General features: G+C 39.4%; 3 protein-coding genes and 4 pseudogenes across 4 annotated transcripts; 4 read left to right on the top strand and 3 right to left on the bottom strand.

Annotated features, from left to right (window-relative positions):
• Positions 1-29,442: 29,442 nt before the first annotated feature.
• Positions 29,443-35,922, top strand: LOC129484724 (putative tripartite motif-containing protein 49B). 2 transcript variants are annotated; one of them, XM_055283214.1, is made up of 6 exons: positions 29,443-29,850; positions 30,116-30,214; positions 32,027-32,257; positions 32,971-32,993; positions 34,150-34,247; positions 35,337-35,922. In XM_055283214.1, the coding sequence occupies exons 1-6, from the start codon at positions 29,443-29,445 to the stop codon at positions 35,834-35,836; spliced, it is 1,359 nt and encodes a 452-aa protein (XP_055139189.1). In that variant the 3' UTR covers positions 35,837-35,922. The 2 variants fall into 2 exon arrangements, with proteins under 2 accessions (XP_055139189.1, XP_055139188.1); XM_055283213.1 differs by having other exon boundaries at positions 29,443-29,862; positions 30,119-30,214.
• Positions 35,923-49,849: 13,927 nt separating this feature from the next.
• On the top strand, positions 49,850-52,951 carry LOC134737064 (uncharacterized). Its single transcript, XM_063642386.1, has 3 exons — positions 49,850-49,907; positions 51,267-51,949; positions 52,648-52,951. The coding sequence occupies exons 1-3, from the start codon at positions 49,850-49,852 to the stop codon at positions 52,867-52,869; spliced, it is 963 nt and encodes a 320-aa protein (XP_063498456.1). The 3' UTR covers positions 52,870-52,951.
• Positions 52,952-61,457: 8,506 nt separating this feature from the next.
• Positions 61,458-67,145, bottom strand: LOC129483938 (putative tripartite motif-containing protein 64B; annotated as a pseudogene).
• A 20,016-nt stretch (positions 67,146-87,161) lies between these two features.
• LOC129485310 (tripartite motif-containing protein 43-like) lies at positions 87,162-93,094 on the top strand (annotated as a pseudogene).
• A 5,429-nt stretch (positions 93,095-98,523) lies between these two features.
• On the bottom strand, positions 98,524-103,604 carry LOC129485309 (cell adhesion molecule-related/down-regulated by oncogenes-like; annotated as a pseudogene).
• A 7,649-nt stretch (positions 103,605-111,253) lies between these two features.
• LOC129485142 (exonuclease GOR-like) lies at positions 111,254-112,210 on the bottom strand. The gene has a single exon (XM_055284351.1). The coding sequence runs from the start codon at positions 112,208-112,210 to the stop codon at positions 111,254-111,256; it is 957 nt and encodes a 318-aa protein (XP_055140326.1).
• A 26,295-nt stretch (positions 112,211-138,505) lies between these two features.
• LOC129485308 (tripartite motif-containing protein 43-like) overlaps positions 138,506-144,179 on the top strand; it is a 7,160-nt pseudogene continuing 1,486 nt past the window's right edge.

Here is a 144,179-nt window from a genome sequence, read left to right as displayed (position 1 = left end):
ATAAAAAATTATAATTACACCAGGTTATTCTGAAGTGGAAGAATCAAACTCAGTATTAAATCCAAGGAGAATAGACAAATATCATAAAACTCTCCTCTGGCAGGATCGGGGAATCAAGTCTAATCTGTTCATGTCACTTCACACATAAGAAAATATCGGTTTGTCATAGAGCACACTGGGGAATATGCACAACTGCTTCAAGCCAGAGGTCTCACGCCCTGCCTGGCCTCCCAAGGCTGAGACGATCATTATCTCAGCACAGTCTTTGGTACACTGATTAAATTACACTTTTATAAATTAATCCCTCTATAGTATCAGAAATATTTTTAATCAAAAATATTTTATTTATATAAAAGACTATAATGTAACACACAAGTATTGAGAAAAATGCCAATGACACGAATATCTGTGAACCTACTAACCATATGAAGAAAATAACGTTTCCAATATCTTTGGGTTCTCCATGCACTAATGACAGTTGTGCTTGTTCACTTTCTTAAATTTTATGTTTATATTTATTTCCTCTGTTATTCTTTATAATTTTATCACACATGGCTGTATTATTTGCATGTTTTATATTTTGGCTTTTTGTAATTTTGAACTTTTTATAAGTAAAATCATACCATGTATATTTTTATGGTACTTGATTTTTTTCACTGCTCTTTAAGGGTTTAGATACATAGATCAATAAGTAGACAGATAGATAGATATAGTGCATTTATTCAAATGAGAGTGATATTCAGGGTCCATTAAGAAAGAGAAAACATATAAACATATAACATATGGTTATAAATGGGATAACCAAGGGGCAGTTCCAAGATAGCCTAATAGGAATAGCCCCAGCCTACAGGTCCTAGCATGAGTGGGCCAGAAGATGGGTGATTTCTGCATTTCCAATTGAGGTACCAGGTTCATCTCACTGGGGCTTGTTGTACAGTGGGTGCAGTGCACTGAGCATGAGCCAAAGCAGGGTGAGGCATTGCCTCCCCCAGGAAGCGCAAGGGGTTAGGGAATTCCCTTACCTAGCCAAGGGAAGCTGTGACAGATGGCACCTGGAAAATCAAGTCACTCTCACCCTAATACTGTGCTTTTCCAATGGTCTTAGCAAACAGCACACCAGGAGATTATATCCCGAGCCTGGCTATGAGGGTCCCAGCCCAAAGAGATTCGCTCATTGCACTCTAACATTCTCAGTCCCATGGGGAGACCATGAGGTCACATTCCTTTGATCCAGTTTTACCCAATTTCTGGCAATTCCTCCAATGCACTTCATGTTCTATCCTCTCTCATCAATTGCACCTGTGAGTCTCTGCCTGAAAAGCTCTCCCCGTCTGGGGTCAATAGAGTGTCTTTTAAGTATAACCCATGGACTGTCTGCCCTGGGACCCGTGATTGACCTAGCAGCACTTCCTCTGGGCTTCCCTAGTCACTGTGTATCAACAATTTATTGTCTTGGCTAGTCATAGAAATGTTTACTTGAACCATTCCTATGATACTTGAATTGGACCCTCATTGCAGTTTACGAGTGGCAAAGAAGGGTCTGAGTATTCCAGCAAAGAAGTATGTAAGGAACAAATTATGAGAAAACATTTAGGAATAGGGAAAAAGAGCCAGGTGTGCTGGCTCACGCTTGTAATCCCAACACTTTGGGAGGTCTGGGGGGCGGGTCATCTGAGGTCAGGAGTTCGAGACTAGCCTGGCCAACATGGTGAAACCCCTCTCTACTAAAAATACAAAAAATTAGCCGGGCATGGTGGCAGGCGCCTGTAACTCCAGCTACTCAGGAGGCTGAGGCAGGAGAAGTGCTTGAACCCGGGAGGCGGTGGTTGCAGTGAGACGAGATTGCACCATTCCACTCCAGCCTGGGTGACAGAGCAAGATTCCATCTCAAAAAGTAAATAAATAAATAATAAAAAAGGAACATGGAAAAGAGGCAGATGAAGATTTATAAACCAGGAGCATACTGAAACCGTTCTGATGTATTTGCATATGCTGGAATGATGATCTTGAGCTTGTGTAGAGACTTCAGTGATTACCCTCCTTATAACAAAGCAGAAAGCCTTCCTTAGAATTATCTGGGCTGACATCATTCTTTGTCCAGACCTGTTAACAGACGTCTGCAACCCAGTGCTGTGAGTCTCACTCCCAACAATGCAGAAGGCCTGAGATCCCACAGAAATTATCCTTGAATTTCTGAAGAGTTTTAAGGCACAGTAATTTATGGATCCTATGAATTTCCTGTTTTTTAAAATATCAGATTATGTGAGGTTTTTGAAAAAATTAAGTTCCAGGACGATATCCACCACCGAGACAGGATATCAGTCTAAAGAATTAAAATCTCAAAGTCCAGAATGATGAAAAAAAATGTTTTTCTTAGAGCTTCCTTGTATGTGTCTTTCATTTTTCTTGAGATATAAGTAGTAGAGAACAATCTCTGCCTGATACATCTGCCCTAGTCATATGTAAATTTATTAATTGTAGAAGAAAGAATTATACTTTTAAAATAAAATAGCTACTTAAAGATTTTTGTTGTTTTTGAGGCAAAGTCTCACTCCATCACCCAAGCTGGAGAGCAGCATTGCAATTACAGCCCACTGCAGTCTCAAACTCCTGGAATAAAGTGATTCTTCCACCTTAGCCTCCAAAGTAGCTAGGACAACGGGGTACATCACCAGGCATGGCTAATTTTCTTTTTATTTTTTGTAGAGATGGTGTTTTACTATGTCTCCCAGGCTGATCTTGAACTCCTGGCATAAAGGCATTCTTTACACCTGTTGTTTATGTTAGCATACAATGTGAACTGCAATTCTAAATTTACTTTTATAGCAGGTACTAACATAGCTTACACAATACTATAGTTGAATAATCTTTCCCCATCAATTTTTGCCGTATTCTTTATTACTAATACTTCCTTATATATCACTGAACCTATTTCTGGGTCACCCACTCTTATCTTTCTATGTATGCTTACATCAGCTCCCAGGATTTGATATTTATATCATGACACTCTATTTAATACACAGATGTTTACTCTCAAAATTCTACTTTAAAGAAATTACCTTAGTATTCTCACCAAGTATTTTTCCTTCCATCTTAAAATGTTGTTCAAATTGTGTTCTATTTTTTTGATTTTACACAGAATTAATCATAAATTAATCATAAATGTTTAACATTTTCAAAATTAATGGCCTCTTAATATTGTTATTCCAGATAAATAGAATTTTGCCAGATGAAAGTGGAAATAAGGAACTCTGCATAAAGGTAACGACCAAAAAAAAGGCAGAAAGAAATCAGGCTTTGAAAATTCAATTGTTTGGCTGAATATGATACATCGATGCTAAAAACAACATGAAATAAAACTGGAAAAAGCCAGGGTCACAGAGTGGAGGGCTTTCAGTGTTAAGCAGAGTATGCTGTAATTAATCAATTGATAGTAGGGATGCACTGGCATTTCTGAGCAGCACAAATCCCACTTATTATGTCAAAAATAGGTCTTTTGAGATAGGGCAGCCCTGCATAGGACGCACTAGAATGGAGAGGCAGATGCCAGAGTTCAGAGACTGATCACAGCAAGAACTTCCCAAGTCTCTTTCAGCAACACTGATGTGAGTTAGCATTTCCTTTTAATTATATCTATTATAGCTATATGAAGAAAACATTTTTTCAGATAATTTGGACGCAAATTTTGTCCTTAATAATATAAATTATTTGTGCTGTTTAAATAAATAATCCCAGATTACTGAGAGATTTATTCTCTCTTCCTTGCTTGTGAGGATACAACCAATGATGAAAAGATGCTTTTTTAATTAGAGTACCAAAAATATTTGTTAACTATATGATATTCAGAAAAAGCATAAAGACAAGATAATGAGGGCACGTAATTATCAGAATTACTTTTCACCATTCTCTGTGAGCATTCCTCATCCAAAAATCCAAAACGTGTATTAAAACATCTCATGCACTCCACAAATATATACACCTACCTTGTGCCCACAAAAATAAAAAATTAAGAATTTTTTTAAAAAAGGGTCAAAATCCAAAAGTTTTTGAGCAGCAACATGATATTGAAAGAAAATGTTAATTGGAGCATTAATTTTAGCAAATAATTCTAGCATATCCTAAAATACGGGATATTTTAGGATATGTATTAGGATGTGTATCAGGGATGTTAAACCAATAAGTATACTGCAAATATTCCAAAATTTGAAAAAATCAAAAATCCAAAACTTTTCCAGTCTTAAGCATTTTACATAAGTGAGAATCAACCTTATAATCTGTTGAATTGCATCATATGTATAGATTACATATTCTAAAGAGAAATCATGTTTTGATGTCTTGCAGATTTAATTTTGAGACACACAGTAATATTTTATTTATGAACCCAAGGAATGCTTTTCCTTTATCAGATTTTAGAGCACTTTGAAAGTTAATCTTTAACATAATGGTTGAAAGACAATACTCTTTTATTTTCAAAACAATCCCACATTGAATTCAGTGGGGAATTGTATTTCATTCTTCACCTAGACATTCCAGTGAACTCCGGGGAAGGACTTTTTTTAGTTAAGTTTTAATGAGGAGATTTACCTTCAAAGCTTTCATCAGGGCTTTGCAGCTACACAATTTAAAAGAAAAAAGAGAATACATAGAAATCAGATATATTAAATGCCCGTTAAACAGAAGTAAATAACTAAACCATAATTCGGCAAAAACAAGGGATGATATCTGCACATTAGCAACTATTAAGAATTATAATAGTGAGTTTCTGACAATATGGAAAAATACTGATGTTATTATGTGTAGGTGCAACTAAATTATTAAAATAAATGCATAAACCACATAGAATAAGAAGTCTGCAACTAAATAGCACCAAGACATTGTCTTTAGATGAATGGTTATATCATATTATTTTTTGGTCCATTTTGCTGAATTGAAAGCGATAGCTCTTAAAAATATTTACCTTTCTCTTACAAAAAAAGAAAATAAAAAGTAGCAAACTTGTTAAGGTAAAGAAGAAGAGAGAAGAAGGAGAAGGAGCCTGAGCTTCTAGGATGCCTTCCTTTGTACATAGGTAATCTGGATGATTCAACCAAAAGGTATCTATTTGTTGGCTGGACTTCATTGAAATCTGGGAGTTTTCCAGAATTAATGCATTCAGAGATAAGACAGGTTTAATTCTGGGGCCAGAAGGCAGAGACTAAAGACAAACAATCTCTGTAATATCCAAGTGATCATACACCTGGATGCATAAGCATAGTGGAGGGAGAGGGATAAATAATCTTTTGGAATCCTCAAGTCGCAGAAATCTCTTAATTCTCCAACACCAGTAGATAGAGCCATCCAAAAGTGGGAGAAGAAGCCAAGTAAAATCTGGAAGAAGGAATGTTAGAGAGTAGGAGTTGCAAGGACAAGCTTTTACTGCTCACTGGACAGAGCAAACTCTCAGCTTCAGAAAGAAGGAGTGAAGGTAGAAAGAGTGGCCCTTGCTCTGGGACCAACACAGTAGAGCACTTCCTAACGGCCTTTCCAAAGTTGCCCAATATAACCCTGCTGGAGGAGAAGGCTGTGAAGTTTTCTGGCTCCTAGAGTGCCTCTTGGAATTCCAAATCCCAAATTCCCTGTCTGAACAAGGAGTTTCTTACCTTTTTCTTCCTATTTTTCCCAGAGTAGATGAGCCAATACTGCTCCATGTTGAGGTCTTGGAATCATCCTTTTAAAAAAACGCCATAAAATTAATTAGGGAAGAAGAGACTGGGAGAAATAAAAATAAACCAAACTTGCAACATTTTCAGAATAAATTATTAGGTGAGCTAGATCTCTGAACTGCTTTTTCATAGTCATTTATTTCCTATTTCCTAGAATCAGGTAGACACTAGTTTATAGTTCTCTGCAACTGTTCTATCTGCATCCCAATTAAACTACAGACTGTGGTGCTGACAGTCCCCAGAAGCAACTGACTCACCGAATAACGCAGTGTCCACATCCTGATAATTTCATACCCCGTTGCAGTGACCAATCAAGCGTAATTTTCCAGCCCCTCACCTTCCACAATCCCCTTAAAAATTCCAGCCCAGAACTCCTGGGAAAGATGGATTTGAGCGTCTCCTCCAATGTTCTCACTCAGAACACTGTGTTCATTAAACTTATTATCTGCTGCAAATCTCCTGTCTTAGTGTGGTTGGCATGTTACTACACAGTAGGCTGTTACGGTACAACCTGTTGGTCCTATAACAATCTGGCAATTCTAAACTCAGCACAGCCTTCTATGTTATGAGGAAGTTATATACTATTTTTTAAAGAAAAAGGATGCAAAATCTTTATTGACAGATTGTTAGCTAGAGTTATACATTTTAAACATTTGGACATTTGTGTGTGGGCCTCTATTTATTTCCTTGTAGTGGTTTACAAGTATGGGAAGATGTCTGCCAAAAAGTTATTACCAAAAGTTTAACAGTCAAAAGGATGAGCGCTGTATAAAGAATACTGGTAATTAAGTGAAACCACGTTTTGACATGCACATTTTTCCAGGCCGTTGACATCTACTTTGATTATTGCTTATTTCCTCGTTTTAATATTTAGTTTACAAAATTTTATAAATAGCATTCAAACAAAAAAGGCAAAATGGTGGGAAGATAATAAAGAATAATTTTAAATGAATAACTCACTTCCCAACTCTACCAAAACTGAATAATGAAATCTGGATGCCTTCCTATTCTGAAGTGTTTCTTACCTAGATACAGCTCTAGCCATGAAGAGTTTTGGGAAGAAATGCATCTCTAAGCTTTCCACAATATGAGTGTATATATTCCAGGTAGAACCTATTAAGGTGCTGTTAATTTTTGTAATATGGGACTGAGGGATCTGGAGACCGCAAGACTGAAGGACCATAGATGTGCTGGACTCACCGCTGGTGTCAGGCTTCAAGAGAAGCACAAGGCGCATGCATAGTCTCCAGAGGTTTTGATGTTTTCTGCCTGGCTTTCTTCTGAGCCTCCTACCTCCTATGCTGCTGCGACCCTTCAATTTGGCTATAGCTTTTACCACCACCTCTGGCTTTTGTTCTCTCTTTTTTTCTAAAATTACTTTGAAGCAAGAAGTTTTAAAAGATGGTTTTCACAGACTTTTTAAGAAAAGGGAAATTCGTTGAAAGCATTGAAGATTTACCTACCTACAGACCCTTAACAACATGTAGGAGTACACTATTTCTAGAGCCATATGAGTTAGCTTCCCAATAAGAGAGAAATATCCCAGAGGCAACGATGTTTTCAGACAATTTAAACATAGCGTCTCTACTTATTTGCTTACGGAATCTGAAGTTTTCATTAACTCCAGATCTGACTCACAAGCTCTTTATCCTTTGCAAAGAATGGCCCATAATCAGGATGGACCAAATTTATCATGAATGACAATGCACAATTACTGATCGTTTATCACCAAGACTCCCAATTTGAAGTTAACATTGAGGAAAACATAAACGGTAATAAAATGACTTCGACAAACCAGTAGTTTTTCTGAATCCAGCATTTATGAGAATATTGAAGATAAGAATCAGCTGCGTTTGGTGGCTCACATTTGTCATGCCAGCACTTTGGGAGGCCAAAGCGGGCATATCACTTGAGGTCAGGAGTTTGAGACCAGCCTGGCCAACATGGTGAAATCCTGTGGTCTCGATTAAAAATACAAAAATTAGCCAGGTGTGGTGACACGGGCCTGTAATCCCAGCAACTCAGGAGGCTGACAATCGCTTCAATCCAAGAGGTGGAGGTTGCAGTGAGCCCATGACAGGCATCTGTATTTCCAGCCTGGGAGATAGAGGGAGTCACAGCCTCAAAAAAATAAAATAAATAATCTATGCTAGAAGCAAAAAAAAAAAAAAAAAGAAGAATTTGTTCAGCTAAAAATTATTTGCATCAAAACAAACTTCTTCAAAGCTTTTCCAGTCTAAGTTTACATTTCATGATGCTACTTTGGAATGCATGCAAGGGCCATTGAAACCAAGAACTATAATTGAGTGTATATGTCAGTAAGACAATTCAGTTCACTCTTTTTTTTTGGAGACGGAATCTGGCTCTGTCACCCAGGCTGGAGTGCGGTGGCGCGATCTCGGCTCACTGCAAGCTCCGCCTCCCGGGTTCACGCCATTCTCCTGCCTCAGCCTCTCCGTGTAGCTGGGACTACAGGCGCCCGCCACCACGCCCAGCTAATTTTTTGTATTTTTAGTAGAGACGGCGTTTGACCGTGGTCTCGATCTCCTGACCTCATGATCCGCCCGCCTCGGCCTCCCAAAGTGCTGGGATTACAAGCGTGAGCCACCGCGCCCAGCCTCAGTTCACTCTTATAACTAATATATTTTACACATTTACAAAAATCAGCAATTTTTAGTAACTGATGATCCAGACCATATTTTGTATTATTTGCTTTGCATAAAATGTCTACAATACAAAAATCCACAAAGATCTAAAGTACAAAAGGGATTGTGAGTCGAGTGGGTGGGGAAGACGCAATGAATAGACAGTTATGATAAAGAGTTTTGGGTTTCATTTTGGGGTATACAAAATGTCCAGGAATCAGACATTTATGGTTTTTCACAACTCTTTATTAAAGTTAAATTTAGGAAACAAATGTATAATTTCAATGTGGTTATCCCATTTCATACTCAGATAATAATTTTGTTTCCTCAAGTTACAGTGAGCTCAAAGATGCTCACACATTGTCCTACTGTCTCACATGAGAAGGTCTTGAGATTGGAAGTTTTTTCAGGCAAGAGAGCTCACTAAGAAATCACAATGAAACCTGACTTTCATGGGGAACCAATACAAACCAAAGGTGTCAAAAGGGAAGACAAAGAGGATGGGAAAAAGCTGTATATGAGGGAACCTTTTGAAACATCATAAAAGCTCACAACTGTGTTGTCATAATCCAGAAACACCCCAACCCGACCCAACGGTCTTTGCACATAGTGAGTTAAGGGAAGAAAGATGTTGGAGAGGCTATGAAGATTGTTTCTCTTTGAAGAAAATAGAAAAAATGCTTCCTCAAAAGCAGGAACGTGATTTGTGTTTGCTGTCCTGGAATCTTTACAGACTCCCAGAATCCAGTTGGAGGAGTGGGTTACATCCACTTCCCAGTAATGCCGGCCGGAGGAGAAGGCCGGAGCTCCCCATGCTGCAAAGTTCTCTGCTCTCTGGGACTCCCCGCGAGCACCATCACGGTCATCTCCAAATATCACATTTCTCACATCCTCAGAAAGGCTCATATAGTGACTTGCCCTTTCCTTAACTCAGAGGATCATCCACTGCAAGAAGAACAAAAATCAGGTCAAGGAGTTACGTGGGGGTCAGATGTTATCTGCCCAGGTACTGGCTTTATTTGTACCTCCTGTAAGTGACAGAATACAGGGAGCAAAAAGACTTTGGAGACTCTCATCTATGAAGATCAAGGGTTATTATGACTTCTACAGCACAGGAGAATCCTTAAAATCACACAGAAAAACAAATAAACATATCATGAATTGCGTGAGTCAGTGATTTAATGTCTGGCTTTGCATGATTTGTTTCAAGATATATGTAACATTCTTTATTTAGTAGAAAATGCCACTTGCATTGTTTGTATTCAATATAAATAACAAATGGACTTCAGGCTGCTATGATGCTCCTATTTAATGGGATATAAAATGTGCCTGTTCCTTTTTTTTTCTTTTCTTTTCTTTTTTTTTTGAGAGAGTCTCACTCTGCTGCCAGGCTGGAGTGCAGTGGTGTGATCTCAGCTCACTGCAGCCTCCTGGGCTCAAGCGATTCTGCTTCCTCAGCCTCCTGAGTAGCTGGGATTACAGGCATGTGACACCATGCCCAGCTAATTTTTGTATTTTTAGTATAGATGGGGTTTTGCCATGTTGGCCAGGCTGGTTTCCAACCGTTGACCTCTGGTGATATGCTCTCTCAACCTTAGAGGATTACAGGCATGAGCCACTCTGCCAGGCCTCACCTCCTCCATTTTTAAACATCAAAATAAGATGGACTTCCATACATTTGCAGTTTAGAAGTTTCTGAAAATAATGATCATGTTCTGCTTTTACATGACCTGGTCAGCCACTGCTTCATTCAGTCTAATCCTGGTTTTAGCCCTCTGTTGTCTAATGGCTGCCTTACAAGTTTGGGCCATTTTCATAGAACCCTCAGCTTCCAGTTGTTGTGAAATGTATCTTACAGCAGTAAAGTTGTTCTGTTTATGGAAGTTTTAGTTATTTGGTTGGTCAAAGCTTTCTAATTTTTATGATAAATATTATTTCTATAATATATGATAAATTCACAGAAATTAAAACTAAAATGGGAAATGGCTCAACCAAGGAATCCACTAAACAGAAATTGAGGCTGTACTGCCAAGCAGCTGGCTCTTACCTCTGAATTTGTTGAGCATCTCTAGCACTCCGGTGATGTGCCAGGAAGTGAGTTCTGGGTTCACTGGCTGGGGCTTTTCCATTTGCACCAACTCTGTCCTGCAAAGAACAACCTCGGTTACACGTTTAGGCCCAGGGTTAATCACACAGTCGTACAAATGTTTCAGATTTTCATCCAAGATATTTCTTGAGAAATCTCCCTTTTTTGTTAAATTCAGTACACATTTTATTCAACTATATTGGGGATAGAGCAATGTTACTTTTATCTAAATTTAACATGTCAAAGTCCAGTTTCTCCATTCTCTCATACATGATCCTAATTTAAAATTACTGAGTGTCATTTGCTCCCTCTCCCCCGCTGGCCTCTTCAAAGCATACAGATATCCTGGGATTCTTGCTGAGAGAAGAAAACTCAGCCAAAGCCTTTGCGACCTCCGTCGGTAGTTGTCGCCAGTGATGCAGTCAGGGTCTTACAGGGAATGCCCACTGGCACTAAAGGTTTTGAACTTTTGTTCAAACCAAAGGAGTCTATTTTCAGCCTGTCAGCTCTGGTGCTGAGAGTCCTGAGGCAGCCACTCCCTTCTTAGATTCTGCCTACAACAGGGGAGTGCAGAGATGGAACAGGGCCCGGCTATTGATGTCCCTGGGAACAAATCCTCCCTCCCTTTCCTGTCCGTAGGGCGTTTCCCTCCTTCCTCTCTTTTTCACCTGTCACTTCTCTAGAATAGGAGACTCCTTTGTGATAACTCAGAGTAATCTTCTTCTTAAGATTTGCTGGGGAAGGGCTGGAGAAGACGGGGGTGAGTGGGTAGAAGAAAATCCAGAATGGCACACTGTTGTTACATATATTTTCATTCAGCCAGACAAGAAGGAAACTTCTGAGACAAAGAAGCTTAGGGTCTCAGGTTCTCCATTGAAACCAAAATGGAACACAGCCACAGATCAATGCTAAATACCTCAAAACATGTAGTTGACCCTTAAGCAACAAGGGTTTGAAATTTGGGGGTCCACTTATAAGTGGATTTTTTTCAATGAAAGTTTCACCTAGCTTGCCTGCCTCTCCTGCCTCCCACTCCATTTCTTTTGTTTCTGCCTCTGCCACTGCTGAGACACTGTCTTCTCTTCCTCCTCCTCTTCAGCTTACTCAATGTGAAGACAGTGAAGATGAAGACCATTATGGTGATCAACTTCTTAATGAGTAATAAGTATATTTTCTCTTCCTTATAATTTTCTCAATTATATTTTTTTCTCCAGCTTACTTTATTGTTAGGATACAGCATATAATCCATATAACATACAATATATGTTAATTGACTATTTACAGTATCGACAGGCTTCCAGTCAATAAAAGGTCATTCATAGTTTGGTTTTGGTAAAGTCAGAAGTTATACTTGGGTTTTCAACTATGTGGAATTGCATGAAGGTAGTTAGTGAACCTAATCCCCACCTTTTTCAATGGTACATTGACTTTCAAGGGTACATTGACTTTATCAATAAGGGAATGACTTTCTCAGAAATCAAAGTTCGTTAGTGTAACTCACCATTCCAGTATGTTTTCCAAGTCCTGCAGAGAAAAACACAAGTACTTAATCATGAGAATTCTGTCCTACTTTCCCTAGTATTCTTTGTTGTTTTTCTGGGTTAACAAGATAGGTTTATTGATACACCTCTAAGGAACCATCCAAGGCTGTGTTAATAACAGAACCTCAGCTGAACCACGGTGGGCTTCCTCAGTGGGCATTAGGAATGAAGGAGCTGAGAATAAGACTGTGGAGTGATGTACACGGCTATCTAGGTTCTCAGTCACTCATCTCCCAGGCTTAATCGCAAGAAGCGAGGATGTACTAGGGAACTTAAATTGAGTTTTATTTACAAAGCTAATATTCTCCTGGCCTAGCATTTGGTTGATTTTGGATAACATTTCTTTGTGGTTAGTACTCCTGATTATGCCGAAGAGGATTTTGTCCTATGTGATCTACCAAAATGGCAAAAATCTCCCAAAGATTACCAGAATATGCCAAAATAAGTCACTGGACAAATGCAATGACAGAGTCAAAGAGCATGTGTCACTTATCTGAGAGTAGTTACATTTGCAGGTAGCATATGAATGTCCTGGCAGCATTGCCCAACAAAGTCTTCCTGACTCTGGATGATGGATCCTCCCTCCTCACCTGGAGCAGCTTCACATCAGGCATGTTGCACGTCTCCCACAGCTCTCTGTGCATGTCTTCCGTCTGTTTTATATGTTGGGTTATTCTTACTTCACTGTCTCGGAGTTGTCGAACAATCTCTTCTGTTTCTCTGTCCATTGTCTCCAGATGGCGTTGCTCCTCCTCCAGGAGAAATTGGTGCAACTTCTGATATTGATATCTGATCATCCCTTTCCTGAGGGCCACATAGTCCTGCAGAGATGCTCAGTTAAAAGAATTGCATCTCCTCACTCTCAACAAAACACTTAACACTTCAACTGTTATTCTCCTAGGATATGCAAGCAGTAAACTCATAAGCTCTGTGTCTCATACTTGGAAAGGTTCTAGAAGATCTGCTAGTCTCCTCTACCCATCCTTTCTTCATGTTCCTCCTAGTCTCCCTTCCTGTATAAATCAGTACCTCAAAAGGGCTCCAGATCCCTTCCTGTGGTGCTTCTAGAGGATTCTTACTTCATTGTCTTTTTTACCTGGTTCTTCTTAATTTTCTCTTGTTCCTTTGCCTGATTCTTCTAAACATTTTAAAATATTTCAGTATGCACTCTACTGCCGAGTTTTTAAAGAAATTACTTCAGGGTGTTTTTTGTCCCCACTATTTTCTCTATTTCCCTCCTCACCTTCACAGCAAAACTTTAAACTACTCAATGTGAATACAATGCTTTAAATAACTCAATGCTATCCTATTCTCAGTGCCTTGGAAGTTTTATCTAAACCCTCAAAGTTACATGACGAATAACTATCATGCCCTGTTTATTTCATCTACATGTACATACTAGTATTTTTTGCACCAGCTCCTGTTGGCCTGAATAATGATAATTGCTGATATATCATTTGAAACCACTGTTTTGTTTTTTTCTGGGAAGAGGACACTGCTATTTTTTAACTGGTAAGCAGAATTCAGCTAAGAAGTCTAAGCTAGCATTGTGCCAATCTACATTAAAAATAGAAAACCTTTTTATCCCTACCGTTAATGAATGGATTTTGCTAATTCCCTGATTTAGATTGGTTTGCATTTCTTGAGTGCTCCTCCATAAAGGATTCATTTTCTTTAGAAGTTTCTCCTGCAAAATAGACATGACCTTTAGTAGCAGATAAGACATTACTGGATATGTTATTCCCTTTTTATAAGAAAAGCCTGTTGTTGAGAGAACGGTAAATTTGAGTTCCCCTGAAGTGGTCAGTGTTTTTACAAGTTAACCTAATTTGATTCTAATATGTGGAATATCAGAGGTAACAGAAACATATAGTAGAGAGTTTCAGGAGACCCAACAGCTAATCAATTTTTTAAGAAATTGGATTTCATATATCCTGGCTCTGGAGAAGTCAAGCTTGCAGCGAAAGCAACCCGTGTTCTCAGGGTTTCCAAAAATTCAACCTTTACATAAATACAATGAAAAATTGTTATTTCTTATTCAAGACAATGTTTTTGCTCAGAATGAGCTCAGACCCTCAGAGTATCTTCATATTTTGAAATGGTGACTACGCAAGCTATGAAAATACTCAGCAACAATTAATCAATTTTTACTTAAACCAAAAAAGAAAGTAAACACTCGAATTTTTTCTTTTTTTCTTTTTCTTTTTCTTTTTTTTTGACACAGAGTCTCGCTCTGTCGCCCAGGCTGGAGTGCAGTGGTGTGATCTCTGCTCATTGGAGCTCTGCCTTCCAGGTTCACGCCATTCTCCTGCCTCAGCCTCCTGAGTAGCTGAGACTACAGGCACCCGCCACCATGCCCGGCTAATTTTTTTGTATTATTGGTAGAGACGGGGTTTCACCGTGTTAGCCAGGATGATCTTGATGTCCTGACCTCGTGATCCCCCACCTCGGCCTCCCAAAGTGCTGGGATTACAGGCGTGAGCCACCACGCCCGGCCCGAATTTTTTCTTTAAAGAATCCGGAGATGTAATTAATGGAAGCATGACCACCAATTTATCTTTATTCCCTGTATTTCTCCACAGTGATCAAAGTCCCTACTTCCTGGGAGTCTTTACCAGTTGATGGGGTCTATTTGAACACTTTTCAAATCCAGTCTGCTCATTGAAGATTTGAAAAGGACTACAAACATGACCTTTACAACAAGGTTTTTCCAATTAATCCTACACATTTAACACTTACATGACAACATGTAGTATACTACAAATCTACAGTAAGCAAAGCAGCATGGTACTGGTGTCAAAATAGACAAGTAAACCAGCGGAACAGATCAGAGAACCTGGAAACTGTCACACCTCTCTACAGCCAACTGAATTTTGACAAAGGTAGCAACAGTATTTATTGGGGAAAAGACAGTCTTTTCAATTAACACTACTGGCAAAACTGGATATTTACATGCAGGGAATAAAATTACATCCTCACCTCTCACCCTATGCAAAATCAACTCAAAATAGATTGAAAGCTTTAATGTAAAACCTGAAAGAACGAATCTACTAGAAGAAAACAAAGAAAAGATGCTCCAGGACATTAATCTGAGAAAAAATTGTATGAATAAAATCACAAAAAGCTAGTCCACAAAAGCAAAAATCAACAACTGGAATTATATTAAACTGCAAAGCTTCTGCACAGCAAAGGAAACAATCAATGGAGTGGAAACACAACTGACAGAATGAGAAAAAATATTTACCAACTATTCACTGGACGGGAGATTGATATCTTGAATATACAAGGAAGTCAAATAACTCAATAGCAAATTAAAAAGAAGAAAAAAAATCCCCGAACAACCCAATTAAAAAATGGGCAAATGATCTGAACGGACAATTAACATATGCCAATTTACAAAATAAAATTGTAGTGGAAAAAGGCTAGTCTGTATACGTAACATATTGAAAATTGTAAGCTCTTTTTGGAATCCATAATTACACAAATACAGTGGAATTACAGCTGCTAAGACACAACATGTCAAATAATGCATAATGTAATATAATACAAAACGGGGGCTAGGCATAGTGCAGCGTGCCTCTAATCCTGGCATTGAGGAGGCCAAGGTATGAGGATGGATTCGAGTCAGCAGTTCTAAACCAGCCTGCGCATCTTATTGACATCTCATCTCTACTAAAAATTCTTTTAAAAATAATGCTGGCATGATGGCACATGCTTATAGTCTCAGCTACTCAGGAGACTGTGGCGGCAGGATTGCTTGAGCCCAGGAGGTCCAGGGTGCAGTGAGCCATGATAGTGCTACTTCAGTTCAGCCTAGGTGACAGAGTTGAGATCCTATCTCAAAAAAGAAAAAACCCAGTCAAATAACTCGACATAGCACAAACCAATATATTATAAATACTCTCATTACAGATATTTTAAACAATGATGTTATTTCAAATAACTGGTAAGCTACTCATTTGCTTAGACGAGACGTAAATGTCCTGGCCAGGGAGTTTGAAGTATTTTCATAAGAAAAATTAAGCATGAAGGGCCTTAGTACAAATGTCATACACACCAGAATCTGCGATGTATTGTCTCAAGTCTAGAACATTCGTGGATATCCAGGTCAGCAGCAATACTGAGCTCACCAAAGCCCAGGCTCCACAGATTCAGTCTGACATATCTGGAGAAGTCTTCTCTGGACAACTCTGCTTTTTAAGTGGTTAGACTCACATAAGAACACTCCCACTTCCTGAGATTGGCTACTGTCTGGAGAAAGAAGTGGAAATGGAAGATTAGGTAACACAGAAGAGTGTAACACTGGGGAAGGGTGTAACATGGGGTGATTGGATTTATCAAGTATAGACAATCATGCCTAGGGGATTATAGCTCAACAGAAAGTAGAGGATTTTGGAGTGAGATGCAAGAATCTTAACCTGACATAGGTAGTTCACAGACATTAAAACTGAAACAATTATTTCATTGAGTAATGTTTTATTTCACAAACAATGCCCTCACAATTAAAAACAATTGCTTTATTATTTTGAACTGAAATATATCATCTATATTTCCATTAAAGATTTTTTATTTATTCTTCAACAAGTATATACTAATGACAATGAACTAGGTATTAGAAATAAATTATATTAAAATATAATAGACAATTTCAGTCCTGCTAGAACATCCAGACTAGTGAATGAGATGTATCATAATTAAAGAATCACACAAGTAAATATACAATTTGAACTATAAGCTCAATAAATGAGCAATACATGTTTCGAGGGTCTGTAGTAGGAGGGAGGTGCTGAATGTAAGTTTACACAAGGGTTTCATGAAGATATGAGAGCACTGAGATTGTCTTCCCTATTTTACGACTATTTTCAATGGTGAATTTATGCAAAAATAAAATATGTGTTTTTGATTTTACATCACGGTGACTAATTTTAAATTAGATACTTTACATAAGTATATATGTATGGACATGTAGAAGATGTACAGCATGTATATTTATATTAAAACGATGCAATATCATAAATCATTATTTAAACAATAATTATGTGTATAATTATCTTTAACAAAGTACATTCAGAAAACTAATTTTGAATAGAGTTTGGTGACTCCTATCTGTAATTCCAGCTACTTGGACAGCTGGGCAAAAGGGTCACTTGATTCTAGGAATTCCAGGTTTCCCCAGGCAACATAGGGTGACACCTGTCTCTACAAAAATAATGTTTTTACCCAGGCCTGGAAGCAAGCACATGTAGTTCTGGCTAATCAGGAGGACCAGGCAGGAAGATCACTTGAGCCTAGGTGTTTGAGGCTGCAATGAGCTATGATCATGCACTGCACTTTGCCCTGAGTGACAGAGGGACAACTTGTCTAAATAAAGGAAAGAAAAAAATGAAAGAAAAACAAAGTTATAAGTTAGAAAGTGTTTCCTTTTCCCTGTTCTCTAGCAGAATTTGTCTAAAAGTGTGTTATTTCTTTCTAAAATGCTTTGAAAATTTCGCTGAAAGAGATCACTGGAGTTTTCTTTGTGAGTTTTGCTTTTTAAATAATACAGGGAATTTTAAGAATCCAAATCATATCTTTCATTTTTCTATGTTCTCTTTCGTCTGTTTTAGTCAGCTGTTTTTCAAGAAATTTTCTTCTGTCATCAAAATTGTCAAATGTATAGGCATAAATTGTTCTTAAAATATTCATACTGGCTTATTGATATCTGGATGACCTATAACTTTGCCTGTTTATTCTTGATTTGAACTCCCCCTCTCCATTGTTTAAATGAATCTCATTGGGAATTTATTAATTTAATTTATCTATTTAAAGAGCCTACTTTTGAATTTGTTGATTTATCTTTTGCATGCTTTTTAATCAATTTTCTGCAATTTCTCTAATTTTATTTTTAGTTTTATAACGGGAATTTGCTTGAATTTTTCTGGCTGTTTGCGACAGACCTTTCTTTGTTAATAACAGATGCATTTAATGATGTACATTGTTTGGTTAGCATTGTCTTAAATACATTTCAAAAGTTTTTTGTTTTGAATTTTGAATAGTATTTAATTAAACATACTTTCTTCATTGTTTTTCTTTAGTGCATGTATTTTCAGGGAAACTATAAAGTAGAGGGGAGGGAATGCATTTTTCTAATGATATTTAAAACAATTCGAAACAATTGAAATTAATTTTAATAAAACATTATAACCCAATATATCCAAAATGTTTTCAATGTAATAAACATTACAAATATTAGTGAGATATTTTATATATTTTTTCTGAGACACGGTTTGGCTTTGTCACCCAGGCTGCAGTGCAGTCCCTGGATCCTGTCTAGCTGCAATGTCAACCCGCCGGGCTATAGCAATCTTCCCACCTCAGCTTCCCCAGTACCTGGGACTACAGGTTCATGCCACCATGCTCCGCTAATTTTTATTTTTTTGGAGACACGAGTTTTTGCAATGTTGCCTAGGCTTTTCTCAAACTCCTTTCCTGTGTCCACCTCTCAATGTGCTGCGATGACAGGCTTGAACAATAATGTTCATACATTTTAGGAAGAAAGTCTAAGCCTACTTAGGTTTTTTAAAAAAAATGTAGATTGGAATTTACTTTCTCTAAACTCAATACTTTCTAGAACTCTGAATTAGAGTCAAGTATTAAAGGCCCCAGGAAGACAATTTTAGAAGAAAAGTTTTCAAAGTGAGCCAAGCTAGATGCTTTATAATTGAGCATTCACTGGATATGTCTTGGCATCCTAATGGCCAATGCTGAGGGTTTTTATTTGTTTTAATAATGTGAAAGACTGAACTTTGTTACATGTACATTGTGTAGAATTTCCAAAGTTAGAAACTTTTCTTAGAAAACACTTCACTACATTCATTTTATTTATGTATTTTTTGAAAAATTTAAACTATGCATGGATACACCCCTAATAGAAGATTAGGTTTCTGCAGTTTCAAAGGCAAAACCTAGTCCTTTTGATTGGCTCAATTTAATTGTATAATTGCTGTATCGATTAAAATTAAAAAAAACTTCTACAAATACATTACAATGATAGATAACTAAATCAGTTATCTGAGTCATTATACAATGTTACATTTTTTTTTTTTCTTCTGAGATGGAGTCTGGCTCTTTCACGCAGGCTGGAGTGAAGTGGCAGGATCTCAGCTCACTGCAACCTCCACCCCAGGGGTTCAAGCAAATCTCCTGCTGGGATTACAGGTGCCTGCCACCATGCCCAGCTGATTTTTGTATTTTTAGTAGGGAGGGGGTTTCACCATGTTTGCCAGGCTGATCTTCAACTCCTGACCTCAGGTAATCCACCTGCCTGGGCCTCCCAAATTGCTGGGATTACAGGCATGAGCTGCCACAGCGGCCTGATGTTACCTTTTTAAGTCCACATAAAGTGACTTTATAATTATCTTTTTATGACTCCTTATTAAAACCTAAAATATATGAACAGCAATTTTGTTTTCTACTTTTATCTACAATACTAGATTTTCCATGATTTTTAAAGAGCAGAAGACTTTTCTTTTTTTTTTTTGAAATGTAGTCTCGCTCTGTTGCCCAGGCTGAATTGCAGTGGCACCATCAGGGTTCACTGCATCCTCTGCCTCTCAGGTTCAGGTGATTCTCCTGCCACAGCCTCCTGAGTAGCTGGGACTACAGGTCTGTGCCACTATGCCAGCCTAATTTTTGTATTTGTATTAGAAATAGGGTTTTGCCATGTTGATCAGACTTGTCTTGAACTCCTAACCTCAAGGGATCCGCCCACCTCGGCTTCCCAAAGTGTTGGGACTGAGCCACCACGCCCAGACTGGATTGGTTTTTAAGAACTTGATTTATACATATTTAGTTTTAAAGAATGACTTTTTGGGTTTTTAAACTTTTTAAAGTTAAAAACATTTCACAAGAAACTGGTGAACTTAAATGACATTGAAGATAATTTACTATTACTTAACAGAGAGGTCATCTTTGGAGAATGGGTTATGGGTGTAAAACTGAAAAATAGATTTGTATCCTGAGATTAGTATTCTGAAGCTCTATCTCTAGTGACTTAGAGAAATTCTCAAATCACCAAACACAGTAAATAAATGAATATAAAAGTATAGTGGCTCATTCACTTCTCTAAAGCATTTTCTAAACTCCCAGAATTACAAAAAGCACGGAAGACTCAAATATTTTGCTGAAATGGGTCAGAATGGGAGGTATCTACTTAGCCTATGGGTGCTTTCAACTCTGACTCAGCAAATTATAGGTATTAACTTTCTCTGTGGCCTACTCCTCACACCCTCCTAACCCATTCTTGTTCAATATTCTTCTTAATTCTGCATCTAGGTTTGCTATCATATTACCATCCAAATAATAATTGATTTGGATGTATTTACATAATACAAAGTTCTTTAAGTAACTAACAACATTTACTTAGCATTAATTGTTCCCTTTCTATATATGAAGCACTGTTCTAGTTGCTGATACCTACAATATTTTTTACAGACTTTAAAGTACATCGGCATACACAGTGTGAAATCATTTTTGTGTGTGTTTGTTATTTAGGTCACAACATAAAATACATACTGCTAGAATTCTAATAAAAACATACTGCATCCCAGCACTTTGGGAGGCCGAGGCGGGCGGATCACGAGGTCAGGAGATCCACACCACGGTGAAACCCCGTCTCTACTAAAAATACAAAAAATTAGCCGGGCGTGGTGGCGGGCGCCTGTAGTCCCAGCTACTCGGAGAGGCTGAGGCAGGAGAATGGCGTGAACCCGGGAGGTGGAGCTTGCACTGAGCCGAGATTGCGCCACTGCCCTCCAGCCTGGGCGACAGAGCGAGACTCCGTCTCAAAAAAAAAAAAAACATACTGCACAGGAATGATGAGACAGCATTTAAATCGAGAAAGTTCAGCTTAACAGGGTCCTATTACCAGTGCATCCTGTTAGCCTAACAACATTCAACATCGTAATTAGCACATCAGTAACAAGCTCTTAACTGAGACGAGGTTAGAAATGTGTATTTTTATTTTATAAATAATCTCTGAAAAAGATAGCCTTCTTAAGCACAAATGTCATTTATAATGGTATGTTCAGTGTTTTTCAATTTTTTACTTTCAAACAATATTCTCAAATATATTTAGAAAAAGGTTTCAAGGCAAAGTATTTCATTAATGCTCATCGTTTGGAAAAAAAAATCCAACTGGAATACAAGAACATGAATTTATGTTTATTTTGGAACTGTGGATTATCATGGTATTTAATCTACTTACTACAAAAAATTTTTGAAAATAGTAATTGATATAACTTGAGACTTTTCATCGAAATTTGAAGAGATCTAACAACATGCATAATGAATTTGAGTTGGAAAAAATGTGTAATACAAGTAAAAACAAAAATGCATTTTCCATTCCTACCTGGAGAAAAAAAAGATGAAATACCATACAGGTTGAGCACCACTAATCAAAATATCTAAAAATCCAAAATACTCCAAAATCTCAAATGTTTTGAGCTGTGAAATGTCACCAAAAGTGAAATATCCCACATGTGACCTCATGTGAGAAGTTACAGTCAAAACATATTCTCAGTGGACAAAAGACTCTCCCAGCCCATTCAGTTGCAATATATCTTTCTGTGTCCACCTAGATGCCCCCAAGCAAGAGCACTCACAAAGGATAATAAAATGGCATGTGTACCCAAACTTTGCTTCATGAATAAAATTATTTAAAATATTGTCTAAAATTATCTTTAGCCTATCTGTATAAGGTGTATACGAAACATAAATTTTGTGTTTACACTTGGGTTGATACACAAGATATATTATGTATATGCAAATATTCTGCCATCCACAAATATCCAAAATCTGAAATTCTTCTGGCCCTAACATTGTGAATAAGAAATAGTCAACTTGTATTACATGGTTTTTATAATGCATTTATTTGAAAATGTGACTGAAATCTGTGGATGAAATTTTACAAACATCAGTTTAAGCCAAATAGTATTATTTTGTATAGCAGAAGGGGATACACTGGGTTTATTTCTCCACAGCATCCAAGTAGAATGTGACAGGGGTAAAGAGGAAAGATTTCTATATGTAGTACTCATGATCCTTTGGGCTTAGGATAGGTGAAGACACAAGACATGCTATCCTTACATTCTGCTCTGTTCCTTGGAAATTTTATAAACAACACTTACTGTTGTTTATAGTTGTTTATGGATTCCAGTGAAGGGAAATGGCTAAGTCCATGAGCACCATTAGAACTGGCAGGGTTCAGGAAAGAATGTGCCAACTCTACTCCACAGTACTCATTTTTCTTTACTGTGCTAGGAAAGATGAATGGAAAACAAATTTGGCAATGTGATGTCTGAGAACAGGATACACAGCCAGATATGGGAAGAATAAAAGACAAGAATCTTGTGTCTACTGAATCTAGAGAAGAAAATGTTCTGTTAACTCTTTGCTATGAAAATGCTTTGAGGCTGGGAACAGTGGCTCACACCTGTAATCCCAGTGCCTTGGAAGGTTGAAGCAGGAGGATTGTTTGAGTCCAGGAGTTTGAGACCAGCCAGAACAGACTAAGAAGACCATATCTCCACAAACAATTTAAAAACTAACCTGAAGTGGGGATGTCTGCCTGTAGTCAGAGCTACTCAGGAGGCTGAGGTTGAGGATCGCTTGAGCCTAGGAGGTTGAGGCTGCAGTAGCTATGATCCAGCAACTGCACTATAGTCTGGGTGACAGAGTGAGACCCTGTCTCTAAGAAAAGAGAAAGAATAGAAAGGAAAAACATGATTGAAATCTAAAACCTAGGGTGCTGTTTGTAATTGTTGCCTCCATTATTTTCATAAGGAAGAAAACCTATTTGATTCTGATTTTTACAGCCTAATGATAATGTAGCAATATTCAAGAACTGAATGTTTCATTCATCAGAGAAAGAAACTTCAGAATGTAGGCTGAACCTCACCTGAACACACAAATCTTATGTGCGTCTGTGGCTCTAAGTGAGACAATACATTGAGAGATTTGAGGATTTATGGAGTTGACGGCATGGGATTGATCCCTGAATCCATCCCATACAGGAAACAGGACCACAAAAAGATTGCTTACGACACGGCTTGGTGGCTCACGCCTGTAATCCCAGCACTTTGGGAGGCTGAGGGCGGATCATGAGGTCAGGAGATCGAGACCGTCCTGTCTAACACAGTGTAATCCCGTCTCTACTAAAAATACAAAAAAATTAGCTGGGTATGGTGGCGGGCGCCTGTAGTCCCAGCTACTCAGGAGGCTGAGGCAGGAGAATGGAGTGAATGCGGGAGGTGGAGCCTGCAGTAAGCCAAGATCATGCCGCCACTGCACTCCAGCCTGGGCTACAGAGTGAGACTCGGTCTCAACAACAACAACAAAAAATGCTTACCTTTTATGTGCTCATATATAAAACTGAGACAATGCTATACATATTGCATATTTTCTGTGGAGATTAGGAACAATGTGTGTATGGAGACAGTGCAGTAACTGGTACATCATAGCCCATGTATCACATTGTCCCCTTCCTTTTTCTAACATATTTCTCTCCACTCAAATAGATAAGAGGTTTCTTTTTTTTTTTTTTTTTTTTTTTGAGACGGAGTCTCTCTGTCGCCCAGGCTGGAGTGCAGTGGCGCAATCTCGGCTCACTGCAAGCTCCGCCTCCCGGGTTCACGCCATTCTCCTGCCTCAGCCTCTCCGAGTAGCTGGGACTACAGGCGCCCGCCACCACGCCCGGCTAATATTTTGTATTTTTAGTAGAAACGGGGTTTCACCGTGGTCTCGATCTCCTGACCTCGTGATCCACCCTCCTCGGCCTCCCAAAGTGCTGGGATTACAAGCGTGAGCCACCGCGCCCGGACGATAAGAGGTTTCAAGAGAAAATGACTGGGGTTTGTAGAAAAATAGATAATAAATGGGTAAAACAATTGAGAAGAAATGCAAAAAAAAAAAAAAATGTGTTAAAGAAAAGATAGCCCTGGACATTCAGGACACAGAAAGCAAAATATAACTTTTTGGAAATTTTGTTAGCATGAGAAAAAATATGCAGAATTCTCTCCATGTGTGCAAATAAAACAAACAAAATGTCAAAGGAGTTATAATACCTAGGATTTAAGTGGTATTTATCATATAATGGCATTTTTATAAAAATTAAAAAATTTCCAGAATTAAATAAAGTCAGATTTCCTTAACATATGTTAAGGAAGCAGAAATAGATCACCAACTTTCATACAAAGATTTTCCAATGAGTTTTAGAAGCCAGATGAATAAAAGAGTCTATTATCAGATTCTCAAAAATAGATTTGTAACTCAACAGAAAACTTTGTGGTAGAGGTAGGTTTCAGATGCTAGAATGAAAACAGTCTCATGTACAAAAAAGTATCTTTTCTATTAAAAGGAGAAGCACCGGGAAATAAGGAAATATTTCAAATTGGCTGGAGTGTCCTTTATCCACATCATGGATTGTTCTTGCCTATACCCACCTCTACTCTGTCTTCTGGATTGGGTAGGACTTTTGGAACCTACAAAATTTCAACTCTAAAGAGAATTACTTTCTTATATTTGTTTCATGGTCTGAGACTCAAGTAGGAAATTAGGTTGTTTCCTTGATAATGCCACAGTAGACAGAGGTAGGTCTGTAATTGAAAGCTCCTAATTTCCAGTGCTCTAGGCTTCAGCTGCCTAAAGCTGAGTGTTTGAATAAGTGAATGATGTGGTGCAAAAAGTGGTTGAAATAAAATCAGAAGCTACCTACCTTCCTTTCTCTCCTTGCCCTAATTCCTTCCTGACACACAGCATCATCAGACCTTGTAATGGAGTACCAGGGACCTGCCACAGAGCTCCAGAATTTCAGCAGAGAGTGTCCGCAGGATCCAGTCCATTACCTGAGGGTTTCACAAGTTTCCCACTCTGGAGTCCAGGACTGAGCCAACAGGGCCCCCCCACAAAACCAGGGCTGATCTTACTTCTGTGTGGACACTTTGATTAATTACTTAGATTTATTGAGTTACAGAACGTGCATACAGGGTGGTCAGTCAGTTGGTGGTCTTGGACAGTAAACTGACAATAGAACAAGAAAATCTATTGTTCAAATCCTTGTATTTAATGAAATATAAACTCTGGATGATTTTATGATGTGTCTACTTGAGTACATGTACGTACAAAGAGGGAAATGAGGGCAGTAGCCATTTTGTGGCATAGACATACCTTATTATTCTTCAATGAAACACTTACTTAGGACCTGCTGGAAAGGCATTTTGCAGATGTAAGCAAAGGTCCTAATCCTGTGACTAGGAAGTGTACCCAAGTAAGCCTGACTTCATCAGTGAAAGTCCTTTAAAGAAATACATAGGCATTCCTTGAACAACATTTTAAACAGCAAATGGGACTCTAATCTTCCAACTGCCCGCTGTTGACTTTAAACCAAAGCTTTGATTCATGACCACGGGGATTCAGCCAGCAGGGGATTTCTTTTCCTGATGGACTGTACCCAGGCTCTCACATTTGCTTAAGCAGCCCCCACAATTGTGTAAGCCAAATCTTTGCACTTAATTCATATGTGAATCTCCCTAAATATACATATATCTTATGGGTTCTGCTTTTGTCTTTGAACCTTGACAGACATGGGTCTGATAGATTTGTCTTCACTGTTTTGACAGTCTTGACCATAAGTCTTCTGGACCATTGGCAAATAATTCCTCTGTCGAAGATATTTGAGTAGTCCCTTCTGAAATCTCTTTCTTTATAAAAAATAATTTTCATATAACAACAAAAAGATTTGGTATAGAAAGAAAAATATAGTCCATCCCTATCATTTGGATTCTGTATTTGTGAATTTGCCTATATCCTAAAAGTTATGCATAATCCCCAAAATAATTTCCATGGTGCACTTCTAGTCATTGTAGGACATCATGCACTATGTGGAGAAGAGCGTTAAAATAATAACTCATCTTTCACCCAAGAGACTGGTGAAGTTTTGTAAATTCAATGAGAGACCTCAGGTTAGTGAGTTTATTCGGTTAATCAGTGATTTCTCTTAGAGTGGTAGAAAACAGAAAACAAAAAGGAAAGTTTTATCTTCCATTGTACTTCTCTGGAAATATCCTATAAATGTGCTAAAGCAGCATTTAAGCTGGATGAGGTGGTTTATACCTGTACTCTTAGCACTTTGGAAGGCTGAGACCGGAGGACCACTTGAAGTCAAGAGTTGGAGAACAGCCTGGGCTACAGAGTCATACACTGACTTTACCAAAAATTTCAACAAAAAAAGTTAGCCAGGTGATATAGTGTGAGCCTAAAGTCTTAGCTACTTGGAAGGCTGAAGCAGGAGGATTACTTGGAATTCAAGGCTGCAGGGAGCTATGATTATGCCACTGCACTCCAGAAGGAGACCCTTTCTCTAGAATAAATAAATGTGCACTTAGAGGAATGCCTACATCATGGAAGAAACTCAATAAACAGTATAAAATGTATCTTAGTTAATTTCTAGACTGTGTATGCTCTGACAGGATTTACGTTACATATGATTCATTCAGGCACAGGTGTTCAGAATGAAAGTGTGATGATAATTTAATCAGAGCTGCAGAGGTGTGTTCTAAATACTGCATAAGCCTAATCATCTTTGTCTCCACCTTTCTGAATGCTCTAAATACCTGTAAGGAGGTGGGTGTGGTCTTCACAGATTCTTATAAAAGGACGCAGAAGAGACAAGCTCAGTTTTCTCTGAAGGAGAAGGACTGCACTTAGAACTGCATTTTGGTGACCTCTGAAATTCAGTACTGCAGTGAATGAGCTTCTGATCTTGAGGAGAACTTGACAAAATTATTTTTGGAAGAATCATTGTGGGAACCATTAAAAGAACTCAGGGGTGAGTGAAACATATTGATAAAATTATATCATCTTTCCTTTACACAATAATAAATTACAGTGTTAAACATATCTCATTATCTTAAATCTACACAATGATACCATTTGTAACTCATGTTCTTACTATAGATTTTATGAATTATAAGGATACTAATTGTTGTTATTTTGTGTTTTCTATGATTGTTTAATACAGTTCTGAAGAACTTAAAATATCTAGTGTTTGCTGCAACCGATAGGTATGCATAATGAATATATGGAGTTGATACATATATGTACACATAGGTGTGTGTATATGTGTGTAATGAGTGTATTAATATTGTCGAATTGAATTGAGAAGACAATGAATGATGTAAGTTATTTGCTTTCATTACATTGAGGTTTTAGACATGACTGTAAATTAGTAAGGTAATGATGAGCGATGCAAAATAGTGAAAGTAAAACAATGAGAAAGCTCCCCAAAATATCCTACTTTAGAAATCAAAACACAGTTTTTCAACCAAGTAAATTTATAAGACCTAATTTGGTATGTGATTGTAATTGTTCTCTTACTTGAGTCTCAATCTTATTAAACTGTGAAAAATTTCTTAAAATGTCTTAGATGAGCTCTGGAAAATATTTGCAGTTCTAAGATTTTTCACTGCTTTCACTTAAATTCAGGAGTGATATCAAACTAGCAGGATAAAGGACTTAAAATTGCCAAAACAAAGATTATAGTTTTTATATTAGTCAGTGTTCTCCAGACAGAACCATAGGATGTATATGTATATGTGTGCAGGTACATTCATAGGCCATTTGAGTCATCCACAAACCACATATGGTGGTCCCATAAGATTATAATACCAATATGTTTACTGTACCTTTTCTGTATTCAAATATGTTTAGATACACAAATAGTTATCATTGTGTTACAGTTGCCTCCGGTATGCAGTACAGAACATACTGTACGTGTTTGTAGCCTATTGTAGGAACAATAGGCTATAGTGTACTACATAGGTGTGTAGTAAGCTATACCATCTAGATGTGCGTGGTATATTCTATCGTATTAAAACAATAAAACCACCTGCCTGGGCACTGTGGCTCGTACCTATAATCCCAGCACTTTGGAAAGCCAAGGCGGGTAGATCACTTGAGGCCAGTAGTTCAAGTGCAGCCTGGCCAAGATTGTAAAACCCCGTCTGTACTAACAAAAATGCAAAATTTAGCCAGGCCTAGTGTCACGTTCCTGTAATACCAGGTACTCGGGAACCTGAGGCAGGAGAATCACTTTGACCCTGGAGGCAGAGGTTGCAGTGAGCCGAGATCACGCCACTGCATTTCAGCCTGCGTGACAGAGGGAAGCTCTGTCTCAAAGAAAAAAAAACTCCTAAAAATACCTGACACATTTCTCAGAACATACATCTGTCCACAAGCTATACATGATTCTACATGGGACAGAATTCATCAGGAAAATTAATTTGCTTGATGATGGAATCTAGAGAGTTCCAATATAGGCTGTCTTTAAGCTGATGTTCTGAGAATACCGGTATCCTGGCTAAGCTCAAGTCTGAAAGCCTCAGAACCAGTTTCAGGAGAGAGACGGAGGAAGTTGCCTTTTCTCTGCCTTTTTCTTTATATCTGAGGTATCAGCTGATTAGATGATGCCCACACACATTGAGAGATGAGGCTCCCACTCAACTCACCAACTCACATGTCTCTTTCCTCTAGAAGCACCTTCACAGACTCACACACAAACAATGCTTCACCAGTTCCCTAGGTATTGGTTAATCCAGTCAGACTGATACTTAAAATTCACCATCACACCATGGAAATATAATTACACCTCTTTGAGTTTAACAGAAAACTCCTATATGTTATTCAGAGTTTGCACAGCCCTAGGGGAAGTTAATTTAATCCGCGAGAAAATAAAAAGACACAATATCTTTAATAATTTTCCTTTTCTCTACTAGTAAACCTTGATTGGTTTAATTGCAGTCTTTTTCTTTGTTTATTTGGTTGGTTGGTTGTTTTTTTTAATTTTGTTTTGATTTGGGTCTTTGTTTTTAACTTAATTTAATTTAATTTGATTTAATTTAAAGTCCTGGGATAACTGTGCAGGAGGTGCAGGCTTGTTACGTAGGTAAACTTGTGCCATAGTGGTTTGCTGCCCGGCTTTTGTGTCCCTCTATAAAAATATGTCATAGAACCCTCTGGCCGTCTTCTCATATTTCTTTGGCCCAGGTATTTTTTTCCCACTCTCTCGTAGTCATTCATCAGTTATTGAAAGAAGAATAGGGACAACGATGATTTATTCTGACCACTTAGAATCCAAACCCAATTTCCAGATCCACATTCAGAAAATGGGTAATCGAATAGATTCATATTATGCTACAGACAGGAACTAGGAGAAGATGGGACTGAGAGTCCTCTGGTTAGTAATATCTGCTATGAAGCCAGGAGACTCCCTCTACGTGTGAATTTTTAAGTTTGTAACAGAAGAAATAGTTTGTTGTACTTTAATGAACATTGTCAAGAGTAGAAAATATAACTATCACATATATCCACTTGTTTAGAAGCTTTTCATCAATCCAGGCCCCAAAATGACATGTTGCTCTTTCTTCCTCAGAAACATGAATTCTGGAATCTCGCAAGTCTTCCAGAGGGAAGTCACCTGCCCCATCTGCATGAACTACTTCATAGACCCGGTCACCATAGACTGTGGGCACAGCTTTTGCAGGCCCTGTTTCTACCTCCACTGGGAAGACATCCCAATTCTGACTCAGTGCTTTGAATGCACAAAGTCAACACAGCAGAGAAACCTCAAAACTAACATTGATTTGAAGAAGATGGCTTCTCTTGCCAGAAAAGTCAATCTCTGGCTATTCCTGAGCTCTGAGGAGCAAAAGTGTGGCACTCACAAGGACACAAAGAAGATGTTCTGTGAAGTGGACAGGAGCCTGCTCTGTTTGCTGTGCTCCAGCTCTCAGGAGCACCGGGATCACAGACACTGTCCCATTGAGTCGGCTGCTGAGGAACACCGGATAAGTGATGCCTCTGAAGATTGATTTCTGTAAAGGATGCATAAAATTCCTGTGGGTCTATTTTCTTGGAGATTGGATAAAGCCAACTCTGAGTCCCTTTAAGCAGCTGTGTTTGGGCTTTCTTAGCTTCCAACCTCTGGACTTTGACAAACATGAAGGGAAACAAAGGAAATGCCATTTACTAGGGGCTCATCTATCTCTCATTCTGGGCCCCCTCCCTATGTCATGGTCTGCACTGGTGCTTCAATTTATGGCTCTTTTGCAGGAGAAGCTTTTACAGAAAATGCAGTCTTTATGGGAAAAAGCTTGTGAAAATCACAGTAACCTGAATGTGGAAACCACCAGAACCAGACACTGGAAGGTTAGTCCTGTACTACTCTACCTTCTCCAGGAACTTATGGTGGGCAAATGGGTGACTCTTAAAGTTGGAAATTGATATCAAACTGTAATGTTTCTGGGATTCAGTAAAAAAAAAAAAAAAAAGCGAGAGAAAACATTGAGAAAAAGTGGCCTCATTTTTATATAGAATAGTATGCTTGTTAGGTAAGATTTATAAGAAAACCACTGATGTCACCCAAAGCATGCTGGTTTGTTTCATACAAACCTATGGTTATACACCAATAGATCCAAGAAACTGGGCCATGTCACAGCATTCTATATGTGCTGGTTGGATAAATGCTGGGCATAAGAATTATTTGGCGGTCATGGAACGCTCAAGTGAAACTTCTGAGTGTTGGTCAGCATTAATCTGAATGCTGGTGTGCAAGTAGTATTTGGAATTGTACGGAAAATTTGAGGCAGAAAAATTGACAGGACAAATCTATGGCAACCATGAAATTAAGAATCTCAACTAATTAATGTTGAATAATACATAACAGATGATGAGAAAAGTGGTGAGAAATACGGATTTGTGTCTTGAGGGAGACATGTAAACATGCCAGAAATATGGTAACTAGTATCTAAATAAAAGGAGAACTCCGAGGACTTCAGAAAAATATTTAAAAAATTTTCTCTTTGTGGATGTATACTTTGAGTGTATGATAGCTAATATTTGTTGAAAAGTATTTCATGAGAACCTAGTCTATGTTGAATATTAAATAAGAAAATATACTAGTAAAGAAGAAAGGAAGCACCTTTGTCCTAACAAATCATACAATTCAAATGAGAGAGTCAAGTGGTCAATATGCAAACATATGCCATACATGATGTATTTGAGTGTGGTAGGTTTTTTGTTGGAGAATAATCAAGCAGGGAAGTAGAAAAGGACAATAGAGGCCAGAAACTAGAGATTAGTGTCTGAGTTTTAAATAGGGTGGTCAGAAAAAAGACTCACTGAAAAATTCAAATTGAAACAAAGTTTTGAAGAGGAGGGGGAACACAAATGTGTGTGTGGATATATATGTGGACCATGAGTGTGTATATATATGTATATGTATGTATGTGTTTCTGGTTGTGTGTATATATATATATATATATGTATATGTATGTGTGTGTGTTTGTATACATATATATTTTATTTATTTATTTATATATACATATATATATATGTAATTCTAGTTGGAGAGAACAGCATATGCGGTAATTTTGAGTTTGTTTATATTTGGAGGCCTGAGGAACCACAAAGAAGTCTATGTTTCAGATTGGGATGACTTCAAAAAAGAATGGAAGGAAATGAATTCAGAGAGACAAAGATGGCCAAATCATAAATGCAGCCTTATTAGGATAGGTTTTGGTGGGTGAAACGCATTTAGCTGGACATGTTAGTCTAAGGTCATTTTATATATAATGAGTTTAAGCAACGTGTTGCATATCACAAAAATAGAAATAATTGTTTCCTTTCTAGTAAATATAGCTCTATACTCCAACTCTTAAGCATGAACTGTTCTTACTTTTCCATAAATATGGGCTGGAATAGAGAAATTCAAATTGTGTTTTTTTATTTCCAACTATCTTAGAAAACACATTATCTTGAATAAATTTAATGCAATTGGTCAGGTACAGCTATGTTGACCTTTATGCAGAAAGAAAGGAAAGGAACGAAATTTGTAGATTCTAAGAACTGGCAAGACTGAGGTTTAAACTATTGGATGTTTGAGAGATAAAAAGAATCAGTGAGATTTAATAGGAGATGAATAAATGCATTTCTCTTTTGACTAACCCATTATCACTGCAGAATTACGTGAATTTAAGGCTAGAAGCAATTAGAGCCGAGTATCAGAAGATGCCTGCATTTCACCATGAAGAAGAAAAACATAATTTGGAGATGCTGAAAAAGAAGGGGAAAGATATTTTTCATCAACTTCATTTAAGTAAAGCCAAAATGGCTCATAGGAGGGAGATTTTAAGAGGAATGTACGAGGAGCTGAAGGAAATGTGCCATAAACCAGATTTGGAGCTACTTCAGGTACAAACTCACAATGTGGTTTCAGTTTTTTGAATATTCACATGTATAAGTATTTTCCTCATAGCTGAAATCCATCTCCCTATTTTTATTTCCATGATGTGTTTCCAAAAACACATTCACATAACTAATGCTACTTTTTTGGGAGAGTATAGCCCCACCAAGGGATTCTACAAGGCCAAAGTTCCCTCCTACTTTTTCCACCAGCCACAAAACTTTGTGGAATGGTCAAGGTAACAGCCCCAAGAAATATTCCCCATCTAATTCAATAATATACTTTGGGTTGTTAAACATGAATAAAATAGTGATTCATTTACATTTAGGTTAATTTGGAAACATGGCAAAATCAGAAGTTTTAGGAATCTAGGTTCACGTTAACATTATTTTGGGGCACATTCATTTGGGTAACAGGTTCAGGTAAAGATGACTGAGTAGGTTTTTCGTGGTTAACATGGAACATACACCCTCTGGGCCTCTTCTCCCTTCACTTGTTTAGAGAATGTCTTCAAGACTCAGACTTTCCCAGGACGTTAATTAATGACAATACAACTGACTGGGTTTTTCATTACAGAAGAAATAGAAAATGCTTTCCAGAAGAGAAGACGGTAGGGGTATAATATCTTCAGAAATTGAGTACAAATCTCACACTGAAGTTAGTGAAAGATGCATCTTGTGAAGTGCACTAAATCTTTCTTCTTCTTCTTTTTTTTTTTCAGGCTTTTGGAGACATATTACACAGGTGAGTGTGTACCTAGATTTTAGCATATGTTATTTAAGATGCCACGAATATCAGAGCAGGCTCTATTAAAGTCATGGCATAAATAATTAAGAGATTGATACCACTTTTTTTTGCATCTACTTTCATTCCCACACCTTAAAAGACAAGGCCACCAAGTAAATAAATGAATAAAAGAAGAGTGAACTAAAACAAACAATTTTATTCCTGATTTTTTTTTTTTTTGAGACGGTGTCTCACTCTGTTGCCCAGGCTGGAGTGCAGTGGCACGATCTCAGCTCACTGCAAGCTCCGCCTCCCGGGTTCACACCGTTCCCCTGCCTCAGCCTTCCGAGTACCCGGGACTACAGGCGCCTGCCACCACACCCAGCTAAGTTTTTGTATTTTTAGGAGAGACGGGTTTTCACCGTGTTACCCAGGATGGTCTCTATCTCCTGACCCCATGATAAGATTGCCTCGGCCTCCCAAAGTGCTGGGATTACAGGCGTGAGCCACCGCTCCCAGCCCCGATTTCGCTTTATTGCTTAAAAGCCTGCACAGGGGAAGGATAAGAGTTTTGTTTTGTGGATGGTGAGAAAGTCACCAGAGGAAGCAGGAAAGAAGAGGAGGAAGTATTTTACCAGTGAAAAAGTGTTGATGTTTGGTTTTTTATACATATATACATATCAGTTAACAGTTCTGAAAAATAGATTAAAAAAACTGTGGAGTGTTAGAACTGTAAGTCTCTAGGGAAGTTCTTTGCTAAAAGGCAGATCTCCCTGCCTAGAACAAGTTTCCAGTCTTTATCTTGAGAAGGAAGAAGTGGATGCAGCAATCTCCCCAGAACCCGGCTATTTCAGACAAAGATGTCAGGGGATTCTGCCAAGAAGTGGAACTCAGAATTTCATTTCTAAGTATTCTCAAGGCCATAAGGCTAAGGAATCTTACACATTTGGGGCAAAAAAAAAAAAAGAAGGATCACACTGAATTCTGACTTAGATTTTTCCATCATGCTTTAAAATTTAGAAACTGTAAAGAATTAATTTGCAAAAGGAAGTAATTTTTGAATTATCAAATGTGTAGATTCAAAGGATTCTCATGAAATGTCTTTTACATACAAATAGTGACTTTTATTCATTTTATGGCTGTAGATGTTGTAACTGCAGGTTTTTCCTTGCAGGACTGAGTCCGTGCTGCTGCACATGCCCCAGCCTCTGAATCCGGAGCTCAGTGCAGGGCCCATCACTGGACTGATGGACAGGCTCAACCAATTCCGAGGTAAGTCTCCACCCATAGGCAGCACTCCCACTTTATGTAAATATTATTATTGTTAAGATCATATAGGTAATATTTCATATTTCATCAAATATTTTACTTCTTTTAAGACATAAGTGAACAACATAACCATGCAACCCTTTGGTATCTGTGTCTGTATTTATAGTGAGATTTATAGCATTAAGTTTGAAAGACAGTGAAAAAGAAATACTTTCTGGCATAATATGTACTCAATTATATAACGGGGAAAAGGAGTAGGTAGAAAATTTAAAAAAGGAGCAAAGGAAATAATTCTCAGAATGGTGAATTATTTAATGTTAAATAAAAATTGTACATTTCTTTAGTATATTCATTTGAACTGCTAAGAAATGTTCTTTGCGGGATTATAGTTATCCGGAGATTCTTGGGGATTTTGTATTTTTTTAATATGTATATATTATTCATATATTGCAAACATTTGAATTAATGGGTACAGCTTGAAGGAAGAAATCATTCTGTGAATACAAGTAAAATTACAAATGAAATTAAGTTCAGTTTAATTGCAATATGAAGAGCTACATGTTAAATCTAAAATCCAGCTTCAGCCCAGAGCTAGCATGGAGGACCACAGAGAGACTGGTCAAAGATTTTGCGGAGATCTGCTTTAAATTATCACTTTTAACATGTACATATGGATTTTTATCCAGATACCTAGAGCAGTTCTTGAGTAAGTGAAAATCTTCACATTCTTTCCAAAATGATAGCACTAGTTTTTAAGAATAAGAAACATTTCTAAATAATGATCTTGATAACAGCATAGCATTTAGGGCATAAAATGTGTAAATTTTACTTTGAAAATTGGATTGCAAGAAGTTGGTCTCACATTTGGCTCTCAATATGTAAGTTTTCAAAAAAAATATAATATCTGTGGTTAGAGTTTTGTTTGTCTTGTATACAATATTAATCATCTCTATACTTTACTAGAAGTTACAAGCAAAATTGTCTTTATGACTTTACATTTCCTGGTAAAGTAACTTCTTGATAGAACAATTATTTTTTTTTTATTTACACATGTCTATGCATGTTTACTTTTTCTTTTTTTTTTTTTTGCAGTGCATATTACTCTGCATCATGAAGAGGCCAACAGTCATATCTTTCTTTATGAAATTTTGAGAAGCATGTGTATTGGATGTGACCATCAAGATGTACCCTATGTCACTGCAACACCTAGAAGTTTTCTTGCATGGGGTGCTCAGACTTTCACCTCTGGCAAATATTACTGGGAGGTCCATGTGGGGGACTCCTGGAATTGGGCTTTTGGTGTCTGTAACATGTATTGGAAAGAGAAGCATCAGAATGAGAAGACAGACGGAGAGGAGGGACTCTTTCTTTTTGGGTGTGTTAAGAATGAAATTCAATGCAGTCTCTTTACCACCTCCCGAATTATGCTGCAATATATCCCAAGACCTACCAGCCGAGTAGGATTATTCCTGGATTGTGAGGCTAAGACTGTGAGCTTTGTTGATGTTAATCAAAGCTCCCTAATATACACCATCCCTAATTGCTCTTTCTCACCTCCTCTCAGGCCTATCTTTTGCTGTATTCACTTCTGACCAGAGACAAATCAGAAATGTGTTCACATGCTGTGGGAACCCCCTTATCCCAGGAAGTCCTCTTCCTTGTGCCTTAACATACAGGACAAATAGGCCCTCTTTTATGTCTTGAATTGCCTTCTAATGTTATCAAAACTCATTTATTGTGTTACTATTAAATATGCTGAAAACGCTAAAAGTATATTTATTGGTCCTTTATTAAATGATTTTTGAAAAATTATTATTCATGATCATGGCATACAGTATATTCTCTTATTTCTCTTTCTTTCTGACTGTCACTGAGTGAAATAATAGATGACAGACATGTCTGAATGAAGTTAAAATTAATTGAAGACAGTCCGGATCTTTTGCTTCATGCAAAAAACTTGGAGTGAAGTGTCAATGATAACGGGGAAATGTTTTTCTTCCTCTTTATCTAACTATATCACACTTATCCACCATGTCTCATTGTATTAATCTATCCTTTGAGGTAATATTTGACCTTCTATGCTGGGCTTTATTTTGCAATTCTCACCACAGATATGAATAATCCTTCATTATTAGTGTGCTCGTCTACATTGAAATACACAAGGTGATCAGACCAATGCTGGATTAATTAAATATTGGAAAAAAGGTAACTAAATATTGACTCCTACCTCAAACCATACACAGTCATTTCCAGATAGATTCAAGTCCTGAAAGGACGGGGAACCTTATACAATATTCTCATAAGGATATCTTAACCAGGGAACAAATTAATAATTCAAACAATTAGTTCATTTATATTGATAATGATGACTTCTGTGTTTCAAAAAATATTATGCAAACTAGTAGTGGAGAAAGATATCTACCCCAACATACATAAAGTAAAATATAATACATGTATATGATGAATACTTAAATTGTAATAAATAAAAGACAGTGAACTCAATAGAAGATTGGCTAAAATATCTGAACAGACACTTTACAGAATTGGATACATAAATAACTAGCCAAATATAAAAAAGCGTTCACTTTCATTAGTCTTACAAAAGTAAGAATTAATCCACCAGTTGTACCACAGGCCCCCATACAAAAATACCAAAATTTAAAGACACACAATAGTGTGTGTTGGCAAAGATACAGAATAAATGAAATTTATTCATGGCTGGAGAGACGTAAATGGAAATCCTTTTTGGGAAACTGACTATTAGCATTTATTATGGGCTAGATATTCTAATTCTAAAATATAGTCAACTGATCGCCTACATATACTTCAACATACACAATATTGTTCACTGCATCAACTTTTATAGTAGCTCCAAATGAGACCCAAAATATTCTTCAACCGTAGAATAGCTAAATAAATTTGGTGTATTTATGCAAAATAATCCTATGACACAGAGAATAAATAACTCACTGAATGCAACAATGTTGATGAATCTCAGAAACAAGTTAATAAACATACGCCAATTTAAACAATAAAATTGAAGTTAAGAAAAGACTCTTCCATGTGTATAATATATTGGTAATTGTATGCTCTTTATGGGTTCCATAATTACATGAACACTGTGGATTTATAACTTTTAAGACCCAAAATGTCAAATAATGCATAAGGTAGTAGAATAAAAAGGGAGCCCAGGCATGGTGGCACTCCCAGCACTTGGGGAGACCAAGGTTTGAGAATGGCTTGTGGCCGGGAGTTCCAGACCAGTGGAGGCAACATAGTGAGACCTCATGTCTACCAAACATTCCTTTAGAAATCAGCCTGGCATGATGGCACAAGCTATCGTCCCAGCTACTCAGGGGGCTGGTGCAGCAGGATGGCTCATGCCCAGAAGATCCAGGCTGCAGTGAGCCATGGTGGTGCCTTGCAGTCCAGTCTGTGACAGAATGACAGTCTGTCTCAATAGTAAAACAAACTATAATTACTTGATTTAACACAAACCAATATATTATAAATGCTCTAATTATAGGTATTTTAAATATTGATGTTATTTAAAATAACTGAGAAAGCTGGGATAGCTACATGTTTGCTTAGACCAGACAAAAGTGCCCTGGGAAGTAAGTTTAAAGTATTTTTATTAGAGTAAGTGAGGATGAAGTGCTTTATTACAAATGTGATACACACCAGAATCTGCTATGAATAGTCACATGCCTAGAGGATTTGTGGATATCTAGGTAAGCAGTAATTCTTGGGTGCCTGAAGCCTAGCAGGTGCATATTCAGTGTGTCTTCTGTGGAGATGTCTTTGGAAAGTTTGATTTTTTTATTATATTTTAAGTTCTAGGGTACACGTGCACAACGTGCAGGGTTGTTACATATGTATACATGTGCCATATTGGTGTGCTGCACCCAATAACTCGTCATTTACATTAGGTATATCTCCTAATGCTATCCGTCCCCTTCCCCCACCCCACAACAGGCCCCGATGTGTGATGTTCCCCTTCCTGTGTCCAAATGATCTCGTTGTTCAATTCTCACCTATAGGTGAGAACATGCAGTGTTCATTTTTTTGTCCTTGTGATAGTTTGCTGAGAATGATGGTTTCCAGCTTCATCCATGTCTCTACCAAGGACATGAACTCATCATTTTTTATGGCTGCATAGTATTTCATGTTGTACATGTGCCACATTTTCTTAATCCTGTCTATCACTGTAGGACATTTTGGTTGGTTCCAAGTCTTTGCTATTGTGAATAGTGCCACAATAATCATACATGTGCATGTGTCTTTATAGCAGCATGATTTATAATCCTTTGGGTATATACCCAGTAATAGGATGGCTGGGTCAAATGGTATTTCTAGTTCTAGAGCCTTGAGGAATTGCCACACTGTCTTCCACAATGGTTGAACTAGTTTACAGTCCCAACAACAGTGTAAAAGTGTTCCCATTTCCCCACATCCTCTTCAGCACCTGTTGTTTCCTGACTTTTTAATGATGGCCATTCTAACTGGTGTGAGATGGTGTCTCATCGTGGTTTTGATTTGCATTTCTCTGATGGCCAGTGATGATGAGCATTTTTTCATGTGTCTGTAGGATGCATAAATGTCATCTTTTGAGAAGTTCCTGTTCATCTCCTTTGCCCACTTTTTGATGGGGTAGTTTTTTTCTTGTAAATTTGTTTGAGTTCTTTGTAGATTCTGGATATTAGCCCTTTGTCAGATGAGCAGATTGCAAAAATTTTCTCCCATTCTGTAGGTTGCCTGTTCACTCTGATGACAGTTTCTTTTGCTGTGCAGGAGCTCTTTAGTTTAGTTAGATCCCATTGGTCGATGTTGGCTTTTATTGCCACTGCTTTTGCTGTTTTAGACATGAAATACTTTTCCATGCCTATTTCCTGAATGGTATTGCCTAGGTTTTCTTCTAGGGTTTTTATGGTTTTAGGTCTAACATTTAAGTCTTTGATCTGATTCAGGGGGTGGAGCCAAGATGGCCGAATAGGAACAGCTCCAGTCTATAGCTCCCAGCGTGAGCAACACAGAAGACAGGTGATTTCTGCATTTCCGTTTGAGGTACCGAGTTCATCTCACTAGGGAGTGCCAAACAGTGGCTGCAGGACAGTCGGTGCAGCGCACTGTGCACGAGCTGAAACAGGGTGAGGCATTCCCTCACTCGGGAAGTGCAAGGGGTCAGGGAGTTCCCTTTCCTAGTCAAAGAAAGGGGTGACAGACGGCACCTGGAGAATCGGGTCAGTCCCACCCTAATACAGCGCTTTTCCAAGGGGCTTGGAAAACGGCACACCAAGAAATTGTGTCCTGCACCTGGCTTGGAGTGTCCTATGCCCACGGAGTCTCCCTGATTGCTAGCACAGCAGTCTGAGATCAAACTGCAGGGTGGCAGCGAGGCTGGGGGAGGGGCACCCACCAATGCCCAGGCTTGCTTAGGTAAACAAAGCAGCCAGGAAGCTGGAACTGGGTGGAGCCCACCACAGCTCAAGGAGGCCTGCCTGCCTTTGTAGGCTCCACCTCTGGGGGCAGGACACAGACAAACAAAAAGTCAGCAGGAACCTCTGCAGACTTAAATGTCCCTGTCCCACAGCTTTGAAGAGAGTAGTGGTTCTCCCAGCACGCAGCTGGAGATCTGAGAACAGACAGACTGCCTCCTAAAGTGGGTCCCTGACCCCTGAGCAGCCTAACTGGGAGGCATCCCCCAGTAGGGACAGACTGACACCTGACTCATCCAGGTATGCCTCTGAGACAAAACTTCCAGAGGAACTATCAGACAGCTGAATTTGTGGTCTCATGAAAATCCGCTGTTCTGCAGCCACCGATGCTGACACCTAGCCAAACAGGGTCTGGAGTGGACCTCTAGTAAACTCCAACAGACCTGCAGCTGAGGGTCCTGTATGGTAGAAGGAAAACTAACAAACAGAAAGGACATCCACACCAAAAACCCATCTGTACATCACCATCATCAAAGACCAAAAGTAGATAAAACCACAAAGATGTGGAAAAAACAGCAGAAAAACTGGAAACTCTAAAAAGCAGAGCACCTCTCCTCCTCCAAAGGAATGCAGTTCCTCACCAGCAACAGAACAAAGCTGGATGGAGAATGACTTTGACGAGTTGAGAGAAGAACGCTTCAGACGATAAAACTACCTCGAGCTACGGGAGGAAATTCAAAACAATAGCAAAGAAATTAAAAACTTTGAAAAAAAATTAGATGAATGGATAACTAGAATAACCAATGCAGAGAAGGGCTTAAAAGAGCTGACGGAGCTGAAAGCCAAGTTTTGAGAATTATGCAAAGATTGCAGTAGACTCGGTAGTCGATGTGATCAACTGGAAGAAAGGGTATCAGGGATGGAAGATGAAATGAATGAAATGAAGCAAGAAGGAAACTTTAGAGAAAAAAGAATAAAAAGAAACGAAGAAAGCCTCCAAGAAATATGGGAATATGTGAAAAGACCAAACCTACATCTCATTGGTGTACATGAAAGTGACCGGGAGAATGGAACCAAGCTGGAAAACACTCTGCAAGATATTATCCAGGAGAACTTCCCCAATCTAGCAAGGCAGGCCAAACTTCAGATTCAGGAAATACAGAGAACGCCACAAAGATACTCCTCGAGAAGAGCAACTCCAAGAAACATAATTGTCAGATTCACCAAAGTTAAAATGAAGGAAAAAATGTTAAGGGCAGCCACAGAGAAAGGTCAGGTTACCCACAAAGGGAAGCCCATCAGACTAACAGCTGATCTCTCAGCAGAAACTCTACAAGCCAGAAGAGAGTGGGGGCCGATATTCAACATTCTTAAAGAAAAGAATTTTCAACCCAGAATTTCATATCCAGCCAAACTAAGCTTCATAAGTGAAGGAGAAATAAAATACTTTACAGACGAGCAAATGATGAGTGATTTTGTCACCACCAGGCCTGCCCTAAAAGAGCTCCTGAAGGAAGCAATAAACATGGAAAAGGAAAACCGGTACCAGCCACTGCAAAAAGATGCCAAATTGTAAAGACCATCGAGGCTAGGAAGAAACTGCATAAACTAACGAGCAAAATAACCAACTAACATCATAATGACAGGATCAAATTCACACATAACAATATTAACTTTAAATGTAAATGGGCTAAATGCTCCAATTAAAAGACACAGACTGGCAAATTGGATAAAGAGTCAAGACCCTGTATTCAGGAAAACCATCTCACATGCAGAGACACACATAGACTCAAAATAAAGGGATGGAGGAAGATCTCTCAAGCAAATGAAAAACAAAAAAAGGCAGGGTTTGCAATCCTAGTCTCTGATAAAATAGACTTTAAACCAACAAAGATCAAAAGAGACAAAGAAGGCCATTACATAATGGTAAAGTCATCAATTCAGCAAGAAGAGCTAACTCTCCTAAATATATATGCACCCAACACAGGAGCACCCAGATTCATAAAGCAAGTCCCGAGTGACCTACAAAGGGACTTAAACTCCCACACAATAATAATGGGAGATTTTAACACCCCACTGCCAACATTAGACAGACCAATGAGACAGAAAGTTAACAAGGATACCCAGGAATTGAACTCAGCTCTGCACAAAGTGGACCTAATAGACATCTACAGAACTCTCCACCCCAAATCAACAGAATATACATTTTTTTCAGCACCACACCACACCTATTCCAAAATTGACCACATAGTTGGAAGTAAAGCTCTCCTCAGCAAATGTAAAAGAACAGAAATTATAACAAACTGTCTCTCAGACCACAGTGCAATCAAACTAGAACTCAGGTTTAATAAACCCACTCAAAACTGCTCAACTACATGGAAACTGAACAACCTGCTCCTGAATGACTATTGGGTACATAATGAAATGAAGGCAGAAATAAAGATGTTCTTTGAAACCAACGAGAACAAAGACACAACATACCAGAATCTCTGGGACACATTCAAAGCAGTGTGTAGAGGGAAATTTACAGCACTAAATGCCCACAAGAGAAAGCAGGAAAGATCCAAAATTGACACCCTAACATCACAATTAAAAGAACTAGAAAAGCAAGAGCAAACACATTCAAAAGCTAGCAGAAGGCTAGAAATAACTAAAATCAGAACAGAACTGAAGGAAATAGAGACATAAAAAAACCCTTCAAAAAATTAATGAATCCAGGAGCTGGTTTTATGAAAAGATCAACAAAATTGATAGACCGCTAGCAAGACTAATACAGAAGAAAAGAGAGAAGAATCAAATAGATGCAATAAAAAATGAAAAAGTGGATATCACCACTGATCCCACAGAAATACAATCTACCATCAGAGAATACTACAAACACCTCTACACAAATAAACTAGAAAATCTAGAAGAAATGCATAAATTCCTCGACAAATACACCCTCCCAAGACTAAACCAGGAAGAAGCTGAATCTCTGAATAGACCAATAACAGGCTCTGAAATTGTGGCAATAATCAATAGCCTACCAAGCAAAAAGAGTCCAGGACCTGATGGATTCACAGCCAAATTCCACCAGAGGTACAAGGAGGAACTGGTACCATTCCTTCTGAAACTATTCCAAGTGCACATTTATTTATTTATGCCAAAGAAAGTTTCACCCTCTGGAGTGCAGTTGCAAAAATTTAGCTCACCGCAGCCTTGAATTCCAGGGCTCAAGTAATCCTCCCACTTCAGCTTTCAAAGTAAAAAAGACTAGAGGTTTATGCCATTGCACCTAGCTAATTTTTCATTTATTTTTTTCTTAAAGACAGGATATGGCTATGTTTCCCAGTCTAGTCTCTAATTCCTGGCTTCAAGTTATCCTCTGACTTCAGCCTCCCAAAACAATGGGAATACAGGGTGAGCCACATCACCCAGTCATAAATGCTCCTTTATCTATGTGGCATTCTCAGAGCAGGCCCACAGGAACTAAAATTTTCTTTTTTTCTTTTTTAGCACTCTAAGAGAATTCACTAATTAATCAAATAATCCAAATGATAATTTAGCATCTTATCAAATTTTCAAAGGCTTTTCCATTCTCATGGGTAAAACATGAGTTACTCTTTTAAATGCTTTCCTCCACATAGTGCATAATATCCTAGAATGGCTAGAAAAGTACGATGAGTATTGATTTTGGAATTATAAATATCTATTAGGATGTAGGCAAATTCACGAATACAGAATCCAAATGATGGGGAGAGACCATGGATGTTTTTTTTTTCTATTCCAAAGTTTGTTTTGTGATATGAAACTCCAAAAGAAGGAAAAGATTTCAGAAGGGGATACCTAAATATCTTCTGACAGAGGAATTATTTGCCAATGGCTCACAAGATTTATGGTCAAGACGGTCAGAACAGTGAAAACATATCTATCAGCCTTATGTCAGTCAAGGTTCAAAGACAAAAGCAGAACTCATAAGATATATGTACACTTAGGAAGATTCATATATGGATATAGTACATGGAATTAGCTTACTCAATTGTGGTGGCTGATGAAGGAAGTATAAGATCTCTGGTATAGTCCATCAGGAGAAAAAACAAATTCTGCTGGTTGGATCCCAATGGTCATGGAATAAAGCTGTAGTTCACAGTCAGTACGGATCAACTGGAACAATAGAGATCCCTTCACAGTTTAGCCTTGTCCAAGGAAAGTCTAAGTCTTCCTTCAGAGAACTTTCACTGTAAAAGTCATACTTACTTGGGTAAACTTCCAAGTCTCAGAATTAGAACCTTTACTTACATCTGAAAACTGCCTTCCCAGCAGGGACTACGTTAGCATTTCATTGACTAAGAAGGAGGTGTGTGTATGCTACAAATTGATGCTGTTTTCATTTCCCTCCTTGTAGTTAAACCTAGCCAATCTGCCACACTGAAAAATCATTAAGAGGTTATATGCCATAAATTTAAGGAAGAGAAAAATAGGATTCCTTGCTCCTTTCTAAGTTTACTGTGCAAGACCACCAACAGACTGAAGCCCTTGGATATACATTCTGTAACTCAATAAATTGAGGTAATCCAAGTGTCCACACAGAGGTGAGATCTGCCCTGGGTGCATGGGGTTACTGGGGTCTCAGCTCTGCACTCAAGAGTGGGAAGCCTTTGAGACCTTAGTTCATGGACTGGACCCTGCAGGCATCCTCTGCTGAGATTCAGGGGCTCCCCAGTGGTGCTCTGGTATTCCATCACAAGGTCAGATGACTATGTGTATCAGGAAAGAATTGGGGCAAGGAGAGAAAGGAAAAAGGGTAGCTTCTAATTTAATTTCAACTTTTTTGCACCACATAATTGACTCATCCCAACTGTCAACTTTAGGCAGATGAAGTCTAGAGCCCTGGAAATTAGGAGCTCTCAATTCTAGATCTACTTCTTTCTACCGTGGCATTACTAATGAAACAACTTATTTTCCTACATGAATCTCAAACCATGAAACAAATATAAGAATGTAAGTCCCTTTAGAGTTGGCATTTTGTAGGTTCTAAAAGTCCTAACCAAGCCAGAAGCAGGATTAGAGATGGGAATGGGCATTAGAGATGTGTGTATGGGCAAGAACAGTACATGATGTGGACAAAGAGCACTCTAAACAATCTTGATCATTTCCTAATTTCCAATTGAATCCCCTTTCAATACAAAACCTTTTGTTTTGGACCTGGGAGTCTGTTTCCACTCTAGCATCTGAAACCTTACTCTACAACAAAGATTTCTATTGAATTACAATTCTGTTTTTGAGAACCGTTAAGAGACTCTCTCCCTCATCTGGGTTTCATAACTCATTATAAAATTTTCATACAGGAGTTGGGGATCTATTTCTGCTTTCTTAATATGCATAGAAAACTAAATTTATTTTATTTTAGAAAATTTTAATGAAAATTCAATTATAGCATATTATTTAAAATTCAACAGTTACAATTCCATTGAAATTGTAACTGCTACTTTGTTTTATTTGTTCAGATGGAGAGATGTGCACAATTCTATCCATGCTAATAAAAATTCATTAATTTAATAATAAATTACATTTTGCTGTGTGGCCTCTGAATGTCCAAGACTATTTTTAAATCTTTTATATTTCCTTTCTTTGAAAATCCCATTTATTAGATATTCTTCTGGAAACCCCAGTCATTTTCTCTTCAAACCTCTTATTTATTTCTGTTAAGATAAATAAGTTAGAAAAAGGAAGGGAACAATGTACTACATGGGCTATGATGTACCACATACTTTTCTATCTCCCTACCCACACCTTCCATAATCACAACAGAAAACATCGAATATGTCCCATTGTCCCAACTTCATATATGAGCACATAAAGAGTAAGCAATCTCTTTTCCATCCTATTTCCTGTATGGGAGGGGGTCAGGAATCAGTCCCACATCACCAACTCCATAAATCCTCAAATATTTCCATGTATTGCCTTATCTAGAACCACAGAAACATGTGGGATTCCTTTTGTGTTTGTCCAGCTGATTTTCAGCCTACATTTTCAGGTTTATTTATCTCACAAATAAAGCATTCAGTTGTTGAACACTATAACATGATAGAAGCCTGTAAAAATTCAGAATCAAATAATACAACAATTCAGAATATCTTCCCTTATGCTACCGTAGCTTTTATGTTACAAGTGTTATGCTTTAAATGTAAGAATGTACTAAATTTATTATTATAAAAAAATCAGAATCAAATAGATTACATTCCTTAAGAAAATAATGAAAGCAGCAATTGCAAACAGTACCATACGTGCTAGATTTAAAAATTTTTTTTCTCTTCTTATTTATTTTCTTAGAGGCAGGGTCTGGCTGTGTCACCCAGGCTGTATTGCAGTGGGTGGTTCCCAGCTCACAACAGCCTCAACCTCCTGGGGTCAAGCCATCCTCCATCTCTGCCTCCTGAGTAGAAAGAACTACTGTCAGGCACTACCATTCTGGGTTATTTTTTAAAAATTTTTTGTAGAGACATGGCCTTCCTATGCCACCCAGGCTGGTCTCCAACTCCTAGACTCAAAATATCTTCCTGCCTTTATCTCCCAAGGCAATGGGATTACAGCTGTAAGCCACCATTTCCAGCCTCAAAACATTTTCATAGCAGAGGTAACAGAACGTTTTCTTCTATGTTAACCTCTAAATTCGGTAGATAGAAGATTAATGTCCTTTACTCTTCCCATATCTGGCTTAGTATCCCTTTCTTACACAACCTATTGCCAAATGTTTGTTTTCAATTTAACATTTATGTTTCATAGCACAGAATAGTGAAATGAGTAATGCAAAGTAGAGTTCCCATCTTATTTCCTAGCCCCTGCCAATCCAACCATAGATATTCTAAAGGGGCTCATGATCTTAGCCTTTTCCCTCTGTTGGATTCCAGGTTATGAACTAATGAGTGTTGGGTGTAAAAACTTTAAGGAATAGAGCAGAAAGTAGGACTACAACCTCTTGTGGTTCTACCTACCCTAGAACCACTATTTTCACAGGAACTCTTATCACAATGCTAGGCTCACTGATTTCTCATCTGAACATGCTTAGAAATAAATATGTTAGCTCTTACCCTGATTTTAATTTAAAAAAAATAAATCCTAGCTCTACAGAAGCAGCCACCAAATATTTCCTTACACAAGCAATCGCATCTACAGTTCTCATAATAGGTATTCTCTTCAATAACCTGTTCTCTGGGCAATGAACAATAATAAACACTATTAATCAATTTTCATCCTTAATAATGATAATGGCCCTAGTAATAAAACTAGGAACGGCTCCTTTCACCTTTTAGTCCCAGAGGTAACTCAAGGAACCTCCCTAATGTCTGGTATACATCTCACGTAACAAAAACTAGACCCTATCTCAATTATGTTTCAAATTTCTCCATCAATAAACACGAACATCCTCCTATCTATCACAATCGTATCCATTATCGTGGGCAGTTGTGGAGGACTTAAACACAACTGTGAGAAATTCTAGCCTACTCCTCCATTACTCACATAGCTTGAATAATAGCAGTGTTAATTTATAATCCAAACATTAGTATTCTAAACCTGATTATTTACTTTAACAATTACTAGCACTCCACCTGAATATCAGCACCATGACCCTGTCACTATCTCATGCCTGAAAGAAATTAACATGATTAACACCCATAATCCCACAATTCTACTATCCCTAGCAGGTTTACCTCCATTAATAGGTTTTCGGCCTAAATGACTAATTATTCAAGAATTTACAAAAAACCAAGTCTTATTGCCCCAACAATTATTGCTGTTATAAGTCTACTCAACCTATGCTTTTATATATGCCTAATTTATTCCATCTCAGCGACAATATTCCCCACATTGAATAACATGAAAATGACAGCTCAAAAAAGCAAAACCCATACTACTCCTCACCCCACTTACCATTTTTTCATCCTCCTCTTACCCATCTCTCCATTAATACTAAATATGATTTAGAAATTTACGTTAAATAAGACCAAGAGCCTTCAAAGCCCTTAGTAAGTAAATGACACTTAATTTCTGTAACAGACCTAAGGACTGCAAGACTCCATTCTGCATCAATTGAATGCAAAGCTAAGCCCTTACTAGACTGGTAGAATTCAAACCCACCAAAATTAATTTAACAGCCAAACACCTTAATCAACTGGCTTCAATCTACTTCTCCCATTGGGGGAAAAATGGCAGGAGAAGCCCAGACAGGATTGAAGCTGCTCCTTTGATTTTGCAATTCAACATGAGAAATCACCTCAGGGCTGGTAAAACCTGTGTCTTTAGATTTACAGTCTAATGGTTATTCAGCCATTTTACAACCGCCACCCCCACCCCCCCCACCTCCCCGCCTGGCCCAACTTATGTTAATCAATCGTTGATTGTTTCCAACTAACCACAAAGATACCGGAACATGGTATCTACTATTCGGTGCTTGAGTAGCGATAGTGGTCACTGCCTTAAGCCTTCTAATTCGAGCAGAATTAGGCCAACCAGGAACTCTGCTAGGAGACGATCAGATCCATAATGTTATTGCTACTGCCCAAGCATTCATTATAATCTTCTTTATAGTTATACCAATTATAATTGGAGGCTTCGGCAACTGACTAGTCCCTCTGATAGTTAGTGCACCCAATATGGCATTTCCCCAGATAAATAATATAAGCTTCCAACTTCTCCCACCCTCCTTCCTACTTCTACTTGCATCTGCAACAGCAGAAGCCGGCGCTCGAACCGGCTGAACAGTTTATCCCCCTTTAGCAGGAAGCCTGACTCATGCAGGGGCCTCTGTGGATCTTACTATCTTTTCTCTCCACTTGGCAGGTAGGTGTTTCTTCTACTCGAGGGGCCATTCACTTTATTACCACAATTATTAACATAAAACCCCCAGCCATATCCCAGTATCAAACACCCCTCTTCGTCTGATAACTTCTCATTACCGCAGTCCTTCCCCTCCTTTCTCTCCCAGTCCTAGCCACCAGCATTACCATACTATTAACTGACCCTAACCTTAACACTACCTTTTTTGACCCCGCTGGCAGGGGTGGCCCTCTCTTATATCAACATTTATTCTGATTCTTTTGTCACCCTGAAGTCTATATCCTTATCCTACCAGGCTTCAGGATAATCTCCCATATCATAACTTATTACTCTGGACAAAATAGGAGCCCTTTGGGTATATGGGTATAGTATGAACCACAATATCAATTAGCTTCCTAGAGTTTATTGTATGGGCCCATCACATATTTACAGTAGGAATAGGCGTAAACACGCGAGCATGTTTCACCTCTGCCACTGTAATTATTGCTATCTGTACTGGCATTAAAGTGTTTAGCTGATTAGCTACACTGCACGGCGGTAACATCATATGATCACCCACAATACTCTGAGCCCTAGGATTCATTTTCTTTTTCACAGTAGGAGGTCTAACCAGCATTGTGCTAGCTAATTCATCACTAGATATTGTCTTACATGATACATATTACTTTGTAGCCCATTTCCACTAGGTCCTATCAAGAGGAGCAATATTCGGCATCATAGGAGGCTTTGTCCACTGATTCTCCTTGTTTTCAGGTTACAGACTTAATCAAGCCTATGCTAAAATCCACTTCACCATTGTATTTATAGGTACAAATCTAACCTTTATCCCACAGCACTTCCTTGGCCTATCTGGTATACCTCGACATTACTCCGATTATCCTGATGCGTACACCACGTGAAATATTCTCTCATCTGTAGGCTCATTTATTTCAATAACAGCAGTTATATTAACAATCTTTATAATCCGAGAAATCTTTGCTCCAAAAGTAAAAGTTCTAACAACTGAATAATCATCTAATTTAGAATGAATTTATGGCTGTACACCACATGGATCACACATTCGAAGAACAAATCTACGTTAAACTCAGGACAAAAAAGGAAGGAATCTCGCCTCCAAAAACTGGTTTCAAGCCAGTCCCATAACCTCTATGACTTTCTCCATAAGATATTAGTAAAATCATTACATAACTTTGTCAAAGTTAAATTATAGGTTAGATCTTGTATGCCTTAATGGCTCATCCAATTCTATTAGGCCTTCAAGATGCTACTTCCCCTATTATAGAAGAGCTACTTACTTTCCATGACCACGCTCTTATAATTATTTTCCTAATAGTTCCCTTGTCCTGTAACAGGATGAGTCAGCAGCATGGACAGACTCGCGTCTTCAGAGCTGAGCTTCTCCGGAGACAGAGTTCCTGGCCCTTTTAAGGGCTTACAACTCTAAGGGGTTCCACGTGAAAGGGTTGTGATGGACTGAGAGCACATGTGGTTAGAGTTGGTGGGGGGGGTTAATCTTTTAAACTCAGGCCTGGTCATCAGTGGCACCAGCTGGTCTTGCCACTGACTTCATTCCTGTTTTCAACTTTTACTTCCTCCTCCTCTTCAGAGACAGGAGACAGTAAGAGAAATGGCTTCTCTCCTCAGTCCTATTGTAGCAGGATGAGTCACAGACAAAACTCCTCAGACACCGGATTAAAGAAGGAAGAGGTTTTTTTATTCGGCCGGGAGCATCGGCAGACTCGTGACTTAAGAGCCGAGCTCCCCGAAAAAGAAATTCCTAGCCCTTTTAAGGGCTTACAACTCTAAGGGGTCTATGTGAAAAAGTCACAATAGATCAAGTAAGTGTGAGGAATGTGACTGGGAGCTACATACATCAGCTAACAGTACAAAAAGTTTTACAGTGCTTTCTCATACAATGTCTGGAATTTACAGATAACACCAGTAGTTTTGGTCAGGGGTTAATATTATTATTATTATTTCAACCACCAGGGCCAGGTGGTGGCGACAAGGTCATCTAGCTATTTATCTTACTTCTTTTTCTTTCCAACTTTTTGCTTTCTCCATTTTCTCCTGTCTTATAAACTAGGGAAAAGGGGAGGTTGGGGAGAAACTGGGAAGGACAACAGGAGAAGTGGTGGTCTCATACCATATTTCCCCCCTTTGAGAATTTTCACTTTTTAGTTGGAGTTCTCACTCTCATCCTCACTTTCTGAGTCTCTTTGTGAGATAGAGCGATAGTGATTCATAAAATATAAGTGTGCAGAAGTTTTCTGATGAACCAAAGTAGCAACAAAACCTTTTATCATTTGAAAAAGCAAGGGTAACACACAGGGGAGCAGGAAGCAAGTTCCTATCACTAGCAATACACCTACAATGAGGGTTTTAAATCCTCCTATAGCTGGAAACCATTTTCCAAATAAAGACTCAGGATTAAACTCGTGCCAAACCTATACAGGCACATGTGCCACCTGTGTCATGTCCCTGACTATGTTTTCAATCGCCTGTCCTTGATCATCTATTTGTAGGCAGCAACTGGTTAAGTTAAGTTTTCCACAAACTCCTCCTTCAGCTGCTAGCAAGTAGTCCAAGGCCAGTCTATTCTGATAGACAGCATTCCTCATTTGGGTTTCCTGCCAAGCTAAAACAGTCAAAGCTCTGCCAGTTTCATTAGTTGGGGGAAAAGTACCAGCTTGAGCTGCCTCCAATCCACCAGAGGGCGCGGAAGCCTGAGGGATAGAAGAACTGACTGCAGAGGCTCAGGGACTGTGAGCTGTCTGTACTGACGCCGCGCTCCGTGCGTGGCCCGGAGGACCTGGGCGCCCTGGATCACATGGTCAGGATGACCACGAGCCTCTAACAGCCCTGTCGTGGCCCTCACGTACCAGACCGTGTGCCCCTAGAGCTCCCTGTGCATGGGGAAGAGGCGGCTGGCGGTGCAGGAAATCCTGGCGGCTCAGGAAATTGTGGCGGCGCGCCTCGGGGTGGGGAGGTAGGCGCAGGAGGCGGACGAAGCGGAGGGCGCAGAGCAGCACAAGTGGTCCTGCACAGCCGCCGCAGGCTCCCGGGAGGACTCCCCAAGAGCAGGCCTCCCACCTGCCCTGCTGCTGGTATCCTGGGGCTCCGCCTACCCCGCCCAGCGGAACGCCAACCTTCTGCCCCTTCAGCGCCTGCGGCGGAGCAGCTTGCAGGCGGGCATGGTGGTGCCCCGGGTCCGCCTCAGCAAGGCGCCGGCGCCCACCTTCCAGCCCGCGAGGCCAGCGCAGAAGGGCAGCACCAAGGACAATGGCCACCTGCGGATACCCAAGTTCCCCTACAAGGTGGCCAAGGAGGAGAAACCGGAAGCTGAGGAGGCATAGAATAAGCACCAGGCCAAGGTGCAGGAGAAGCTCCCGCCGCCCTGGAAGAAGAGGACGTGAGAGTCTGCGGGTGCTTGACACGGGGTTCGAGGACAGGGTGAGGCGGCGGGGCTGGGCACCATGGCCGCTCCTGGGACCACCAGGCCACGTGTTTCCATGCTGTCTTTCTAGGATGCTCCCAGGAATGGGCTGGGGGAGCCACATGGATTCGCCTGACACCAGCCACCCTAGCCATCAGTACACATAGCGGGCATGTTGCCTAAAAGTCTCCCTTTAGAGAACCTCAATTAAGATTTGTTTAAAAATCAATTTATGAGGCCGGGAGCCGTGGCTCACGCCCTTAATCCCAGCGCTTTGGGAGGCCGAGGCTGGCGGATCACCTGAGGTTGGGAGTCTGAGAGTAGCCTGACCAACACGGAGAAACCCCGTCTCTACTAAAAATACAAAATTAGCCAAGCATGGTGGCACATGCCTATAATCCCAGCTACTCGAGAAGCTGAGGCAGGAGAATCGCTTGAACCCGGAGGCAGAGGTGGCAGGGAGCCAAGATCGCGCCATTGCACTCTGGCCTGGGCAACAAGAGCCAAACTCTGTCTCAATTAAAAAAAAACTCAATTTATTAAAGGGTATTTTCTGTGTAATTTTGTATTTTTAATTATTATCCAATTTGCCAAGTTTTACAAGTGATAGGGCCCCTTGTATCCAAGGCAGTTTTAATACACTTGCCTGAAGACCTTTTATTTAAAATACTGTTTCTAGTAATAAATATTGATGATATCCTTTTGTCCTTTTCAGGCCTGGGGTCTGGCCTTACCCCAGGAGATTCTGTTTCACCCACAACAGACTCGCTCCACACCGGAGACCTGGTCACTGCTGACAGCAGGGAGAGAAGCAGGCAGAGGGGCCCAGCACGGCCCTCCTGCATTCATAAATCGTATTTTCCAACGAACATCACGAACTCCATTTCCTGATCCCAGGAGGAAGCTCGGGTCTCAGGAGTGGTCAATGCTGAGATGACAAAGCTATTGAAATTCTGATCTCCATAGTTTTGAGGTCTCTAGTGTTGCCAGGAGACTGTCAGGAGAGAGCTTGAAAAGAAAGAGGCACATGATGTTTCACACTGCTTTTCCCAAGTGCAGCCAAGGGACAGCCTCTGCACACTGAGGTAATTCTAGATTATTGGCTCCATGCTCCTCCCTCCTCCTTTCTAGTGAGTTTAGTGCTGGCTGACTGTAGAACACTTTATTCACAGAAGCTAGTAGAAAAAATTGTCACTCTTAATTCACATGCTCTAACGTCAGACCGGGAGTGACTGGTTCTGGAGGGAAGTGCTAGGACTGCCTCATTTGTGTTCTCATCAGCTGCCTCAGTGTACATGGAGGTGGATTTCACTGGTGTTGATACATGCTTTCAAATCCACAAGAGGCTCTCTGAGGGACAGAAGTGACTTCACACCCACCGTAAAGCCATTTCTGTTGCCAGAGTCCCCAATCTCCAATCACCAAAAAATTCTCCACCAAGGGGCGAGCTCCAGCCATCTCACTTGTAATCAGTAGCATTGACATTGTCTGAGAAATATTTATTCTGTCCACTTTAAGCTTAACTTTCACAAACATTAAAAAGTAGTAAAATAGGCTTTAGATTTTCCTCTATTTATATAGAAATCCCTGAGAAGGTAGCTGTCAACTTGAAATTCACTCTCTACAGTTAATTAACATCAGGGTGCAGGGAGGGACCCTGAGCCCCATCCCTGTGCACAGCAGGGGCTGGGCTGTCATTGCAGGAGAGCAAACCTGGTCTCCCTTCTGAGCAAAGAGGAGGGGGTGGGAGGGGCACAGCGGTGGAGGAATTCTTAGCCATCAGCACAGATGCTGGCAGGCCTGCTGTTCACTCACTCTGGGGGCCTGGAGGTCCCACCATGAAAACACCACATTGCCTCACAGAGGCCTCTGCTTTTCTGTCCTTGGTAGACCTCAGGGTAGGTGGTGCCAGGGATCATAAAGAACTTAACTAACTGGGAGAAGAAAACAGGCAAAGGAAGGAAGTGTGAATGCGGAAGAAGAGATGAGGCAATAGGGGTGGGAGAACGTGGTGATAAAGCCAGGGGAGGCAGTGTGGTGGCAACTGACAGGAGAGGAGAAGGGGGCCCATGATCATCAGTCCCCTCCTTCCTGAACAACATGAGGGGTACAGGGAGGGCGAGCCCTCAGTGAGTGAATGCAGCAGTTCAAAGAAACAAAAATAGACAAAAATAATAAATGTTCTCCTAGGACACCAGGTTTTTAGGGAGGCCACTGTGAGACCTCTGAATGCCCGATGCCCAATAGTGCTGAGGGGGTAAGTGACAAAAAGCCTGCACCCCCCAGCCCTGTGCGCCTCCTGAGACCAAGGAGCCTGGGTCATTAGTACCTAGGGCTAGAGGAAAGGGCTTCCAAATGGCTCAGGAAGATGAGTGGGCATTTCACTCCCCCTCTGGGACCAGATGACCACACCTCCCCTGAGGAATCCCTTACCCAAAATAATTGAACATAATAATTTTGCTTAAATATAAGCTGGCTCATCTGATCACCCTGACACTGACCCCAGGACACCCCCCTCAAGGTGGCTCCAGTTCCTCATCATCTAGACTTTTCTCCCTGCCCTCCCCACACTCCCTGAGCCTGGCTGGAGGCCTGCTTGTCCCCTCTGCTGCCCACTCCAAAGAGAACAAGAAACCAAGAGCATGGGCTCTCCATAGGTCGAGGAAAGAGGCTTGGCGACACTTCCTTTGACTTGGAAAATTCCTGTACTAGCAAATTTGCTTCCACATGGCAAAGATGAGAAGTGCTGGGCCAGTAGCCAGGCACACAGCTGCAGGAGCTACCTGGACCTGCCTCATGGGCCAAAGGGAAGGGCTGCCCACAGGCAAGCCAGGTCTAGAGCGAGTCCAGAGAGACCAGGGAGAGTCTGAGATCCAATCAGGGATGACCCTTCTTTCAGTTGGATCTGGTGGGTTTTCAAAATCCAGTCTTTCCACTGGGACCATACCAAAGCCCCCCGGGAGGTCAGACTTCCCAGTCCCACCAGAGCCCCCTGTGAAGCTGTAATTTTCTCTCAAGTTGCATACACTGGCCAGGTAAAGTCAGCTTCTACTCACCAGGCAAGTGGCCAGCTCACCTTCCAATTTGCCTAAGAAATCTGGGTCCTGCCCCATACTTGCTGGCTTGGCAGGCTTTTCAAAATGCAGGTATCTCTGGAGCTGTTTTGTGGACACCAGGAGCATTACTTGACAAGCCCTGTGCTAGCCCCAGGGTACCCTGTGCACCTGGGTAAGGCTGGAACACATTGGGAACAGGGACCCAACATGCCCACTCTGGAACAGCGTGGGACCTGGGGAAATCGCCAGTTGTTTGCTGTCCTGCCATTGCTGTTCTACACATCCCTGCAGACTATGAGCATCGGTTACAGTGTGGTGGCGGCGGGTCAGGACCAGAAATGTCCATTTTTGACCTGGAAGCAGCACACACCCAAGGCTTAGGGTAGACGTGTTTGCTCTATACCATACCCAGTGCCAACTTCCCATGGTGGAAACAGGAAGGAATGTCTGGCAACCCGCCAAGGGTCAGATGCCACATCAGCCTGAGCACAAGGTGCCTGACACTGGCTGTTCCAATGACAATAGGACATCCTTGGGAAGGTGGAGCCATTTGTGAGAGGTCAGGATGGGTGTCCTGGAAGTGCCACTTAAAGGCGACTGAGGCCTCTCAAAATCCCTGTGTTAGAGCTGCAGCTCTCCATGTGGGCTGCAGTGCAGTCACCTGCGGAGCTTTAGGACAGGCCCAAGCTCAGATCCTTGGGCCAGTGCCTTCAGAACTTTCGCAGCAGGGATAGCTGGCTTGGAAAGGCATGCCTGGGAGACCATGTGACACTGCCTGGCTGGGTCCTGGGCTGACAGAGGTGAGCGTGGAGCTCGTGGTGACTTGGTAATGCTGTGAATTATGTACATGTGGCAGGAAGGTGCCACAATGCCAAGGCCCCAAGTCTTGGAAATTCCATGAGGTCCGCATGAGGTTGAACTAAACACCAAGTGCGGTCCTCAAAGGAAAAATAAAAGAAATACCCACAGAAGGGACTCTTTGGAACTGAGTCTGGAAGAGAGGGCTGCCTGGTCCACTCCAGGAGAATTTGCCTAAAATAAGTTTGCTTCCCATTGCATTCTCTTTGCTTGTTCTAAACATCACCTCCCCCCATTCCCTTAATTTGCATCATTCTGGGCTCCTTACTCTTGTTGCATCTTTTTTTACATTGTAAGGATGTCTGGATTCGATTTACTTAAGCGCATATATGGCTTAATTTTGTGTTTCTGGTAATCATTAATTACATTTCCCCATTTTATCAAATGACATGTTTTCTTCATATCTATTTTTAATATGTTAAAGATTTTGTATCCAGTTTATCTAAAACTCCTTGATTAAATTGAGTTTAATTCCAGCAATTCATACATGCTTAGCTCTGCGTTGTTTTATAATTTGACGATAAATGTTTTTCCCCAATATATGACTGTATGGGTAACACTTTTTAAAAAGATACAGCACCACGCTGGCGGCCGGAGGCGGGGGGCCGGGGGAGGCCTGGGCGGGGCGGTGGAGTCTCTGTCCAGGAAAGCCTGGTGGGCGCCAAGGTCCCTGATTCTTGCTTCTGTGTCCCCAGGGAAGCCCTAGCTCCACCCCAAGCCTGGCGGAAACCTCGCTTCTTTTACATTATTGTTTGTTTTTATTTTAGCATTTTAGGACATTGATAAAATCACTTTCTGAGTTTTGAGATTAAAAAATAAGTAATTTTCAACTTTACCCTTTTTTAAATGTTTCACTATTTCAATGCTTTTTATTTTTTGTATATTTTAATTATTGTAATTTATATCTTCAATTATTATGGAATAATTTTAGAAAAGTCTTTTCACATAATAAAGTCTAATTAATTAACTGTTATTTATTCTCTCCTCTATCTCAAATACATACTTTAACCTTTTAGAACACTTTGTTTTGAGACTGTTGTTACTTATGTGACATTTTAACTATTATTCTTCACTCTTCTAGTGAATTTTTAATGTCATTGAAAGGGCACATCTTTCTATACTGAGAATTAAACATAGTTTTCAACAATATTCTCAAGTATTAGCAATTTCACCTTCCAATGGCATGTTAAGTATGTTCTCCTTCCCTTCTAATGCATATTCCCCGCCCCCCGCCCCCTGCTAATTTTGTATTTTAAGTAAAGACAAAGTTTTACCATGTTGAACAGGCCAGTCTTGAACTCTTGACCTTAAGTGATCCAGCTGCCTAGGCCTCCCAAAGTGCTGGGATTACAAAAACAGCAACTAAATGCTGGAATGATGACCGGGAACTTGTCTAGAGTCTCCAGTGATTATCCTCCTTATAACAAGGCAGAAAGCCTTCCTCAGAATTATCTAGACTGACGTTACTCATTGTCCAGACCTGTTAACAGACTCCTGCAACCAGTGCTGTGAGTCTCAAATGTGCTCCTTCAATAATGCAGTAGAAGGCCCGAGTTTCCACATAGTAGTATCCTTCAATGCCTGGAGACTTTTAAGGCATAAGAACGTATTGACACTATGAACTATATGTTTTGTAAAATCTCAGGATATGTGAGGTGCTTGGACAAATTAAGTTTCAGGGTGATATCCACTATTGAGACAGAAAATTAGTCTAAAGAATTAAGATCTCAAAGTCCAGAATGAGAAAAAGTTGTTTTGCTTAGAGCCTCCTTATAATTATCTTACTTGTTTTATAGATATATGCACTAGAGCACAAGCTCTACCTGATATAGCTGCCCTAGACATATGCGGATTTAATTGTAGAAGAAAGAATTATACCTTTCAGGTTGAATGGCTACAAAAACTAATTAGTTGCTGTTTTTGAGACAAGTTCTCACTCTGTCACTCAGGCTGGAGTGCAATGGCACAATTAGAACTCACAGCAGTTTTATACTCCTGGACTCAAGCAATCCTCCTAACTCAGCTTCCTGAGAAGCTAGGACAACAGGTGCTCACCACCATTCAAGGCTAAATTTCTGTTTATTTTTTGGTAGAGATAAGGTCTTACTATGTTGTCCAGGCTGATCTCAAACTCCTGGCCTCCAGTGATTTTTCTGCCTTGGCCTCCCAAAGCACTGGGATTATATGTATGGCCCCTGTAACCAGCTTTAGATCAATTTTATTTAATACAGACAGCTTCCCAACTAAAAACATTTTATTAGAATTCTCTTTATTCAGCAAAGCATTGTTATTACTGACCCAGTCTTCACTTATTTTCAGCTTACATGCAAGAACAAAATTATCTTTATGTTTTAATTTGTTTTATTTTATATTTTCAAGGTGCACAATATGTCGTTTTGAGATACATGTGCATAAGGAAATGATTACTATAATTAAGAAAATTAACACATCGATCATATCACTTAGCTGTACTTCTTTTTTATGTGAGAACACCAAAAATCTAGTCTCTCAGAATATTTCCCAAAAACAATACAAGATTATCTAATATACCTACAGGTTGTACATCAGATTCATTTATTCTACATTACTGCACATTTACCACTGTTACCCTTCATTTACCTATTTTCTTCCCACGAATGTAACCACCGTTTTTAATGTATTGAACTTTGAAAAAACGATTTCAAATATGAGTGGGACCATGAAGTATTTTTGTCTGTGTGTCTGTCTTATTTCACTTAGGAAACCTGCCATTTACGTGTCTCCTAAATTTAGTACAGAAATCAAGTGCGTCAAGAATGTGTCACAGTTTTGTTAGATTAATTTTTTCCAAGTTATCCTCTTTATCAGTTTTTACTTTTTGTACTATAGAAGAGTGAAAATTCTTGTATTAAAAGAAAATATAACCAGGCTATTCATAAATAATTTCTTTCAGGGATAAAAATCTCAGGAAGTTCAAGATTTCTCTATTAATGATTGACAATGTTCTTAGTGGTCTCTCTTAGACTTATTTCAATTGTAAGTAAGTCTTGGTGATATTCTAACATAAATTCTGACAGGTGAAGAGAATAAATAAGTATCTCTAGCAGAATCAACAGAATAAGATTATCTTGGTTAAATGGCTAAGAAAATATGGTAAATAGACACAAAAACTTTTTCATCTTCCAAAATCAGAGTCAAATACTAAGTGATCGTAAAGTAGCTAATTCTGTCTTCCTGCCAAAGTGAATGTGAGCTAAATTAGCAGAATGTCAAGAATAAATTTTTCCTTGAAATCTAGCAACAAATAATGTAATTAAATTATGAGGCTTTGACTGTTGCATAGAGTTTTAGCATCAACAGAAAAGCTCACAAAACATTGGTGAAAATCAAAAAGGAGTGCTGGGTTGGAGCCCTGAGGTGAATAATTTTATCAGCTCAGATCACTTGGAAAAAGGCAGCGAGTCCAAAAGAAGCTGGTGATAGGCTTTCTTTCTGCTAACTCCTAATATTCTGCATGAAATATGTGGAGGCAGAAGAGAGACAGTTTATTATAGTCTATGTGATATAGAATGAAGGAATAAGAGAATCTTTCTGATACATATCTTCAAAATTTGGAGAATTATTCCTATCAAAATCGTTCATTTAAGGGACTAAAATATAAATAAGATGTTTCTTGCCACATAACCCTCAGCTAGCCAGGCTCTAAAAAGGACGACACTGGACACCTCGACAGTGGTAAAAAGCAGGGTTTACTCACTCTTGAATAACAACTGGTGCTAACCTTAGGCAGCAGCTTATCTATTTGGTTGAGGTTCACCTTTGTTTCATTGAACAAATCTCTTGGGTTATTTTCAGTTGTTCCAGTCATTTAATTTGTTTTCTGTATCAAATGATAAGAATAAATATGGTTTAGAGTGTAAAAAGCATTCCCAGATACATTACAACTTGGTGTCCCATCTGCCTAATTTTGAACCTATAGGAGAGGAATAAAAGCATTGTGAGAAACATCAGGTTATTTCCTTAAAGCCAAATACTCTTGTCCCTCCTACTTTTCTTCTGGCCTTCCTTCTGCATGCGACATGGCAATAAATGGAAGTTTCCTGCACAAAGAGGTAAAATTCACTTGTTGAAGATGTCAGTCTTCTTCTTGACCAATTCCTATATTGGTAGAAACATGTGAGAGAAATGCACCTTCTGAATCATTTCAAATTCGTGGTCTTTGTTAGAGCACATAAGCCGGTGTGCTAGGAGACGTAGCTATTACATTCTCTTATAGAATTTTCCATTCTCTATCATCTGGATTCTTATTTAAAATGTAAACCAAGTTTGTTCTTTCTACTGCATAAGAAGGTTTATGCCACTTTATGCTTAGTAAGTAATTAAGTTTATATGTCATTTTAAATAAGGACAGCCTCCATTATTCTAAGTCCTGTTCCTGTTCCCCATCATCTTATATAGGAACCTTCCTCTTTCGATTGTTTATATTAAAAACCTAAGACAATTGAAATGAACCCTGTAAAAATTATGCTACAATTATTTTAAACCCTAACATAATAGTGTTATCTTTGATAAGAATCTGAAAATCAATTTATTTCTTATCTTTTGATAGATATTCATTAGTATGTTCTATCCTATTTTGTTACTTATATTTTGGAAAAGTTTCTTAATGTTAGAATAATATTTATATATATTAACTCCTCTACTTATCCATTTACTCATCTTATTTACTGTGTGATCTATTCTAAAAATTGCATTGAATAATTGTCATATATTAGCAAAGAAGACAAATACTGCCATTGCCTCCTTGGAATTTTCAATCTGGTAGTAATAAGTATAAGAGTTTTCTGAATATTACAATCTGATATAATATATTCAGAGAAGATATAATAGCAGAGCAACTCGGCACTGAAAATCTGTTGTATGAGCTGAAATGTGATTAATAACTAGGATGTTGAGAAACAATAAAGTCTGTGAGGTCAACTTACCTTGCTCAGACTTAAAAAGAAAATAAGCACTCTTTTTATTCTTTGTAAGATAAGATATCCACCACTTCATTATTCTACCCCAGCCTGGTTCAAATATACAACTAAGACAAATGATTTACAGTGTGTACAAACTGAAAACATACTCTCTGAAAAAGGAATCAGATTAAAAAAAGAACGTACATCATATGATTTTATTTACCTGAATGCAAAAACATAAAAAATAGATTATGTGATGTCAAGGAATGGGGGAGGGTGAATGGAGAATAAATGTTAATGTGTATTGGGATTTTTCCAGAAGTGATAAAAGTGCACAGGCAGTAGAGAGCTCTGATGCCTGCACAAGTGTGATATACTAACAATCTCTGAATTAAATACATTAGAACATGACTTTCACGGTAAGTGAATGAATCTCAACAAAACTAGTACAAAAAAATTATTGATGTTCTAGTAAAGATTCCACAATAATTTATTAATTAAAATAACTTAATTAACAAATGTACACATTCAAGGTGGTTATCCCATTTATAACCATAAAGTAATTACATTCCGAGGTTACAATGAGCCCACAGGCTCTCACACGTAGGGTCTTAGGACACTATTTGCCTCATATATGGGAGGTCACAATAAATCATCATGAAACCAACTTTTCATGTACAAGCAAAGCAAAAGAAAGGCCTCAGAGGGGAAGAGAAGGAGGAAGGAGGAAAATCTTAGATAAGAGAACCTTTAGAAACATCAAAAAAACTCACAGATCCGTTATCATAATCCAGAAACACCCAACCCGACCCAGAGGCCTTTGCACATACTGAATTAAAGGTGGAGAGTTTGTGGAGAGACTACAGTGATTCCTCCTTTTTGAGGAAATTAAAAAAAATGTTTCTGGTCGGGCGCGGTGGCTCACGCCTGTATTCCCAACACTTTGGGAGGCCGAGGTAGACAGATCAGGAGGTCAGGAGATCGAGACCATCCTGGTTAATACGGTGAAACCACGTCTCTACTAAAAATACAAAAAATTAGCCGGGCGCAGTGGCAGGCGCCTGTAGTTCCAGCTACTCGAGTGGCTGAGTCAGGAGAATGGCCTGAACCCAGGAGGCGGAGCTTGCAGTGAGCCGAGATTGCGCCACTGCACTCCGGGCTGGGAGAAAGAGCGAGGCCCCGTCTCAAAAAAAAAAAAAAAAACTTTCGTCAGAATCAATAACGATATTGACATCTGCAGTCCTGAAATCTCTACACACTCCCAGAATCCAGTTGGAGGAGAGGGTCACATCCACCTCCCAGAAATGCCTGCGGGAGGTGAATGCTTGTGCTCCCCATGCAGCAAAGCTCTCCACACCCTGGGGATCCACGGGAGCACTGAGATGGTCATCTCCAAATATCACATATCTCACATCCTCAGAAAGGCTTATATAGCAAGGAATCATTTCCGTGCTCAGAGCATTATCCACTGACAAGGAAAAAATATTATATTAGTGAGTGCTGTGAGGGACAGAGGCTCTGTGCCCAATTATTCACTTCATTTGCCCTTCTTCCGAGAAAATACAGAAAAAAGGAAGCCAAGAGAGTTCAGCGCCATGTATCCATGAAAATGAAATGTTATTACACCTCTACAGCACATACAATTATGTATTATTACTTAAATAATAGAAAAAAAATGTGACCATCTCACTGGGTGAAGTAATGTTTTAATGTCTATCTCTGCATAGTTTGTTTCAGGATATATCTAAAATGTTTTTTTTTCTTCAATAGAAAAATCTTGTATTATTTGTGTTTAAGATCATCAACAGGTAGACATCAATTTGCTGTGATGTGAGAATTTATTGGAATGTAAGTAATGCCTGTTATAGTCTCAAACATAAAAAATTTGGTAGAAATTAACACATGTAAAATTTATAAGTTTCTGAAAAGAATACTCTGGCTTTACATTATCTGTTTAGCTCCTGATTCAATCTACTCTGGGTTCCTGCCCTCTGCTACTTAGACCTGCTCTCTAGAATGGGCCTAACATGGTTAAGCCACGTTCACAGATCCCTCACTTTTCACTTGTTATGAGATGTATCTGATGGCATTAGAATTCTCCTGATTCTGGATATTTCAGTCATTTTCTTTGTTGATCAAAATGTTCTGATTTTGTAAATAATAAAGGTTACTTGTAGAATGCATGTAAATGCACATAGAATAGAAAGAATTAAAAACCATTATGCCAAATCTAAGCCTTCAAAATTGAATTAAATTGAATAAATATGAAATACTGATGCCACCGTGAGAAGCAGTGTCTTCATAACTACATGATCTAAATACTCTTTGTCCTCTTATTCTGCAGATAAAGTATGTATCTTTCTTTACATTTTCATCAAACTGTAAGTCAGGAAATTGAGTTTTGATCATTGTAATATTACTATGCAGGTAGAGAAGATGCACATGTTTTGGAAATGTATGTATTACCTACATGTCAAAACTAATAAAACTTAAGTGGGAAAAGCCTCAACCAAGGGACCCAATAAGGAAATAATTTGAGGCTGGACTGCCAAGCAGCTGGCTCTTGCCTCTGAAGTTGTTGAGCATGTCTAGGACTCCAGTTATGCGCCATGAAGTGAGCTCTGGGTTCACTGGCTGGGGCTTTTGCATCTGTGCCAAATCAGTCCTGCAAAGCAAATGGCCACAGCTATAGTTCCAGGCCCAGAGTTAATCACACAGTCATACAAAGATATCACATTTTCATATAAGATGTTTCCTCAGAATTCTGCCCGTTTTGGTTAACTGGTTGTACATTTTATTCCACACTCTAGGGGCCATAAGGATGTTACTTTTTCTAAATTTTACTTCCATAAAAACCCAATTTCCCCAGATATGTTATTCTCAGACATTACACAACTTCTAAAGTCATTAAAAGTCATTGCCTCCATCTGCCCATCACACCCCCTGAGGGTAGGCAGAAATCTTGGGAATACTTCAGAGAGCAGCAAACTCAGACAAAAACCTTTGGGACCTCAGGCTGCAGTTGCCATTAATGCTAGTCATTGTGTAACAGAGAATGTTCACTGAGACAAAAGGCTTTAATCTTTTGTGCAAATCAAAGGAGTCTAATTCCAGCCTGAGAACCCTGCTGCTGAGGGTGCTGAGGCAACCATTTTCCTGAGGTCTTTCCTAGAACTGGGTGTACGGTGATGGAGCAGGCCCGGGTCATTGATGCTTTTAGGAACAAAACATCCCTCCTCAGCCCATCCTTAGGGAAACTCTCTTCTCCCTCTGTCCTTTTTTTTTTAACCTCTGACCCCTCTAAAGTAGAAGATGCCACTATGATTCCTCAGAGTAATTTTGTATTAAGATCTGTGGGGTATGGCTGGTCAGGATGGATGGATTGGGAGAACAAACTTCCAAATGACAAATTGTTTTTATGTATATTTTAATTCATACAAATTTTAAGATGAAAACTTTCCAGACCAAAGAGAAGATGACCTCAGGCCCTCTTGTGAAATAAAATTGGAAATAGCCCCTGACAACGATGTTAGTACTCAAAATGTATACATCCCCTTCATTCACAAGAGAACAAACTTTTCAGAAATAGCATTGTTTTTAGTGTAAACTCACCTTGTTGATACATTTCCCACATCCTGCAAAAAAATAAAAGATAATATTAATTATGAGAGATTTTTCCTTCTGCATCTTTTCTCACACTCTTGTTTCTTTCTGTTTTAATAATGTATATCTTTTTATTTCCTACTAAGGAATCATTCAAAGCTAGATTAATAACAGAACCTCAACTTAACAATAAAAGCTTCATCAGTGGGCATTAAGAAGAAAGGAGCTCAGCAAGAGATGGTGGAGTAAAGCAAAGATATCTAGGTTTCCAGTGTCATTAATTTCCTAATCTTATTTCCAAGGAAAGCTCTGACGACACATGACAACTATTAAAACAAAACAGAGAACCATATGAGAAACAGAGTACATGGACATTGATGAGCAGCTTTGAGAAATCTTGCCCAGGAAAGGGGAAACCCCTCAATGTCTTCAGCAAGTCACTGCTGTCTGGGACATCAGAGTGAGGAGGAACTAGGGCATGTAAATGGATTATTACTAACCTCCCCTGGCCTAGAGTTCTAATGATTTTGGATGATCTCTCTGTGTGGATAGCACTCCAAATTATATTGAAGAGAACTTTGTTATATGCTATCGGCTAAAATGGCAAAAATTTCTCAAAGATTACCAAAGTATGCAGTAATAAGTGAATGGAGAAAGGAAATGGTGGAAGTCAGACAGCATGTGTCACTTAGCTTAGAGCAGTGACATATGCAGGTGATATTTGCATGTCCTGGCAGCACTGTCCAGCAAAGGCTTCCTGTCTCTGAGGATGGACCCTCCCTCCTCACCTAGAGCAGCTCCACGTCAGGCATGCGGCATGTCTCCCACAGCTCTCTGTACATGTCTTTCGTCCCTTCTAAATGTTGGGTCGTTCTCACTTGACTGTCTTGTAGTTGTTGGAAAAGCTCTTTTGCTTCTCTTTCCAGTGCCTGCAGATGCAGTTGCTCCTCCTCTTCGAGAAATATATGCATCTTTTGATATTGAATACTGATTATCCTCTTCCTTAATGACACATAGTTCTGCAGAGACGTTCGGTTAAAAGGATTACATGTTCTCACTCTCAATAGAAAACTTCAAATAATTATATGCTGGGTGTAATCAAGCAACTTATAAACTTTCTGCCTCACTCCTGCAAGGAGTCTTGAATATTTGCTATCTTTTTCTGTCCATCTTTTTCAATGTTCCTATTCTCTCTCCCTTTTTAAATCAAGCCTTTATAAAGACTCCTGGTTTCTGTCACTGTGACGCTTCTTCACATTTGTTACTGAGTCAATTATTTCCTCTATTAATCTCTCTTTTAGGATTTTTCCATGTCTGATTCGCCTACATGTTAAAAAACATTTAACCATACACCGTATTATGCAGTTTTTTTTACTTTTACCATATTTTTACTCTATATACTATTCTATTGCTTTCACCTTCCTCATACCCAAACTTAGTGAAATGTTGTCTCATCTGCAGTGTCTGAAAAGGTTGATACCAACCTTCAAATGTGAACTAGAATAGACATCATGCCGTTTATCCAATATACTAGATTTAATTTGGCTAGCTTGTGTGGGCTTCTCTGTTTGCAACTGCTATTATATCAATTGAAATCACTACATTTTCTTGGGATGAAATAACTATCTTTCAACTGGTAGTTTGAATTTAGCTAAAAATTATAAGCTAATATCATGTTTATTTGCATAAAAATAAAGAAAACATTTTCATTCTTACCTCTAACGAATGAAATTTGCTAGTTTCCTGATTTAGATTGTTTCGTGTCTCTTGATTGATTTTCCATAAATAGTCCGTTTCCTTTATAAGTTTCTCCTGCAAAAGAAGCAAGAAGCTTAGCAATAATGAAGACAGTATAGTAGATTTCATCCCCTTATCAATAAAAAAAAGGCTGTCATTGAAAGAAACATAAATTAAGTTAGAGTGGAGTGGTCAGATTTTTCCAAATTAAACACATTTGGTTCTAATAATTTAGATGTGAAAAGTGATAGAAACATAATAGAGAGTTTTAAGGGACCCTTCTGATAATATCATCAATTTTCTGAGAAACTGGCTTTTATATAACCTGACTTTGAACAGTGTTCTTGGTGCTGGCCACCTGCTCCACAGCTCCATTCTATATGTTTGAACAATGTTTCTAAGGAAACCTCCTTTAGCGAAGTCTCAACACAACTATGTTTAGAGTGCCAAATTAGTCAGCAACATTGAAAGGACACATTTATGTGTCACGATTGACATGGAATTATCACCCCCTACACCATCTGCATTCTCATCACCATCATTATCATAGGCCCTCATCATTCTTATTTGGGATTCTACATAATTCAAACTGCCTTAGCGGCATCACGTACCCTGTATTCCTCAGCAGCCCATCCTATTGGGCTGTGGCTGTGAGCCATGTGCTCTGGTGACTCAGAGCAGGGCCCACAGAGCAATCTCTTTTCAGCCTCACAGAAGAGCTCCTTAGTCTCCTCATGGAGCACACCGATATTGTGTGAGCTGTTGATGTTCTGAGGTCTGGTCTGTCTGGCTAGGGAAGCCAGCTTTTTGAGTGCCACACTGGTGTTGAAGTTGGGCTTCTCTGAGATTTGTCTGCACAAAGGGCAGTGAATTGATGCTCTGCCTTCTTCTGAGCAGAGGCAGAGGCAGGGCCTGCAAAAGCTGTGCCCACAGTCAATGGTGACCGGGTCTATCAGGTATTTCAGGCAAATGCAGCAAATGAGCTCATTCTGGAAGACTCGCAGGGCATCTGAATCCATGTTCCTGAAAATTAAAAAAAAAAGTGAGAATTTCTTTCTCTTATTTTTATTTGCCCCGATGAAAAGGAAAAAAAGGCTGGTGGACAATTTTCCTTGTCTACTTGAGCTCTGTCCAATATGTCTAATAAGTTAGCTCCAGTACAAACTGAGACATAGTAAATGCAAACATATGGGATTTATAAAATTTTCCCTCAATAGTCATCGAACATTCAGTCCAGGACTCCCTGAGATACCAAGATCCTAAGATGTTCAAGTCTCTTATTAGTAAATGGTGTGGGATTTGTATGTAACCTAAACCTATCCTCCTGAATACTTTATGTCTAGATTACTTTGAATGCCTAATACAATGTAAATGCTATATAAATACTTGTAATGCCATACTGTTTAGGAATAGCAAGAAAATTAAAAATATGTACATGTTTGGCAGGGCGCGGTCACTCATGCCTGTAATCCCAGCACTTTGGGAGGCCGAGGTGGGCAGATCACGAGGTCAGGAGATCGAGACCATCCTGGCTAACATGGTGAAACCCCGTTTCTACTAAAAATACAAAATATTAGCAGGGTGTGGTGGCACCTGCCTGTAGTCCCAGCTATTCGGGAGGCTGAGGTGGGAGAATAGCTTGAACCCAGGAGGTGGAGGTTGCAGTGAGCCGATATTGCACCACTGCACTCCAGCATGGGTAATAGAGTGAGACTCTGTCTCAAAAAAAAAAAAAAAGAAGAACTGCATGTTCAGTACAGCTGCTTTTTTCTCCCTGTAAATATTTTTTATCTGAGATTAGTTGAATTCATGGGTATGAAACTTATGGATATGAACAACCATGATGCAAATGAGAAAATGAGACAACAGTCCTCATGGCATTTTTGTTAAACAAGCCGTGCTCTCAATCATTCCCAGTTACTTAGACAAGCTTAAAGCCTGGGCGGAGGGTAAAAGCTGGGATGATTTCACTTATATAAGCTAATTAATGAAGAAGTACATTCTGAATGCCATCAGGTCTCTGTCATTCTATCTCTCTTAATGATTCCATGATGATAATATATGAAAGACACTCAGTATCTATGGTATTATTCTATACTCCCTGCCTCCAAACTCACCTAAGAAGTATGCTCAGACAATTATAAATAAAGTAGCTTTTGTCTAAGATTGATTAATCAGAGTGGATTGTCAACTCCTAAAATTATCAGTCACTAAATTTGTCCTTTTAACTTTAATATCAAAACTCTTCCTTTCAATACATTAAATGTAAATAATACCTATTATTTTTAATTAGGAAAGTTTTTTCCCATAGTCAATTCAGATGATTAGAGAGAACACTTTCACATTCTGAAATACCAATATTTCACCTATAATAATTAGCAAGAATTAATCAACAATTAATTGTCTTCTAAAATAACAAAAAAATGAAGATATGTGTTAGGTTTTCCACTCTACACTAGAAAACCCAGAAATGCAGTTAATGAAAGCGTGGCCGCGAATTCACCTTTCCCCTTTGTGACTTGGAAGTTGCAGCTTCTTGGGAGCCCTTGCCACTTGATTAGATCTATTGATCTATTTTCTTTCTTTCTTTCTTCTTTTTTTTTTTTTTTGTTGTTGTTGTTGTTGAGATGCAGTCTCACTCTGTCACCCAGGCTGGAGTGCAGTGGCGCGATCTCAGCTTACTGCAACCTCCACCTCCCAGGTTCAAGCAATTCTCCTGCTACAGCCACCCAAGTAGCTGGTATTACAGGCGCCCGCTACCATGCCAGGATAATTTTTTTGTAATTTTAATAGAGACCGAGTTTCACCATGTTGGCCAGGCTGGTGTCTAACTCTAGACCTCAAGCGATCTGCCTGCCTTGGATTCTCAAAGTGCTAGGCTAAAAACATGAGCCATCATGCCCGGCCGATTAAGTCTATTTTCAACAGCTTTCAAATCTAGTCTGCAAACTGCAAATTTTGAAGAGACAGCAAATAAGACCTTTGCAACAAGAATTTTCAAAGTAATTCAACATTTTTAACATTCACTTTAGGGTACATTATAACCACTACTACATGCCCACATTCTAGTGAACATTTTAGGTATTTTATGGGTTCTATCATTGCATGAAACTATGGAAATATATCTTTTCACACTTAAGAAAAATCTAACAATACAGAAAACAGTCACACAAAAAGAATGAAATAGCAAGGGAACACAAACCATACCTTACAAATTGAAGATACTTTATATTGATTTTCCGTAAAATCACCAAGACAGTTATTTGTTTGCTTAGAAAAGACCCAAGCATGCTGCCAGGTAAATTTAAAGTATTTTTAAGAGTAAAAGTGAGCATGATGGTTTTGCTGCACATTTTATACTCACAAGACTGCTATGAATGGTCTCAGTCTAGAAGCTCTGTAGATATGCAGATTAGAAGTCACTCCTGATGCTCCAAAGCCCAGCAGCCACAAATCCAGTGGGTCCTCACTGAAGGAGAGAGAAACCTCTGGAGAAGCATCCTTTGAAAGTGTATGGGCCCACGAAAGACCACACCCAATTCCTGAGGTTGATTAGATTGCATAGAAATGGGTAAATTGGCTGATTAGGTTTATAAATTGTTGAAAACCACACTTGGGGGCTCAAAGCTCAACAGACAAGTTTGGAATGAGATGCAAGAAAGTTGACTTAACACAAGGTATTCAAAGAAATATTTTAAGTATAACAATTATTTCACTAAATATTATCACATGCTGATTTCTGCTTTGTTTTGTTTTGTTTTGTTTTGTTTTGTTTTGTTTGGTTGTTTGAGACGGTATCTCGCTCTGTCACCAAGGCCGGAGTGCAAGGGCTTGGTCTCAGCTCACTGCAACCTCTGCCTCTCGAGTTCAAGGGATTCTCCTGCCTCAGCCTCCCAAGTAGCTGGGATTACAGTCGCCCACCACTAAGCTCAACTAATTTTTGTAGTTTTAGTAGGGACGGGGTTTCACCATGTTGCTCAGGCTGGTCTCAAACTCCTGATCTCAGGTAATCTACCCACTTTGGACTCCCAAAGTGCTGGGATTACAAGTGTGAGCCACTGCACCGGGCCACATGCTGACTTTAAAATTTTGTTTCTCACTTCGTTTTAAAATTATAATTGCTGAAGTGCCTAGCCGTTATTTATCTGAATATGTTCAAAGATAAAACATTAACTGGGATTACCAACACATCTGTGCTGTGTAACTCTCTTGTTTAAAAAAGTATAACAAGGAATTTAATTGTGTTTCACAAAATTGTATATATAATGGTTGACACAATTAGCTGTTTTTCTTATTTTTACTATTTTATGACTATTTCCTAATGATGGATTTATATGAAAATAAAATCTGTTTTTTATTTATCCACTTTTTTGAATAATTTTAAAACCAAAACTTTACATATATATATACATAACTATCTATAACAATGTTATGTATTCATGTTTTTAAAATTATATAATAATTAATTTACAGAATAATAATAATTATTATTACTTTTCTTTTTTTTGACGTGCTGTCTCCCTCTGTCAACCAGGCTGGAGTGCAATGGCAGGATCTCGGCTTACTGCAACCTCTGCCTCCAAGGTTCAAGTGATTCTCCTGCCTCAGCCTCCCGAGTAGCTGGGATTACTGGTGTCTGCCACCGTGACCGGCTAATTTTGGTATTTTTAGTAGAGATAAGGTTTCACCAAGTTGGCCAGGCTGGTCTCGTACTCCTGACCTCAGGTGATCCACCCATCTCGGCCTCCCAAAGTGCTGGGATTACAGGCATGAGCCATGGCACCTGGCTGTTATTTACACAATAATTATGTCCATAATTATCTTTAATAGTGCATGAAAGTTATTTGTAAAACGGTTGCCATACTAACAGATTTTGTTTTCTTTTACCATGATTTAATAAATCACCAGTGTTTATACATAGTTGTATTCATAAATTATCTAGTGTTTGGGGATTTAGGTCATTTTTGTAAACTTAAAATTAACAAACCTTGCTAGAAGTTGAAAAAGTAGAAATCTATATAAAAGTCACCATTTACATATTAAGAGACATTTAAAAAATTATAAAATTCATAAAAGTCAGCATATCCTAGAAAAAGATGAAGTGGCTGTCTTTTTAATCAGTCCATGGCATTGCAAATTAGTATGTTTTCTGAAGTGTCATTTCATCAGCATTATGCTTCAAAAAATATATCCCATAAAGTTAAGAAAAGGTAATCATAGATATATATATGCAGACTTTTCCACAAATGTTATTCTGTTAAAACAGATTCAAATACTTCTTAAAATGTTGCATATTATCTACCTAAGTGTAGAGAAGAAAGACTTTCTGGTATTCTCACTTCTCAGTAAAAATTTGATTCCACATTTTGTAGACGGCCCTGCATTAGACAGAAATAAACAATAAGCAACTTATGAGATGCTTATGAAAGAATAAAAAATAGTTGCAAATTTTAGTGCCAGAAGCTGAAAAAGTTATCTATTTTACTACAAGTGTGTTATCATGCAGAGTAGGTAAGAGAGAAAAGGCAGTATTTCCTTACCTAACTAAAAAATACTCTGTCATTCAAGTGAAAATAACAGACATTTATTGATCACCAATTCTGTGCTAAAAACTGTTCTAAGTGCTTCACATGTTCTAACTTACTTAATTGTTACAGCAACCCCATAAGATAAATAATATTTTATACTCATTTAAGGATTAAGAAACATAAGAACAGGAAAATTTAATAATTTGTCCATAGGCATACTCTAATTAAGTAGGAGAACTAGGGTTAGGAACCAGGCAGTCTGTCTCCGAAAACTGTTTTCCTTTCAGTGACATTAAATATGTTGCCAAAGTATCTTCCTAAGCCACCAAATTACATACAATATTTTGGGTGCATGCTTCTTGCATGCTGGCAGAGTTGATTGAAAGCTGACAAAGCCTTCAAGCATTGTGCAGGCTTTGGTCCACTTTTTTGAATAATAATATGCACACTGTCCTACATCTACCATACTGTCCAACCCTCTATCAATGACATCACAAAAACCCTGTGGGCATGCTCGGCCAAACCCCATAACAAAGGCATTGTGGTAATCCTAGTGTGCAGTGCAGCTCTTCTTTTCAAAGCACAGAATGTCTCAGAGGGTCTCTTATGTGCGCTACTCTGATTACTCACAAAATAAGTGTCTGCTATGGACTCTCCTTACTGGTAGAGATTGGAGCCAAAATTGTAACAAACCTGCACGTTCTGCACATGTATCCCAAAAATTAAAGTAAAATTTAAAAAAAAGTGTAAAAAAAACCAAGACTAAGTCCTTAAGGAGCTCATGGTCTAGTAGTTGATACAAAGGAAGGGACAGTCATCCTAAAAGTCTTCCTAAAAGAAATGACACCTAAGCTGAAACCCAAAGGATGAGGGTAGTCTTATATTTTCTGATAGTAAAGTCTAAGTGACAGCAGTTGTCATGAGAAAAGATTGTGGGGCCTGGCATGGTGGCTCATGCCTGTAATCCCAGCACTTTGGGAGGCCGAGGTGGCTTGCCCGGTCAAGGTGAGGAGTTCGAGACCAGGCTAGGCAACATGGTGAAACTCCATCTCCACAAAAAATACAAAAATTAGACAGGCATGAGGGTGCATGCCTGTAACCTCAGCTAAGTCTTAGGCTGGACGATTGCCTGAGCCCAGGAGGTTGAGGTTGCATTGAGCAGGGATTGTGCCACTGACTCTAGCCTGGGTGACAGAGTGAGACCCTGTCTCACACACACACACACACACACAATATTAGTTCTGTTCTCTTCCTGGGTTGATATCCTTCTATTCTATCTAGACCAGAATGCTTTCTGAAATGGAAATGTGCCTATATTCCTACCTGCTTAACCTTATTATGGGATTTTGATAAACTACAGGAAAGTAATTACACTCCTCTCAATGTCTTCCAAAATGTACTTGATGTATTTGGTGCTCAGTGTATGAATTGTTCTTCCCACAAATGCCTTGGATTCTAGTAAGGGTGAGTTCCTTGTATTTCTTTAACTTGCCACAATCATCCATACTTCTATTATTTTGTGTAACATGATTACCTTGTCAGTGGAAATTTAAATAAATAAAATTACTTTGAAGCGCGGTGGCGTTGCCCAATAGAACTGATGATCCACAAATTTTATAACCCAGACATTCCAGTTATCGGAAGATACTGTCCGGAAAGAGAATCTATTGGTTATTTACATTAGGAGACATGTTCACAAAACCAAAATACAAAAATCATTCCAAATGTACAACAGCAGAAAATGAACAAATATATATCATTGTGCACCATTTATCCAACTTTGGGTTTTCCACTACAAACTCACTCTTGATTGTTTACATAAATAGATCTGGACTCTTTAAATATGTTTTTCTTTGCCACGTGTTAAGATGTCAATCTGTGTGAGTAGAAAGCATTGGAGAGAAATTCCAAAAAAGCGCTTCCAATCTGCTTCGGAAATGTCATCTCCAGTGTGTGGCCCGGAGGGCATACAGGGATACACCAATGCCCAGATTGTGTAGTTCAGGCAGTTGCTATAGCATCCACTTCCTGAAGTTCATGGTGGCCAGGAGAACTGAGCAGCCACGAGCTTCTCCTGATACTGCCCTTTGCCAAATCTGAAGTGGAGCCTGTCTGGCATGACATTTCTTTGTAAACAGCTTTACAAGTGGCCCAGAAGGCAAGTTTCTGGGGAGCTCTGAAGTGTGGACTTAAAGCAAGTTTTTCAAGCGCAACAGCACAGCGACTTCTTAACATTCAGTGAGGCCAAGGGGTGAGGGGACTCTTCATTGGCTACTCCAACTTCACCCTGGAAACAATGGCAATTCCTTATATGTGCTCATCACGTATTATTTAGACTTCTTACGTTCTACTACACAGTATTTCCTTGCTCAAATGCTGTTATAATTAATCATTCTTTATATTAACTTTCCCTATTCACATTATTATATGTTTTCTCTGTCTTGACAGACCCTGAATCTTCCTTTCATTTGAATAAACGCTATCTGTCTGTCTATCTATCTATCTATCTATCTATCTATCTATCTATCTATCTACTTACTTATCTATGTATCTGAACACTTAAAGACCCGTGGAAAAAAATCAAGTACCACAAAACTATACATGGTATAATTTTATTTTAAAAAGTTTAAAACTACCTAAAGCCAAACCATAAAACATGTAAATAATATAGCCATGTGTGATAAAATTATAAAGAATAACAGAGGAAATAAAGATAAACACAAAATTCAAGACAGTGAAAAAGCACAACTGTCATTAGTGCACGGGGAACCCAAACATATTGGAAATGTTATTTTCTTAATATGGCTAGTAGGTTCACAAATGTTCATTACTATTTTTCTCTATACTTGTGTGTTATATTATAGTCTTTTACATAAATAAAATATTTTAATACAAAATAATGATTTCTTATGCTATAGAGTGATTACATATACTAAAAGTGTAATTTAATCAGTATCCCAACTAGTGCGCTGAGATAGTGGTCCTCTCAGCCTTGGGAGGCCAGGCAGGGCATGAGGCCTCTGGCTTGGAGCAGTTGCGCATATTCCGCAGTGTGCTCTATGACAAACTGATGTTTTCCCATGTATGAAGCGACATGGACACATTAGACTTGATTCCCTGAAAATGCCAGATGAGACTTTTACGATATTTGTCCATTCCCCTTGGATTTAATACTGACTTTGATTCTTCTACTTCAGAATAATCTTGTATAATTATAAATTTTGATTTTTATTCTTAATCCACAACGAGAAAATAAAAGAAAAAATATATACACAGACAAATATATTAACACTCACATAACTATATATACTATCCATCTTTATTTCTAAAATACTAATTTTAAAATACATCAATATACCCATCATGATTCTTTCTGAGTGACATACCACACAAATTCAATATGGGTTCTCTAAGGAATCCTCTTAGGCTACTTGTTTCAAAGCCTCTGAAGCTGCCTGCCCAGTGAAGGCTGCAACAAACCTTTCTCTTCACTTTTCCCTTAGCCTTGCATGGGTCCACGTTCCTTTCAATATCAAACAGAGCATTAGGAATTCCTGGAAATGACTCCCCTGAATACTTGCTGTGGCTGCTTGGAGCACAGATGACATACCTGTTGATAAAACAGTATACTGTTTACTGGTTGCCCAAATGATATGGAAGAGAAACACAAGGGCACTCGACAATTCTAACATTGAATATTTCTAATTTAACAATTTGAACCAGCCAGTTGTCAACTAAACTTCCACATTAAATCAACTCTAAAGACTATTATGGTCAGGCGAGGTATCTCAAGCCTGTAACCCCAGCATTTTGAGAGGCCAAGGTTGGCGGATCACGAGGTTAGGAGTTCGAGATCAGCCTGGAAAGCATGGTGAAACCCCGTCTCTACTAAAAATACAAAAAATTAGCCAGGCAGAGTGGCACGCGTCTGTTGTCCCAGGTACTCAGGAGTCTGAGGCCAGAGAATTGCTTGAACCCGGCAGGCAGAGGTCACAGTGAGCTGAGATCAATCCAGGCTGGGCTACAAAGCAAGGCTCCATCATTTAAAAAATAAATAAATAAATAAAATGGAAAAGACTAGTTTATGAAATATGTGTTAATTAATAATATTTGACTTCGCACAAATAACCTAAAGTGGTAAGTGGTTCAATGCTACAACAGTAACAATGATAAAATAACCACAGCAATCGTGCTTGGTAATAAAGTATTTACTTACAATTTTTCTAATTCTTCAAGATAAACTACACAGAGTTGATATTAGTATTTCCCAGAGGAGGAAACTGAGATCTGAGAAATCAACTTGCTAAATGGTTTGTCTCAAGGCACATTACAAGTAAGTGCTGATTATTTAATATATCATAATAAATCATAGCACAACTGTGATCCTTAAAGTCCTGTTTGTGATTAGTCAACCATCTATTGTGTTTTTTTTTGTCCTTTTTAAAAAAGCCACACCACCATGTTAGAATACTTAACATAAAGCATGAAGAAACATCAAAAATAATTTTGCAATATTTCATATGACCACGACAGACGAATGTTTTATGGAACAGGCAAAGACATTTTCATGTCATAGACCTAGAAATGAAGGACAAACTCTGAAGAGATAGATAAGGCCAGGAGCGGTGGTTCGTTACTGTAATCCCATAAATTTGGGAGGCTTAAGTGGGAGAATTGCTTGAGGCCAGGAGTTTGAGACCATCCTGGGCAACATAGGGACACCCTGTCTCGACAAATAAAAGTACAAATATTAGCTGGGCACTGTGGCACGTGACTGTAGTCCTAGCGATTTTGGATGCTGAGGTGGAAAGATTGATCAAGCCCAGGAGTTTGAGGCTGCAGTGAGCTAAGATTGCACACTGAACTCCAGCTTGGGAGACAGTGTGAGAACCTGTCTCTTAAGAACAACAACAAAATAAGCTGGGGCGATGGGTAAGTTTAAAATATGCTGCCATTGGCCAACCAATCGAACTGTTGAAAACATGCTGTTACTCCCAAGCCAGACACTTTGATAATCCCTGGACAGAAAGATGGAGCCATTTCTGGCTGTCCAATGACCTAACCCCTTTCAATACATATAAGATCAACCTGGGAGTAGTCAATGATTGGCAGAAAAAAATTACAATAGTCAAGATTTAGGAAGAAAAACACCTCTAAATGTCAAAAATATGAAAAAGAACAAATAAAGATGTGTTGATTATATACCTTACATATAGAGAGATTTACTGGGTTTTGCGTATACTACACAAAAATATATTTAAAATAGGAAAAGGGCTAGAATTATACACACAAGAATATAACCATGATTTCATATTTTTCTGATGGAATTAGGCAGATATTTACTTTCTGCTGTGGCTTTCTTGATCTTTACAGTTTCTAAAATAAACATTATTTTAAAATAAGAAACAAAAAGATACTGAAAATAAAGATATGCAAAAATTATATTACATTGTATGAGAGAATATTATATTTATCATTACTACATATATATTGAAATTTTCTATTGGCTTGCAAGAAATCATCTATGATATTTTTCCACAGTACAAAAAAAGAGAAAAAGTGATATTATAACAGGGAATCATTTTTTGTTTTCCTACCTATAAAAACGTCTATCTGGTAACCCCAAGGATCAATAAATGCTCATTACAGAAACATTGGTTGATTATTCATAATTCTCAATAATATTGGAATGAGACATAAAATGAATATAGTTGTAACTTCATGAACATGCATTTCTATAGACAAAATAAAAATTTCAGAACAAAACTGAACTTAATCAGTCAACTCTGGGGATTGGTTCCAGGACACTGACAGAGATCGAAATTTGTGCATACTCAAGTCCAGCAGAAAAGACACGTATACATGAAAAGTAGGCCCCCCTCTTCTGTGGAATTAACAAGCTGAATGTGAAAAAAACACTAAACAAATCAAATTGATCTATCAGAATAATAATCCAGATTTTAGTGTAAATTATTTAATATTTCATCTTTTCAAGTGATTTTCCGAATAATGTAAGTCCAGCATTCTCAGAGTCTGAAAAGACTTTCTGGATTACCCTGCTCTGCCTCAGTGAGGAAAGGTAGCTGCGGATGTGGAATGTGGAGCTACATCTGACCTCCCTTGTGTTAACTGGCCATAATGTAACTCTCACCACATGCCTAATGCCCTTTGACATCCTGGTCTTCATATTGTTAAGACAATGAAGTAGGCAATAATATAAAAGAAAATATTTCTGAAAAACATGGCTAAGAGTCCCAATGGAACATAACAGTTTTGCCTTATTTTGTTTTGTTTCTTAGAAAAACATTCATAATTTTCTTACTTTACACATTTTTCATTAGTTCTTTATTGGCCACATCTGAGGTTCTCAGATTCAAGCTCATGTAATGAGTATCATTCTGTGAAAAAAGTTCTAACATGTCAAAGCTAAAGGAAAAATAATTGTTGAGGTTTGTTCCATAGAAATAAATTGACTCACTTAAAAGCCTTTTCTTCTGGATTTATGTCCTTACTACTTTGTGATATTTTTAACAAAGTCATTTTCTGTATGCAATACTAGTATTTAAAATATAAGTTTGAAAAAAATAATTTGGCAAAATAAAGTTTACCATCTTTAAAAATAAAAAGTTGGCCCTCTACATACTTGGGGTTCTTTCCTTCAATACTGTATTTTATTATGTTTTCTTAAGACATGGAATTTTGCTCTTTTGCCAGGGTGGAGTGCAGTGGATTGATCATACCTCACCACAGCCTCAAACTCCTGGGCTTAAGCAATTCTCCTTTCTCAGCTTCCTAATTACTTGGGATTACAGTGAATAACACTGTATTTTCTACCTATCTTTGCTTGCTGATGTGAAATCTACAGATAGAAAGGGCTGACCGTATTTTTTGAAAACATTGTGCTTAAGTAGACCTGTGCAATTCAAATCAGTGTTCTTCAAGTATGAAATGTGTATTTTAAATTCCTATAATATGCAAATTAAAAACAATAAAATACGTAGCTACCACATTTTTAAATCTTATTAAATACTATTCTGCTAAAGCTTATGAAAGTACATAAACAGCTGCATGTGCCAATGGGAAAAAAGATAGTGATTTTTATTTACATCGATAATAACTAACTGATAAACCCAGGTATACAAATATAGGCAAGACTTTCTTCACCTTAAGTATCCTAGTAATCTGCTCACAGAAATAATATTAATATTAAATTAAAATAATCTAGTAATGTTTAGTAAGATGCCTGACAAATTATAAATATTTACCAAGTGATAACCAAGAGTATTCTAATTTTTAAAGCTAAACCTATTAGGAACATAAAACATGGTGCTTATTTCAGTCTTTCTACAATATCTGGATGCCTGCTATGAATCAAACGCTCCCTGCTTTCACAGAACTTACAGTCCAAATGGAGTGATGGGGTTACTATTGCAATAAGAATGATTCGATCTAATTGAAAATGTATCAACAAGCTCTGAGTAGATGAACAATGAGTCACTGAATTCAATATACCATTCTGTCACAATGTAATTAACTAATGAGAAACCATCATTACATTAAGAAAGCATTAATTATTATATTCATTCATTTATCTCTTACTTTTTATAATGTAGTTTTACTAACAGTTGGCATTTAGAACTGGCTGATCACTGCCTATGAGCCAATTACTGTTTTGAATATTTATACAATACATGATTTTTAATCTTCAGAGCAATTCTGCAAGTTGGGCAGGCTAGTAGCCCCATTTCATAGATGAGATAATAAAGGATCAGGAGTTAAATACTTACCTAAACTCACACTAGTTTTAGAATGAAATGGGAGGTCTATATTGTTCTTTCAACTGCACCCTGTTGACAAAGGAAAAATAGGAATAATTACAACCCCCATAATTTGGATGTCAGCTCTATTCAACATTTATGAATTTAGCATCATGAACTCAGATTTTGAAATGGTATATAGTAAATGAAACACAGACTATCTGTTAGCAGCTCTCATAAACAGATGAGACAATCAAATAAAACATAATTTCAATAAAATGCTATGGGTTTCTGAATCAAATTCACAATCCATTGCTACAAATACAAAAATTGATGTGGCTACACACATGTAAATGCACAAAGACACACACACACACACACACACACACACACTTCTCTTTCTCTGTATACTGTGTTAACACCGCATATCCTTTGATACAGGGGAAAGAAGTCATACAAGAAAAGAAGGATGAAGACATGTCTCTTCCTTAGATTTCAAAGTTTTTGTTGAGAAATTCAACATTCAACTTAATTTACTTAGTGAGAAATTACTATTATTACGTGCAGTGCACTGCTCAGGTGTTTCAGGAATTGTAAACATCTCATAGAGACACAGACTGGACCTTTACTATCATTTGGAGAAAATGAAACAAATATAGAAATAATCAAGGAAGAAAAAGCCGTGTGTCCTTAACAAACCATAATTCAAATGATGAGGCATTTTGTCAGGGAGAGAAAATATCATTTTTCTTTTAAATATAGAAAATCAGCTTCATGGAATCTGCTTACATTTTCATTCTCATTGTTGACCTTTTACCCACATAAAAAAAATTGGAAAGAATTGTGAACAATAAGGAAACAATTCTCCCAATATTCCTCTGAAGATAATGCTGTGCTTATACTACCTGATTAACTCCCTTTAAGTTTTTCCTATATTTGTTGAATAAAATTAATCAAATTATATATACAACTTTACATTTTTCTGCTTACTTCATATTTTGTTGTAAATGTCTTCTTACATTGTATGTCCAATAATCTATTTTTTTTTTTTGAGATGGAATCTTGCTCTGTTGTCCAGGCTGGCCACCTCCTGGGCTCAAGTGGTTCTCCTGCCTCAGTCTCCTAAGTAGCTGGGATTACAGGTGCCTGCCACAACGCCTGGCTAGCTTTGTTTGTTTGTTTGTTTGTTTGTCTGGTTTTTTTGGTTTGTTTTTAAGTAGAAATGGGATTTCACCATGTTAGCCAGACTGGCTTCTAACTCCTGACCTCAGGAGTTTTGTCTCACCCACCCAAATTGCTGGAATTACAGGTGTGAGTCACCACACCTGACTCTAATCATTGATTCTAACGATTATAAAATGTTCTCATTGGGGAATATCGACTTCTTTAGTAATTTCTCTTCTCTTAGGCAAGAGGTTACTTTGAAATACTTGCTATTATCATTTTAGAAGTCAAGTCTTTTTCAAAGCAGTCTTTCTTTTCCAAATTTGAGACTTTTTAAGAAATAATTCAAGAAATGAAAATACTGTGAGAAAATATAGAACTTTGTGACAGTTCTTGGACACTTTAGAAATATATAGCTATTACCTTCAAAAATATTAATATAATGCACGATATTATCAGAAATCCATGGAGAGCAAATGCTTCCGTGTACCAGACAGAGCAATGGGCACAACCAAGGTGTCAATTGTTATGCTACTGCGAGCAGCAGAACAATAGCAACAGGGTTCTATCTAATCATTTCAACATGGCAGCAAACTTTTTATTAGGGTTTCTTGCTAATATCAAAATATTCAGCTAAAACAATTTTGTTTCCTGGGAAATTATATAACATATCAGTAAGCATGATAAAATACTCTATCACTATGAAATGCAATAATTACAGGTTGAGATAAACAGGGTTTCACAGAAAGATAAAGTCTTTGTTCACAAAGAGATTCTCAGAGTATTTGAATGATATTTAATAAACTTAGAGTTGACACTTGAACACCATGGTGGTTGGGGTGCCGAGATCCCATGTAGTCAGAAATCAGCGTATAACGTTTGACTTCCTCAAAACGTAGCTATCAGTGGCCTACTGTCGACTAGAAGCCTTAATGATAATATTCACAGTTGATTAATGCATATTTTATATGTTATATATATACTGTATTTTTACACTAAAGTTATCTAAAGGAAAGAAAATGTTATTAAGAAAATCAAAAAAATATATATTTAATATTCATTAATGGAATACTAAATCTAATTAGTGGAAGTGGATCATTATAAGGGTTTTCATCCTCATCATCTTCATGTTGAGTAATCAGAGAAGGAGGAGAAAGAGGAGGGGTTGTTCTTGCTGTCTCAGGGGTAGCAGAAGCGGAAGAAACTCCAATTATAAGTGACTCACATAGCTCCAACCAGTGTTATTCAAGGGTCAACAGTATATATAGGTCAAAAGTTTTAAAACTATATTCTCTAATTTTCTAAATAAAATTAAACTACATTACATAAAATAATTAATAGAAAATTTCTTGGAATTTCAGGCAGGTAAATTGGGGCGGAGGGTGCTGAAAACTATATTCTAGATAAACCATTGTACTATTGAATTTCCACTTAGTTCACATATGTGATTAACACCCATATGATGAGAGAGGCAGTGCTTAGAGATGTAGCAGAAAAGGTAGCATAGTGTAGTTCAAGATGGGGCCTAGATGCATGGCTGAAGAATCTGTATGGATCATTTACTAATTCAAACATAAAATGAATACTATGAAGAGAAGAGATGAAATGAAATTACATATACATTCTGAAAGAAGTAAAGATTTCCTGATGGAAAAGTAAAAACAAATAATATTAAAGACACTCCCAAGCACTAAGAAAGAAATTGGCTCTGTGAGAAAGAGAGAGATATCATCAGCTTAATTTTTTATATTATAAGTCATCTTGATGCTTTAAAGGTGATATCCTTAAGGATATAACTTACAATACTTTTTTCTTCAAAATATCAAGTGCCTACTGTGTCTTAATAAGCATTCTAAGCCAATGCAGAAATGAACAAATGAGACAGATTTTCTTGCACCTAAAGAGCTAATGAGGTCGCAGGGTGAGAAACACAAGTCAGCAAGTCAAAATACAACATTGAAAAAGTGAAGCTGGCACAGTGGCTCTGGCCTGTAATACCAGCACTTCAGGATTCTGAAGCAGGAGAATCACTTGTGCTTAGCAGTTCCAGACCAGCCTCAGCAACAAAGTGAGAGCCCATCTCTAAGAAAAGAGAAACAAAATTAGCTGGGGTTGTGGCATGTTCCTGTATTCTCAGACACCGGCTTAGATGAGAGGATTGCTTGAAATTGGGAAGTCAAGGCTGCAGTGAGCTGATATGGCACCATGCTTAAGCCTGGATGACAGAGCAAGACGCTGTTTTGAAAAAAAAAAGAAATTGATAGAGAAATACAGTGTGATGAGTGCTTCAGAGAAAAATACAGCAGGAAAGGAAAATAAATAAAGTATCATAGACAAAATTGATTTTTGTTTTGTTTTGTTTTTGTTTTTGAGACAGAGTCCCGCTCCGTCACCCAGGCTGGAGTGCAGTGTGGTGATCTCAGCTCACTGCAAGCTCCGCCTCCTGGGTTCACGCCATTCTCCTGCCTCAGCCTCCCGAGTAGCTGGGACTACAGGCGACCGCCACCATGCCACGTTAATTTTTTTAGTATTATTAGTAGAGATGGGGTTTCACCGTGTTAGCCAGGATGGTCTCGATCTCCTGACCTCGTGATCCGCCGGCCTCGGCCTCCCAAAGTGCTGGGATTACAGGCATGAGCCACTGCACCCGGCCCAAAATTGAATTTATAATATCATGGTCAGAAAAGACCTAGTATAGAACATATTTGGGCAGATACATAAAGGAGGCTAGAAACGAAGGCGCGTGACTATTTCATGTATTTCAGGTTTTTCCTATCTTTTTAAGAAGCGATAACTACATTAAAAATATCTAAATGTAAACTGATTATTTCTCCACACCATATTTGCCCCCATTGTCTATTATGAAGCTTCTGATATAAAGGAGAAGGAATGAGAGTAGAGAAAACTGAAGCCAGATCTCAAGGTTGAGAGTAAATTACTTATGATCAGTAAAGTCTCATAATATGTATGGCAATTTAAGCATGGTAGGTGAGTGTTATTCCCTGAGAAATGAATCAAAATCTTACTGGGAATACTGAAAGTACATAAGTCAAGTGTATATCGAGACCACAGACAAGTGCTCTGCTGCCTTTGGCACAGAGCACAAGCAACATTTTAAAGCTTCATTACTTGTTTCTCAATATAAGAGGAGAGGAGAATGTCTGCCTATTGACCTCAACATCTTCCTCCTGCAACTAATATCCTTCATTCCCCTTGTCCCTGAATTCCCTTGACCCGCCCCTCCTTCATTTGATTGGCTCTGTGTACTTGTTAGAATCAGAAGATCTGGGGGAACTGTGGCTTCTGAACATGTACACTAGACTCTACCCATATCCAGCCCTGTGACCCTACAAACATGCTCAACTGAATTTTCCTCCCATAGAGAAACTCTTCCTGCTGAGTTTCTCTCCTCTGCTCCTGGAGTCAAATGGCATCTCCTGTCCTATCCCTGGATGGCTTAACCCAGGAAAATTCCTGGATCCAAGAAGAGTCAGATAAAGGAACGGTGGCCTTGTGGGTGCTGAGATTCTCACAGAGATAAAGGGGATATCCTGAAATCTAGGGTTTCTTCCTTCCCTTTTCCCTCCCTTACAGCTTCTGCTGCTCCTGGGAGCTTTGCTCTATCTCTCATCCAGCTCAGACTGTTGCTGAGCCTGATAGTCTTTGCATAGCCAAGGTGGTTCTTGAAGAACTCTTGTCTGCACGAGGTCTGACCTGCTTCTCCAGAATCTGCAGCATGGGTTTCCATAACTGCATGAAGATCTGGAGCCACCGGTAACAAGGCAGAGAGTGCTCTCATGTGTCTGACATGGCATGTCACTCCTCTCCATGAGCGGTAGAATAAATGCATTCAGATGAAGCCCTGCCATCATTACTTTGTCAAGTAGAAATGCATTTCAATTTACCTCAGAGCAACATGTCCTACACTACCGTGGCCCAGGAAGGTCCCTGAGATGGAGCTTTGTAGACTTTCTCTCCTTTACCCCTTGAGCTGGGATGAGCAATGCCAGGTATTATAGGAGCAAATCTTACATCCTGTGGTTGCTGAGAAGCCCTTGAAAGCCTTCATCTGGAGCATGAGGAGCAGGAGAAATGTCCCTTCTGGAGTGGAGGCTGACAGTGTTCTTAGATTAAATTCTTACATTACAATAAAAGTGAATCGCCTGGGCACGGTGGCTCATGCCTGTAAACCCAGCCCTTTACAAACCACTCTACTAAAAATGCAAAAAAAAAAAAAAAATTGGCCAGCCGTGGTGGTGGGCACCTGTAATCCCAGCTACTTGGGAGGCTGAGGCAGGAGAATTGCTTGAAACTGGGAGGCAGAGGTTGCAGTGAGTCGAGATCACTTCACTGCACTCCAGCCTAGGCAAGGCAATAGAGCAAGACTCCATCCAAAAAAAAAAAAAAAAAACTTCTGTTTTGAAAAGACTTAATCATCATCTATCTTAACACACCCCTATGCCCCCAGAAATGCAGTGAGTTGAAAGAAAGGGGTTGGTCTTCAGAGATTTATAAACGGACACTTCAACAGCAAAGCTCATTCTTCTCCAGAACCCACAGAGTGGCTTTGCAACTGGCCTTGGAGACTTCCAAAAGCTACCAGCACTGCACGGTGAGGCTCTGATCACTGAACTGAATTCATCTTATTTGACAGCAGGCTTTGGTGAGAACATAGATATTTTTCTGAGGTAAGTAAACAATTTCCAGAGTAGGAGCTACTATTAGGTTACAAACCAAAACAAGCAAAATTTGGGGACTTTAATTTATCTGCAAACTTAGATTTTTTTTAGATGAAATGATCTCATTTTCTGAGTTTTAAAAACGGCTCCATTTCTTTTTTAAAATTATTCTAAACATAATCCGTAGGTTTACAAGCTCCATTTACTTAACCTATTTACAATTAACATTTTCGTCATCTGTCTTGCTACATGTTCCTCAAATTAAGGTTATGATTAACTTTTTACTTAATGTATTTCTAAGTTATTTGTATAGATTGTAAGCGTTTTGCAATAGTTTCCAAATATCTAGTAATTTTTTAATCCCTGTGGGTTCTATAAATGGCTCATGGGTGTTGTAATTTATGTGTATAAGTGTGTTACATTCTGCTGTACTAGTGGTAATGTGCCTGTGTTACAATGTATGGCTACATATAGGTAGAGAGTGCATTGCATGATTCGGGCAAACATTTTTTCTAAAAAATGGTAAAAGTCTCTTCACAAACTTCAGTCTGTCAAAGAAAGCAAGACATGAGTATTTCTGCAGAAAAGTCTCACCGGCAACCATGCAGAAATGTCAGAAATAGAAGGATCATATATTTATACAGTGTAGAAACCAGGATTTAGGTTTTTCATTTCTTTGTTTCTTTGTTTGCTTTAGACACGACCACCCAGGCTGGAGTGCAGTGGTGGAAATGAGACTCACTATTGCCTCTACTTCTCACTTCAAGCAATCCTTCAGCCTCATCTCCCAAAGTAGCTGGGACTACAGGCATGGGCCCTCATGTTCCGCTATTATACACACATATATATTTATAGACATAGGCCGACCTAGACATTTTGCCATGTCGCCAGTCTAGAACTCCTGAGCTCAAAACACCCCGCCTGACTTGGCCTCCCAAAATACTGTGATTACAGGCTTGAGCCACCTTGCCTGGCCTAGGTTTTTTTTTCCTCTTTTTTTTTTTTTTTTTCAAAACATACATTTAAAACTCTGACTTACTGTCTAGTGCCTATTATTATTGCATAATACTTACTCGTTTTAGGACTGCGTGAAAGAGTAATGATAATGCGCCCAAAGAGCTTAGAAAATATTTCTATCCTTTGTGTACTCTCCTACAGTTTATCAATCTTTTGTAATTCTAATTACGTGTCTTTTAAAAATGTTGTAATATTATCCAGTATATCCCCAAATTAACAGACAGTCCAGGAACAGTAAACACGCCAGAAAGTTTCTTTGATTGAATTAACATAGCAGCCTAGAAAAGCAATGATTGTTTGTTTTACCTTGGAGAAGTGCCTTTACCTCGATTTGTCTGTTTTATCTTGGAGAGTAAAGGCTAGCTTTTTCTGATTGGGGTCTAAGTATGAGTTCTGCTCTAACATTTTCAAGCGGGGTCCTTCTGGAAAAGTCACGATGGATGGTTGTTACAGTTAAATGAAAAAGTGAGAGTAGAAGAGCTTAGTTAGCTTGCCTTCTCTAAACCAATCACTGGCAATTAAGAGTGTTACTGATTCTCAGATCATTCAAGACTCAATCCTTGAGTTTACAGGTTGATGAAACCTGTGAAGCCCAAGCAATTTTGTGGACACTAACCCCTCAAAAAATCCGACATTCTTCTATGCAAGAAAATAGAGTTTGGAAAGCTGGCCGTGTGTTGATTGGAGAACAGTCACGTTTTCCTAGAGAGGTCGATATCTCTTAGTGCCTTGGTTTTCTGTTTTTCCTATCTCTGTCGTTGCAAATTAAAGCCTATTCTTCTCTAGAAAGAAAAGATATTATTCAATCGCAACCTGATTCAAACTTTGCTTGGACCTTTGTCTCTCCAGGGTAGAAGATTAAATTCTTGTGGTTTTCTTACCTTAGGAAAATGGACTCAGACTTCTCACATGCCTTCCAGAAGGAACTCACCTGTGTCATCTGCCTGAACTACCTGGTAGACCCTGTCACCGTCTGCTGTGGGCACAGCTTCTGTAGGCCCTGTCTCTGCCTTTCCTGGGAAGAAGCCTGAAGTCCTACCAACTGCCCTGCATGCAGGGAACCATCACAGAACAAGGACTTCAAAACCAATATTCTCCTGAAGAACTTAGTGACCGTTGTGAGAAAAGCCAGTCTCTGGCAATTCCGGAGCTCTGAGAAACAAATATGTGCGACCACACGGAAACAAAGAAGATGTTCTCTGACATGGACAAGAGTCTGCTCTGTTTGCTGTGCTCCAACTCTCAGGAGCACGGGGCTCACAAACACTATCCCACTGAAGGGGCAGCTGAGGAACACCAGGTAACAGATAGCTCTGCGATCACTTGAATGCTGGAAGGTGGCAGAGTTAAAGAGATTAGAAGGACGATGATAATCATCATGGTGATTACTCCATTCTTTACTGAGTGCCAGGTGCTGTTCTAGGTACCAACGATGAAATTTTGAATAAAATATGCAACTCTACCTTCCTTCATGAAGCTTGGACCCAAACAGAGCGTGAACAAGTAAATGTCATTATTATTGAGTCTACACTTCAATGCTAAAGACATTGAAAAGCCACCAAAACTACTAGCGCAAAGAAAGGTATTTTGGAAATATATTTAATATTATTGGACAAACGAGTATGGGACTAGCACACTACAAAATCTGGGGGCTAGCATAGTGGGTTCTGAAGCAGGATGTTTCCCTGAACATTAGCCAAGTTACAGGAAATCTTCACATTTCAGTTCCCTAAACTGTTCTGCTTTCTGAATCCTCAAACTGAAAAATATCCATTGAGGATGAGCAGTGAAAAATTTGTTTTTGTTTCCCCTTTCTAATGTATTTATGTATTATATCCCTTGCTTGCGTATACCACTCAGAGTGTGGAATTTATGGTGTTTCATTTTCTGTTGTTCAACCTAGTAATTCTTTTGCAGGAGAAGCTCTTAAAGCAAATGAGGATTTTATGGAAAAAGATTCAAGAAAATCAGAGAAATCTAAATGAGGAGAGAAGAACAGCCTTCCTCTGGAGGGTAAGTATGAGACCATGTGTCCTCACGACCAGCTTGAGACAGGCATGCTGAGAGCATTTATATTAGCAACTTGAGTTCAAATTTTCATATACCAGATTTTGTCATGTGTTTATTCATAGGCTGGAAAACAACCAGACTGTTCAATATAGCAATTGTGCAGGTTTTCTGTAAAAGCTTTCAGATAAATAAAAATAGATATAAATTCTGAAGGACAAGTAGATGCTTAAAATTAGTAAGTATTTCAGGCAGAGATTTCTGTATAAATGAATTATGTAATATTGATTAAATAGTATATAATTGAGGAATAAAGGCATTTAATGGTGAATATGATGTTATCCAGGGGCAAAAAAGCAGGTGGGATCAGTAATTTAAGAAAAGTGCCTGTGCTGGTTAAATCTGACAGCAAGGGGCCCAGATGATGCCAGGTCAAGTAGGAGAAAATGTAACACGATGAAAAGCTGAGGAGAAGGGACAACAAATGACCGGGGGAGTGTGAGAATAAATATGTCAATATTGAGAGGAGAAACACAATGGAATGGAGATTCATGTTCTCAGAATGGCAGGGCAATTCAGAGCCTGTGGCTTTTGAGGGAAGAAAGGTGGGAGACAGAAAAGAAGTAGTCGGTTTGAGAGATGGGGGTTAAAGTTTTTACTAAGATCCTTTCCGTGTGATGGCTTCTGATCCTGATTATAATACACTAACAGCATCTCTACTTAGAGTGATTGTTTGGGCTGTGAAGTACAAAGGTTTGAGACTACAAACTAAGTGAATAACAAAGATTATATATATTATTGATGACAATTTAACAATCAATCATAAATTTTAGTTGTTTTCTAATGGTATTTCAGATTTAAAAGGACATATATTTAAACATTTAAATCAAAAGGGCTTTTTTGCAGGTGTTCGAGAATTGATGAATTACATAAATTTTGAAGGAAGGTCTTGCTTAACTCATCATCCTGTTTGTAAACGGTGGAAAATAAAAGAAGGAATGAGGAGGATGAATTTGTGGGTTCTGTGAGGTGGAAGTAGACCTAAGCATTTAGCCTACAAAATCCATGTCCCTACAGAGTGATGTGGTTTTATGGGCACAGATGATCAGGAATTAGTATAGGAAGCTGCATCCAGTTCTCCATAAAGGAGAAAAACAACATTTAGAGAGACTGAACGAGGAATACCAAGAGAATTTTCAGCAACTCCAGAGAAGTTGGATCAACATGGATCAAGAGTAAACACTTGAAAGAAATGTATCAGGAACTAATGGAAATGTGTCATAAACCAGATGTGGAATTGCTCCAAGTAAGAACCGAAAGAAAGCTTTATGGAATTGTGCAACTAGATTTCCATAGAACGTTTTCTACCACAAGCTTCCTCCTCCAGCACATTTCATTCGAACTCTGGAAGAAAAAAAATCATGTGAAAATTCTATTTTTGTTTCCATAGGATAATACAAATAAATTAGGGAAAAACTAACATTCCCTTCTTCCTCCTTTTGGGAAGTCCTAGGTTTGAAATGTTCTTGATTTGAGCCACGTTACCCTTCGGGGACGAGCCCTGAAAAAGACCACATTGTAGACAGCTGCAGCAATGCACAGTCACTACTCACACCTTTCTCTCTCACTCAAATTTAGGATCCTGAATTTATCAGAAATAGATTATGTCAATAGGTCTTACAAGTATAATAAGTGTTAGAGATGAGAATACATTTTAAAACTGTTGCAGTGATAGTATGTGGTAATTCTAAAGTTTTCGAAACCTAAAGAGCAGACCCTCAGAATAGCAACTTGTTTGTTTGTTTGTTTTGAGACGGAGTCTTCTGTCATCCAAGCTGAAGTCCAGTGGCCCAATCTCAGCTCACTGAAACTTCTGCCTCCCTGATTCAAGTAATTCTCCTTCCTCAGCCTCCCTAGTATCTGAGAATAAAGGTGTGCACCACCGCACACAGCTAATTTTTTTGTATTTTTAGTAGAGATGGGTATTTGCCATGTTGTCCGGGCTAGTCTGGAACTCCTGACCTAAGATGATCCATCCACCTTGGCCTCCCAAAGTGCTGGGATTACAGGTGTGAGCCACCTCACAAAACAGGAATAACAACTTTCTAAAAAAGTCATTTTTTTTCTCTCTCTCTCTCTCTCTTTACAGGATTTGGGAGACATGGTGGCAAGGTATGTTATTGGCCGTCAGTGCAACCTGGAGCACAAGGCATGCAATGAAAAATATCAAGCTGTTTCCAACAAAGTGAAAACATAATTTACCAACACCACAATGTGTCAGTGTGATTGTGTGGGTGTGTGTGTGTACTCATGTGTTTGTGTTGTATGTTGAATGTTACCTATGCCTTTTATCAGACATTAACCTTTTCTTACTTTTCCAAGTAACTCAGGGGGTTATGTTTTGAAGAGTTCAATGCAGAAGTTGCTAGAATAACGATTGCCTCTTTTCACGATTCAGAATCATAATTAGAGATCATCTATTTGGTGGCAGATAGGGAGAGAGGCATTTATCTTTCAGTGGCAGTAGGTTAGAAATGGAGTGAAGAGTTAGAAAGATTCCCTAAGAGCCAGAAACCCATCCTAGGATTGTGGAGGTACATTACAATATCAGAAGTGGGTTTGAATGAAGCATTTTCTGTTGGAATCTATTTCTTAAACACAGACATCAGAAACTTAACCAACTCAACCTACTTCCTTGCAGGAGTGAGCCGTGCTGCTGCACGTGCCCCAGCCTGTGAATCCAGAGCTTCACTACAGGGCCCATCACTGGGCTGGTGGATAGGTTCAACCGCTTTCTAGGTGAGTGTCACCCTCTTGGTGGGATCCACATGCAATGCCTTCAATTCTGGTTTTCCATGGCAGCTTTCCCAGTGTAATGATTTTTCATCTAGAAGAAAATAGCCTGTGAATAAGTATTTATATTTATAGTTTCATTGTCATCAAACAGACAAAACTAAATAAAAGATGGTGGAATCAGCCATATAACAAATTTCTTAGAAAAGTAAAACTTGCAGAAGGGCCCTTTAGGATGTAGAACCATTCATGTATGGTTCAACCGTGATACAATTTCCTGTATACAATTATTACAGGAAGTATACAGAACTGAATTAATTCAGGACATTTCAATTTCAAATTCAGTGCAGTTAATGACTGATTTGAGTGACAGTGTTTTTTTAAATACATTTCAGGTGAAGTTTCATAGCATTTATAATTTTAATCATGTGCATTTTAATCAACTAAAGCATACATGAGTAACTTATATAACAATGCAAAAACTGAGAATCTGTGAACGATAGGAACGTGATTTGTTGGTTGATGAGGCCTTAGATAGAACTCCAGGATAGATCACCATAAATCCAGCAGGTAAAATATGTCTGTGCCTGAATCTGGCATGAAAGTCAGATAATTCTTGCAAGGAAGCTGCCCTTTTTAGAAGGCAGAGTCAGATTTTCTCTTTAAGTATGAATTGACTAGTTTAAGTGGCAGATTATAATATTTCTGGCAAAGTGATAACTTTTTTATTTGGGTCTAAGGATGGCTCCTCACCTCATCTCCTGTCCCAAGCCTCCTGCTCTGCCCTGACAGAGAAGAGACAACGAAGGTTAATTTTATTGCTATGGACTTGGCTGCAGTGCAATAGCTTCCAGGTTTTCAGTTGTTATGAAAGGTCGCTAACTAGACATAGACATGACCTTCCTCCCATTTATACTTATAGAGTTTATAGAAATTGCGATCATTGAAGTTTAGGCGTTTTCTCGTGCAGATATCCTAACACCCTTTGATTCCAACATTTTTCCAGACACAAGTTTCTTTCTAATCTTGACCTGTGTTTTCTAGTGAGAATCTCTTTCTTATCTGAACATGAGAATTGATAAACTGCTTTTCACTGGAACATTCTCTTTTTTCCACCGTGGAAATTTCCTTCACATGGGAAGTAACCAATTACAATATCAGGCTGTTTGAGGATGTGAGAAGTTTGATGTTTAGACCAGAATCTTTGCATTCTGACAGATCTGACAATTTTGCTGCTTGGGGAGCCTGGGTCTTCTCCTCTGGCAAACACTACTGGGAGCTGGATGAGGGCAACTCTTGGGACTGGACTCTGGGAGTCTGTAAGGACTCCTCGATAACTAAGAATAGCACAATGGTTAAATCTAAGGACGTATTTCTTCTTTTATGTGCCTGCTGTCCTGACCCATATTTCCAGGGATACCCTGGCATACGTAGACACTATGTAAAGTGCACATCTATTAGAAGTTTGTAACACTATGTTTTCATGTGACTGTTTTCTTATTCCTGCAGTGGATATTTCCTGGGATAATAAAATAACCACTTGGTACATTCCCCTTGTTTGAAGTTCTGAGACAGCTACTCTTTGGTTCTGATGATCTCAACACTGCCCCAACTCCAACAAAATCTAAGTGTTTTCTTGATGGCGAGCCCTGCCATTCACTCTTGGAAGATATTACTGAGAGGTGGACGTTGGACACTGTTGGAACTGGGCTGTTAGATTTTGCAGTGATTCTTGGACAATGAGAAATGACATGCTGGTTAACTCCAAGAAAATTTTTCTACTTTTCTGTGTCAAGAAGTCTACCAGTGTCATCTCAAGACCTCTTCCCCACTATTATCTCAGTATACAGAAAGGCCTCTAGGCCAGATGGGGGTGTTTCTAGATGACGACTGTGGCATAGTAAGCTTTGTTAATGTGGCCAACGGTTTTCTCATCTGTAGCCTCTCGGTTCTTTCCCTTACCCTCTTACAACTTTGCTTTGCTTTGCTTTGCTTTGCTTTGCACTCAAAGAATCAGAGATAGGTCAGTAACATGACTAAAGGTATCAGAAACACCGACTTCTGAGAATGCTACTGACTACTTGACATTCTTTATCTTTTTCCATGAAACTTTGTACCATTTTTAAAAGTGTGGAGGTATGCATTTGTTTTGATTTTCATTAAACTACTCTCTCTTAGAATACTGCCCATGTCTTTTCTTTAATGCTGTATCTTTTCTTTGCCTTGATTTCCAAGCCAGCCCAGGTAAATGAATACCCGAGTGCGTTTATCCAAACTGATGGGTTAATGCAAGAGCACAGGTTTCTTCCCCCTGAACTGGAATTTTTTTTTCTCTGTTCCACATCTGCTAAGTCCCATTTCATCAAGTGTAAGTTCCAACATTTCTTCAGGGAATTCTTTCTTTAGCTCCCGGACTAGATTAGGCTTTGTTTTAAAGACTCAGAAAACCTTATACTCTTCTTTGTAAAACTCACAGTGTAATAGTAGGCATCTTTTCTGCTTCTCAGATTACAAGAAGAGGATTGTGTTTGTACTACACACAGGTATATTCCAAGAAAGTACACAATGCTTAAAATTCAACTGATATTCATTATCTGTTTGAATAAAAGAATAAATGCACAAAATAATTGATAAAAACATATGATACAACTGTTTAAAAGCTACCAAATTTACCCCTGTATTCCTTTTCATTTTGGCTACTGAATGTAACCAAAATCAACAGGGATATTGAGAAATATTATTTAATAAAGTTATAAATTGGACTGCTTATCCAATTGATAGGCTCAGTCAATTTTCGTTAGCTCAGGAACAAACTATCGATGGACACAGATCTTAAGAGAGTGACAATGATACAGATAAAAAGACTGAAAACCTGTAAGGTTTTAGTAATTTCACCGATGGCATCCTACAGACAGTTACCTGGGAACATGTCATTACCAGAATAGAAAGTAAGACTCGCTTTTTGCTTCAGAAAATACAGAATACTCAGAAGCCTCATTACATTTTAAGAAAACTGCAAATTTATTTAGGTCTTTGAAGTTTTTAAAATACATGTGCAGTAAAATATCCTTATTATCAGAAATACCTATATTTTGATCGTGTTAATTTTGTATGAAGACTTTCCTTAAGTATCGACTGGAAGTTGGTTCCAGGACTCCCCACAGATACCAAAATCCTTAGATGCTAATAATCCTCAGTTGTCCTTACAAAACATGAGGAACTATTTGCATGTAGCCTAAGTACATCCTCCTATGTACTTTAATTATCTCTAGATTACTTAAAATACTTAATGCAATGTAAATGCTATGTTAGTAGTTGTTACACGTATTATTTAGGGAATAATGATGAGCAAAAAAAGTCTGCACATGTTCTATGAAAAGGTAATCATTCCATTTTTTTCCTGAAATTTTTTAATCCATGATGAGTTGAATCCATGGGTGCAGAACCCATTCATAGGGAGGTACAACTGTATATCAAATATCATATTTAATTGTGTATTTTCTAGCATTTAACCTAATTACTGGCAATATGGCACACAACAAACATATCAAGAGTTTCTGATATGTGTTTTTTGAATTTATTTAAAGCAATCTAGGAATGCCTCCTTTAATGAGGATTGCTGAGAACAAAGTCTAAAAAAGGCCAACACAATTTATAAAGAGTAACTCTGATCCAAAAGTTTAATGACAGATGGGTTGTGTAATGGGTTATTTCAATGATAGTAGTAATGCAAACATACAATTCTGTAGTCGTTTATGTTTTAACAGCATTATACTGTTTTAACCATCCTCATCTTGTATATAATCTCATTGTATATTAGAATACTACTATTAGAGCAATAAAGAAGAATGGATAAATACGGTCAGCTTTTTGCTTTTGTTTTGTTTTGTTTTTGAGACAGGCTCTCACTCTGTTGCCCAGGTTGGAGTGTACTGGTGAGATAACGGCTCACTGCAGCTTCAACCTCCCCAGATCAAGCAATCCTCCAACTTCAGCCTCCCAAATAGCTGGACTATTGGCTGAACTGCCATGCCTGAGTAATTTTGTTCTTGCTGTTGCTGGAGAGAGAGGGTCTCACCCAGTTGCCCAGGCTTCTCTCAAGCTCCTAGCTCAAGTCATCCTCCCACCTCAGCCTCTAACAGTGCTGGGACTGTAAGCATAAGCCACTATGCCAGGCCTAAATACAGCCAATTCAACTGAAGTTTAAATTATTTGTGTTTCACTCTCTTTCATTATAAGAATAATCTGTGTCTTAAAATGTGTTCTTGAACATGAATTACTTTATGATTGCCCCTTCATAAGAATAAGAAGTTCTTAATGTTTAAGAATAATTCACAAAAATATGAAAATTCCTTCATAAACAATGACTTGAATTAATAGAAGGAATACTAGATACAGGCAGTGGATAATCAAATTTTAAATGAATTATCTTATTCTGTCCTACAATTGTAAGAGAAAGTGATCCTCCCACCTCAGCCTCTCAAAGTACTGGGAATTGTAGGTGTGAGCAACCATGCCTGGCATAAATATGACCAATAATTTAAACTTCAGTTTAATTGGCTGTTCTAATAAGTTTATGAGAGAAATATGTTTCTCTTATAGTTGTGAGGACTGGATGGGATAATGCACATACAACCTCCAATGATAGGGTAGAATCTCCACCCCGAACAGCAGGTCTAGGGTTGCTATGCCCAAGTTTCCCACTGGCTGTATCTTCCATCCCTCAAGGGATAGGACAAAACACCGGGAGACACCATCCCCCTACCTACTCCAGCACAGACTTGTAGAGCGTGTGTGAGTGCTAGAGAAGCCACTGTCAACTCCTTTGCAGTGATGCAGAGATTCATCTAGGAGGACTGACAGGCCGTAAAAACTGAGAGTTTTGCTCAATGCCTCACATTAATGATTGATTTTGAGTCAGTCATGAAAAGGTACATTCCCAAGGGCATCGTCAAAAACAATGGAGACCTCAGTTAGGAACATTAAAGAGGAGCTTGGAATCTTTAGCCTGCTTTGTACCAACAAATAAACTTCTGACAGCCAGCCAGAAGTTCACCAGAGAAAACCAGGCAAAGAGAAACCCAAGAAAAAGTGTCTTTGGATCACCAATTTCTGGAGATCTGGAAGGCTGTGTATCTGTGCCAGCCTGCACCCGCTCAAGAGCAATCAAGGTGGAACGTGGACAAATTTATTAGCACTCCCCAAGCTAACCACTGATTCATCAATAAAGAGCTTTTAGCCCTACTGGCTGAAGAGCTAAAGCACAAATTCTGAGTGAACACTGGGTGAACAATAAATTATTCTGTTCCAGGGAGTGATTCCTAGAAGCTAGACTTAAAAATAAAATCACATTCGTCTCCGGTGATCTGGAAGACTGACCATGCACTGTCGTAGCAGTAACCAGAGAGAGGATCTCTGAGCTGTTAGTCCGCTGAATGTGGGACATAATTGTCAACTTCCTGATCTGTGAAAACAGTCTCCAAGCCACACACACGTTGAATGGTAAAGGATAAAAATCGAACTAACTAGGAAGGTTTAGCCACAACTTTTGAAATACAGATTTAGGTAGAAATAGAGGTAAATAGATACGAATATTGCTGAGTTTCATGTTTAGCTGAATTCATAGTAAATATTTATCATTGTGAATATGTTCATCTCAGAAGCCAAAAGCATACCTACTCTCAGATGAAGGTTGTATATATATATATTCATTTATATGTGTGTGCATGTATATAATATATATATATTTCAAAGCAGTAATTCATATGTATATTTTTCAATTAGTAAGCTAATTTTCCAAGCACTATTTTTCATATATATATATATATATATTCCCAGCACTTTTAGAGTCTGAGGTGGGAGGATCACTTGAGCCAGGAGTTGGAGAGAAGCCTGGGCAACAGGGTGAGACCCTGTCTCTCCAACAATGGCAACAACAAAATTACTCAGCCATGACAGTTCAGCCTGTATCCAGCTATTTGGGAGGCTGAGGTCGTAGGACTGCTTGATCTGGGGAGGTCGACCCTGCAGTGAGGCGTGATCTTACCACTGCACTCCAACCTGGACGACAGAGTGAGAACCTGTCTCAAAAACAAAACAAAACCAAACAAAAACAAAAAGCTGACTGTATTTATCTATTCTTCCTTATTGCTCTAATAGCTGTATCCTAATATACAATGAGATTGTATACAAGGTGAGGATGGTTAAAAGAGTATAATGCTATTAAAATATAAATGACTACAGAATTGTATGTCTCCATTAACCTTGTTATTGGAATACGGATCCTGTCACCTCGGTAGTCAGCATAGTACCAAGTAGGTAGTTTTTAAAAAATATATCATAATCATTTATTAATGTGGAGAAGATCCTTCCAAAGACAGCTCTAATGTCCTTGTCACGCAGAGGCAGCAGTGGTCAGGAGTTCTGCTGACCAGTGCTTTAGGTGCCTGTTTAAAAGGAAGACATTCTGGAAAAAAAGTCAGGAAACTTCAGAAAATAAAAAACAACAACGACAAGCACCTTTTCTTCCAAAATAAGTATTTTCTGACACTCACACCTTCAGGCTGTTGCCCCTGTTGGAAGTGAGAGAATGACTAGTTTCTGGCAGTGTGACACCATGAGCATGCTCCTAGGCTAATGGGTCAGAGGGAAGAAATCTCTCCAAGAGAGGCTCCCGGCAGCCCTCCCCTTTTTTCTTCTGAAAATGTGTATCTTTCTTTTCAAGTCACGACTTCAAGTCTTACTTTGTTCCTACTCTTAGAAACAGTCAAAAAGAGCCCCATACCGGCCATTTTAGGAATCAATGTAATTTTAAAGCAGAGGGATACTAAAGCATTATTTGTCTGTCTGGCTTGGGTTCCTTTTCCGCATACTGCAATCATTCAACTACATCTTACACTCTACCATGTCCACGACACTGCTTATGACTAGTGACTAGAAGACTGAACATCACTTGTGCCCACGTGCAGATAGAGAGAATGTTGTCTGGTCACATCACCACTTTAGTGGAAGGCACTCTTTTAAAATTCATCAGTCAGGTCTGCTATTATAAACAACCGTAGTTGACTTGAAAGTGTTCTCAGAAAGTCTGATAATACACTATTGAAAGACGGTTTTCCATCTGAAAACCTGACTGGTGGCAACTTTCAATTGGCCCCTGCATTTCCTCTGCGCTGAAGCAGCCAAGAGATGGAATCATTTGTATGAAGGGTTCTTACTGCCACTACAGTTGTTAGAAAATTTGGAATGATCTCTCTGCCCTCCAGGTGATTGAAAGCTATGCAAAACAAGGTTGTTTCTTACTGAGAGCAAGGAAGCAACGGGTAAGAAAACTTTTAAGGCATAAATAATATAAAAGGGCACACATTTTAAGACACATTCACATGACATTATACTGCCAAAAAAAAATAAAGAATGATATTCTCCGATTTGAATTAAGATCCTTCACACAGTTCACTCCCAGGCCTGTTTTGTGCAGTTCGTTACAGGGTTGAAGTCAGAAGATGACTGGTTGTTTGCACATCCTCCACTTTCCTGGGGCCGCTGGAGGACCCCTGAGGGGCTGTCCAAAGGAACACCAGGTGGAGGCCATGTTGTCTTTTCAGCACCGTCCTCTTAGATAGGTGGCAAAATAAGAGGATTCCAATGTAAATTGTTGCTGTCCGTTTCTGAATAGACACAGCTGTCTCCTCTGCTGAACTCTTCTGGATTTTCTGTGCGAACGCAGATGACATCGTTTCTATTATCCTGACAGCACTTTTTTCCTCCTCTGTAATGACACACTTTGTGGGTTAACCAAAATCACCAAAAACTGCCACGGATACTGTTACAGGGCCACTCAAAATAATACCAATGCTATTGTTGGCAAGGGATTGGTAGAAACCCAAAACAGAGGAGTTAACAGAAAGAATTGTCAATGTCCCCTGATGAATCTTTATATGTTCCATGTTTCTATCCTACTGTTTTCCATTATTCCACCATGATCTATGAGTGGTCACATATTTGTCAGAACAATGTAGTTCTACAGGTCCACCACGTTTCTGGACGGTAGAGAGTGGCTCAGATGTAAAATAAAGTGCCAATTCTGAACTCATGGAAGAGCAGAGAATCATGACAGTAACATACAGCAGTGTCCATAGGGGTCCAAGATTCACATGCAGAGCGCCAGATTACAGAAGCAGGCAAGGCAGGCTTCCAGAGCAAAACCCAGGCCTTGATTCACTTTCCAAGGTACTACAGTTCAGGGTAATCAGACACATTCCTTAACCTTGACTCCTTTCTGCTTACTAAAGACTTTGATCAGTCTTCATGCTGTCCACAGGGAGTCTCCGAAAGTCAGAGTAACAGTTGGCTTACATCTTCAGTGATTCAAGTCTGCAAGGTGTATATGATTGTGCTTCGGGGGGGAAAGCAGAGAAGCCAGTTTCTGTACTTACAGTGGAGTTCACTTCAGTGCTGTAAACATCACCGCAGTCCTGCTTGTAATAAAGTCCAGACTAGCAATCTGCCTTTGGGTTGAGCTGTTCTCCTACAAGATAAGCTGTTAAGTCATGCCTTGATTTTAGATCTCTCGGCCGGGCGGGCTAAGCATCCAGAGTCCCTGTGGGGCCGCCGGCTGGGAAAGCCACCCTCATGTCCTTCCCTCGGACGCCCGCGGCGGCTACTATGGTGGCGGCTGCTATGGTGGCGGCTATGGCGGCAGCGGCTGTGATCCGAAGGGGTCCCTCCACGCACCACGCAGGGCAGAGGAGGCCGCGGTGTCTTGTAGGCCAGGTCGCAGGCGCTGGGTAGGTCAGGCGGGCGCTGGGTCCTGGTTCTTCTGGCACCTTGACTCTGGAGCCCGGCATCAGGGCTCAGGGTAGGGCACCTGGGGCGCGCCCCCGCGGCAGCGCTCCTCCAGGCGGAGGGGAGTGGACATGTAACCCAGCCGGTTCAAGGCTGCCCAGAGCATGCCAGGAGCAAGAGGAGGGATCCTGTGAGAGACAAGCGTGGCCGGTTATAGAGTCCGCCTCCAATAAGTAGTTTTTTAAGCCCATCCCTCTCCCTCCACTCACAAGTAGACCACAGAGTCTGTTTTGCCCATACTGATGTCTCTTTGTATTCTATGCTTAGCTCCCAATTATAAGTGAGAACATACAGCATTTAATTTTCTGATCCTACATTAATTTGCTTAGGATTACAACTTCCAGTTCCATTCCCATTGCTGTAAGAGAGTTGGTGTGCCCAGAGTAAAATCCTCCATTTAAGTTCCCATTCACGATTACACTGACTCCATTGAGAACCCTATGGTGATGGTGGCAACAGCCACTGCTGAGACCGCCATGGCTCCATAAGCCTCGATGAACACTTCCATTTATCTCATTTGCTCCTGAGAGAGTGGTGTATTATTACATCATCTGCCCATTAATATCTGATCCTTGATAGAGGTATCCTGGAGCGTCATATTTCTGTATGATATTCTGTTGGCGATTCTTCCACAGGCACGTTTCAATGAAAACCATAAGAATGAGGCCCAAGACATCCAGCATACAGCCAAGGATCCGAAATATCATGTCACTGCTTCTGTCAGGGCTGGTTGCTGGCCTCGCATTTCCTTCACTTCCTGAGGAATTCAGAGGGGTACTCAAGCCTTTCGGATACTCAAAAGCTCCCGGAGCACATTTCACTTTAATCTCGCAGATCATCACATTGCTAAACTCACTTTCTTCTTCACTGAAGCACTCCATTTTTTAATGCCATAGGAAGTTTCTGACAGCAGATGGCCAATCATGTGCCACTCCTTTGAACCTTCTGTAACATCCCTCTTATAAACATTGTCGTTGTCATTATCTGTGGGTCAGTAATAGACACAAAATAATGGAAGTGTTATTCTTACTTCATAGAATGTATGTTCACATTAGCACAACCTGAGTAACGCTGACAGCCTCCGTGTATACAATGTGAGGTCCGTTATTGCACAGTTGGAAAAAAGTCTAGGGAACCCAGTCACCTGATAAGGATGAGACGCTGATCTCTGAAAACTCTCTTCATAATGGTTGATAGCAATGATCCAAAATTTGTATGTTGAACCTGGTTCTATACTACAAACTTGCACAGACATTTTGGAAGGAAGGATATGTTCAGCTGCCACCAGCCAGTCACTGGTCCTCATCCATTTATATTTGACCTTGAAGGCAGCGATTGAAGAATTCCCAATTGCCCAAAGAAATCAAGTGACATAGACCAACGTCTCTGATGCAGTGGAGATAATCAGGTGATCTGGTGCCTCTGGAGCGCCACTGTGCCTAGATGAATCTGTAAGCACCACTCCCAAATTGTTGTTTGCAGCTTCTGAAACAACAGGATACTTGGGGATGCCTACGGGATGAAAGGACGTCTAGGTGTTTTTTGATGATGCTGTTTTTTCTTTGCTGGTTCAGAAGGTAAGCATGGCAGGCGGGTTTTCACTTGCATCACTTCTTGCTACCAGCAAGAGTTCATAAAGACCAGATGGCTCCATTTCAGCTAAATGAAGCTCACTTTCACTTCCTGGGATTCAAACCCTGTGCCAACTTCCCGTCTCATCAACTTCATAGTCCAGATTTTGATACTTCACAAAATAGGCATTGATGGGCAGTCCACTTTCCTTGTCTCCCCTCCACACCAGGTTATATGTATCTGGTATGGGGATCTCTAGGGTTTCCATTTGGTGGGGGCCTCAGGAGCAGAGATACAACAGGCATTTTTCTCTGATGTTTCTAGAAACTGCACTGAGATGTACTTTCTCTGGAAATGAGCTGAATAATACAGTTTCTGAAACATCTCTCTTTTTTTTTTTTTCATTATTCTGAGTAGCAACAAAAAGTGCGACTATTTCTCCTTTTGTTTGTTTCAAAAAGAACAACCATGAGAGGTGGTTCTGCCTGCGTGGTACCATGTTCACCTGTAGCTTCACAGATGTTTTTCTCCACATGATCCTGCATCACAGCCTGAGTATGGAGAGAGCTCAAGACAGCTTGGGACATGATGAAATAGACAGGCTCTAGGTCAAAGATTCCAGGTCTTGGTAAGTTTGACTTTTGGGATTTAGATCTAAGGACTTAAGAGAGATGGCTGGTTATCAATCCATGGCTGTCATACCAACAAATGACCGGACCCAAAATCCTGGTTGCATTGAAGGACAGAGTAACAACGTCTCCATCTACTACTCTTGTGCTTGCTGGTGTCAAAATTATAACTTGCTTGAATCCATTGACTTTTTCTATTTCAAGTCTTCCAATAGACTGCATAAATCCAATCTCATTGTCTGCTAAACACTGGTGTAGCCTAGTATCTTGCATAATAACCCCAATGAATTTCAGTCAATTTCCTGCAGTTCAGTGTCTTGAGGAAGGATGATTAGGCTGTGCATTATGAAACCAGTTATGGTTGGCAGCTGGGTTCCTACAAACATCAGAGATAAAGTGTTCTGTGGAAAATAGAGACACTGTCTGATCCTGTAGTCCCTTAGAGTAGGAGCGTGTTCAAGTACATTAACCATGGATGCCACATATTTTACATCTCCAGAGTTGTTTCCTGCCATGCAGGAATCGTTTCCAGAGTCCACTGGGTCAATGCTATCTATGCCGAGATGAGAACACAACCTTCTCCAGTTGCTTCCCGGGGCAATATCCTGCCTGTTCTTTAGCCAACACACTTGAGGAGCCAGGATGCCACTAAACACACACTCCAAAGGTACAGGGCTATGTGAATGAACAGCTAATATCTGTGAACGAGCAGGGGAAGAATGCCAAAATCATCTGAAGAAAGGTGACTCACAAGGAGCTTTTGGCCAATGGGTTCAACTTTTAATTCATGTGTGGCCAGATTATAAGCTGCACATTTGTATGATCCCTTGTCCTCTAAGGATACATTCAAAATCTAAAGATGTACTTGTGGAAGGTTTAAGTGATTCTTTGTGGAATGCTTCAGCCTCTTCCCCCGGATTTTAGCACACACCTCAGCTTTGGGGTTACTCTCTGGTACCCTGCAGCCAATGAAACCAGCACCTTTATTATTTTGCTGTGATAAAATGCTTTGTGGATGAATCAAAATCACCAAGAACTGCTGTGGATACTGCTCTAGGGCCACTTACAGCAACATTGACATACTGTTGAAAATGCATTTTGAGTAACCCAAAAGGGAGGAGCTAAGAGAAAGAAATTGTCAAAGTCTCCTGATGAATCTTAATATATTCCATGTTTCTATTCTATTTTTATCATTATGCGACCTTGAGATGTGAGTGATCACAGGTTTAGCAGAACAATATAGTTCTACAGGTCCACTACGTTTCTGGATGGCAGAGGGTAGCTCAGAAGTGATATAAGGTCCCATGTCTGAACTCTCAAAAGAGCAGAGAATCGTAAGAGTAATATTCCAGATGATGGTGTCCATAAAGGGCCAAGATGTGGATGCAGAGCGCCAGATAACAGAAGCAGGCAGGACAGGCTTCCAGAGGAAAACCCAAGCCTTGGTTCATTTTCCAAAATACTGTAGTCCAGGGTAAGCAAACACATTCTTTAACCTTGACTCCTTCCTGCTTACTAAAGACATCCATCAGGGACAGTCTTCATGCTGCCCACAGGGTGTCTCCCAAAATCAGAGTAACAACTGGCTTACATCTTCAGTAATTCAAGTCTGCAAGGTGAATACACTTGTGCTTGGGAGGGAAAGCAGAGAAGCCACTTACTCTTCTTAGCCTGGAACTCACTTCAGTGCTAAAAGCACATCATAGCAGTTCTGCTTGCAATAAAGTCCAAACTAACAATCTGCCTTTGGGTTGAGCTTTTCTCTTACAAAATAAGCTGTTAAGTCATGCCTTGATTTTAGGTCTTTCCACGGGGCGGGCTAAGCATCTAGCGCTCCCGTGTGGCAGCCAGCTGGGAAAGCCACCCCTGTGTCATGCCCTCCGGTGTGAGGCAGCCGCTGTGGTGGTGACTGTGATCTGAAGGGGCCCCTTCAGGCCGGGCATGGGGCAGAGGAGGGTATGGTGATTCCCGCGCAATGGCAGAAGCGCTGGTGGGGAGATCGGGCCGCGAGGTCCCAGCTCTCCTTGCACTGAGTGACCTCAACAGGGAACCAGGGCTCAGGGGAGGGTAACTGGGTTGGGGGTGGGGTGCGGAGTGACAGGACCCATCCCTGTGGCAATGCGACTCTGAATGGAGGCCTGCCTACAGGTAACCAGGTGGTCATAAGGCCCAACAGGAGCAGGAGAGGAGCAGGAGGAGGAGCGATCCCAGAGAGACACAGGCAAGGCAGGCTGCAGAGACCGCCCCCAGTCGGTATTTTTTTAACCCGTCCTTCTCCCGCCACCCTCAAGTAGTCCACAGAGTCTACTTTTCCCATATTGATGTCTATGGGTGTTCAATATTTAGCTCCCCCAAGTAAGTGAGAACATACAGCATTTGGCTTTCTATCCTGCGTGAATTTGCTTAGAATTAAGGCCTCCAGCTACATCCACATTGTTTTAAAGGATGTGATTTCATTCTTTTTACAACTGTATAGTATTCCATGGTGTATATGTAGCATATTTTATTTATACAGTCTACCATTGATGGACTCTTGGGTTGATTAGGTCTGTGCGATTTTGAATAGTGCAGCCATGAACATAGGAGGGTATGTGTCTTTTCAGTAGAATGACGTATTTTCTTTTGAGTATATACTCAGTAATGAGATAATTGTATCAAAAGGTAGCTCCGTGTTCAGTTCTTTGAGAAATCTCCAGACTGTTTTCCATAGTGGGTGCACTAATTTACATTTCTTGCTCTATGTTTAGTTCACAAAATTTCTACTAGACTCAGCTCAGGGTTGCGGCCCTGACTGCAGCAGGTGCTGGGGCTTCCCTAAGTCGATACTGTGCACAGGTAAAGAGAGTGCTCAGATCCCAGGGTTGTGAGAAGAGAAGCAGAGGAAGGAGTTAAGGAGAGGGCCACATTTGGATGCCCTGAGGAGGGATGACAGGCAGATGTAAGGAAGGTGGTACTGTGCTAGTCACTGGTGACATCCTCCTAGTTCCAAAATCTCCTGGAAGGCAGGAAGCCTCACAATTCCCAAGCATGCTGCAGTTCTGGAGGGCACAGGGCTACTATTCTTCCCAGCGTGACCCTCTTTTCTCGCAATAAACATGGACTCTGAAGCCAGAAGTCAAAATGAATTATCTTCCACCCACACAACACTTAAACCTTCGATTTGTGATTGAATTACACACACAGATATGCGCAGGCACACACATGCATCCGTCTCTGTAATAAAACGTCCTTAGCTAATGCTAGACAGATCTGTGATCTGTGATTATCTCTACCCTTTTGGGCAACAAGAATAGTGAATTGATTGACAAAATTGATTGACTCCTGGAAAGTAGTGTAAAAATGTAATATACATGTAAGACACATGGTGTACTCCCCCTGTGACATTAGCAGCAACATTCTCCTATAATATTACAAATAATATCAGAGGGGGTGTACACCCATAATGTACATAGCTTGTAAAATTAGGAGCAGCATCTCCCTAAGATATTATGAATAATATCACAGAATGTGTACACACATGGCTTATACCCCATGTGATGTCAGGAGTTACATCCTTCTAGTATGTTAGGAATAATACCACAAAGGTGTTCACACATGGATAACAGCGTATGTAACATTAGGATTAACATGCCTCGAAAATATTACAAATAACATCACAGGGGGTGTGCACACATAACGTACATGCCCTGTGACATTAGGAGTACATTTCCCTGACACATTACGAGTAATATCGGAGAGTGTACACCTTCTGTGACATTTGGAGTAATGTCCCCTGGATAGTACAAATAATATCACAGGGTGTACATCCCCTGTGACCTGAGGAGTAACATCTTTCTTGGATAATGCAAATAATATCACAAAATGTACAACGCCTGTGGCATTAGGAGTACCATCCACCTAGGATATTAGGAATAATATCAGAGGAAGTATACCCCGTGTGACAGTAGGAGTAACCTCCCCCAAGGATATAACAAACAAATACAGAGGATGTACATGTATTGTGACATTAGCAGTAACATCCATTAAGGATATTATGAAAAGTATCACATTGTGAACACCCCCTGTGATATTAGGAGTAACATCCCCCTACAGTGTTGGGAACAATATCACACTGTGTACATTCCTTGTGACATTAGAGGTAACGTTTCTTTAGGATATTATGAATAATATTACAAGATGTACAGCCCCTGTGATATTAGGAGTAACATTTCCATAAAATATTATGAATAATATCACTGTGTATACACGACGGGTGACATTAGGAGTAACAGCCCCCAAAATTATTAGGAATAACTTCACAGGGTGTACACCCTCTGTGATATTAGCAGTATCATCTTTCTAAAATATTACGAATAATATCGCAAAAGGTACACCCCCTGTGACAGAAGAAGTAACATCCACCAAGGATATTATGAATAATATCACAGGGAGTACACCCCCAGTGACATAAGAAGTAACATCACCCGAGGATATAAGAAATAATATGAGATTGTGTACACGCATGGTGACATCAGTAGTAACATGCTTTTAGGATATTACGAATATTATCAGAGTGTGAACACGTTCTGTGACATTAGGAGTAACATCACCACACAATATTGGGAATAATACCACACGGTATACACTGCCTGTAACATTAGTGGTAACATTTCTTTAGGATATTACAAATAATATGACAGAGTGTACAGCCCATGTGATATTAGGAGTGAAATCCTGAAAATCTATGCATGGATTTCAATTTGTTTGCACTAAAATTAACTTGTACTAACTTGTTAGAACCTTCCTGAACTAGATCTAGACTGAGGCACTAAGAAGGATGAGACATCGGTTGAAAAGGACCCCTATCAGAGCAACATGAATTCCGCTAAAATTGCAGCAAGAACAAACATCAAATGTATGGTGAACTCGGGCGGAATAACAAAGAAGTAACTGAGGTTTTATGAAAAGCTTATAAGGACACGGCCCCAAAGGAATCAGCCGTTTACCAATGTACAGCCTGTTTTAAGAGGAGATGAGAAGATAAGGAAGGTGAATCCTGCAGTGGCTACGAAAAGCTAATGCTGTGGAAACCATTGTGCACAGATCAGCTGTACTCACGAGCAGAGATTCAGTGGAAATTTTAAACAGCAGGGATCACGATCCTGTCTAAAATGCAAACGAAAAATGCGAACATCAGCCGGGCATGATGGCGGGTGCCGAGAATCCCCGCAACTCGGGATGCTGAGGTAGGGGAATTGAACCCAGGAGTCGGAGGTTGCAGTGAGCCGAGATGGCGCCACTGCACTCCAGCCTGGGCGGCAGAGCGAGACTCTGGAGCAGAAGAGGCCTTCTGGTTTGGAGAGTGTTCCGCTTTTCTGCTCTGGCTCCTCCCCATCTTTGCGGTTTTCCCTACCTTTGCTCATGGATGCTGGTGACCTGCCGATGGCGTTATGGAGTGTATGTTCTTTTAGTTGATGCTTATGCTATTCCTTTCTGTTTATTAGTTTTCCTTCTAAGAGTCAGGACCCTCAGCTGCAGACATGTTGGAGTTTGTGGAGGTGCATTCCACACCATGTTTGCCTAGGTTGGTGGGAGTGTAAACTAGTTCAAACATGGTGGAAGACAGTGTGGCCATTCCTCAAGGATCTAGAACTAGACATATCATTTGACCCAGCGACCCCATTACCAGGTATACACCCGAAGGTTTATAAATCATGCTAGTGTAAAGACACATGCACACGTATGTTTATGGCAGCACTATTCAGAATGCAATGACTTGGAACCCAACCCAATTGTCCATCGACGATGAGAGGCTGCATTAAGGAAATGTGGCACATAAACACCAAGGATTTCTATGCAGCCCCCAAAAAGGATAAGTTCCTGTCCTTTGCAGGGACATGGGTGGAGCCGGAAACCATCATTCTGAGCAAACTGTCACAAGGACAGAAAACCAAACACCCCGTGTTCTCACTCGTAGGTGGGAATTGAACAATCAGAACACTCGGACACAGGGTGGGGAACGTTACACACTGGGGCCTGTCACGGGGTGGAGGGCGGGGTCAGGGATAGCATTGGGAGAAATACCAAACGTAAATGATGAGATGTTGGGTGCAGCAGGTCAGCATGGCACATGGATACCTATGGAAGAAGCGTGCTCTTTGGGCACACGCACCCTACAGCTTAAGGTATAATAAAAAATACTAGTGGGGAAATAACTTTTTTGTGTATTTGATTCAGGTTCTTTTGGGTAGTTTACTTAGACACTTTATGCAACCTTGAGATGCCTCAATACAAGGACACGAAGGTTTCCGTGACAATTGACATATATCAATACCTATTTCACATACGTATTTTATCAATTCAATGCTGCCTCAAAATACCACACTTTTTTCAGAATTGGGTAGAGTGTTTCTGAAAAAACTAGTGATTAAATTAGTGCCTCACTTACATTTTCATTACATTTCTATGACTACTACAGATGTTTGACTTCTCTTGGGTGCTGTAAAACTATTCTCTTCTGAGTACATTGCTGTTTTCGTGATGTTTACCTTATTGCCTGTTAAGGCCTGCAACCCAAATAATTCGTCCAGTCTCTCATTACAGACCAGTGTGGCAAATGGAAACCACAATGAGTCCCAGAGCGCAGTGTCTTACACCTGTAAATCCAGTACACTGGGAGGCGAAGCATGGCTGATCATTTGAGGTCAGGAGTTCAAGACCAGCCTGGCCAACATGGTGGAACCCCATCTGTACCAGAGACACAAAGTTAGCTGGGCATGGTAATTCTGCCTCTTTAACTCAGCTGAGGTAGGAGAATCGCTTCAACCCGGGAGGCAGGTTCTTCCTTTCTGATCTCAGCTGAGGCAGGAGACTCACTTGAACCTGGGAGACAGGGGATCTAGTGAGCCGATATCAAGCCACTACACCCCAACCTGGGCGACAAGAGCGAAACGCTGTCTCAAAACAAAGCAAAACAACAACACTAAAACTGTTTTGTATACCCTATAGAATACTATGAAGCCTCAAAAATTAAAGAAATCATATCATTTGCAACATGAATGAGTCTACAGGAGGTTACAGTGAGAGAAATAAAGCAAAGGCCAGGCATGGTGGCTCGTGACTGTAATCCCACCACTTTGGGAGTCCGAGGCAGGTGGAGCACTTCAGCCCAGGAGTTGGAGATCAAACTGGGCGACGTGGTGAAATCCCATCTCTACAAAAAAAATACAAACATTAGACAGGTGTGGTGTTGGACGCCTGTAGTCCTAGCTACTCAGGAGACTCAAGTGGGAGGATCTATTGAACCCGGGAGGTGGAGGCCGTGGTGAGCCGTGTTGGTGTCACTGTACTCCAGCCTGGTTGACAAAGTGAGACCCTGTCTCAAAAAGTAAATAAATACATAGTAAATTTTTAAAAAGCGAGCACAGAAAGTCGAGTAATGCGGGACCTGACTGATACGAGGAACGTAACATCGTTGAAATCATAGCTGCAGAGAGCAGAACGTTGGTTCCCCGAGGCAGGTGCCAGGGAGGGTTTGGGGAGATGTGAGTCAAATGATACCAAATTTCAGACAGGAATATTTCTAGAGATCTACTGAGCGGAACGGCGACTACAGTGAATAACTATGTATTGCCTACTTGAAAATAGCTGTGGGAGTAGATTTTAAACGTATTCTCATCACAATAATGTCAGGAGGCGAGGAAACGAGTGTGTTAATTAGCTTGATTTGGTCATTCCACAATGTATACATACATGAAGCCTCACGTTGTACACCATAAATATATATAATTTTCACTGGTCTATTTAAAATGAAAACTTAAATACATTATACAACTTAAATGATATAACATACAATAAAAAAGACTTTTATTTGTTAAATCTCCACAGAAGGAGTCTAAGTCCTAAAGGAAAATAAACTTCGAGGAGTGGTAAAATCAATCAGAAACGTCCCATTTCAGTGCTTCCCGAAACGTGTCTGACAGAGTGGACATCCTGCTGTTCACTAACTCCTTGTTCTGGAACAGTTAGTGTGTGTGTATATATGGGTGTGTGGGCTTATACACAAAAAGTAAATTAATGGTAATGAAAGCATTCTGATTCTCAGTTTAATTTAGTTGTGTATACAGACACACCCACCCCGCCCCCCAGACGCACATTTATCAAATCAGGCACTCCACTAAAACTAGCTACTTAGTGTGTCATCTCTCTCTGCAGATTCAAAAGAGAAACGTGAATTTTGAGTGGCATGATGGTTCGTTGCCTCTTGGAGTCCAGTTGGAAGTTGACTGACTGATTGGGACATTGTCATTGGTTGGTCTGGGTGGAAGAATCCACTTGGACCCTTAATTGAACACCTACTATGTGCCATCGTTTTAAGGCTGCCCGTGTGTTGCTTCGTTCATTCCTCACCATGACCTCCTGATCACACTTTGGAGATCAAACACCAGAAGCGCGCAGAAGCTATTTGTCCAGTGTTACAAAGCTACTAAGTGGTGGAATTTGAATGTGAACCCAGATGTGTAATTCTAGAGCCTAAGTGCTTCACCCACCTCCCTGTGGTGGCTCTACCGAAAAACAGCTAAGCACGCATTGAGAAGCTGAGGACTTTCAGGTTGCTTTTAAATGATTTTTCTTTTCAATGTTTAAATTCATACCAAGATTGACTGGGCGCCTGCCCAGGGGATGCGGGAAAAATCGGGTGGGGGTGGGGAGGTTCAGAAAGCCCCACAGAAGGGGAAGATGCCCAGGACAGAAGACTGTCAGGAGGCTGTTGGGTCAGGGGGTTCGCCTTGTTCTCAGAAGCCGCGGAGGTTCAGGTGGGCTGGGGGAGGCGAGTGGTAGAAGGCCAGAGGTCTGGGAGGGACCGAGGGATGGGGACAGGCGCGAGGGGCAGCGGCAGGGACTCGGGGGACTGGGAGTGTGGGCTCGGGCCTCGGGGAGCCAATTGGTGGAAGGACAGAGGTCTGGGAGGGGCAGAGGGATGGGGACAGGGGCAACGGCCCGCGGCAGGCACTCCGGGGGACTGGGAGTCGGGGGTCGGTGTTAGTCTCGGCTTTTGGCCCTGTCCTGCCGCTGGCTGCTCCCGTTTCTTTCGCTTTGCGGCGCGGTGGACAGGGTTAGCTCTCGGGATTGAGGGCGGTTTTGGAAGCGGCCTGGGGCTAAGGACAGGCCAGGGCGGCGGGAGAGGCGGACCGCTGGCATCGCTGGATCTGGGCGCGCTGTCGGACCTTCCACATCACCAGCTGCAGGCAGGCGTTTGCGTCCTCGCTGGAGTTGTGCCCGTCCTGGCTGTCCTGGATGATGTGTCCCAGGTAGTCGGCCGCGAGATTCCTGAGGGAGCGCTTGTAGGGGAAACCCAGGTAGTGCGGGAAGAGCACGGCCGTGTCCACCACGGTGCTGTGGATGAGCTTCAGGGCCAGCAGATCGCTCTCCAGGCTGTGCCCGATGAGGATGGTTTGGGCGCTGAAAAAGCTCAGCAGGATGGCTTGGACTTTGGGCAACGTGATGCTCGTGTTGGCGACGTCGGCCTCGGTCACTCCGGAAAACCTGGTGTTGTAGTCCACGATCTCGTTGTCGGGCTTGACGAAGGTGTCGTACACCACTCGCATGTCGGCGTCCACCACGGTGACGCGGGTCAGCTCCAGGCCGTGCGTGGTGTAGCACATCTCACAGTCCAAGGCGTAGATCCCTGGATAAGCGTCTCTGGAACACTCTTTCTCGAAGGTCTTTACGAAGCCATCCAGGCTGTCCTTGCAGCCATCCCGCATGTGCTGCTTTGCCACCTGGCAGCCCACGGAGCCAGGAGCCGCTGCACAGCAGGTGTACTGGCTAACCCGGCCTCCAGCCACTTGGCTCGAGCGGACCCGCCCCCAGTGATAATAACACAACTGGTCGCGTACACAGCGGCCCGAGGAGGACATCAGGTACTCGGTGCCACAACGGCAGCAGACCCTGCAGGAGGAGTCGCCCGGCCCCTTCCTCTGGCCAGTGAAGAGGACTGCGCCTCCGGGCTGCTCGGGGTGCGGGAAGGGGTAGCCGTTCTCCTTGAGCTGGTCCTGGGTGAGCAGGAACTCCTGGAGGCGGCTGTACAGGGCGGCCCTGCTGAGGCCGGGCATGGAACTGGAGGTCAGGCCCTTCAGTCTCTTGAGGGTTTTCAGGACCACATTCAGGTACACGTTCTTGTTGGGGCTGCAGTCGTAGGCCGCCTTCTCCTCGTTCAGCGCCTTCTCCTCGGCCTCCTGCTTGGAGGCGCAGAACTTGAGACACTCTTTGGTGTACAGTTGGAGATAGCCTCGGCGGATGACGGCGGGGACTTGGCACCCCGACCTTCGGAGGATAATGGGTTTCTTCAAACGCGGTAAGGATGGACGACGGACGATCCGCTTAGAGCTGATGGTGGTGGAGGTCTTGTCTGCCATCCCCGACCTGTTGCATGTCTTCCGTGGCTGTCTGCCGACCTTGGAGCCATTGGAGCGTTGGCTTCTGCTGGCCACCCGGGTTCTCTTGGCATCTTTGGCACCAGTGGCCAAGCAAGGGCTGTGAAAGTGTGCGATCCTCTTCCTCTCCCTGGGGGCTGAGATGCGGACTGCGGAGGGTCTCTCTGCCAGCTTTGGGGCGGCTGGCAGGCAGCAGGCCGATCCCCGCTGCGCAGGGAAGCACCAAGCCTCTGTCACCATCTCGGGCCACGCAGGGGGCACAGCCGGACCCGTATTCTCGGGCTCCGTCTGGATCCCTACAGATGCTGAGGCCTGCTTGTACATCTGGGGCACCCAGAGCCCGAAGCTCTGGGCAGGCTGATGAGAGGGCAGTGGGAATTCTGGAGCCTCGAGGGCCGCCTCCTCGGCCGCCTTCTTCGCTTCTGGATAGCCAGGTGGGAACCAGCAGGGAGCTGTGGTTCGCAACATCTCGCTGCCTTCGGGAGCACCTGCCCTGCTCTGCTCCTCTCCCAACTGGTGGCTTCAAGTAGTGCCGCCGCGGATGCGCACCGCCTTTATACAGGCACAGGGCTCTTCTGTGAGAGAGGGTGGACTTCTCCTTGATTACATTGCTACATCGATCCAATCACACTGAACCTCATCTTCCACCAAACTCCAGCTTGCGGGGGGGCTCAGGGTCTGCTAATGGAAGCAACCCGGACTACTGGTTGCTAACCTTGGAGCTAGCTTGCTTTTCCTGAGAGTCTTAACGGTCCCTGCTCAGCAGTACCATAATGGCTAGTGGAACTGAGCCACATAGCCGCACATTGAGTTTCAGGGAGGTTGGTCAACTTGCTCGGGCCCACACAGCACCCCCACGAAGCCGGGACTGGGTCAGACTTCTGCTGCCTGCTAGTGGGCAGGATCTGTCTGGGCTTGCCTTTCCCTGCTCTGTGCACTCCTCCACCGTGGGCAGTTTGAGGACAGGAAGTGGACTGCACCCACTTCTCTCCCAGGACGTGGACAGCGTTCAACACACGGGGTCTTCAAAAACCTCATAGAAAGTGTACATGCTGGAAATCTTTGCATGGATTTCAATTTGTTTCCACTAAAATTAACTTGTACTAACTTGTTAGAACCTTTCTGAACTAGATCTAGTCTGAGGCACTAAGAAGGATGAGACATCTGTTGAAAAGGCCTCCTATCAGAGCATCATGAATTCCGCTAAAACTGCAGCCCGAACAAACATCAAATGTATGGTGAATCTCGGGCGGAAAAACGAAGAAGTCACTGATGTTTTATGAAAAGCTTATAAGGACAACGCCCCAAAGGAATCAGCCCTTTACCAGTGTATAGCTTGTTTTAAGAGGAGATGAGAAGATACGGAAGGTGAATCCTGCAGTGTCTACGAAAACCAAATGCTGTGGAAAGCATTGTGCCCAGAGCAGCTGTACTCACGAGTAGAGTTTCAGTGGGAATTTTAAACAGCAGGGATCACGATCCTGTCTAAAATGCAAATGAAAAATGCGAACATCAGCCGGGCACGATGGCGGGTGCCGATAATCCCCGCATCTCGGGAAGCTGAGGTAGGGGAATTGAACCCAGGGGTCAGAGGTTGCAGTGAACCGAGATCGTGCCACTGCACTCCAGCCTGGGCGACAGAGCGATACTCTGGAGCAGAAGAGGCACTCTGGTTTGGAGAATGTTCCGCTTTTCTGCTCTGGCTCCTCCCCGTCTTTGCGGTTTTCCCTGCCTTTGCTCTTTGATGCTGGTGACCTGCTGATGGGCTTATGGAGTGTATGTCCTTTTAGCTGATGCTGATGCAATTCCTGTCTGTTTGTTAGTTTTCCTTCTAACAGTCAGGTCCCTCGGCTGCAGATCTGTTGGAGTTTGCTGGAGGTGCATTCCAGACCCTGTTTGCCTAGGTTGCTGGGAGAGTCTACTAGTTCAAACCTGGTGGAAGACAGTGTGGCCATTCCTCAAGGATCTAGAACTAGACATACCATTTGACCCAGCGACAACGTTACCGAGTATACACCCGAAGGTTTATAAATCATGCTAGTGTAAAGACACATGCACATGTATATTTATGGCAGCACTATTCAGAATGCAGACTTGGAACCCAACCCAATTGTCCATCAACGATGATAGACTGCATTAAGAAAATGTGTCACATAAACACCCTGGATTACTATGCAGCCATCAAAAGGATAAGATCGTGTCCTTTGCAGGGACATGGGTGGAGCTGGAAACCATCATTCTGAGCAAACTGTCACAAGGACAGAAAACCAAACACCCCGTGTTCTCACTCATAGGTGGGAATTGAACAATAAGAACACTCGGACACAGGTTGGGGAACGTCACACACTGGGGCCTGTCACGGGGTGGAGGGCGGGGTCAGGGATAGCATTGGGAGAAATACCTAAGGTAAATGATGAGATGATGGGTGCAGCCGGTCAGCATGGCACATGGATACCTACGGAACAAGCGTGCTCTTAGGGCACATGCACCCTACAGCTTAAGGTATAATAAAGAATACTAGTGGGGAAATAACTTTTTTGTGTATTTGATTCAGGTTCTTTTGGGCAGTTTACTTAGACACATTATACAACCCTGAGATGCCTCAATCCAAGGACACGAAGGTTTCCGTGACAATTGACATATATCAATATCTATTTCAAATATGTAGTTTATCAATTCAATGCTGCCTCAAAATACCACACTTTTGTCAGAATAGGGTAGAGTGTTTCTGAAAAACTAGTGATTAAAATAGTGCCTCATTTACCTTTTAATTACATTTCTACACCTACTACAGATATTTGACTTCTCTTGGGTGCTGTAAAAGTATTCTCTTCTGAGTACATTGCTGTTTTCCTGATGTTTACCTAATTGCCTATTAATGCCTACAACCCAACTAATTCGTCCAGCCTCTCACTACAGGCCAATGTTGAGAATTAAAACGTCAGTGAGGCCCAGCGTGCGGTGGCTCACACCTGTAAAGCCAGTACACTGGGAGGCCAATCATGGCTGATCATTTGAGGTCAGGAGTTCAAGACCAGCCTGGTCAACATGGTGGAACCCCATCTGTACTAGAGACACAAAGTTAGCTGGGCATGTTAATTCTGCCTCTTTATCTCAGCTGAGGTAGGAGAATCACTTGAACCCGGGAGGCAGGTTCTGCCTTTCTGATCTCAGCTGAGGCAGGAGACTCACTTGAACCTGGGAGGCAGGGGATCTAGTGAGCCGATATCAAGTCACTGCACCCCAACCTGGGTGACAAGAGCGAAACGCTGTCTCAAAACAAAGCAAAACAACAACACTAAAACTGTTATATATACCCTATAGAATACTATGAAGCTTCAAAAAGGAAATAAATCATATCATTTGCAACATGAATGATTCCACAGGATGTTACAGTGAGTGAAATAAAGCAAAGGCCAGTCACAGTAGCTCGTGATTGTAATACCACTACTTTGGGAGTCCAAGGCAAGTGGAGCACTTGAGCCCAGGAGTTGGCTTATCTCAAACTCCTGGCCTCCAGTCATTTTTCTGCCTTGGCCTCCCAAAGCACTGGGATTATATGTATGGCCCCTGTAACCAGCTTTAGATAAATTTTATTTAATACAGATAGCTTCCCAACTAAAAACATTTTATTAGAATTCTCTTAATTCAGCAAAGCATTGTTATTACTGACCCAGTCTTCACTTATTTTCAGCTTAGATGCAAGAACAAAATTATCTTTATGTTTTAGTTTTATTTTATATTTTCAAGGTGCACAATATGTCGTTCTGAGATACATGTGCATAAGGAAATGATTACTATAATGAAGAAAATTAACACATCGATCATATCACTTAGCTGTGCTTCTTTTTTATGTGAGAACACCAAAAATCTAGTCTCTCAGAATATTTCCCAAAAACAATACAAGATTATCTAATATACCTACAGGTTGTACATCAGATTCATTTATTCTACATTACTGCACCTTTACCACTTTTACCCTTCATTTACCTATTTTCTTCCCACGAATGTAACCACCGTTTTTAATGTATTGAACTTTGAAAAATCGATTTCAAATATGAGTGGGACCATGAAATATTTTTGTCTGTGTGTCTGTCTTATTTCACTTAGGAAACCTGCCATTTACATGTCTCCTAAATTTAGTACAGAAATAAAGTGCATCAAGAATGTGTCTCAGTTTTGTTAGATTAATTGTTTCCAAGTTATCCTCTTTATCAGTTTTTACTTTTTGTACTATAGAAGAATGAAAATTCTTGTATTAAAAGAAACTATAACCAGGCTATTCATAAATAACTTCTTTCAGGGATAAAAATCTCAGGAAGTTCAAGATTTCTGTATTAATGATTGACAATGTTCTTAGTGGTCTCTCTTAGACTTATTTCAATTGTAAGTAAGTCTTGGTGATATTCTAACATAAATTCTGACAGGTGAAGAGAATAAATAAGTATCTCTAGGAGAATCAACAGAATAAATTTATATTGGTTAAATGGCTAAGAAAATATGGTAAATAGACTTAAAAACTTCTTCATCTTCCAAAATCAGAGTCAAATACTAAGTGATCGTAAAGTAGCTAATTCTGTCTTCCTGACAAAGTGAATGTGAGCTAAATTAGCAGAATGTCAGGAATAAATTTTTCCTTGAAATCTAGCAACAAATAATGTAATTAAATTATGAGGCTTTGATTGTTGCACAGAGTTTTAGCATCAACAGGAAAGCTCACAAAACATAGGTAAAAATCAAAAAGGAGTGCTGGGTTGGAGCCCTGAGGTGAATAATTTTATCATCTCAGATCACTTGGAAAAAGGCAGCGAGTCCAAAAGAAGCTGGTGATAGGCTTTCTCTCTGCTAACTCCTAATGTTCTGCATGAAATATGTGGAGGCAGAAGAGAGACAGTTTATTATATTGTATGTGATATAGAGTGAAGGAATAAGAGAATATTTCTGAAAAATATCTTCAAAATTTGGAGAATCATTCCTATCAAAATCATTCATTTAAGGGACTAAAATATAAATAAGATGTTTCTTGCCACATAACCCTCAGCTAGCCAGGCTCTAAAAAGGACGACACTGGACACCTCGACAGTGGTAAAAAGCAGGGTTTACTCACTCTTGAATAATAACTGGTGCTAACCTTAGGCAGCAGCTTATCTATTTGGTTGAGGTTCAACTTTGTTTCATTCAACAAATCTCTTGGGTTATTTTCAGTTGTGCCAGTCATTTAATTTGTTTTCTGAATCAAATGATAAGAATAAATATGGTTTAGACTGTAAACAGCATTCCCAGATACATTACCACTTAGTGTCCCATCTGCCTAATTTTGAACCTATAGGACAGGAATAAAAGCGTTGTGAAAAACAGCAGGTGATTTCCTCACAGCCAAATACTCTTGTCCCTCCTACTTTGCTTCTGGCTTTCCTGCTGCATGGGACATGGCAATAAATGGAAGTTTCCTGCCCAAAGAGGTAAAATTCACTTGTTGAAGATGTCAGTCTTCTTCTTGACCAACTCCTATATTGGTACAAACATGTGAGAGAAATGCACCTTCTGAATCATTTCAAATTTGTGGCCTTTGTAGGAGCACATAAGCTGGTGTGCTAGGAGACGTAGCTATTACATTCTTTTGTAGAATTTTCCATTCTCTATCATCTGGATTCTTATTTAAAATGTAAACCAAGTTTGTTCTTTCTACTGCATAAGAAGGTTTATGCCACTTTATGCTTAGTAAGTAATTAAATTTATATGTCAGTTTAAATAAGGACAGCCTCCATTATTCTAAGTCCTGTTCCTGTTGGCCATCATCTTATATAGGAACCTTCCTCTTTTGATTGTTTATATTAAAAAACCTAAGACAATTGAAATCAACCCTGTAAAAATTATGCTACAATTATTTTAAACCCTAATATAATAGTTTTATCTTTGATATGAATCTGAAAATCAATTTATTTCTTATCTTTTGATAGATATTCATTAGTATGTTCTATCCTATTTTGTTACTTATATTTTGGAAAACTTACTTAATGTTAGAATAATATTTATACATATTAACTCCTCTACTTATCCATTTACTCATCTTATTTATTGTATGATCTATTCTAAAAGTTGCATTGAATAATTGTAATATATTAGCAAAGAAGACAAATACTGCCATTGCCCCTTTGGAATTTTCAATCTGCGAGTAATAAATATAAGAGTTTTCTGAATATTATAATCTGATATAATATATTCAGAGAAGATGTAATAGCAGAGCAACTCGGCAATGAAAAACTGTTGTATGAGCTGAAATGTGCTTAATAACGAGGATATGGAGAAACAATAAAGTCTGTGAGGTCGACTTAACTTGCTCAGACTTAAAAAGAAAATAAGCACTCTTTATATTCTTTGTAAGGTAAGATATCCAACACTTCATTATTCTACCCCAGCCTGGTTCAAATATACCACTAAGACAAATGATTTACAGTGTGTACAAACTGAAAACATACTCTCTGAAAAAGGAATCAGATTAAAAAAACAACTTACATTGTATGATTTTATTTACCTGAATGCAAAAACATAAAAAGTAGATTAAGTGCTGTCAAGGAATGGGGGAGGGTGAACGGAGAATAAGTGTTATTGTGTATTGGGATTGTTCTGGAAGTGATAAAAGTGCACAGGCAGTAGAGAGCTCTGATGCCTACACAAGTGTGATATACTAAAAATCTCTGAATTAAATACATTAGAACATGACTTTCACGGTCGGTGAATGAATCTCAACAAAACTAGTACAAAAAAAATTCTTGATGTTCTAGTAAAGATTCCACAATAATTTATTAAATAAAATAACTTAATTAACAAATGTACACATTCAAGGTGGTTATCCCATTTATAACCATAAAGTAATTACATTCCATGAAGTTACAATGAGCTCACAGGCTCTCACACGTAGGGTCTTAGGACACTATTTGCCTCATATATGGGAGGTCACAATAAATCATCATGAAACCAACTTTTCATGTACAAGCAAAGCAAAAGAAAGGCCTCAGAGGGGAAGAGAAGGAGGAAGGAGGAAAACCATAGATAAGAGAACCTTTAGAAACATACATTTCCCACATCCTGCAAAAAAATAAAAGATAATGTGAATTATGAGAGATTTTTCCTTCTGCATCTTTTCTCATACTCTTGTTTCTTTCTGTTTTAGTGTTTTAATAATGTATATCTTTTTATTTCCTGCTAAGGAATCATTCAAGGCTACATTAATAACAGAACCTCAACTAAACAATAGAAAGCTTCATCAGTGGGCATTAAGAAGAAAGGAGCTCAGCAAGAGATGGTGGAGTAAAGCAAGGATATCTAGGTTTCCAGTGTCATTCATTTCCTAATCTTATTTCCAAGGAAAGCTCTGACCACACATGACAACTATTAAAACAAAACAGGGAAACATATGAGAAACAGTACATGGACATTGATGAGCAGCTTTGAGAAATCTTGCCCAGGCAAGGGGAAACCCCTCAATGTCTTCAGCAAATCACTGCTGTCTGGGACATCAGAGTGAGGAGGAACTAGGGCATGTAAATGGAGTATTACTAACCTTCCCCTGGCCTAGAGTTCTAATGATTTTGGATGATCTCTCTGTGTGGATAGTACTCCAAATTATATTGAAGAGAACTTTGTTATATGTTATCAGCTAAAATGGCAAAAATTTCCCAAAGATTACCAAAGTATGCAGTAATAAGTGAATGGAGAAAGGAAATGGTGGAAGTCAGACAGCATGTGTCACTTAGCTTAGAGCAGTGACATATGCAGGTGATATTTGCATGTCCTGGCAGCACTGTCCAGCAAAGGCTTCCTGCCTCTGAGGATGGACCCTCCCTCCTCACCTGGAGCAGCTCCCCGTCAGGCATGCGGCATGTCTCCCACAGCTCTCTGTATGTGTCTTTCGTCCCTTCTAAATGTTGGGTCATTCTCACTTGACTTGTATTTGTTGGAAAAGCTCTTTTGCTTGTCTTTCCAGTGCCTGCAGATGCAGTTGCTCCTCTTCTTTGAGAAATATATGCATTTTTTGATATTGAATACTGATTATCCTCTTCCTTAGTGACACATAGTGCTGCAGAGATGTTTGGTTAAAAGAATTACATGTTCTCACTCTCAATAGAAAACTTCAAATAATTATATGCTGGGTGTAATCAAGCAACTTATAAACTTTCTGCCTCACTCTTTCAAGGAGTCTTGAATATTTGCTATCTTCTTCTGTCCATCTTTTTCAATGTTCCTATTCTCTCTCCCTTTTTAAATCAAACCTTTATAAAGACTCCTGGTTTCTGTCACTGTGACGCTTCTTCACATTTGTTACTGAGTCAATTATTTCCTCTATTAATCTCTCTTTTAGGATTTTTCCATGTCTGATTCACCTACATGTTAAAAAACATTTAGCCATACACCGCATTATGCAGTTTTTTTTTACTTCTACCATATTTTTACTCTATATACTCTATATACTCTATATACTATTCTATTGCTTTCACCTTCCTCATACCCAATCTTAGGGAAATGTTGTCTCATCTACAGTGTCTGAAAAGGTTGATACCAACTTTGGCTGATTAGGTTTATAAAGTATTGAAAACCACACTTGGGGGCTCAAAGCTCTACAGACAAGTTTGGAATGAGATGCAAGAAAGTTGACTTAACACAGGGTATTCAAAGAAATATTTTAAGTATAACAATTATTTCACTAAATATTATCACATGCTAATTTTTCTTTTATTTTGTTTTTGTTTGTTTGTTTGTTTGAGATACTATCTCGCTCTGTCGCCAAGGCCAGAGTGAAATGGCTGGGTCTCAGCTTACTGCAACCTCTGCCTCTCGAGTTCAAGTGATTCTCCTGCCTCAGCCTCCCAAGTAGCTGGGATTACAGTCACCCACCACTACGCTCAACTAAATTTTGTAGTTTTAGTAGAGACGGAGTTTCACCATGTTGCTCATGCTGGTCTCAAACTCCTGATCTCAGATAATCTGCCCACCTTGGCCTCCCAAAGTGCTGGGATTACAAGTGTGAGCCACTGCACCGGGCCACATGCTAACTTTAAAATTTTGTTTCTCACTCTGTTTTAAAATTATAATTGCTTAAGTGCCTTGCCGTTATTTATCTGAATATGTTCAAAGATAAAACATTAACTGGGATTACCAACACATCTGTGCTGTGTAACTCTCTTGTTTAAAAATGTATAACAAGGAACTTAATTGTTTTTCACAAAATCGTATATATAATGGTTGATATAATTAGCTGTTTTTCTTATTTTTACTATTTTATGACTATTTCCCAAGGATGGATTTATAAAATAAAATCTCTTTTTTATTTATCCACCTTTTGGAATAATTTTAAAACTGAAACTTTACATATATATGTACATAACTATCTATAACAATGTTATGTATTCATATTTTTTAAATTATATAATAATTAATTTACACAATATTAATAATTATTATTACTTTGTTTTTGACATGCTGTCTCCCTCTGTCAACCAGGCTGGAGTGCAATGGCATGATCTCGGCTTACTGCAACCTCTGCCTCCCAGGTTCAAGTGATTCTCCTGCCTCAGCCTCCCAAGTAGCTGGGATTACAGGTGTCTGCCACCGTGATCGGCTCATTTTGGTATTTTTAGTAGAGATAAGGTTTCACCAAGTTGGCCAGGCTGGTCTGGTACTCCTGACCTCAGGTGATCCGCCCATCTTGGCCTCCCAAAGTGCTGGGATTGCAGGCATGAGCCATGGCACCTGGCTGTTATTTACACAATAATTATGTCCATAATTATCTTTAATAGTGCATGAAAGTTATTTGTAACACGGTTGCCATACTAACAGATTTTGTTGTCTTTTACCATGATTTAATAAATCACCAATGTTTATACGTAGTTGTATTCATAAATTATCTAATGTTTGGGGATTTAGGTCATTTCTATAAACTTAAAGTTAACAAACCTTGCTAGAAGTTGAAAAAGTAGAAACCTATATAAAAGTCACCATTTACATATTAAGAGACATTTACAAAATTATAAAATTCATAAAAGTCAGCATATCCTAGAAAAAGATGAAGTGGCTGTCTTTTTAATCCGTCCATGGCATTGCAAATAAGTATGTTTTCTGAAGTGTCATTTCATCAGCATTATGCTTCAAAAAATATATCCAATACAGTTAAGAAAAGGTAATCATAGATATATATATGCCTACTTTTCAACAAATGTTGTTCTTTGGAAACAGATTCAAACACTTCTTAAAATGTTGCATATTATCTACCTAAGTGTAGAGAAGAAAGACTTTCTGATATTCTCATTTCCCAGTAAAACTTTGATTCTACATTTTGTAGAATGCCCTGTATTAGACAGAAATAAACAATAAGCAACTTATGAGATGCATATGAAAGAATAAAAAATAGTTGCAAATTTTAGTGCTAGAAGCTGAAAAAGTTATCTATTTTACTACAAGTGTTATCATGCAGGGTAACTAAGAGAGAAAAAGCAGTATTTCCTTACCTAACTAAAAAATACTCTGTTATTCAAGTGAAAATATCAGACATTTATTGATCACCAATTCTGTGCTAAAAACTGTTCTAAGTGCTTCACATGTTCTAACTTACTTAATTGTTACAGCAACCCCATAAGATAAATAATATTTTATACTCATTTAAAGATTAAGAAACATAAGAACAGGAAACTTTAATAATTTGTCCATAGGCATACCCTAATTAAGTAGGAGAACTAGGGTTAGAAACCAGGCAGTCTGTCTCTGAAAACTGTTTTCCTTTCAGTGACATTAAATATGTTGCCAAAGTGTCTTCCTAAGCCACAAAATTTCATACAATATTTTGAGGGGACGCTTCATGCATGCTGGCAGAATTGATTGAAAGTTGACAAAGCTTTCAAGTATTGTGCAGGCTTTGGTCCACTTTTTTGAATAATAATATGCACACTGTCCTACATCTACCATATTGTCCAACACTCTATCAATGACATCACAAAAAGCCTGTGGGCATGCTCGGCCAAACCCATAAAAAAGGCATTGTGGAAATCCTAGTGTGCAGTGCAGCTCTTCTTTTCAAAGCACAGAATGTGTCAGAGGGTCTCTTATGTGCGCTACTCTAATTACTCACAAAATAAGTGTCTGCTATGGACTCTCCTTACTGGTAGAGATTGGAGCCAAAATTGTAACAAACATGCACGTTCTGCACATGTATCCCAAAAATTAAAGTAAAATTTTTTAAAAAAGTGTAAAAAAAAACCAAGACTAAGTCCGTAAGGAGCTCATGGTCTAGTAGTTGATACAAAGGAAGGGACAGTCATCCTAAAAGTCTTCCTAAAAGAAATGACACCTAAGCTGAAACCCAAAGGATGAGGATAGTCTTATCTTTTCTGATAGTAAAGGCTAAGTGACAGCAGTTGTCATGAGAAAAGATTGTGGGGCCTGGCATGGTGGCTCATGCCTGTAATCTCAGCACTTTGGGAGGCCGAGGTGGCTTGACCAGTCAAGCTGAGAAGTTCAAGACCAGGCTAGGCAACATGGTGAAACTCCATCTCCACAAAAAATACAAAAACTAGACAGGCATGAGGGTGCATGCCTGTAACGTCAGCTAAGTCTTAGGCTGGACGATTGCCTGAGCCCAGGAGGCTGAGGTTGCATTGAGCAGGGATTGTGCCACTGACTCTAGCCTGGGTTTCAGAGTGAGACCCTGACTCACACACACACACATACACAATATTAGTTCTGTTCTCTTCCTGGGTTGATATCCTTCTATTCTATCTAGGCCAGAATGCTTTCTGAAATGGAAATGTGCCTATATTCCTACCTGCTTAACCTTATTATGGGATTTTGATAAACTTCAAGAAAGTAGTTACACTCCTCTCAATGTCAAACAAAACATACTTGATGTATTTGGTGCTCAGTGTATGAATTCTTCTTCCCACAAATGCCTTGGATTCTAGTAAGGGTGAGTTCCTTGTATTTCCTTAACTTGCCACAATCATCTATACTTCCATTATTTTGTATAACATGATTACCTTGTCAGTGGAAATATAAATAAATAAAATTACTTTGAAGCGCTGTGGCATTGCCCAATAGAATTGACGATCCACCAATTTTATAACCCAGACATTCCAGTTATCGGAAGATACTGTCCGGAAAGAGAATCTATTGGCTATTTACATTAGGAGACATGTTCACAAAATCAAAATACAAAAATCATTCCAAATGTACAACAGCAGAAAATGAACAAATATATATTATTATGCACCATTTATCCAAGTTTGGGTTTTCCACTAAAAACTCACTCTTGATTGTTTACATAAATAGATCTGGACCCTTTAAATATTTTTTTCTTTGCCACGTGTTAAGATGTCAATCTTTGTGAGTGGAAAACATTGGAGAGAAATTCTGAAAATGCGCTTCCAATCTGCTTTGGAAATGACACCTCCAGTGTCTGGCCCGGAGGGCATACAGGGATACACCAATGCCCAGATTGTGTAGTTCAGGCAGCTGCTATAGCAGCCACTTCCTGAAGTTCATGGTGGCCAGGAGAACTGAGCAGCCATGAGCTTCTCCTGATACTGCCCTTTGCCAAATCTGAAGTGGAGCCTGTCTGGCATGACATTTCTTTGTAAACAGATTTACAAGTGGCCCAGAAGGCAAGTCTCTGGGGAGCTCTGAAGTGTGGATTTAAAGCAAGTTTTTCAAGCGCAACAGCACAGAGACTTCTTAACATTCAGTGAGGCCAAGGGGTGAGGGGACTCTTCATTGGCTACTCCAACTTCACCCTGGAAATAATGGCAATTCCTTATATGTGCTCATCACGTATTATTTAGACTTCTTACGTTCTACTACACAATATTTCCTTGCTCAAAAGCTGTTATAATTAATCATTCTTTATATTAACTTTCCCTATTCACATTATTATATGTTTTCTCTGTCTTGACAGACCCTGAATCTTCCTTTCATTTGAATAAATGCTATCTATCTATCTATCTATCTATCTATCTATCTATCTATCTACTTACTTATCTATCTATCTGAACACTTAGAGACCCGTGGAAAAAAATCAAGTACCACAAAACTATACGTGGTATGATTTTATTTTAAAAAGTTCAAAACTACCTAAAGCCAAACCATAAAACACGTAAATAATATAGCCATGTGTGATAAAATTATAAAGAATAACAGAGGAAATAAAGATAAACACAAAATTCAAGAAAGTGAAAAAGCACAACTGTCATTAGTGCACAGGGAACGCAAAGATATTGGAAATGTTATTTTCTTAATATGGCTAGGAGGTTCACAAATGTTCATTACTATTTTTCTCTATACTTGTGTGTTATATTATAGTCTTTTACATAAATAAAATATTTTAATAAAAAATAGTGATTTCTTATGCTATAGAGTGATTATATATACTAAAACTGTAATTTAATCAGTGTCCCAACTAGTGCGCTGAGATAGTGATCCTCTCAGCCTTGGGAGGCCAGGCAGGGCATGAGGCCTCTGGCTTGGAGCAGTTGCGCATATTCCGCAGTGTGCTCTGTGACAAACTGATGTTTTCCCATGTGTGAAGCGACATGGACACATTAGACTTGATTCCTCGAAAATGCCAGATGAGAGTTTTACGATATTTGTCCATTGCCCTTGGATTTAATATTGACTTTGATTCTCCCACTTCAGAATAATCTTGTATAATTATAAATTTTGATTTTTATTCTTAATCCACAACGAGAAAATAAAAGAAAAAATATGTACACAGACAAATATATGAAAACTCACATAACTATATATACTATCCATCTTTATTTCTAAAATACTAATTTTAAAATACATCACTATACCCATCGTGATTCTTTCTGTGTGACATACCACACAAATTCAATATGGGTTCTCTAAGGAATCCTCTTAGGCTACTTGTTTCAAGCCTCTTAAGCTGCCTGCACGGTGAAGGCTGCAACAAAGCTTTCTCTTCACTTCTCCCTTAGCCTTGCATGGGTCCACTTTCCTTTCAATATCAAACACAGCATTAGAAATTCCTGGAAATGACTCCCCTGAATACTTGCTGTGGCTGCTTGGAGCACAGATGACATACCTGTTGATAAAACAGTATACTGTTTACTAGTTGCCCAAATGATATGGAAGAGAAACACAAGAGCACTCTACAATTCTAACATTGAATATTTCTAATTTAACAATTTGAACCAGCCACTTGTCAACTAAACTTCCACATTCAATCAACTCTAAAGACTATTATGGTCAGGTGTGGTGTCTCAAGCCTGTAACCCTAAGTATTTTGGGAGGCCAAGGTTGGCGGATCACGAGGTTAGGAGTTCGAGACTAGCCTGGAAAGCATGGTGAAACCCCGTCTCTACTAAAAATACAAAAAATTAGCCAGGCATGGTGGCACGTGTCTGTTTTCCCAGGTACTCAGGAGTCTGAGGCAGGAGAATTGCTTGAACCTGGCAGGTAGAGGTCACAGTGAGATGAGATCATGCCACGCCACTGCAATCCAGGCTGGGCTACAAAGCTAAAATGGAAAAGACTAGTTTATGAAATATGTGTTAATTAATAATATTTGACTTCGAACAAATAACCTAAAGTGGTAAGTGCTTCAATGCTACAACAGCAACAATGATAAAGTAAGCACAGAAATCATGATTGGTAATAAAGTATTTACTTACAATTTTTCTAATTCTTCAAGATAAACTACACACAGTTGATTTTAGTATTTCCCAGAGGAGGGAACTGAGGTCTGAGAAATCAAGTTGCTAAATTGTTTGTCTCAAGGCACATTACAAGTAAGTGCTGATTTTTTAATATATCATAATAAATGATAGCACAACTGTGATCCTTAAAGTCCTGTTTGTGATTAGTCAACCATCTATTGTGTTTTTTTTGTCCTTTTTAAAAAAGCCACACTACCATGTTAGAATACTTAACATAAAACATGAAGAAATATCAAAAATAATTTTGTAATGTTTCATATGACCACGACAGATGAATGTTTTATGGAACGGACAGAGACATTTCATGTCATAGACCTAGAAAGGAAGGACAAACTCTGAAGAGATAAATAAGGCCAGGAGCGGTGGCTCATTACTGTAATTCCATAAATTTGGGAGGCTTAAGTGGGAGAATTGCTTGAGGCCAGGAGTTTGAGACCATCCTGGGCAACACAGGGACACCCTGTCTCGACAAATGAAAGTACAAATATTAGCTGGGCACTGCGGCACGTGACAGTAGTCCTAGCGATTTTGGAGGCTGCGGTGGAAAGATTGATCAAGCCCAGGAGTTTGAGGCTGCAGTGAGCTAAGATTGCACACTGAACTCCAGCTTGGGAGACAGTGTGAGAACCTGTCTCTTAAGAACAACAGCGAAATAAGCTGGGGCGATGGGTAAGTTAAAAATGTGCTGCCATCGGCCGACCAATCGAATCGTTTAAAACATGCTCTTACTCCCAAGCCAGACACTTTGATAATCCCTGGACAGAAAGATGGAGCCATTTCTGGCCGTCCAATGACTTAACCCCTTTCAATACATATAAGATCAACCTGGTGATAGTCAATTTTTGGCTGAAAAAAAATTACAGTAGTCAAGATTTAGGAAGAAAAACACCTCTAAATATCAAAAATACGAAAAAGAACAAATAAAGATGTGTTGATTATATGCCTTAAATATAGAGAGATTTACGGGGTTTTGCGTATACGTACACAAAAATATATTTAAAATAGGAAAGGGGCTAGAATTATACACACAAGAATATAACCATGATTTCATATTTTTCTGATGGAATTAGGCAGATATTTACTTTCTGCTGTGGCTTTCTTGATCTTTACAGTTTCTAAAATAAACATCTTTTTAATATAAGAAACAAAAAGATACTGAAAATAAAGATATGCAAAAATTATATTACATTGTATGAGAGAATATTATATTTATCATCACTACAAATATATTGAAATTTTCTATTGGCTTGCAAGAAATCATCTATGATATTTTTCCACAGTACAAAAAAAATGAAAAAGTGATATTATAACAGGGAATCATTTTTTCTTTTCCTACCTGTAAAAACGTCTATCTGGTAACCCTAAGGATCAATAAATGCTCATTACAGAAACATTGGTTGATTATTCTTAATTCTCAATAATATTGGAATGAGAAATAAAATGAATATAGTTATAACTTCATGAAAATTTATTTCTATAGTCAAAATAAAAATTTCAGAACAAAACTGAACTTAATCAGTCAGCTCTGGGGATTGGTTCCAGGACACTGATACAGATCGAAATTTGTGCACACTCAAGTCCTGCAGAAAAGACACGTATACATGAAAAGTAGGCCCCCCTCTTCTGTGGAATTAACAAGCTGAATGTGAAAAAAACCACTAAACAAATCAAATTGATCTATCAGAATAATAATACAGATTTTAGTGTAAATTATTTAATATTTCATCTTTTCAAGTGATTTTCCGAATAATGTAAGTCCAGCATTCTCAGAGTCTGAAAAGACTTTCTGGATTACCTTGCTCTGCCTCAGTGAGGAAAGGTAGCTGCGTATGTGGAATGTGAAGCCACATCTGACCTCCCTTGGGTTAACTGGCCATAATATAACTCTCACTACACGCCTAATGCCCTTTGACATCCTGGTCTTCATATTGTTAAGACAATGAAGTAGGCAATAATATAAAAGAAAACATTTCTGAAAAACATGGCTAAGAGTCCCAATGGAACATAACAGTTTTGCTTTATTTTGTTTTGTTTTTTAGAAAAACATTCATAATTTTCTTACTTTACACATTTTTCATTAGTTCTTTATTGGCCTCATCTGAGGTTCTCAGATTCAAGCTCATGTAATGAGTATCATTCTGTGAAAAAAGTTCTAACATATCAAAGCTAAAGGAAAAATAATTGTTGAGGTTTGTTCTATAGAAATAAATTGACTCACTTAAAAGCCTTTTTTTCTGGATTTATGTCCTTCCTACTTTGTGATATTTTTAACAAAATCATTTTCTGTATGCAATACTAATATTTAAAAATATGTTTGAAAAAAATAATTTGGCAAAATAAAGTTTACCATCTTTAAAAATAAAAAGTTGGCCCTCTATATATGTGGGGTTCTTTCCTTCAATACTGTATTTTATTATGTTTTCTTAAGACATGGAATTTCGCTCTTTTGCCAGGGTGGAGTGCAGTGGCTTGATCATACCTCACCACAGCCTCAAACTCCTGGGCTTAAGCAATTCTCCTTTCTCAGCTTCCTAAGTACTTGGGATTACAGTGAATAACACTGTATTTTCTATCTATCTTTGCTTGCTGATGTGAAACCTACATATCGAAAGGGCTGACCGTATTTTTTAAAAACATTGTGCTTAAGTAGACCTGTGCAATTCAAATCAGTGTTCTTCAAGTATGAAATGTGTATTTTAAATTCCTATAATTTGCAAATTAAGAACAATAAAATACATAGCTACCACATTTTTAAATCTTATAAAATACTATTCTGCTAAAGCGTATGAAAGCACATAAACAACTGCATGTGCCAATGGGAAAAAAGATAGTGATTTTTATTTACATCGATAATAACTAACTGATAAACCCAGGTATACAAATATAGGCAAGACTTTCTTCACCTTAGGTCTCCTAGTAATCTGCTCACAGAAATACTATTAATATTAAATTAAAATAATCTAGTAATGTTTAGTAAGATGCCTGAAAAATTATAAATATTTACCAAGTGATAACTAACAATATTCTAATTTTTAAAGTTAACCTATTAGGAACATAAAACATGGTGCTTATTTCAGTCTTTCTGCAATATCTGGATGCCTGCTATGAATCAAACGCTCCCTGCTTTCACAGAACTTACAGTCCAAAAGGAGTGATGGGGTTGCTATTGCAATAAGAATGATTCAATCTAATTGAAAGTGTATCAACAAGCTCTGAGTAGGTGAACAATGAGTCACTGAATTCAATATACCATTCTGTCACAATGTAATTAATTAATGAGAAACCATCATTACATTAAGAAAGCATTAATTATTATATTCATTCATTTATCTCTTACTTTTTATAATGTGGTTTTACTAACAGTTGGCATTTAGAACTGGCTGATCACCTCCTATGAGCCAATTACTGTTTTGAATGTTTATACAATACATGATTTTTAATCTTCAGAGCAATTCTGCAAGTTGGGCAGGCTAGTAGCCCCATTTCATAGATGAGATAATAAAGGATCAGTAGTTAAACAACTTGCCTAAACTCACACTAGACAGTTTTAGAATGAAATGGGAGGTCTATATTGTTCTTTCAACTGCACCCTGTTGACAAAGGAAAAATAGGAATAACTACAGCCCCCATAATTTGGATATCAGCTCTATTCAACATTTATGAATTTAGCATCACGAACTCAGATTTTGAAATAGTATATAGTAAATGAAACACAGACTATCTGTTAGCAGCTCTCATAAACAGATGAGGCAATCAAATAAAACATAATTTCAATAAAATGCTATGGGTTTCTGAATCAAATTCACAATCCATTGCTACAAATACAAAAATTGATGTGGCTACACACATGTAAATGCACAAAGACACACACACACACACACACACACTTCTCTTTCTCTGTATCCTGTGTTAACACCCTGTATCCTTTGATACAGGGGAAAGAAGTCGTACAAGAAAAGCAGGATGAAGACATGTCTCTTCCTTAGATTTCAAAGTTTTTGTTGAGAAATTCAACATTCAACTTAATTTACTTAGTGAGAAATTACTATTATTACGTGCAATGCACTGCTCAGGTGTTTAGGAACTGTAAACATCTTATAGAGACGCAGACTGGATCTTTACTATCATTTGGAGAAAATGAAACAAATATAGAAATACTCAAGGAAGAAAAAGCTGTGTGTCCTTAACAAACCATAATTCAAATGATGAGGCATTTTGTCAGGGAGAGAAAACATCATTTTTCTTTTAAAGATAGAAAATCAGCTTCATGGAATCTGCTTACATTTTCATTCTCATTGTTGACCTTTTACCCACATAAAAAAAATTGGAAAGAATTGTGAACAATAAGGAAATAATTCTCCCAATATTCCTCTGAAGATAATGCAGTGCTTATACTAACTGATTAACTCCCTTTAAGTTTTTCCTATATTTGTTGAATAAAATTAATCAAATTATATATACAACTTTAAATTCTTTCTGCTTACTTCATGTTTTGTTGTAAATGTCTTCTTATATTATATCTCTAATAATTTTTTTTCTTTTTTATGGGACGGAATCTTGCTCTGTCGTCCAGGCTGGCCACCTCCTGGGCTCAAGCGGTTCTCCTGCCTCAGTCTCCTGAGTAGCTGGGATTACAGGTGCCTGCCACAACACCTGGCTAGTTTTTTGTTTGTTTGTTTGTTTGTTTTTCTGTTTTTTTTGTTTGTTTTTTAGTAGAGATGGGATTTCACCATGTTAGCCAGACTGGTTTCGAACTCCTGACCTCAGGATTTTTGTCTCACCCACCCAAATAGCTGGAATTACAGGTGTGAGTCACCACACCTGACTCTAATCATTGATTCTAATGATTATAAAATGTTCTCATTGGGGAATATCGACTTCTTTAGTAATTTCTCTTCTCTTAGGCAAGAGGTTACTTTGAAATACTTGCTATTATCATTTTAGAACTCAAGTCTTTTTCAAAGCAGTCTTTCTTTTCCAAATTTGATACTTTTTCTTAAGAAATAATTCAAGAAATGAAAATACTGTGACAAAATATGGAACTTTGTGACAGTTCTTGGACACTTTAGAAATATATAGCTATTACTTTCAAAAATATTAATATAATGCACGATATTATCAGAAATCCATGGAGAGCATATGCTTCAGTGTACCAGACAGAGCAATGGGCACAACGAAGGTGTCAATTGTTATGCTACTGTGAGCAGCAGAACAATAGCAAAAGGGTTCTATCTAATCATTTCAACATGGCAGCAAACTTTTTATTAGGATTTCTTGCTAATATCAAAATATTCAGCTAAAACAATTTTGTTTCCTGGGAAATGATATAAAATATCAGTAAGCATGATAAAATACACTATCACTATGAAATGCAATAATTACTGCGTGAGATAAACAGGGTTTCACAGAAAGATAAAGTCTTTGTTCACAAAGAGATTCTCAGATTATTTGAATGATATTTAATAAACTTAGAGTTGACCTTTGAACACCATGGTGGTTGGGGTGCCGAGATCCCATGTAGTCAGAAATCAGTGTATAACGTTTGACTTCCTCAAAACTTAGCTCTCAATAGCCTAGTGTCGACTAGAAGCCTTAATGATAATATTCACAGTTGATTAATGCATATTTTCTATGTTATATGTATACTCTATTTTTACAGTAAAGTTATCTAAAGGAAAGAAAATGTTATTAAGAAAATCAAAAGAAAAATATATTTAATATTCATTAATGGAATACTAAATCTAATTAGTGGAAGTGGATCATTATAAGAGTTTTCATCCTGATCATCTTCATGTTGAGTAATCAGAGAAGGAGGAGAAAGAGGAGGGGTTGGTCTTGCTGTCTCAGGGGTAGCAGAAGCGGAAGAAACTCCAATTATACGTGACTCACATAGCTCCAACCAGTGTTATTCAAGGGTCAACAGTATATATAGGTCAAAAGTTTTAAAACTATATTCTCTAATTTTCTAAATAAAATTAAACTACATTACATAAAAAAAATTAATAGAAAATTTCTTGGAATTTCAGGCAGGTAAATTGGGGCGGGGGGTGCTGGAAACTATATACTAGATAAACCATTGTACTATTGGATTTCCACTTAGTTCACATATGTGATTAACACACATATGATGAGAGAGGCAGTGCTTAGAGATGTAGCAGAAACGGTAGCATAGGGTAGTTCAAGATGGGGCCTAGATGCATGGCTGAAGAATCTGTATGGATCATTTACTAATTCTAACATAAAATGAATACTATGAAGAGAAGAGATTAAATGAAATTACATATACATTCTGAAAGAAGTAAAGATTTCCTGATGGAAAATAAAAACAAATAATATTAAAGACACTCCCAAGTAATAAGAAAGAAATTGGCTCTGTGTGAAAGAGAGAGATATCATCAGCTAAATTATTTATATTATAAGTCATCTTGATGCTTTAAAAGTGATATCCTTAAGGATGTAACTTACGATACTTTTTTCTTCAAAATATCAAGTGCCTACTGTGTCTTAATAAGCATTCTAAGCCAATGCAGAAATGAACAAATGAGACAGATTTTCTTGCACCTAAAGAGCTAATGAGGTCGCAGGGTGAGAAACACAAGTCAGCAAGTCAAAATACAACATTGAAAAAGTGAAGCTGGCACAGTGGCTCTGGCCTGTAATATCAGCACTTCAGGATTCTGAAGCAGGAGGATCACTTGTGCTTAGCAGTTCAAGACCAGCCTCAGCAACAGAGAGCCCATCTCTAAGAAAAGAGAAACAAAATTAGCTGGGGTTGTGGCATGTTCCTGTATTCTCAGACACCGGCTTAGATGAGAGGATTGCTTGAAATTGGGAAGTCAAGGCTGCAGTGAGCTGATATGGCACCATGCTTAAGCCTGGATGACAGAGCAAGACCCGGTTTTGAAAAAAAAAAAAAATTGATAGAGAAACGCATTGTGATAAGTGCTTTAGAGAAAAACACAGCAGGAAAGGAAAATAAATAAAGTATCATAGACAAAATTGATTTTTGTTTTGTTTTGTTTTTGTTTTTGAGACAGAGTCTCGCTCTGTCACACAGGCTGGAGTGCAGTGTCGCGATCTCAGCTCACTGCAAGCTCGGCCTCCCGGGTTCACGCCATTCTCCTGCCTCAGCCTCTGGAGTTGCTGGGGCTACAGGCGCCCGCCACCACGCCAGGCTATTTTTTTTTTTATTATTAGTAGAGACGGGGCTTCACCGTGTTAGCCAGGATGGTCTCGATCTCCTGACCTCGTGATCCGCCCACCTCGGCCTCCCAAAGTGCTGAGATTACAGGCATGAGCCACTGCACCCCGCCCAAAATTGAATTTATAATATTATGGTCAGAAAAGACCTAGTATAGAATATATTTTGGCAGACACCTAAAGGAGGCTAGAAATGAAGGTGCGTGGCTATTTCATGTATTTCAGATTTTACCTAGCTTTTTAGGAAGTGACAACTACATTAAAAATATCTAAATGTAAACTGATTATTTCTCCACACCATATTTGCCCTCACTGTCTATTATGAAACTTCTGATATAGAGGAGAAGGAATGAGAATAGAGAAAACTGAAGCCAGATCTCAAGGTTGAGAGTAACTTACTTACGATCAGTAGAGTCTCATAATACGTATGGCAATTTCAGCATGGTAGGTGAGCGTTATTCCGTGTGAAATGAATCAAAATCTTACTGGGAATACTGAAAGTAAATAGGTCAAGTGTATATGGAGACCAGAGACAAGTGCTCTGCTGCCTTTGGCCCAGAGCACAAGCAACATGTTAAAGCTTCATTACTTGTTTCTCAATATAAGAGGAGAAGGAGAATGTCTGCCTACTGACCTCAACAGCCTCCTCCTGCAACTAATATCCTTCATTCCCCTTGTCCCTGAATTCCCTTGACCCGCCCCTCCTTCATTTGATTGGCTCTGTGTACTTGTTAGAATCAGAAGATCTGGGGGAACTGTGGCTTCTGAACATGTACACTAGACTCTACCCATATCCAGCCCTGTGACCCTACAAACATGCTCAACTGAATTTTCCTCCCATAGAGGTACTCTTCCTGCTGAGTTTCTCTCCTCTGCTCCTAGAGCCAAATGGCATCTCCTGTCCTATCCCTGGATGGCTTAACCCAGGAAAATTCCTGGATCCAAGAGGAGTCAGAAAAAGGAACGGTGGCCTTGTGGGTGCTGAGATTCTCATAGAGATAAAGGGGATATCCTGAAATCTAGAGTTTCTTCCTTCCCTTTTCCCTCCCTTACATCTTCTGCTGCTCCTGGGAGCTTTGCTCTATCTCTCATCCAGCTCAGACTGTTGCTGAGCCTAATAGTCTTTGCATAGCCAAGGTGGTTCTTGAAGAACTCTTGTCTGCCCGAGGTCTGAGCTGCTTCTCCAGAATCTGCAGCACGGGTTTCCATAACTGCATGAAGATCTGGAGCCACCGGTAACTAGGCAGAGAGTGTTCTCATGTGTCTGAAATGGCATGTCACTCCTCTCCATGAGCGGTAGAATAAATGCATTCAGATGAAGCCCTGCCATCATTACTTTGTCAAGTAGAAATGCATTTCAATATATCTCAGAGCAACATGCCCTACACTACCGTGGCCCAGGGAGATCCCTGAGATGGAGCTTTGTAGACTTTCCCTCCTTTACCCATTGAGCTGGGATGAGCAATGGCAGGTATTATAGGAGGGAATCTTACATCCTGTGGTTGTTGAGAGGCCCTTGAAAGCCTTCATCTGGAGCATGAGGAGCAGGAGAAATGTCCCTTATGGAGTGGAGGCCGACAGTGTTCTTAGATTAAATTCTTACATTACAATAAAAGTGAATCGCCTGGGCACGGTGGCTCATGACTGTAATCCCAGCACTTTACTAACCACTCTATTAAAATGCCAAAAAAAAAAAAAAAATTAGCCAGCCATGGCAGTGGGCACCTGTAATCCCAGCTACTTGGGAGGCTGAGGCAGGAGAATTGCTTGAACCTGGGAGGCAGAGTTTGCAGTGAGCCGAGATCACTTCACTGCACTCCAGCCTAGGCAAGGCAATAGAGCAAGACTCCATGCAAAAAAAAAAAACAAAAAAACTTCTGTTTTGAAAAGACTTAATCATCATCTATCTTAACACCCCCCTATGCCCCCTGAAATGCAGTCAGTTGAAAGAAAGGGGTTGGTCTTCAGAGATTTATATAAGGACACTTCAAGAGTCAAGCTCATTCTTCTCCAGAACCCACAGAGTGTCTTTGCAACTGGCCTTGGAGACTTCCAAAAGCTACCAGCACTGCATGGTGAGGCTCTGATCCCTGAACTGAATTCATCTTATTTGACAGCAGGCTTTGGTGAGAACATAGATATTTTTCTGAGGTAAGCACACGATTTCCAGTGTAGGAGCTACTATTAGGTTACAAACCAAAACAAACAAAATTTGGGGACTTTAATTTATCTGCAAAATTAGATTTTTTTAGATGAAATGATCTCATTTTCAGAGTTTTAAGAACGGCTCCATTTCTTTTTTAAAATTATTCTCAACATAATCTGTAGGTTTACAAGCTCCATTTACTTAACCTATTTACAAATTAACATTTTCGTCATCTGTCTTGCTACATGTTCCTCAAATTAAGGTTATGATTAATTTTTTACTTAATGTATTTCTAAGTTATTTGTATAGATTGTAAGCGTTTTGCAACAGTTTCCAAATATCTAGTAGTTTTTTAATCTCTGTGGGTTCTATAAATGGCTTATGGGTGTTGTAATTTATGTGTATAAATGTGTTACATTCTACCGTACTAGTGGTAATGTGCCTGTGTTACAATGTATGGCTATATATAGGTAGAGAGTGCATTGGATGATTCGGGCAAACGTTTTTTTCTAAAAAATGGTAAAAGTCTCTTCACAAACTTCAGTCTGTCAAAGAAAGCAAGAAATGAGTATTTCTGCAGAAAAGTCTCACTGGCAATCATGCAGAAATGTCAGAAATAGAGGGATCATATATTTATACAGTGTAGAAACCAGGATTTAGGTTGTTCATTTCTTTGTTTCTTTGTTTGCTTTAGACAGGGCCACCCAGGCTGCAGTGCAGTGGTGGAAATAAGACTCACTATTGCCTCTACTTCTCACTTCAAGCAATCCTTCAGCCTCATCTCCCAAAGTAGCTGGGACTACAGGTATGGGCCGTCATGTTCGGCTGTTATACACACATATATATTTATAGAGATAGGCCGACCTAGACATTTTGCCATGTCGCCAGTCTAGAACTCCTGAGCTCAAAACACCCTGCCTGACTTGGCCTCCCAAAATACTGCGATTTACAGGCTTGAGCCACCTTGCCTGGCCTACGTTTATTTTTCCTCTTTTTTTTTTTTTTTCAAAACATACATTTAAAATTCTGACTTACTGTCTAGTGCCTATTATTATTGCGTAATACTTACTCGTTTTCTGACTGCGTGAAAGAGTAATGATAATGCTTCCAAAGAGCTTAGAAAATATTTCTATCCTTTGTGTACTCTCCTACAGTTTATCAATCTTTTTGTAATTTTAATTACCTGTCTTTTAAAAATGTCATAATATTAACCAGTATATCCCCAAATTAACAGACAGTAAAGGAACAGTAAACACGCCAGAAAGTTTCTGTTGACTGAATTAACAGAGCAGCCTAGAAAAGCAATGATTGTTTGTTTTGCCTTGGAGAAGTGCCTTTACCTCGATTTGCCTGTTTTATCTTGGAGAGTAAAGGCTAGCTTTTTCTGATTTGAGTCTAAGTATGAGTTCTGCTCTAACATTTTCAAGCAGGGTCCTTCTGGAAAAGTCACGATGGATGGTTGTTACAGTTAAATGAAAAAGTGACAGTAGAAGAGCTTAGTTCGCTTGCCTTCTCTAAACCAATCACTGGCAATTAAGAGTGTTACTGATTCTCAGACAATTCAAGACTCAACCCTTGAGTTTACAGGTTGATGAAACCTTTGAAGCCCAAGCAATTTTGTGGACACTAACCCCTCAAAAAATACGACATTCTTCTATGCAAGAAAATAGAGTTTGGAAAGCTGGCCCTGTGTTGATTGGAGAACAGTCACGTTTTCCTACAGAGGTCGATATCTCTTAGTGCCTTGGTTTTCTATTTTTCCTATCTCTGTTGTTGCAAATTAAAGCCTATTCTTCTCTAGAAAGAAAGGATATTATTCAATTGCAACCTGATTCAAACTTTGCTTGGACCTTTGTCTCTCCAGGGTAGAAGATTAAATTCTTGTGGTTTTCTTTCCTTAGGAAAATGGACTCAGACTTCTCACATGCCTTCCAGAAGGAACTCACCTGCGTCATCTGCCTGAACTACCTGGTAGACCCTGCCACTGTCTGCTGTGGGCACAGCTTCTGTAGGCCCTGTCTCTGCCTTTCCTGGGAAGAAGCCTGAAGTCCTGCCAACTGCCCTGCATGCAGGGAACCATCACTGAACAAGGACTTCAAAACCAAAATTCTTCTGAAGAACTTAGTGACCACTGCGAGAAAAGCCAGTCTCTGGCAATTCCTGAGCTCGGAGAAACAAACATGTGGGACCACACGGAAACAAAGAAGATGTTCTCTGACATGGACAAGAGTCTGCTCTGCTTGCTGTGCGCCACCTCTCAGGAGCACGGGGCTCACAAACACTATCCCACTGAAGAGGCAGCTGAGGAACACCAGGTAAGAGATAGTTCTGCGATCACCTGAAAGCTGGAAGGTGGCAGAGTTAAAGAGATTAGAAGGACGATGAGAATCATCATGGTGATTACTCCATTCTTTACTGAGTGCCAGGTGCTGTTCTAGGTACCAATGATGAAATTTTGAATAAAATATGCAACTCTACCTTCCTTCATGGAGCTTGGACCCAAACAGAGCGTGAACAAGTAAATGTCATTATTATTGATTCTACAGTTCAATGCTAAAGGCATTGAAAAGCCACCAAAACTACTAGCGCAAAGAAACGTATTTTGGAAATATATTCAATATTATTGGACAAACGAGTATGGGACTAGCACACTACAAAATCTGGGGGCTAGCATAGTGGGTTCTGAAGCAGGATGCTAATGCCAAGTTACAGGAAATCTTCACTTTTCAGTTCCCTAATCTGTTCTGCCTTCCGAAACCTCAAACTGAAAAATATCCATTGAGGATGAGCAGTGAAAAATTTGTTTTTCTTTCCCCTTTCTAATGTATTTATGTATCATGTCCCTTGCTTGTGTATACCACTCAGAGTGTGGAATTTATGGTGTTTCATTTTCTGTTGTTCAACCTAGTAATTCTTTTGCAGGAGAAGTTCATAAAGCAAATGAGGATTTTATGGAAAAAGATTCAAGAAAATCAGAGAAATCTAAATGAGGAGAGAAGAACAGCCTTCCTCTGGAGGGTAAGTATGAGACCAGGAGTCCTCACGACCAGCTTGAGACAGGCATGCTGAGAGCATTTATATTAGCAACTTGAGTTCAAATTTTCATATACCAGATTTTGTCATGTGTTTATTCGTAGGCTGGAAAACAACCAGACTGTTCAATATAACAATTGTGCAGGTTTTCTGTAAATGCTTTTCAGATAAATAAAAATAGATATAAATTCTGAAGGACAAGTAGATGCTTAAAATTAGTAAGTATTTCAGGCAGAGATTTCTGTATAAACGAATTATGTAATATTGATTAAATAGTATATAATTGAGGAATAAAGGCATTTAATGGTGAATATGATGTTGTCCAGGGGTAAAAAAGCAGGTGGGATCAGTAATTTGAGAAATGTGCCTGTGCTGGTGAAATCTGACATCAAAGGACCCAGATGATGCCAGCTCAAGTAGGAGAAAATGTAACACGATGAAAAGCTGAGGAGAAGGTACAACAAATGACCGGGGGAGTGAGAGAATAAATATGTCAATATTGAGAGGAGAAACACAATGGAATGGAGATTCATGTTCTCAGAATGGCAGGGCAATTCAGAGCCTGTGGCTTTTGAAGGAAGAAAGATGGGAGACAGAAAATAAGTAGTCGGTTTGAGAGATGGGGGTTAAATTTTTTACTAAGATCCTTTCCGTGTGATGGCTTCTGATCCTGATTATAATACACTAACAGCATCTCTACTTAGAGTGATTGTTTGCACTGTGAAGTACAAATGTTTGAGACTACAAACTAATTGAATAACAAAGATTATATATATTATTGATGACAATTTAACAATCAATCATAAATTTTAGTTGTTTTCTAATGGTATTTCAGATTTAAGAGGACATATATTTAAACATTTAAATCTAAAGGGCTTTTTCGCAGGTGTTCGAGAATTAATGAATTACATAAATTTTGAAGGAAGGTCTTGCTTAACTCATCATCCTGTTTGTAAAGGGTGGAAAATAAAAGAAGGAATGAGGAGGATGAATTTGTGTGTTCTGTGAGGTGGAAGTAGACCTAAGCATTTAGCCTACAAAGCCATGTCCCTACAGAGCGATGTGGTTTTTTGGGCACAGATGATCAGGAATAAGTATAGGAAGCTGCATCCAGTTCTCCATAAAGGAGAAAAGCAACATTTAGAGAGACTGAACGAGGAATACCAAGAGATTTTTCAGCAACTGCAGAGAAGCTGGATCAACATGGATCAAGAGTAAACACTTGAAAGAAATGTATCAGGAACTAATGGAAATGTGTCATAAACCAGATGTGGAACTGCTCCAGGTAAGGACTGAAAGAAAGCCTTATGGAATTGTGCAACTAGATTTCCATAGAACGTTTTCTACCACAAGCTTCCTCCTCCAGCACATTTCATTCAAACTCTGGAAGAAAAAAATTCATGTGAAAATTCTATTTTTGTTTCCATAGGATAATACAAAGAAATTAGGGAAAAACTAACATTTCCTTCTTCCTCCTTTTGGGAAGTCGTAGGTTTGAAATGCTCTTGATTTGAGCCACATTACCCTTCGGGGACTAGCCCTGAAAAAGACCACATTGTAGACAGCTGCAGCAATGCGCAGTCACTACTCACACCTTTCTCTCTCACTCTAATTTAGGGTCCTGAATCTATCAGAAATAGATTATGTCAATAGGTCTTACCGGTATAATAAGTGTTAGAGATGAGAATACATTTTAAAACTGTTGCAGTGATAGTATGTGGTAATTCTAAAGTTTTCAAAACCTCAAGAGCAGATCCTCAGAATAGCAACTTGTTTGTTTGTTTGTTTGTTTGTTTGAGACAGAGTCTTCTGTCATCCAGGCTGAAGTCCAGTGGCCCAATCTCAGCTCACTGCAAGTTCTGCCTCCCTGGTTCAAGCAATTCTCCTACCTCAGCCTCCCTAGTATCTGGGAATAAAGGTACGCACCACCGCACACAGCTAATTTTTTTGTATTTTTAGTAGAGATTTGTTTTTGCCATGTTGTCCGAGCTAGTCTGGAACTCCTGACCTCAGCTGATCCATCCACCTTGGCCTCCCAAAGTGCTAGGATCACAGGTGTGAGCCACCTCACCCAACAGGAATAACAACTTTCTAAAGAAGTCATTTTTTTTTCTGTCTCTCTCTACAGGATTTGGGAGACATGGTGGCAAGGTATGTTATTGGCCATCAGTGCAAGCTGGAGCACAAGGCATGGTATGAAAAACATCAAGCTGTTTCCAACAAAGTGAAAACATAATTTACTAACACCACAATGTGTCAGTGTGATTGTGTGGGTGTGTGTGTGTACTCATGTGTTTGTGTTGTGTGTTGAATGTTACCTATGCCTTTTATCAGACATTAACCTTTTCTTACTTTTCCAAGTAACTCAGGGGGTTATGTTTTGAAGAGTTCAATGCAGAAGTTGCTAGAATACGATTGCCTCTTTTTAGGATTCAGAGTCATAATTAGAGATCAGCTATTTGGTGGCAGATAGGGAGAGAGGCATTTATCTTTCAGTGGCAGTAGGTTAGAAATGGAGTGAAGAGTTAGAAAGATACCCTAAGAGCCAGAAACCCATCCTAGGATTGTGGAGGTACATTACAATATCAGAAGTGGGTTTGAATGAAGCATTTTCTGTTGGAATCTGTTTCTTAAACACAGACATCAGAAACCTAACCAACTCAACCTACTTCCTTGCAGGAGTGAGTCCGTGCTGCTGCACATGCCGCAGCCTGTGAATCCAGAGCTCACTACAGGGCCCATCACTGGGCTGGCGGATAGGTTCAACCGCTTTCTAGGTGAGTGTCACCCTCTTGGTTGGATCCACATGCAATGCCTTCAATTCTGGTTTTCTATGGGCAGCTTTCTCAGTGTAATGATCTTTCATCTAGAAGAAAATGGCCTGTGAATAGGTATTTATATTTATAGTTTCATTGTCATCAAACAGACAAAACTAAATAAAAGATGGTGGAACCAGCCATATAACAAATTTCTTAGGAAAGTAAAACATGCAGAAGGGCCCTTTAGGATGTAGAACCATTCATGTATGGTTCAACCGTGATACAATTTCCTGTATACAATTATTACAGGAAGTATACAGACCTGAATTAATTCAGGACATTTCAATTTCAAATTCAGTGCAGGTAATGACTGATTTGAGTGACAGTGTTTTTTTAAATACATTTCAGGTGAAGTTTCATAGCATTTATAATTTTAATCGTGTGCAATTTAATCAACTAAAGCATACACGGGTAACTTATATAACAATGCAAAAACTGAGAATCTGTGAACGATAGGAACGTGATTTGTTGGTTGATGAGGCCTTAGATAGAACTCCAGGATAGATCATGATAAACCCAGCAGGTAAAAGATGTCTGTGCCTGAATCTGGAATGAAAGTCAGATAATTCTTGCAAGGAAGCTGCACTTTTCAGAAGGCAGAGTCAGATTTTCTCTTTAAGTATGAATTGACTAGTTTAAGTGGCAGATTATAATATTTCCGGCAAAGTGATAACTTTCTTATTTGGGTCTAAGGATGGCTTCCCACCTCATCTCCTGTCCCAAGCCTCCTGCTCTGCCCTGACAGAGAAGAGACAATGAATGTTAATTTTATTGCTATGGACTTGGCTTCAGTGCAAGAGCTTCCAGTTTTTCAGTTGTTATCAATGGTCGCTAACTAGACATAGACATGACCTTCCTCCCCTTTATACTTTTGGAGTTTATAGAAATTGCGATCATTGAAGTTTAGGCGTTTACTTGTGCAGATATCCTAACACTCTTTGATTCCAACATTTTTCCAGACAGAAGTTTCTTTCTAATCTTGACCTGTGTTTTCTAGTGAGAATCTCTTTCTTATCTGAACATAAGAATTTATAAACTGCTTTTCACTGGAACATTCTCTTTTTTCCACCGTGGAAATTTCCTTCACTTGGGAAGTAACCAATTACAATATCAGGCTGTTTGAGGATGTGAGAAGTTTGAGGTTTAGACCTGAATCTTTGCATTCTGACAGATCTGGCTATTTTGCTGCATGGGGAGCCTGGGTATTCTCCTCTGGCAAACACTACTGGGAGCTGGATGTGGACAACTCTTGGGACTAGGCTCTGGGAGTCTGTAAGGACTCCTCGATAAGGAAGAATAGCACAATGGTTAAATCTAAGGACGTATTTCTTCTTTTATGTGCCTGCTGTCCTGACCTATATTTCCAGGGATAACCTGGCATACGTAGACACTATGTAAAGCTCACATCCATTAGAAGTTTATAACACTATGTTTTCATGTGACTGTTTTCTTATTCCTGCAGTGCATATTTCCTGGGATAATAAAATAACCACTTGGTACGTTCCCGTTGTTTGAATTTCTGAGACGGCTACTCTTTGGTTCTGATCATCTCAACATTGCCCCAACTACAACAAAATCTAAGTGTTTTCCTGATGGCGAGCCCTGCCATTCACCCTTGGAAGATATTACTGAGAGGTGCATGTTGGGCAGTGTTGGCACTGGGCTGTTGGATTTTGCAATGATTCTTGCCCAATGAGAAATGACATGCTGGTTAACTTCAAGAAAAT

The sequence above is a fragment of the Symphalangus syndactylus genome, chromosome 6 (assembly GCF_028878055.3).
Source record: "Symphalangus syndactylus isolate Jambi chromosome 6, NHGRI_mSymSyn1-v2.1_pri, whole genome shotgun sequence".
NCBI lineage: Eukaryota > Metazoa > Chordata > Mammalia > Primates > Hylobatidae > Symphalangus > Symphalangus syndactylus.
Note: the sequence above shows the minus strand (reverse complement) of the source record. Positions and strands in the feature narration are given on the sequence as shown.

What these genes read in the sequence shown, in the direction of transcription:
- LOC129484724 (XM_055283213.1), top strand. Translation starts at nt 29,443, where the DNA reads ATGAATTCTGGAATCTCGCAAGTCTTCCAGAGGGAAGTCACCTGCCCC. An exon ending in AGGAACACCGGATAAGTGAT is followed by an intron (nt 29,863 to 30,118) that starts GCCTCTGAAGAT and finishes GCTCTTTTGCAG; the next exon opens with GAGAAGCTTTTACAGAAAAT. An exon ending in TTTGGAGACATATTACACAG is followed by an intron (nt 32,994 to 34,149) that starts GTGAGTGTGTAC and finishes TTTTCCTTGCAG; the next exon opens with GACTGAGTCCGTGCTGCTGC.
- LOC134737064 (XM_063642386.1), top strand. Translation starts at nt 49,850, where the DNA reads ATGAGTCAGCAGCATGGACAGACTCGCGTCTTCAGAGCTGAGCTTCTC. An exon ending in TGAGCTTCTCCGGAGACAGA is followed by an intron (nt 49,908 to 51,266) that starts GTTCCTGGCCCT and finishes AGGGACTGTGAG; the next exon opens with CTGTCTGTACTGACGCCGCG. An exon ending in ACACGGGGTTCGAGGACAGG is followed by an intron (nt 51,950 to 52,647) that starts GTGAGGCGGCGG and finishes TGTCCTTTTCAG; the next exon opens with GCCTGGGGTCTGGCCTTACC.
- LOC129485142 (XM_055284351.1), bottom strand. Translation starts at nt 112,210, where the DNA reads ATGCCCGGCCTCAGCAGGGCCGCCCTGTACAGCCGCCTCCAGGAGTTC.